The sequence below is a fragment of the Hyperoodon ampullatus genome, assembly GCF_949752795.1.
Source record: "Hyperoodon ampullatus genome assembly, chromosome: 7".
In the NCBI taxonomy this organism is placed as follows: Eukaryota; Metazoa; Chordata; class Mammalia; order Artiodactyla; family Ziphiidae; genus Hyperoodon; species Hyperoodon ampullatus.
The window spans coordinates 34,096,659-34,240,837 of NC_136920.1; the positions used below are offsets into that span (position 1 = coordinate 34,096,659).

A 144,179-nucleotide genomic window follows, 5' to 3' on the forward strand; every position below is an offset into this window, starting at 1 on the left:
AGTGCTTAAAGGACCCCCTCCTACAGAACCATTGGACATCTATTAGAATCAAATAACATTGATATAATACTGCTATTCAAACCCAGACCCCATTGAAATTTTGGCAATTGCCTCAATAATGTGTTTGTAAATGGCACCCTTTCCTTTTTCTCCAGGATCTAGGATCACCTGTTGCATTCAGTTGTGATCTTGTTAGTTTCCTTCATTCTGGAAGAGTTTCTCATTTTTACCTTGTTGTTCATGACGTTGGCATTTTTGAGAAGTAAAAGCAAGTTACTTTGTAGAATGTTACTCAGTTAGGGTTATCTAATATTTTCTCAGGTTTAATTAATGTTTTACACTTTTTGTCCTTGGGCACGTATATCACAGAATGATGCCGTGTTCTCATTTCTTCATATAAGGAAGCAGATGGTGTCTATTTTAATCATCACTTTTGATATTGACTTTTATTACTTGGTTAAGATGGTGTCTGTAAGATTTCTCTATGTTAGAGTCTACTTATAAGTATTTTACTTATTAATCAATAAACAATTATATTCATAAGTAATTAATAACCTATAGGAAACTACTTTGAGATTATGTAAATATCCTGTTCTTCAACAAATTTTCACCCATTAGTTTCAATATTAATTGATGATTTTTTATCTGAATCAGTTATTACTATCATAGTAGTTTTCTAATTCCATTATTCCTTCTACATTATTATTATTTTTTTGAGAAGATCATTTTTTTTTAATTCTATTTTTGGCTGTGTTGGGTCTTCGTTGCTGTGTGTGGGCTTTCTCTAGTTGTGGCAGGTGGGTGTTACTCTTCATTGCAGTGTGCAGGCTTCTCATTGTGGTGGCTTCTCTTGTTGAGAAGCATGGGCTCCAGTCACATGGGCTTCAGTAGTTGCAGCACGTGGGCTCAGTAATTGCAATGCATGGGCTCAGTTGTGGTGTGTTGGCTCAGTAGTTGCAGTGTGTGGGCTCTAGGGCATGTAGGCTTCAGTAGTTTTGGCCCATAGGCTCAGTAGTTGTGGCTCGTGGGCTCTAGATCATGGGCTCAGTAGTTATGGCATACGAGCTTAGTTGCTCCATGGCATGTGGGATCTTCCCAGACCAGGGATTGAACCCATGTCCCCTGCATTGGCAGATGGATTCTTAACCACTGCCCCACTAGGGAAGTCCCCCTTCTGCGTTATTAATTGACATTCTGTTGCAATGTAGAGATTTCCATTAATCTCCATCTATTTATTTATATTAATATGGACTCAGATATTACTCTTTATGCAATCTGTCACCATAATAATTTATTTGATACTCAAATCATCCCATATTGTCAGTGGAATCCTTTCGAGCTGGCTCTTATATCACTTTGACATGACTATGATTCTTAAAGCACGTCTTTCTTTCTGGCACAAGATATTCTAGCTTAACCTGTACTTTCCCTCTGGATCTGGAATTATTTTTCTCTGATGGCTCTGGAATCAACCATTTTTCCTAGAATTCCTAATTTATTTTAGTGGATAATGACACTCAGCTGTGAGCTGTTAGAAGCTAATACTCTTGGTAATGGAGTGAATGAATGTCTTTTTTCTGAAGGGGAATATTGGTGGTGGTCCACAGTGTATACTGCTATGCATAAGTTAGTATAGTGCTCCTCTTTGTGTCTTGTGGGTTATTTTGGTCTTAAACACTATTTTTACAGGTTGTTGCCACATTTTATTTTGTCCAATATCTTCTTCATATATCATTTTTTCATTCTTTCTCTGTTTTTTTCCTTTTAAATGTCTTTGATAAATGACATATTGTTAGATTAAAAAAACTTTAAAAATTCCCATTTGAGGAGATTGGTTCAAGATGGCGGAGTAGAAGGATGTGTGCTCACTCCCTCTTGAGAGACACTGGGATCACAACTAACTGCTGAACAATCATCGACAGGAAGACACTGGAACTCACCAAAAAAGATACGCACATTCAGAGACAAACGAGAAGCTGCAGTGAGACAGTAGGAGAGGTGTAATCACAATAAAATCAAATCCCATAACCACTGGATGGTTGACTCACAAACCGGAGAACAATTATACCACAGAAGTCCACCCGCTGGAATGAAGTTTCAAGCCTCACGTGAGGCTTCCAAACCTGGGGGTCCGGCAATGGGAGGAGGAATTCCCAGAAAATCAGACTTTGAAGGCTAGCGAGTTTTGATTGCAGGAATTCAACAGGACTGGGGGATACAGAAACTCCACTATTGGAGGGCACACACAAAGTAGTGTGCACATCAGGACCCTGGGGGAAGGAGCAGTGACCCCACAGGAGACTGAACCAGACCTACCTGCTAGGGTTGGAGGGTGTACTGCAGAGGTGGGGGGTGGCTGTGGCTCACTGTGGGGATAAGGACACTGACATCAGAAGCTCTGGGGAGTACTCCTTGGCATGAGCCCTCCTGGAGTTCGCCATTATCTCCACCAAAGAGCCTGTAGCCTCCAGTGCTGGGTTGCCTCAGGCCAAACAACCAACAGCAGGGAACTCAGCCCCACCCATCAGCAGACAAACGGATTAAAGTTTTACTGAGCTCTGCCCACCAGAGCTACACCCAGATCTACCTACCACCAGTGCCTCCCACCAGGAAGCTTGCACAAGCCTCTTAGGTAGCCTCATCCACCAGAGGGCAGAAAGCAGAAGCAAGAAGAACTACAATCCTGCAGCCTGTGGAATGAAACCACAGTCACAGAGAGATAGACAAAATGAAAAGGCAGAGGACAATGTACCAGATGAAGGGACAAGATAAAACCCCAGAAAAACAACTAAATGAAGTGGAGAGAGACAACCTTCCAGAAAAAGAATTCAGAATAATGATAGTGAAGATGACCCAGAACCTCAGAAAAAGAATGGAGGCAAAGATCGAGAAGATGCAAGAAATGTTTAACAAAGACCTAGAAGAATCAAAGGACAAACACCTAGAAGAATTAAAGAACAAACAAACAGAGATGAAAAATACAATAACTGAAATGAAAAATACAGTAGGAGGAATCAGTAGCAGAATAACTGAAGCAGAAGAACGGATAAGTGACCTGGAAGACAGAATGGTGGAATTCACTGAAAAGAGATGAAGACAGCCTAAGAGACCTCAGGTACAACAGTAAAAGCACCAACATTCATGTTATAGGGGTCCCAGAAAGAGAAGAGAGAGGGAAAGGACCCAAGAGAATATTTAAAGAGATTATAGTTGAAAACTTCCCTAACATGGGAAAGGAAATAGCCACCCAAGTCCAGGAAGCACAGAGAGTCCCAGGCAGGATAAACATAAGGAGAAACATGTTGAGACACATAGTAATTAAACTGACAAAAATTAAAGACAAAGGAAAATTATTAAAAGCAACAAGGTAAAAAAGACAAATAACATACAAGGGAACTCCCATAAGGTTAACAACAGATTTCTCAGCAGAAACTCTATAAGCCAGAAGGGCGTGGCATGATATATTTAAAGTGATGAAAGGGAGGAACCTATGACCAAGTTTACTCTACCTGGCAAGGACCTCATTCAGATTCGACAGAGAAATTAAAATATTTACAGACAAGCAAAAGCTAAGAGAATTCAGCACTACTAAACCAGTTCTACAACAAATGCTAAAAGAAGTTTTCTAAGTGGGTAACACAAGAGGAGAAAAAGACCTACAAAAGCAAACCCAAAACAATTAAGAAAATGGTAATAGGAACATACATATCGATAATTACCTGAAATGTGAATGGATTAAGTGCTCCAACCAAAAGACACAGGCTCACTGAATGGATACACAAACAAGACCCATATATATGCTGTCTACAAGACACACACTTCAGACCTAGGGACACATACAGACTGAAAGTGAGGAGGTGGAAAAACATATTCCATGAAATGGAAATCAAAAGAAAGCTGGAGTAGCAATACTCATATCAGATAAAATAGACATTAAAATAAAGAATGTTACACGAGACAAGGAAGGACATACATAATGAACAAGGGATCAATCCAAGAAGAAGATATAACGATTATAAATATATATGCACCCAACCTAGGAGCACCTCAATACATAAGGTAAATGCTAACAGCTACAAAAGAGGAAATCGACAGTAACACAATAATAGTAGGGGATTTTAACACTTCACTTACACCAATGGACAATTATCCAGACAGAAAATTAATAAGGAAACATAAGCTTAATGACACAATAGACCAGATAGATTTAATTGATATTTATAGGACATTCCATCTGAAAACAGCAGATTACACTTTCTTCTCAAGTGCAGATGGAACATTCTCCAGGATAGATCACATGTTGGATTACAAATCAAGCCTTGGTAAATTTAAGAAAATTGAAATCATATCAAGCATCTTTTCTGACCATGATGTTATTAGATTAGCAATAAATTACAAGGACAAATAATGTAAAAAACACAAACACATGGAGGCTAAACAATATGTTACTAAATAACAAAGAGATCAGTGGAGAAATCAAAGAGGAAATAAAAAAATACCTAGAGATGAATGACAATGAAAACATGATGATCCAAAACCTATGGGAGGCAGCAAAAGCAGTTCTAAGAGGGAAGTTTATAGCAATACAATCTTACCTCAAGGAACAAGAAAAATCTCAAATAAACAATCTAACACTACACCTAAACACTACAATCTAACACTACACCTAAACAATCTAACACTACACCTAAAGGGTCTTTTTTGACCCACCCACTAGAGTAATGGAAATTTAAAAAACCAAACAAATGAGACCTAATGAAACTGAAAAGATTTTGCACAGCAAAGGAAACTGTAAACAAGATGAAAAGACAACCCTCAGAGTGGGAAAAATATTTGCAAATGAATCAATGGACAAAGGATTAATCTCCTAAATATGTAAACAGCTCATACAGCTCAATATTAAAAAAGCAAACAAGCCAATCAAAAAATGGGCAGAAGGGCTTCCCTGGTGGCACAGTGGTTGGGGGTCCGCCTGCCGATGCAGGGGACACAGGTTCATGCCCCGGTCTGGGAGGATCCCACATGCCGCAGAGCAGCTGGGCCCGTGAGCCATGGCCACTGAGCCTGCGCGTCCGGAGCCTGTGCTTTGCAATGGGAGAGGCCACAACAGTGAGAGGCCTGCATACAGCACACACACACACAAAAAAAATGGGCAGAAGACCTAAATAAACATTTCTCCAAAGAAGACATACAGATCGCCAAGAGGCACATGAAAGCTGCTCAACATCACTAATTATTAGAGAAATGCAATCAAAAGTACAGTGAGGTAGTACCTCACACCAGTTAGAATGGGCATCATCAGAAAATTTACAAACAACAAATGCTGTAGAGGGTGTGGAGAAAAGGGAACCCTGTTGCACTGATGGTGGGAATGTAAATTGGTACAGCCACTATGGAGAACAGAATGGAGGTTCTTTTAAAAACTAAAAATAGAATTACCATATGACCCAGAAATCCCACTACTGGGCATATACCCTGAGAAAACCATAATTCAAAGAGATACATGCACCCCAATGTTCATTGCAGCACTATTTACAATAGCCAGCTCATGAAAGCAATCTAAATGTCCATCGACAAACGAATGGATAAGGAAGATGTGGTACATATACACAATGGAATATTACTCATCCATAAAAGAACAAAATTAGGTCATTTGTAGAGACATGGATGGACCTAGAGACTGTCATACAGAGTGAAGTAAGTCAGAAAGAGAAAAACAAATATTGTATATTAACACATATGTGGAACCTAGAAAAATGGTACAGATGAACCAGTTTGCAAGGCAGAAATGAAACACAGATGTAGAGAACAAACGTATAGAAACCAAGAGGGGAAAGTGGGGTGGTGGGGTGGAGGTAGTGGGATGAATTGGGAGACTGGGATTGACATGTATACACTAATATGTATAAAATAGGTAACTAACAAGAACCTGCTTTATAAAAAAATAAAATTCAAAAATTTAAATTAAAAAAAATTCCCATTTGATAGTCCCTTTTTTTAAAATTTGTGAGCTTAATCCATTTATATTTATTCTAATTGCAGTTAAATTGGGACTGATTTTTGTCAATTTCATTTAAAAATTTTACTATATTGTCTTTTTATTTCTATTTAATTGAATTGTCCTAATGATGAATTCCCTAGTTTATTATTATTATTTTTTTTTGTGGTACACGGGTCTCTCACTGTTGTGGCCTCTCCCGTTGCGGAGCACAGGCTCTGGACGCACAGCCTCAGTGGCCATGGCTCACGGGCCCAGCCACTCCACGGCATGTGGGATCTTCCCGGACCGGGACACGAACCTGTGTCCCCTGCATCGGCAGGTGGACTCTCAACCACTGCGCCACCAGGGAAGTCCCCTAGTTTATTTTTAACTGAATTCATCCTGCTGTTTGTCTCATATATTATGCTCTCAATTTTAAATACTGTGTTTATTCATATCTGTTATTTTTCTTAATATCTTTTTATGAATATTATTATTACTCTATTACTACTATCTTTCCTTATCTCCTTAAATATATATTTTCATTTATATTTTAAATTATTAGTCATTTATTCTGGCTGTTTCTTTAGTTGCTGCCTTTCTTTTATAATGGCCATATCTTCAGGTGACTTATTATTTTATCTTGTGAGATCACATTGACCTAGGGATAACAGTTACACTGGAAATGAATATTAATGAAGGGCCACAGGTCAGGTCCTAGTCTGTGTCCACCTCAGTGAGTTTGAGGAGAGGGGAAGAAAGAGGGCTTACAACATAGCACCATAAGATCATTCTTGTTTAGTGCCACTCTACCAGGTAACTTCTCTTTTAACTCTTAGGAAAAAATAGCATGGTGAGGATGTCAACACTATAGGTGGTAATATTGCCAATCCTGGGGTTTTAGAGTAGAAGGATAGCATCTGGCAGCTGTACCCATTTTCAATAATTCTTCATCTCATTATGGCTACTGAGCTGCCATAAAATCAAGATTTTACCTAGCTGACCCTTGTGGCTGTGCTATTGCTGTAGATTTGGGTGTTGAAGGGACAGGCCATGATTTTTTCAAAGTAACAGCCTGAGAACAAGAAGAGAACTTTAAAGATTTTCTCCAATTTATCTTCTCACTGCTTTTCAGACCATCTTTGGCCCCAGGCTGCATTGATCTGTTTCTTATACAATCGGGTCAAGACAGTCATCATGCTCTCCAGGGTTTCTCACGTTTTCTTGATGATTCTGGGAATCCATATTCCCTTCTTATGTCTATGGTTTTATCAAGTTTGACATTTGGCAAGAAGCCAGCAAAAACACCTGCTGGTTTTCTATTCAGACAAAAAACTTGTAAAATTTTTTCTACATAGTCAAATGGCTATAATTTCTATTTTATAACTTCTGGCTTTTCAATGCAGATTGTGCATGCAGTTTCCTAGGTTTATTTTCAAGATTTTATTCTTTTTAAAAAATTAAAGTCATTTATCCATCTATAATTTATTTTTGTGGATGATGTAAGATTAGGATAGGGATGTCTCTATTTTATTTTTCCAGAAAGACAGTCAGTTGTTTTATCATCACTTAATAAGGTATTGATCCTTTTATTTCTGTTTGGCTATTTCAGTACCAATACCATAATAAATAAAGTGGCTTTGTTATTAAGCTCTTGAATCAGTAGTAACTTAGCTGCAGTTACTCTCAGGACAGTCCTATCACCAAGAATGAGACTCATATCCAGCATCACTAATGTTGGCTATGGCTCCCTATTTTAATTGGATATACTTGATGAATCATTTTTTATATGCCAAAATATTTAAAATAAAATTTGCCAAAAATTAGCTTTTGATGTAAGGGTCATCTAGTTTGGTTGACTTATTGATAAGCGAATCATACCTTTTTCTGTTTTTCTTTTTAAATACCACATTGTTTTTTAAAGTTAATTTAAAAAGCTACATTATTAATGGTTGCTGCTAAGGAAAAGCAAATGGTATCTTAGATTGTCTTATTTAAGAGGCTTTCCAGTTGGATCCTGGTTCAGTTTCTTCAGCAGATAATCCCAGTGGGGAACACCTTGGTGATGGCTTCAGATGTGGGCTTCTGTAAACTTGATATCAGGTGTTCCTTTGGTTCCTGGGAAAGAAGGTACATTATTTATCACCACAGATAATTTCAGTGGTATCCAAGAAAGAGTGCAGGACTTTCCAGAAATCATTAAATGATAGCTTTCACAAGGGTTTCATTTTAATGCTGGTTGAATCCCACATTTCAAAGACTCTGCCTAAAATTTGAAAGCAAATTGTATGGGGGAAAAACAGAAACCACTAAATACGGTTTCTTTTCATGTGCATATTTATATTCATTGCATCCTGTTGCCATCTGGCCCTGACCCACTACTGGTCCAAGAATTAAATCTCTCTATGTATGTCTTAACTCGAAACAACTAGGACTGCAATTTTGCCCAAGTGTATTAAAAAGGAAATGCTTGTTTTATGTCTTAAAATGAAAACACATATCTATATGAATTGCATCTTCTGTACCCTGCTTCCTCACTACCTAGCTCCTTATGATGATTTAGGTTTCTCTGAATATGACTTAACCTAGAAAATCTCAGGTGGTAAGATCTGTAATTTTGCATAAATGTATTAAAAGGGAAACCTTGTGATTTGTATTTTTAAATACATAATGAACACTAAGCAGCTGGGTCAGCACACTGCTATTTCCTGGAGAGAAACCATAGCAATATTTGGGCTCATCAAGCATCATAGACAGTGATATTTTCCATATGGTCTCCAAGGAATGTAAAGCTTAGCTCAGTGCCGCTGCTTACATCATACATAAACAAGCCAAAATACCATTTTTGCATGCATGGTAAATGTTTTTTCTTTATATAGATTTCAACAATTTGAGAATATTTATAACCAATATCTTCCAGGCCATATCACAGTATGGAATTTGGAAATGTCACTTTCTCCAAAAATAAAAGGAAGGGAAATTTTCTTCTCTCTACCTACAAAGTGTGAAATTTGGATCATTTTCAAAATTTTGTATCCCAAAGTGATACTCTGCTTGTTTATTCAGCAACCCTTCATTGAGTGTCTTCTGGGTGCCATGTATACTGTGTATTATGAGTATAACGATGTCCAGGGGGGAAAATAAACCCAAATAATTAATTATTCAGAAAACCCTGTATTGCAGCTATGGTAAATGCTTCCAAGGAAATGTTCAGTTTATAAAGAAAATGTGTGGTAGACAAGAGGCTGAGGAAGAAATATGACTTCTTGGGGCTGACAGACAGATGTAGTTGTTGACATCTACTAACATAGAATAGGGTAAGGAGACCCTCTCTGTGATACTTCTTTTGCTACTGGTATACCAAAGGAAAATAAAGAAAATCTTTGAGAGAGGACAGTGAAACAAGTGCAGACAATGTGTGGCTATTAAAAGTCCCAGAGGCCTTTTCAGTCAGGGTTGCAATGCCTCCTTTGGGCCATGTGTTCAGAACAGTGTTTCTTAAAGTGTGATCCATGGACCACCTACAGCCAGTTCCCTGGTATGCTTGTTAAATATCAAGACTCCAAGACCTAGGTCTACTGAATCCAAATGGAGGTGTATCGGGAGTCAGCATTTTACACAAGCTTCCCAGTGATTTTTATGTGCTCCATAATTTGAGAATTTTGCACTGATTTAGATTCTCATGTTTATTAGACCCTCAAATGACCTTTGTGCCCTTTCACTTTTGTCTCTGAGTCAATTCTGGGATTACTTCACAGGGAAAGTAAAGTGAAGCCATTGGTCAGAAATCTGGAAGCAGCAAGGAGCCAGCCTAATTCCATGTGAAACTGAAATCCTCACAATGTGAAAAAGAAAGAAACCTGAACGGGAAACCAAAATATGTGTTTGAATTCTGGCTCTGTCACTCATTATGTATAACCATGGAAAGTAATTTCTCCTCTCTCTTTCTGTTTGCTTGTTCATAAGATGATCCACATTTTCCCAACTTCAGTCAGTGGAGTATCACCTTGAAAATAGTATCACCTGTGCTATTAGAAATATTTTTTCTTGGGCCTCCCTGGTGGCGCAGTGGTTAAAAATCCACCTGCCAATGCAGGGGCCACGGGTTCGAGCCCTGGTCTGGGAAGATCCCACATGCCGCAGAGCAACTAAGCCCGTGAAACACAAATACTGAGCCTGCGTGCCACAACTACTGAAGCCTGCGCGCCTAGAGCCTGTGCTCTGCAACAAGAGAAGCCAGTGCAATGAGAAGCCTGTGCACCACAATGAAGAGTAGCCCCTGCTTGCTGCAACCAGAGAAAAGTCCGCATGCAGGAACAAAGATGCAATGCAGCCAAAAATAAAATAAATAAAATTTATTTAAAAAACCCCCACAAGAAAACACAAAAAAACAAAATTCCAATCCAAGCAACTTAAAAAAAAAGAAATATTTTTCTTTTAATTGTTATTTAAGTTTAATTTGAAAAGGAAACTTCATATCATTACCATAAATGGAAAACCAATCATCACTATAATTAGAAAGTCGTAAGTATAAAATATATAACAACTAAAAATTTAAAAAGTCTATCCCTGAAGTGCTAAAATAAACAAATCTACTTTTAATATTATTGTTACCATACATGGGGAAACAGCTAATTAAATGGTATTTAAGACCATTTTCTGTTTTATAAATCTAAGGACTTATTGGAGTGTCATGCAAATTATTTCATTATTTCTGGGAGGAAAAAGAAGTTTAAACTTTAGAAACAGTTTCTGAAAAATCAACCTTGGGTGATTATCAGGCAAAAATTTCATAACAAAAGCTATGAAAAAAATGACCTTTTTTTCCTCAAAATAAATGGCATTTAATGCTACTCAAATATTTAATTAAATGCTTATATTAAGTATACAGTATTTAAGCAAGAAATATTTTCCTTAATTACATCTGTTAACTCCATCTGTTTCTTTTTTCAAATGATTAAAACTAGAACAGAATTAGAAAAAAAATTACAGTTTTAGCATAAATGAAATTTGAAATCTGTTCACAGTATACTTATTGTGCATCATTTTTTCAGCTTTATTGAGATATAATGGACATATTGTGTAAGTTTGAGGTGTACAACATATGGATTTGATACACATATATTGCAATATGATTACCACCATAGTGTTATCTAATGCTTCCATCACATCACATAATTAACGTTTCTTTTTGTAATGAGAACATCTATGATCTAATCTTTTAACAACTTTCAAGTAAATATTAATAATACAGTATTGTTATCTATAATCACAATGCTGTGTATTAGATGTGGTCTATATATATATATAGACCACATCTTTTTTATCCATTCATCTGTTGATGGACACTTAGGATGCTTCCATATCTTGGCTATTATAAATAATGCTTCTATGAACTTTGGGGTGCATGTATCTTTTCAAATTAGTGTTTTCATTTTGTTCAGATATATACCCAGGAGTGGAATTGCTGGGTCATATGGTAGTTCTACTTTTAGTTTTTTGAGGAACCTTCATAATGTTTTCCACAGTGGATGCACCAATTTACAGCCCACCAATAGGGTATGAGGATTCCCTTTTCTCCACATCTTCCCCAACATTTGTTATTTGTGGTCTTTTTGATGATAGCCATTCTGAGAGGTGTGAGGTGATATCTTATTGTTGTTTTGATTTGCATTTCTCTAATAATTAGCAATGTTGAGTATCTTTTCATGTGCCTATTAGCCATTTGTATGTCTTCTTTGGAAAAATGCCCATTTTTTGATTGGGTTGTTCATTTTTTTGATATTGAGTTGTATGAGCTGTTTATATATTTTGGATATTAACACCTTATTTGTTAGATCATTTGCAAATGCTTTCTCCCATTCAATAGGTTGCCTTTTCGTTTTGTTGATGGTTTTCTTTGCTGTGCAAAAGCTTTTAAGTTTAGTTAGGTGTTTATTATTGCTTTTGTTTCCTTTGCCTTAGGAGACAGATCCAAAAAAATTGCTATAATTTATGTCAAAGAGTTCTGCCTATGTTTTTTGCTAGGAGTTTTATGGTTTCAGGTTTTACATTTAGGTATTTAATCCATTTTGATTTTATTTTTGTATATGGTATGAGAAAATTTATTCTTTTACATGTAGCTGTACAGTTTGAAGAGACTATCTTTTCTCCATTGTATATTCTTGCCTCTTTTGTCATAGACTAATTGAGCATAAGTGTGTGGGTCTCTTTCTGGGCTCTGTACTGTTCCAATAATCTATGTGTCTGTTTTTGTGCCAGTACCATAATGTTTTGATTACTATAGATTTGAAGTGCAGTCTGAAGTCAGGGAGCATGATTCTTCCAGCTTCATTTTTCTTTCTCAAGATTGTTTTTGCTACTCAGAGTCTTTTGTGTTTCCATACAGATTTTAAAATTATTTGTTCTAGTTCTGTGAAAATGCCATTGGTATTTTGATAGGGATTGCACTGACTTTGTAGATTGCTTTGGGTAGTATGGTCATTTTAACAATATTAATTCTTTCAGTCCAAGGACATGGTATATCATTCCATCTCTTTGTGTTGTGTTCAGTTTCTTTCATCAGAGTCTTATAGTTTTCCGAGTATAGGTCTTTTATCTCCTTCATCAAAGGAATTCATTTTGGTTCTGTAATAACCAAACAATAACATAATAATTGGTTTTTTTAGTAAAAATAAAAAGGATAGTCAAAACTACCTATGGTAAAGACTAACAACTCTCTATGGGACTGAATTTTTTTCTGTTAACTGGTAGTATTGAAAAAGTAAAGAGGAACACAAATTCATCTTATTTGGATGTAGTGTTCTACTAAATAAAATGAGAAGGCTGTATTATCTACTGGGAAAAAGGTAGAACAGTTTCTGCCTTTTTCAGAGAACTGTTGGGGGGATAAGATAATAGGTTGAAAGTGTTTTCAAAAGTTGTAAAAGACTAATAGCCTAAGAGACTATATATTTTTTTCTTTTAAGGACATAATGAGAATTTATAAGAATAGTTTCTTAATTTTTACAAGGGATCTAAGTGATCTATGAAAATCTGATAAAATTATGATCCTTTGACTCAGAAAAATGTGCACACATACCACACACATAAATACACCCAGACTTTTACATATACTTTCAGGGTATTCATGTAATTCTCAAAGTCAAATCACTGGACCTAGAAGTCCATGAAAGAGACAGTAATATTCTTTGGTTTTACAATATAATGACTAGAGTCTGATATCAACAGGCTAATACTATAGCCCTGTATCAACATTATCAATATGGAAAGCACTCAGTGCTATCTACTTATATTAGATTCAAGAAAAATGTTTTGTGAGAAGATGATTGGATCAAATTGTTTCAGGTCCTGACTAAAAGAATCTAGTAAAAAGTGGACTCTCATCAGAGACAGAGGCTGAGGGATTAATTTAACCAAATACTTGAGGACCTACCTGCTGCTTCAGGTGCTGGAATATTTTATTTGACCTTCACTTATCCATTCTCCAATGCTCTTCCTTTATTTCTGTAGAGCTGAGTGTCTGACATATCATTCTCCTTCTCTCTGGAGAACTTCTTAACATTCCTTGCAAGGCAGACTACTTGCAGCAAATCTTCTCAAATTTTGTTTGTCTGAGAAAGTTCTTACTTCTCCTTAATTTTTGAAAGAAAATTTTGCATTCTGTAGAATTTTAGTGTTTTTTTTTTCTTTTCAACCCCTTAAATATTTCACCCCAATCTCTTGCTTTCATGGGTTCTGAGGAGTAGTTACATGTAATTCTTATCCTTACTGTTCTATAGGTAAGTTGTTTCCTTCCTCTGGCTTCTTTCAAGATTTCTTCTTTTTCTTTGATTTTCTGAAGTTTGAATATGATATGACTGTGTGTAGTTTTTTGATATTTATCCTGCTTGGTGTTCTTTGAGCTTCCTGGATTTGTGGTTTGATATCCGACATTAATTTGGGAAAAATTCTTATTCATTATTGCTTTAAATATTGTTTCTATTCCTTTCTCTCTTTCTTCTCCTATTTCCATTACATATATGTTATATCTTTTGTAGTTGTATCACAGTTTTGGGATATTCTGTTCTCTTTTTATTCATTCTTTTTACTCTTTGATTAATACTCTTGGAAATTTCTATTTTCATATCCCCAAGCTCAGAGATTCTTTCCTCAGCTGTGTCCCCTCTACTAATGAGCCCATCAAAGATATTATTCATTTCCATTATAGTATTTTTTATCTCTAGTATTTATTTTTGATTGTTTCTTAGAATTTCCATCTCTGTGCTTATATTATCCATCTGTTCTGGCAAGTTTTCTCCTTTTTTTCATTAAAGCCCTTAGCATATTAATCATAACTTTAAAAAATTCCTGGTCTGATAATTCCAACTGCCATATCTGACTCTGGTTCTGATACTTGATCAGTCCCTTCAAACTGTGTTTTTTTCTTTTAGTATGCCTTGTAACTTTCTGTTGAAATGTGGTCATGATACACTAGGTAAAAGAAACTAGTAAATAGGTCTTTAATAATGTAATGGTAAGATAGTGAGTGAGGAAAGGGTTCCTTAGTCTTATGATTAGGTCTCAGTCTCTTGGTGAACTTATGCCCCTGGACTGTGAACTTCACCAGTATATCTCAGTTTCACTCTCTTAGGTGAGACAGGTTGGCTGGAGGGGTCTGGAGCTCTGTGTTTCCCTTCCCTCAGGTAGGTTAGGCTCTGATATAGCACCAACATATTAGGCTCTGGTAACATATTTTCCCCTGAGGGAAGGCTTTGTTAAGAACAGAATAATCTGGCACATTTTAAAATGGTTCCTTTTCCCTCCCCCTGCTGGAAGAGCAGGGGATTTTTCTCTGATATTCACTATGAGAACTTGTAGAGTTCCTGAAGGTAAAACTCACAAAAATGTGAGGACCTCCCTATGACTGGGGTCCCCTAGAGATTTTGCCTCTTAGATATGTCCACTCTGAGCCTCCAGCAATTTGTCAATTATAAATTAGGGTTTCCTACCCTGGCACTGGTCCTGTGGATGTTTCTGCTCTTATAAGCTGTGATTTTCTGTACTTGCTTGTTTGTCTGTAGAGTTTGTCACAGCAGTTTGCCCTGTGACCTCACTTGTTTGATGGATCTAGGAAGTGTTGTTGATTTTTCAGTTTGTTTTACTTTTTACTTGTTGTAAAGAGAGCAAGGGCTTTGAAGCTCCTTGCATGGTGGTCTGAAAACTGAAAGTTCCCTGCTGGGATGTTTTAAATTGGTGAATGGACTGATCCTGGTAGAGAATGAAAAAGCTTCTGAGGCTAAAATTGGGTATGTGCACAGATAAAATGTGTTATACAAGTGGAAGAGGGAAAAGAAATGAGGTCCCACCTGGCACAAAAACTGAGGTTTTTCTAGATGACTGAGGTTCTGGGGTTGTGACCTAGGATATAAAATGGAGAGTACTAGTATGCCCTAGCTTCGCTCATTTATTTCACATACTTAGGCACTGGGGATACACTAATGAAAATATCTCTGTCTAAAGAGTGTATAATCTATTGGACACTGTTGGTTGGCTACTCAGCTTCTAAACTCATGGCGTTCATCTATTTCTTCAGAGGTACCATATTGCCTTCCATATCAGAGCCCTTACTCTTTTTGGTCTGCCTGCCATGCTCTCCTTGCCTGCTTTTCTCCTTCACCTAGACAAGGCTCTCCTATCTAGAGCAGACACTGGTGGTTGCCTACACATCATCTAACCTTAATCTTCATCCTGATGTTTTAGTTATTTGCTCTTCTCCACACAACAACCTGCACCAGTGATAGAGACTACCTCCCCTGTCCAAGGGCAGATATTGATTCATCTAAGTTAAACATGGAAATCTCATTTTCTTTTTCAGTCACTAGCTTAGGAGATTGTATTTGACACAATTGTGGTTGAGAAGGCATGAGAGGAAGCCTGTAGAAGGGGTTCTAGGAAAAGTTTCTCTGCTTCCAAGAAAGAGAGCTTTCTAGGAAAAGTTTCTCTGTTTCCAAGAAAAATATCAGACTTTTTATTCCTTTTCACACAGCCATGTCTGGATGTGATGCCTGGAACTTCTGTAGCCATTTTACCAACTTGAGGATGAAGCACACATATGAAGTAAGGCAGAAGCAAGAGAGCTACAGAGGAGTGGGACTGAGGAAATGTGATATGGGGAGACTGCCTCATTCCTGGACTTCATGTTTTGTGAGATAAAAAGTTTCTTTATTTTTAGATTAAGAGTTTCTCTTGATGTCAAAAGTACCATTAGTGTATATCATTCTTCATCAAACAACTCAAAAGTCAATTCCTCAAGGAAAGCTGAGCCCCACTCCCTTCAAATTAGTCCTATTCTCTTATTTTATGCTTTTGTATCTTAGACTTTTCACCTATAGCATTTACTACAATTTGTAATTAATTACTTCTGTGATTACTTGATCAATGCCTGATATTACCACTAGGCCATTAGCTCTATGAGGGCCTTTATGTCTGTCTTGCTCACCACTGTGTTACCAATGCCTTGAATAGTGTCTAGCACATAGTAGGTGCTCATGAATATTGATAGAATAAATAGATGAATATACAAACATTTATGTAAAGCTCACTGGGAACCAGAGGAAAGGGTGCTTAAGCCTGACTGGGAGAATCAGGGAAGGATTCACAAGAGAGGTGAAAGGAGGAAGGCGAGTTTTCCTGGCATAAAAGGTGGTAGGGAAGAATAGTCCAGACAGTTGGAAAAGCATGTGCAGAGACACAGAGGTATGTTCTAAGCCATTTAGTCTGAACAGATCACATTTTCATTGCAAGAACTTTTGGTTCAAATCTATCCTCAAAATGATATTTAACATAAAATGATATTTTTGTTCATAAAGTGTCTTCTGTTTCTTAGTTTAAATTCTGAACAGAGAAATTACCCTCAGTGTCACTCAGCTTTTCCATGGATTTCCTTCTTTTGCATAAATTCCCTCTAATGAAACTCACTTATTTACCTTTTAATGGTCCATTGGGGGGGGTGAATAGAGAACAACAAAGATACCTTGTGACATGTCATTCTGGTGACCTGTGAAGTTATTCTGATTAACCAGCCAAGAAGCTAATATTCTGCAAGTCAAATCTGAGAAATAGAACAGACAGTAAGAGTCCATGCTGCCAAATAGGGGTAAATTCTAATCCAAGTTGCATCAGATCTATTATGAGTTTGGAGGAAAGTCAAATCTTTAGACTATTATATCCAGGAAACCTAATCATCTTCAGTCAGCACCAGCTGCCATAGCCCATAATATGTCATGTCCTATATAATGCTTCAGAAATTGTTGCAATGGCATCCAATCCTTTTGTCCCTTCTTTCCAGGGCAGAAATAATTTTTCAGCAGAGAAGGAAGCAGCCAGTCCATGGGGCGCTGGTTTGGAATGTTGTCGTCTAGTGACAAAATACAATATGTAAGAGGTCTAGCTGATTTTGAATGTAAGCCACCGCTGATATGTTCAGGGTGTAACTGATTCCACAAACTAGGCCAATATCATTAGTTTATCATCATATCATGAGGCTTGTAATTTTGGTCATGATCACTAAATGTCTCCAGGAAAACAAGTAATGATTTCATCCATCATTTATATACTTTCCACATGCAGATCTCCAGTCCAGGTCTCTGTCCTGAGCTGTATGTATATACAGAGCAAACTGTCAAATGGACTAGTCCAAGGACAATTCAAGTTCAGTCTGTTCAAAACTGGATTCATTGTCTTACCCACAAGCTTTCTTCTGCTCTTGTGGTTTCTCTTCTTAAGCATGGAATCACTGTTAATCCATTTTTCTTAACTAGAAACCCAGCAGGCATCCTGGACATCTCATTCATTCTCTACATACAGAGAGGCACCAAGTTCTCTAGATTTAGCCTTCTAAGTATCTCTCTATTCCCTCTCCCAGCATTCTGATTCAATCTTTCTTAACCTCTCATCTGGCTTCCTACAGTAAGTAGATTTATAACCTCATAAGTGGATGTATAGCTTCTAGCCTTGCTCATTTACAATTTCCTCCACAATGTAGCCAGGTGGATCTTTAAAAAAATGAATATCTGACCAAGGCACTTTATTGTTTAAAAACCTTTAAATGGCTCCTCTTTGCTTTCAAGATAACATGTCAGCTCTTTAGTGCAACATACATTTTGACATTTCATGACTTGGTCCCTATATCCCTCTCTGGCATCATATATCTCTTTCCATCCTTATCTACCCTCTCCCTCTACAACCTCTGTTATTATATCTAATTATAGTTAACATCTATTGAGTGTGTACCCTCAGCTAGGAACCATGATAAATGCTTTACATTAATATTTTCCAAACTTCTCTGCTGATGTCTATCACCTGGGATCTTTGCTCAAAATACAGTCCCTAGTTCTTAGCCCAGATCCACTGAGTCATAGTCTTCAGGGACTGAGTCTGGGAAGTTGTATTAAACACACACACACACACACACACACACACACGACTCTTATCATCTGAGAAATTTGGGAAAACACTGCTCTACATGAACTTTTACTTAATCCACATAAAAATTTAATGAGATAAGAACTGTTATTAGTCTCATATATAGACAGCAATCTGAGGCTTAAGGGAAGAAGTTATTTGTCCAAAGACACATAGTTAACTGATTATCATTATTACAATTTGAACCTAGGCATCCAATCCCAGGATTTACAACCCTGCTATGCTCTACTCTCTCAGTGCCTGCACTGTGACCACTTTCAATTCTCTGTGCCTTTTCTGCCCTTTGACTTGGAAAGTCATTTTCCCATCTTTGCCAGGAAAACTACTGTTAACACTCATTCAATTTACACTGAAGCTTTCATTAACCTCCCCAGTGTTGGTTGCCTTCCTATGAACGGTTCTGTTAACATAACACATCGTCATCTACATCCTTATCTGTTCCTCTACCAGACTATAAGCAGGAACATCCCAAGTCCTTCTATGTCCTTAGTCTAGCAGTGTGCCTGATATATACCAGGTATGTGATTAAATATCTGTCGAATGAATAAAAGTGTAACAAGTCACTTTAGTGTTGCAAGTGCTTGTGGTTTAGACGCTGTAAATGGATGGAGCTAGGGTTAGTCCAGAAACTTATTTGTTTTCAGGTATTGAATGCAGCCTCTTCAAATCAAGCCATGCCCCCATTGAACTTACCTGTTTTCATTCTAGGAGTCTCTTAGGAGAGGTGGGACTGAGAACCCAACCCACTTCATTTGAAGTATAGAGGAATCAAACATGTGTGGTGTACTATAGTAGCCCAAGGCAGGACCAGATGATGGGAAAGGACAAAGAAGGCCCCAGAAAGGGGCAGCGTTCCAAGAGAAAGAGGAGCCTTGGCAGGCGATGTGGACTTACTACCAGAGTTCAGAAAATAGAGGGGTGTGCTGACATAGGCCTAAGACACTTTTGATCCAGACTCCCAGTGCCATGGGCACACTATGAGTGTGAAACAAAAGTTAAAGCATGGATGGAAGTAGTGTTTTCACTCGGTCTTAAGGTGACAGGTAGAGCTCTACAGCGGTGGCAGTGATTAAGACTTTTGAAATAGGAGGCTTGGTTAGGTCCCAAAATGTATGGACTAAAAATCTATGTACTACCAGGATTTCAGCAAATGGAAATGCTGAGACTCCCCTTTTCGGCAGAGCTAGGGAAGGGACTGGGCACAACCGGAGTGGAACTTTCATGGCTGGTGGTGACACCTGTGTTCCATCACTGGAGGCAAGGCAGTGGCCATATAAGAAGCCAAGACCAGCAAGTCAAGCTGTCCAGAGGTTAACAAACATCATGTCCACTTATGAGTGTTGCATGCATCTTGGTTCTACCTTTTCTAGTTATTAGTTAAAGGCAAGGAGTGAGGAGAACTGATCCACGGACAGGGGTAAGCTATGCTGGCAGTGCTCGGGAGTATTTATTTGGGGCAAGAGCAACTTGGTGGGGGGTGGAACTAGATTTTCTTTTCATTTGGCATATTCTTGGATTTGGTATCATAATTTAGGTATTAAAAGAAATGCTGAGATCACCAGGTTGGTGAGGTCTGGAAATTGGGGTCATGTAATTCTGTAATAAGAGTAAACAAAAGAGATCTTTGAAAATATGAAGCCTCTTCCCAAGCATGCTAAAGACAGTCATATGAAGTCATGAAATATGAGACCCTCCAGGCAACAGAGCAGAAACATGTTTTGAGACAAGTTTTGTTTGAAACACAACCTTTATTTGAAACAAAAGCTTTATTTAAAAGAAGCCTTACTTGAAGAAAGACTTTGATACAAAACTATTTGAAGGCATTCTGGAGACTCTCACAGATGGGCAAAATAAATTAGATCATATAAGCAATTGGACAGAAGAGATGCTTTATTTGAAAAAGAGAGAGCATGGCTACAACATCTAAAAAGTTGGCAGTGTATATGACTACAAAGAAAAGAGAACTCTTGTGTTAAAGAAATTAATGTGTTACTGACATGACTCATGGCCTGTGAAGACAAATAACCTTGCCATATCTTATAAAATACACTCACTGGAATCTTATCGACAGGAGATTCAGTTTCTATTCCGGACACTCTGCCTTAAGATACGAAGCCTTGACATGACCACATCCCAGTCGGCATAAGCTCCTTCTAGATGGCGGGATATCTCAGTTCCTGCTTCATAGCTCCGTCGGCCATGAAGTAAGCGCCAGTTATCAAAGGTAATCACATCACCTAGACAGAAGATTTTTTTCAATATGAATATAATTCTGTGTGTAAATGATTTGCTGAGCTAGAAAATGTAAACTGCAAAACAGCATTGCTACTTGGTTCACATCAAGATGCAATATGTTTATTTCTTTACATAAAACTGTGCATTTGCTTTTTCATACAAATCAGGCCCACTGAATGGAGACTGCTTTAGACCTTTTGACATTTGAACTACATAGCTTGGGGGGCCCTTTTAGACACTTTTTATAATTCTTACTTAAAGTATTATCTCTGAATAAAACTTTTGAATTGTTCTTCCTGATGGTTACTTATCTCTTACTCAGAAGTGTTTTTTTTTAATTGAGTATAGTTGATTTATAATATTGTGTTAATTTCTGCTGTACAGCAAAGTGATTCAGTTATATATACATTCTTTTTTATATTCTTTTCCATTATGGTTTATTACAGGATATTGAATATAATTCCCTGTGATATATAGTAGGACCTTGTTGTTCATCCATTCTATATATAATAGTTTTCATCTGCTAACCCCAAATGTCCAATCCATCCCTTTCCCCAACCTTCTCCCCATTGACAATCACAAGTCTGTTCTCTATGTCTGTGAGTCTGTTTCATTTGTGTCACAATTTAGATTCCACATATAAGTGATATCATATGGTATTTGTTTTTTTCCTCCTGACTTAAGAAGTATTTATTTCTACTTTAACAGCTTCAAACAATTATAAGGGTAGTGACATTCTTGGTTTGTCTTTCATGTTCCTAGTATTTTATGTACATAATTTCTTTGCCTCATAAAAATCTTGAAAGGAGAGTATTATCTCATATTTTCATACATGAGAAAACTGAAGCTCTGAGCAGTTGAGGCACTTGCCAGGAGACACACTGCCATTGAATGGTGAAGCTTGAATTCCAACTCCTATTTTGGGGGTATTTTTCTCCCATGGTATGTCCATTTTACATGTTGCTGCTCTTAAACTCAACTTGGTGTTGACTTCATAGCAGCGGATTTATGGATATTTCTAGTATTATCTTATTATACCAAAGATCAATTCAAAAAATAATCACACATGAAAAGTATCTTCCACTTGGCCCAATCAGCAGGAGGGAGAAATTATGCTTTTTATTTTAGATATCAAAAGCCTCAAGTTTGATGTCACTTTATTGAGTAGAGATGGTCCAGACAAACCATAGTGCTTTCTGCTCCTTTATCCAAGTGGCTGGAATACTTCAAGTACTACTTTATTTCAGGTAGCACCATCAGATAAGATAAGAGTAATGAGTAAACCCTACTCATGTACTTTAGAGTGAGGCTCATGGAGATAATTTTATGTATTTGCCAAGATAGAAGAATTAAGTACAGGTTTCAGTTTGTATTGATTGGCTATCAAAATAGAAAATATAAGTCATCAGTCTTCATATCAGACATGAGATTTTATTTGGTCTGTAGCTTGTCTTTCAATATTTATTCTTTAGGTTATAGGTTATTAAATTTTGGTGTGCTTAAGGATTACCTAGGGACTTATTAAAATAAGTATTTTAAAGTCTGGAGTCAATTTAGAGGAAGGGTAGGGGCCAGGAGTCTGCTATTTAAGCAAGTTGGCTGCTCACCAAGACTCTGTTGTTAGTGTTCCACATGGCATGTTTGAGAAACACTGCTCTAGATATTGTGCTAAATGGTTAAGGTTGAAGAAAATCCATTCTTTCAGTTGTCTGAGAAAATGTGTTCACTGACCTGGGCTCATCTTGAAAGTAAACTTGAATTCTTTACAATTCATGAGGTCAACAAACTCCTTCAGAGCAGCATAAAAAGGCTGAACTCTTTCAACAGGTACGTCAAATATTGTGTCTCTAGTTGCATTATTGAAGTTGATGCGAGCCACTTGGCCTTTATCGTCTAATCTATTTTTCAAAGAGAAAAAGTTAAAATATAGAAGTCATGAAGTATCTGTTTCCATTTGTAAGGGTCATTTCATCTTGGAAGATATTTCTGAAATACAATATTAAAGAATCCAAACACATGTACAGAAGATATTAAGGTTATCTGTGGTACAATGTACTCATTTGTTTTTTTCACATATTCATTTAGCAAGAATTTTTTGAAATCTTACTACATAAGTGCCAGAATTGATTCAAATTAATTTAAAATAAATGTTTCTGAGAAATTCCAGCTAAAATTTATTTGTTTAGAAAATAAATTCATTCTTTATTCTTTAAAACAGTAGCTTTTACATATTAAAATATTTTTGTTACAGTTCATAGGTCAATCACTTTATATGTTTCATCTATGGAACTTTTAAATATGATTTTACTGGAACAATATGGGGAAGAAAAAATTGTTTTTTAAAAATTGGAAATACTCTGTTCTATTTCAATCCCTAATTTATAGATGGGGAAACTGAGGCACAGAGAAAGAAGAATCTAGCCTGAGGCACATTCTTTGGATCTTTCCATCTATACTATGTATCTTAGTGTATAGGCTTCTAGAAGACTGATACTGAATGTCATTTAACATTGTATTCCCAGCAATTAACATAGATGCTGGATATAACAGGCAGTTATTAAATATTTGTTGCATATATAACTTTGTATGTATTTTTTTCAGTACATTTAGAGAGTACCAAGGTCTTTTTAGTAACTTGGGAGATCCTAATGTTGTGATCTCTATATTCTTTCTTAGAATATAAATCATGATCACGACAATGTAACATAATACTGTTTTCAATGTAACAAATGATAACATTATTTCTAACTTTAAGTTTGCTGGTTATAATTAGTGAGGCATGACCATTTAGACACAGAGACAAAAGGAAGAGACACAATTTTTTTTTAACTTATTCGGAAGGTGAACTTTTCTCCAGTTCTAAAACATCAACCAACTTTACCTTTTCTTTAGGTACAGGAGGGATGGATAAAAACTGAAGGTGGGCAAGGATGGTGACAAAGTGCCAAGAATTACTCCTGGGCCAGCTTAGGAGGTGGTAATGTGAACCAACAGCTGACTGATGGGTCAAACCGAACAGACTGTCACGTTGCAGGGGTTGGTGACACTGATTTGGGGTCTAGATTACACTTAGCTAGATGCTCACACAGAGTGAACCATTATCAGCAAGCTAGGTTATGGAAGGAAGGATGCAGTGGCCTGTGATATACAAAGTATGGCTATCTGGGCCCCTGTGCTTTGTGCCTCAGATTAATAGTCAATCCTCTGAGCCAATGGCAAGTGTAATGATAAACTCTAAGAAATACTGATTAGCAGCAACTCTTTGCTTATTGAATAGTGACTGAAAACTACCTATTGAACCATATAGGGAAAGAATGTAAGAAAGGAACAGGTTTTCAGAAAAGGCTCTTAGAACTTGAATTTATATATATTGATAAAATACAAATATGACTGAATAGGCAGTGAAGGGCCCTCCCCTGTTGCCCCATCTTCTCCACATAGATAAAGGATGCTCTGTGGCCTGCAGGTTGTGGCTTTATGAACAAAGAATCAAGGAAGAGGTCAGTCAGCAGAAGAGACTGTGGACCTCTGGGTTTGAGGGGTACAAAGGGCAGTGCTTGGCCTTTCAATTGCCCCATTAGTGTTCATACTGCTGGTTTCAGACCCCTTTCACAGTTTCTGAGGGCATTTTGCCTTTTCATCTTATCTTTAAAATTCTAGCCTGACTGCTCCTGACCCACATTCCCTCCTCTCCCTCTGCATTATTTTCTGTACATATACCAATGACACCCTTTGTGTCATCCTCCATGACACTGACAAGTTTGTCACATCTTTGAAACTTCTTGGGGTCTTCCAGCCCAGCCACTCTGGTGATGTTTTTTTTTTCCCACTAACACCGTAATTCTTGCATGGGAATGGTTATGCTAGTTATGAGCTCTCTCTTTTGGAGTCCAGGTATGTATCCTCACATATCTTTGAAAGGAACTTCGTGATTCATTAATCTCATGAAATCAGAATTGTGTGTCCCATGGTACATTGTATTAAGTTTTCATTTCCAAGAGTTCACATATGTGGGCAAAAATAAGCAATTTCTCTGTGTGTGTACATGTGTGTAACACAGCCTCTGTCTCTTTTCACCTGGTATCTACTTTCTATATGAGAAAATAAGAAACACATTTTTTATTTAACATTCTCAGTAATGACCTGAGGAGAAATAGAAAGTAAATTTAGTTTTGAGGTCTAGAGATGTTATCCTGAGGATTGAAGAATGTTAGGGGAGATGAGTGGCTGGCATCTTGAAGATCAACCTAAAATGCAAAATTGAATCTTAGTAAGCAGGATATTCTGTGTGCAAAAACAGAATGAAAGGAAGGTCTTGATGCAGGATTATATGCTGAGGAAGGGTGAAAAGCCCCCAAAGATAAGAAATAACCAGCTATGTATTAGTTATTCATAAAGGACAAGCATTTAAACAGAAACAAACAACGTGGTGACTGCAAATTAGTAAAAGCAAAACATCATCAGTGATGTCAATAAAAGAACCCAAGGAGGGCTTCCCTGGTGGCGCAGTGGTTGAGAGTCCGCCTGCCAATGCAGGGGACACGGGTTCGTGCCCCGGTCCGGGAAGATCCCACATGCCGCGGAGCGGCTGGGCCCGTGAGCCATGGCCACTGAGCCTGCGCGTCCGGAGCCTGTGCTCCGCAATGGGAGAGACCACAACAGTGAGAGGCCCACGTACCACAAAAAAAAAAAAAAAAAAAAAAAGAACCCAAGGAAAAGACTGTAGAATCATCTTCTACAATCCAAGTGGATGCTGTGGATACGACTCGTTAGTTAAAATATTATTTCTCATTGAGAGACGTGATGTGAATTTGTTGTGAGAATATCACTATGGTCTTGCCCACCACATCACATTTTATGCAAGAAAAATTTATTTCAGACTTTAAAAGCATCTCAAATCTTGCAAACGGATTATGTTCCCTCCTTGCTTTGGTCTTTAGAAACTCAGAGCTGAAATTAAAATCTATCACCAGTAAATGTGTTGGATTATGAAAATTATGGCTAGCTAAAATTTATTCTGCCCTTTCTGATCCAGGCACTTTGACAGGGCTGTCTGTATATTATCTCTATAATTCCCACTATAATTGTTATGTGGTAAGTATTAATATCACTTTTCCTTTTTTTCTTTTAACTGACAATTACTCCTTTTCGTGGCTTAGCAAGAATAAGTCACTTGACCAACAACTCACAGATAACAAGAGGAGTTGTGTTCATGTGACTGAATTTGTAACCAGTAGGATGCAACACTATAGCTTAATCTCACTATTATTTTCGTCCTAGTTACTTTGTTTTTTATTGTACTGCATGATACTTAACTTTCTCAGCAGCCTCCAAGATCTTTTTGTATTAGATAGGACATAAGCATCTCAAAAGACTTAAAAGATTTAACCACCAGGAAAATTAACCCAAACACTCAGGGGACCGAGGCCCTTGATTAACTGAAAACTCACTTTGTTTCATCTCCTGTTGTTAAAAATACATTTTAAGTGAATTAATGTTAACCACTTGATATTCTCTATGGATATCCCTGAGACCTTGATAATGGCCAAATTCTAGAATGTTATTGCAAAAAATAACAAAAGCAAATTATGATGATAGATATTCAGTTAATCTCACTCAAGGAGACCTTCAAGATGGCAGAAGAGTAAGACGCGGAGATCACCTTCCTCCCCACAAATACATCAGAAATACATCTACACGTGGAACAACTCCTACAGAACACCTACTGAACACTGACAGAAGACCTCAGACCTCGCAAAAGGCAAGAAACTCCCCACGTACCTGGGTAGGGCAAAAGAAAAAAGAAATAACAGAGATAAAAGGATAGGGACGGGACCTGCACCAGTGGGAGGGAACCCTGAAGGAGGAAAGGTTTCCACGCACTAGGAAGCCCCTTCGCGGGCGGAGACTGTGGGTGGCAGAGGGGGGAAGCTTCGGAGCCACAGAGGAGAGCGCAGCAACAGGAGTGCAGAGGGCAAAGCGGAGAGATTTCCGCACGGAGGATCGGTGCCGACCGGCACTCACCAGCCCGAGAGGCTTGTCTGCTCACCCGCCGGGGCGGGCGGGGCTGGGAGCTGAGGCTTGGGCTTCTGTCGGAGCGCAGGGAGAGGACTGGCGGCGTGAACACAGCCTGAAGGGGTTAGTGCGCCACGGCTAGCCGGGAGGGAGTCCGGGAAAAAGTCTGGAGCTGCCGAAGAGGGAAGAGACCTCTTCTTGCCTCTCTGTTTCCTGGTGCGCGAGGAGAGGGGGTTCAGAGCGCCGCTTAAAGGAGCTCCAGAGACGGGCGCGAGCTGCGGCTGAAAGAGCGGACCCCAGAGACGGGCGTGGGACGCTGGGGCTGCTGCTGCCACCGCCAAGAGGCCTGTGTGCGAGCGCAGGTCACTGTCCACGCCCCCTTTCCGGGGAGCCTGTGCAGCCCATCACTGCCAGGGTCCTGGGATCCAGGGACAACTTCCCCGGGAGAACGCATGGCGCACCTCAGGCTGGTGCAACGTCACGCCGGCCTCTGCCACCGCAGGATCTTCCCGCATCTGTACCCCTCCCTCACTCCGGCCTGAGTGAGCCAGAGCCCCCGAATCAGCAGCTCCTTTAACCCCGTCCTGTCTGAGCGAAGAACAGACGCCCTCAGGCGACCTACACGCAGAGGCGGGTCCAAATCCAAAGCTGAACCCCGGGAGCTGTGCGAACAAAGAAGAGAAAGGGAAATCTCTCCCAGCAGCCTCAAGAGCAGTGGATTAAATATCCACAAACAACATGATGTACCCTGCATCTCTGGAATACCTGAATAGACAACGAATCATCCAAAATTGAGGCAGTGGACTTTGGGAGCAATGATATATATATATATAATTTCCTTTTTCTCTTTCTGTGACTGTGTATGTGTATGCTTCTGTGTGTGATTTTATCTTATAGCTTTGATTTGACCATTTGTCCTAGCTTCTGTCTGTCCATTGTTTTTTTTTTTTTTTTTAGTATAGTTTTTAGCAGTTGTTATCATTGGTATATTTGTTTTTTCATTTGGTTGCTCTCTTCTTTCTTTTTCTTTCTTTTTTGTTACTTTTTAATTATTTAATTTTTAATAATTATTTCTTATTTTAATAACTTTATTTTATTTATTTTATTCCTATCTTTCTTTCTTTTTTCCTTCCTTTTCTTCTGAGCCGAGAAGGTGGGAGAGCTGAGGTCAGGACACTGGTCCACTAGAGAACTCCTGGCTCCACATAATATCAAACGGCGAAAGCTCTCCCAGAGATCTCCATCTCAACATTAAGACCCAGCTCCATTCAACAAACAGCAAGCTACAGTGCTGGATATCCTATGCCCCAAAATAGAAAGAAAGGAACACAACTTCACCCATTAGCAGTGAGGCTGCCTAAAATCATAATAAGGTCACAGACACCCCAAAACACACCACTGGATGTGGACCTGCCCACCAGAAAGACAAATCCAGCCTCAACCACCAGAACACAGGCACTAGTCCCTTCCACCAGGAAGCCTACACAACCCACTGAGCCAACCCTAGCCACTGGGGGCAGACACCACAAACAATAGGAGCTATGAACCTGCAGCCTGCGAAAAGGAAACCACAAACACACTAAGTTAAGCAAAATGAGAAGACAAAGAAACACACAACAGATGGAGGAGCAAGATAAAAAGCCACCAGACCAAATAAATGAAGAGGAAATAGGCAGTCTACCTGAAAAAGAATTTAGAGTATTGATAATAAACATGATCCAAAATCTTGGAAATAGAATGGAGAAAATACAAGAAATGTTTAACAAGGACCTAGAAGAACTAAAGAGCAAACAAACAATGATGAACAACACAATAAATGAAATTAAAAATTCTCTAGAAGGAAACAGTAGCAGAATAACCTAGGCAGAAGAACGGATAACTGATCTGGAAGATAAAATAGGGGAAAAAACTACTGCAGAGCACAATAAAGACAAAAGAATAAAAACAATTGAGGACAGTCTCAGAGACCTCTGGGACAACATTAAACTCACCAACATTTGAATTATAGGGGTCCCAGAAGAAGAAGAGAAAAAGAAAAGGATTGAGAAAATATTTGAAGAGATTATAATTGAAAACTACCCTAATATGGGAAAGGAAATAGTTAATCAAGTCCAGAAAGCACAGAGAGTCAAATACAGGATAAATCCAAGCAGAAACATGCCAAGACACATACTAATCAAACTATAAAAAATTAAATACAAAGAAAAAATACTAAAAGCAGCAAGGGAAAAACAACAAATAACCTACAAGGGAATCCCCATCAGGTTAACAGCTGATCCTTCAGCAGAAACACTGTAAGCCTGAAGGGAGTGGCAGGACATATTTAAAGTGATGAAAGGGAAAACCTACAACCAAGGTTACTCTACCTGGCAAGGATCTCATTCAGATTTGACAGAGAAATTAAAACATTTACAGACAAGCAAAAGCTAAGAGAATTCAGCACCACCAAACCAGCTTTACAAGAGAATTCAGCACCACCAAACCAGCTTTACAACAAATGCTAAAGGAACTTCTCTAGGAAGGAAACACAAGAGAAGGAAAAGACCTACAATAACAAACCCAAATGAATTAAGAAAATGACACTAGGAACATACATATTGATAATTACCTTAAATGTAAATGGATTAAATGCTCCAACCAAAAGACAGACTGGCTGAATGGATACAAAAACAAGGCCTGTATATATGCTGTCTACAGGAGACACACTTCAGACCTAAGGATACATACAGACTGAAAGTGAGGGGATGGAAAAAGATATTCCATGCAAATGGAAATCAAAAGTAAGCTGGAGTAGCAATTCTCATATCAGACAAAATAGACTTTAAAATAAAGACTATTACAAGAGACAAAGAAGGACACTACATAATGATCAAGGGATCAAGCCAAGAAGAAGTTATAACAATTGTAAATATTTATGCACCCAACAAAGGAGCACCTCAATATATAAGGCAAATGCTAATAGCCACAAAAGGGTAAATTGACAGTATCAGAATCATAGTAGGGGACATTAACACCCCACTTTCATAAATGGACAGATGATCTAAAATAAAAATAAATAAGGAAACACAAGCTTTAAATGACACATTAAACAAGATTCACTTAATTGATATTTATAAGACATTCCATCGCAAAATAATAGCATACACTTTCTTTTCAAGTGCTCAAGGAACATTCTCCAGGATACATCATAACTTAGGTCACAAATCAAGCCTTGGTATATTTAAGAAAATTGAAATCATATCAAGTATCAATTCCAACCACAATGCTATGAGACTATATATCAATTACAGGAAAAAAATCTGTAAAATATACAAACACATGGAGATTAAACAATACACTACTAAATAACCAAGAGATCACTGAAGAAAACAAAGAGGAAATCAAAAAATACCTAGAAACAAATGACAATGAAAACACAACGACCCAAAACCCATGGGATGCAGCAAAAGCAGTTCTAAGAGGGAAGTTTATAGCAATACAGTCCTACCACAAGAAACAAGAAACATCTCAAATTAACAAACTAACCTTACATTAAAAGCAGTTAGAGAAATAAGAGCAAAAACCCCCCAAAGTTAGCAGAAGGAAAGAAATAATAAAAATCAGATCTGCAAGAAATGAAAAAGAAATGAAGAAAACAGTAGCAAACATCAATAAAACTAAAAGCTGGTTCTTTGAGAAGATAAACAAAATTGATAAACCATTAGGCAGACTCAAGAGAAAAAAAGGGAGAAGAGTCAAATCAATAGAATTAGAAAAGAAAAAGGAGAAGTAACAACTGACACTGCAGAAATACGAAGGATCATGAGAGATTACTACAAGAAATTGTATGCCAGTAAAATGGACAGCCTAGAAGAAATGGACAAAGTCTTAGAAAAGCACAACTTTCAGGGACTGAACCAGGAAGAAATAGAAAATATAAACAGACCAATCACAAGCAGTGAAATTGAGACTGTGATTAAAAATCTTCCAACACACAAAGCCAAGGACCAGATGGCTTCACAGGCGAAAGCTATCATTTAGAGAAGAACTAACACCTATCCTTCTCAAACTCTTCCAAAATATAGCAGAGGGAGGAACACTCCCACACTCATTCTATGAGGCCACCATCACCCTGATACCAAAACCAGACAAAGATGTCACAAAGAAAGAAAACTACAGGCCAATATCACTGATGAACATTGATGCAAAAATCCTCAACAAAATACTAGCAAACAGAATCCAACAGCACATCAAAAGGATCATGCAACATGATCAAGTGGGGTTTATCCCAGGAATGCAAGGATTCTTCAATATATGCAAATCAATCAATGTGATAAACCATATTAACAAACTGAAGGAGAAAATCCATATGATCATCTCAATAGAGGGAGAAAAATCTTTCAACACAATTCAATACCCATTTATGATAAAAACCCTCCAGCAAGTAGGCATAGAGGAACTTACCTCAACATAATAAAGGCCATATATGACAAACTCACAGCCAACATCATTCTCAATGGTGAAAAACTGAAATCATTTCCACTAAGATCAGGAAGAAGATAAGGTTGCCCACTCTCACTACTATTATTCAACATAGTTTTTAAGTTTTAGCAACAGCAATCAGAGAAGAAAAAGAAATAAAAGGAATCTAAACTGGAAAAGAAGAAGTAAAGTTGTCACTGTTTGCAGATGACATGATACCATACATAGAGAATCCTAAAGATGGTACCAGAAAACTAGTAAAGGTAATCAATGAATTTGGTAAAATAGCAGGATACAAAATTAATGCACAGAAATCTCTTGCATTCCTATACACTAATGATGAAAAATCTGAAAGAGAAATTAAGGAAACACTCCCATTTACCATTGCAACTAAAAGAATAAAATACCTGGAATAAACCTACCTAAGGAGACAAAAGACCTGTATGCAGAAAACTATAAGACAATGATGAAAGAAATTAAAGATGGTACAAACAGATGGAGAGATATACCATATTCTTGGATTGGAAGAATCAAAGTTGTGAAAATGACTATACTATGCAAAGCAATCTACAGATTCAGTGCAATCCCTGTCAAACTACCAATGGCATTTTTCACAGAACTAGAACAAAAAATTTCACAATTTGTATGGAAACACAAAAGACCCTGAATAGACAAAGCAATATTGAAAAAGAAAAGCGGAGCTGGAGGAATCAGGCTCCCTGACTTCAGACTATAGTACAAAGTTACAGTCATCAAGAGAGTATGGTACTGGCACAAAAACAGAAATATAGATCAATGGAACAGGATAGAAAGCCCAGAGATAAACCCATGCACATATGGTCACCTTATTTTTGATAAAGCAGGCAAGAATATAAAATGGAGAAAAGACACCCTCTTTAATAATTGGTGCTGGGAAAACTGGACAGCTATATGTAAAAGAATTAAATTAGAACATTCCCTACACCATACAGAAAAATACACTCAAAATTGTTGAAAGACCTAAATTTAAGGCTAGACACTGTAAAACTGTTAGAGGAAAACATAGGCAGAACACTCTATGACATAAATCACAGCAAGATCCTTTTGGAACCACCTCCTAGAGAAATGGGAATGAAAACAAAAATAAACAAATGGGACCTAATGAAACTTCAAAGCTTTTGCACAGCAAAGGAAACCATAAACAAGATGAAAAGACAACCGTCAGAATGGGAGAATATATTTGCAAATGAAGCAACTGACAAAGGATTAATCTCCAAGATATACAAGCAGCTCAGGCAGCTCAATATCAAAAAAACAAACAACCCAATCCAAAAATGGGCAGAAGACCTAAATAGACTTTTCCCCGAAGAAGATATATGGATTGCCCACAAACATATGAAAGGAAGCTCTACATCACAAATCATTAGAGAAATGCAAATCAAAACTACAATGAGTTATCACTTCACACCAGTCAGAATGGCCATCATCAAAAAATCTACAAACAATAAACGCTGGAGTGGGTGTGGAGAAAAGGGAACCCTCTTGTGCTGTTGGTGGGAATGTAAATTGATACAGTCACTATGGAGAACAGTATGGAGGTTCCTTAAAAAACTAAAACTAGAACTACCATATGACCCAGCAATCCCACTACTGGGCATATACCCTGAGAAAACCATAATTCAAAAAGAGTCATGTACCACAATGTTCATTGCAGCTCTATTTACAATAGCTGGGATATGGAATCAACCTAAGTGTCCACTGACAGATGAATAGATAAAGAAGTTGTGGCCATATATACAATGGAATATTAGTCAGCCATAAAAAGAAACAAAACTGAGTGATTTGTAGTGAGGTGGATGGATCTAGAGTCTGTCATACAGAGTGAAGTAAGTCAGAAAGAGAAAAACAAATACCATATGCTAACACATATATATGGAATCTAAAAAAAAAAAAAGTTTCTGAAGAACCTAGGGGCAGGACAGGAATAATGATGCAGACGTAGACAATGGACTTGAGGACACGAGAAGGGGGAAGGGTAAGCTGGGACGAAGTGAGAGAGTGGCATGGGCTTATACATACTACCAAATGTAAAATAGATAGCTAGTGGGAAGCAGCTGCATAGTACATGTAGATCAGCTTGGTGCTTTGTGACCACGTAGAGGGGTGGGATAGGGAGGGAGGGAGGGAGGAAGACACAAGAGGGAGGAGGTACGGGGATATATGTATACGTATAGCTGATTCACTTTGTAATAAAGCAGAAACTAATACACCATTGCAAAACAATTATACTCCAGTAAAGCTGTTAAAAAAAAAAAATCTCACTCAATAGCTAAGCATTTTTTTCTTTTCGTTTTTGTTTTTTTCCCTCTGTTCTCTAACCCTGAAGAGTCTGCAACAATATTGTGTCACAACAAAATGGTAATTTGCCATGGGGTTTTAAGGTAACTTTTTTTTTAATTGTTGTATTTAGCCCATATATATTTAATGTCATTATTGATAAGGTCATGTTTAAATCTACAATCTTACCATTTCTTTTCTTTTTTTTCTTGAATTTTATTATATTTTATTTTTTATAAAGCAGGTTCTTATTAGTTATCCATCTTATACATATTAGTGTATGTATGTCAGTCCCAATACCCAAATTCATCCCCCCCCCACCCCCCCTGCTTTTCCTTCTTTTTGTCCATACGTTTGTTTTCTACATCTGTGTCTCATTTCTGCATTGCAAACTGGTTCAGCTGTACCATTTATTTAGATTCCACATATATGCTTTAATATATGATATTTGTTTTTCTCTTTCTGACTAACTTCACTCTGTGCAAAAGCTTTTAAGTTTCATTTGTTCCCATTTTTTAATTTTTGTTTTTATTTCCATTACTCCAGTGGGTGGGTCAGAAAATATCTTGCTGTGATTCATGTCAAAGAGTGTTCTTCCTATGTTTTCCTCAAAGTGTTTTATAGTGTCCGGTCTTACATTTTGGTCTTTAATCCATTTTGAGCTTATTTTTGTGTATGGTGTTAGGGAGTGTTCCAATTTCATTCTTTTACATGTAGCTGTCCAGTTTTCCCAGCACCACTTATTGAAGAGACTCTCTTTTCTCCATTATATTTCCTTGCCTCCTTTGTCATAGTTTAGTTGAGCATAGGTGCGTGGGTTTACCTCTTGGGTCTCTATCCTGTTCCATTGATCCATATTTCTGTTTTTGTGCCAGTACCATACTGTCTTGATTACTACAGCTTTGTAGTAAAGTCTCAAGTCAGGGAGTCTGATTCCTCCAGCTCTGTTTATTTCCCTAAAGACTGCTTTGGCTATTTGGGTCATTTGTGTCTCCATAAAAATTTTAAGATTTTTTGTTTGAGTTCTGTAAAAAAAATACCATTGGTAATTTGATAGGGATTGCATTGAATCTGTAGATTGCTTTGGGTAGTATAATCATTTTCACAATATTGTTTTTCCCAATCGAAGAACATGGTATATCTCTGCATTGGTTTGTATCATCTTTGATTTCTTTCATCAGTGTCTTATAGTTTTCTGAATACAGGTCTTTTACCTTAATAGGTAAGTTTATTCCTAGGTGTTTTATTCTTTTTTTTTTTTTTTTTTTTTTTGCAATGCTGAATGGGATTGTTTCCTTAATTTTTCTCTCTGATCTTTCATTGTTAGTGTATAGGATTGCAAGAGATTTCTGTGCATTAATTTTGTATCCTGCAAATTTACCAAATTCATTGATTAGCTGTAGTGGTTTTCTGGTGGCATCTTTAGGATTATCGACATATAGTATCATGTCACCTGCAAACAGTGACAGTTTTACTTCTTTTTTTCCAACTTGTGTTCCTTTTATTTCTTTTTCTTCTCTGATTGCCATGGCTAGGACTTCCAAAACTATGTTGAATAATAGTGGCAAGAGTGGACATCCTTGTCTTATTCCTGATCTAGAGAAATGCTTTCAGTTTTTCACAATTGAGAATGATGTTTGCTGTGGGTTTGTCGTATATGGCCTTTATTATGTTGAGGCAGGTTCCCACTGTTTGCCCACTTTCTGGAGAGTTTTTATCATAAATGGGTGTTGAATTTTGTCAAAAGCTTTTATTGCATCTATTGAGATGATCATATGGTTTTTATTCTTCAACTTGTTAATATGGTGTATCACATTGATTGATTTGCATATATTGAAGAATCCTTGCATCCATGGGATAAATTCCACTTGGTCATGGTGTATGATTCTTTTAATATGTTGCATTCTGTTTGCTAGTATTTTGTTGAGGATTTTTGCATGTTTATTTATGAGTGATATTGGTATATAATTTTCTTTTTTTGTAGTATCTTTATCTGGTTTTGGTATCAGGGTGATTATGGCCTCATAGAATGAGTTTGGGAGTGTTCCTTCCTCTACAATTTTTTGGAAGAGTTTGAGGAGGATGGGTGTTGAGTCTTCTCTAAATGTGTGATAGAATTGTCCTGTGAAGCTATCTGGTCCGGGGCTTTTGTTTGTTGGAAGATTTTAATCACAGTTACAGTTTCATTACTTGTGATTGGTCTGTTCCTATTTTCTCCTTATTCCTGGTTCAGTTTTGTAAGGTTATACCTTTCTAAGAATTTGTCCAGTTCTTCCAGGTTGTCCATTTTATTGGCATAGAGTTTCTTTCAGTAGTCTCTTTTGATGTTTTGTATTTCTGTGGTGTCCCTTGTAACTTCTCCTTTTTCACTTCTAATTTTATTGACTTGAGTCCTCTCGCTCTTTTTCTTGATGAGTCTGGCTAATGTTTTATCAATTTTGTTTATCTTCTCAAAGAACCAGCTTTTAGTTTTATTGATCTTTGCTATTGTTTTCTTTGTTTCTATTTCATTTATTTCTGCTCTGATCTTTATCATTTCTTTCCTTCTACTAACTTTGGGTTTTGTTTGTTCTTCTTTCTCTAGTTCCTCTAGGTGTATGGCTAGATTGTTTATTTGAAATTTTTCTTGTTTCTTGAGGTCGGATTGTATTGCTATAAACTTCCCTGTTAGAACTGCTTTTGATGCATCCCAGAGGTTTTGGATCATCATATTTTCATTGTCATTTGTCTCTGGGTATTTTTTGATTTCCTCTTTGATTTCTTCACTGATCTCTTTGTTATTTAGTAATGTATTGTTTAACCTCCATGTGTTTGTGTTTTTAACGTTTTTTTCCCTGTAATTGATTTCTAATTTCATAGTGTCATTGTCAGAAAAGATGCTTGATATGATGTCAATTTTCTTAAATTTACTGAGGTTTGATTTGTGACCCAGTAAGTGACCCATACTGGAGAATGTGCCATGTGCACTTGTGAAGAAAGTGTAATCTGCTGTTTTTGGATGGAATGTCCCATAAATATCAATTAAATATATCTGTTTTATTGTGTCATTTAAAGCTTGTGTTTCCTTATTAATTTTCTGTCTGGATGATCTGGCCATTGGTGTAATTGAGGTGTTAAAAGTCCCCCACTATTATTGTATTACTGTTGATTTCCTCTTTTATAGCTGTTAGCATTTGCCTTATGTATTGAGGTGCTCCTATGTTGGGTGCATATATATTTAGAATTGTTATATCTTCTTCTTGGATTGATCCCTTGACATTATGTAATGTCCTTCCTTGTCTCATGTAACATTCTTTATTTTAAAGTCTATTTTAACTGATATGAGTATTGCTACTCCAGCTTTCTTTTGATTTCCATTTGCATTGAATATCTTTTTCCACCCCCTCACTTTCAGTGTGTACATGTCCCTAGGTCTGAAGTGTGTCTCTTGTATACAGCATATGTATGTGTCTTGTTTTTGTATCCATTCAGCTAGTCTGTGTCTTTTGGTTGGAGCATTTAATGCACTCACATTTAAGGTAATTATTGATATCTCTGTTCCTATTACCATTTCCTTAATTGTTTTGTTTTTGTTTTTGTAGGTCCTTTTCTCCTCTTGTGTTTCCCACTTTGAAAATTTCCTTTAGCATTTGTTGTAGAGCTGGTTTGATGGTGCTGAATTCTCTTAGCTTTTGCTTGTCTGTAAAGCTTTTGATTTCTCCGTCGAATCTGAATGAGTTCCTTGCTGGATAGAGTAATCTTGGTTGTACGTTCTTTCCTTTCATCACTTTAAATATATCGTGCCTCTCCCTTCTGGCTTGTAGAGTTTCTGCTGAAAAATCAGCTGTTAACCTTACGGGAGTTCCCTTGTATGTTATTTGTCTTTTTTCCCTTTTTGCATTTAATAAATTTTCTTTGTCTTTAATTTTTGTCAGTTAGTTTACTATGTATCTCAGCGTATTTCACCTTGGGTTTTCCTGTCTGGAACTCTGCACTTCCTCGAGTTGGGTGGCTATTTCCTTTCCCATGTTAGGGAAGTTATTGACTACAATCTCTTCAAATATTCTCTCAGGTCCTTTCTCTCTCTGTTCTCCTGAAGCCCCTATAATGTGAATGTTGGTTTGTTTAATGTTGTCCCAGAGATGCCTTATGGTGTCTTCATTTCTTTTCATTCTTTGTTTTTTTTTTTTCTGTTTTGCAAAAGTGGATTCCATAATTCTGTCTTCCAGGTCACTTATCTGTTGTTCTGCCTCAGTTATTCTGCTATTGATTCCTTCTAGTGTATTTTTCATTGCAGTTATTTTATTGTTCATCTCTGTTTGTTTGTTCTTTAATTTTTCTAGGTGTTTGTTCTTTAATTCTTGTAGGTCTTTGTTAAACATTTCTTGCATCTTCTCGATCTTTGACTCCATTCTTTTTCCGAGGTCCTGGATCATCTTCACTATCATTATTCTGAATTCTTCTTCTGGAAGTTCACTTATCTCCACTTACTTTAGTTGTTTTTCTGGGATTTTAGGTTGTTCCTTCATCTGGTACATAATCGTCTGCCTTTTCATTTGGTCTATCTTTCTGTGAATGTGGTTTTTGTTTCACAGGCTGCAGGATTGTAGTTCTTCTTGCTTCTGCTGTCTGCCCTCTAAGTTAACTTTTAAACAGTGAAAGTTGTCCTGTTAAAACTGGGAATCTCAAGAGCTATTTTATCCCTTTCCCACCTCAATGACCTACCTCTCAGGGTATGTTAGTATGAACTAGGATTTATTTTTGACATCTTTCTCTCACACCATCATTCAATCTGTCATGAAAATATGCTGTTTCGATATGCAAAATATATCCCCAAGCACACCCTTCTCCATACTGCTGCTATCACCACCTGGACCACTCCTGTTCAAGTTACCCTCATCTTTGACCTCTGGTCGTGTAGGAGCTTCCAAGCTGGTCTTCCTGCTTCTGTCCTTGCTCTTAAACACTATATTCAGCACAGCAGCCATGGTGATCCACTTAAAATGTAAATGACTTTATATAAATATAGATGCCTCTCTTTTGGTCAAAATCTTCCAGCAAGCCTTTTTTTCACTAAGAATTAAAGCTAATGTTATTACAATGACTAGGAAGGCTCTATATAAACTTACCCCCACCTGGTCTCCTTTTGTAATACTATCCCCCCATTGGCCTCATTGCTGTCCCTTGAACACACCAAGCATCTTCTTAGGGTTATCCTAGGAACTTTTCTCTAGCTGCTCATCTTCTGGACAAACTCCCTCACTCCTTTAAGTTTTTGCTCAAATATTGCCTACTTAGTAAAGCTTATCCTTGACACACTATTTAATGATACAAATTTTGTCCTCCCTAAGTCTTTGGCTCTACAGATTCCCCTATCCTGCCTTACTTTTCCTTTTTTCTTAAGCACTTAAGATGTTTTAACATTCATTGCAATTTACTCATCTATTTTAAAATTCCTAATTCTCCCCTCCCCTGTTAGAAAGTAAGCTACGTGAAGGCAGGAATCTTTGTTTTGTCCACTGATGTATCCCAAGCACCAAGAAGAGTGACTGGCTTCAGTAAATATTTGTTGAATGAATAAATGAAGATCATATGTGTATATTAGAAAGCTGAGTTAGTATACTGAGGATTTGATTATTTATTAAATGAGTTTATTTTCATATTATTTGGTTATTTCTCCTAAAAGAAGAATACAAACTCAGTTATAAAATTGGAAAACACCCCAGCATTCATTAACTGAGGTTGGATTAAATAAAACATGTCCTAGAAATACAATGTAGGATAATTCTCATATAAGAGAATAAATGTGTAACCCTTATAGATACTTGAAAAATTATTGTGAAATAATGTTAAATGAAAAAAACACACAAAACATTCTGTGTAGAGAACATATGAGTTTTGGGCATCAGTCTGGGGAGATGTCACTGTTTCATTCTCAGCCCTTTTGGTTCATGTGAGGCTGACCTTACTCCAGAGATAAGCATGTGACCCAGGGACAGCCAGTCAGAATTCTCTGACTTCCTAGCCATGGTGATTGCTTCCAGTATAGACTTGAACACATGTTGAGCAGCAAATCTACATCTTTGTGTTAGCTATTGGGAAATAAGTGTTTTCTGTGTGCTGTGATTACCAGCTCTAATAACAATGAAAACTTGGAGCTTCTATTGATTATCTCTGAAAATGAAGCCAACACAGAGAATATGTTGGCTAAGAGGTGAAGGAATAAAAGAGATCAATATCAGATGATATTTTAAAACTCCTGGACCTACCTAATTTGAGTTATATTTTTTCACTTCTGAAAGCGTCCTGATTAGCATACAATCACACTGATTATAACTCTGTAGAACTTATATTTAAAAAATGAAGTATACATGAAGTCTTACTTTTCTTATATTGATTAAGAACAGGGAATTTGATAAAGAGGTGTTTTAATGGTGATAATGTTCTTTTTTCCTCTTTCATTCAAGAACTGGATTAAACAGTTAATAAAAACTAAAGCTCGGGAGTTAACTGAATTTTTCTGTTGTTTAAACTTTAGGTTAATGAAGCCTTTGCTGTCAACAGTTTTACTGCTCTGAGACATTTAGAAACAGTACTTACTCTATAATTTTGTGTTTGGATTGTACGGAGAAATCGCAGTAATCCACTCCAATGTCTGTAAAGTCCACAAAGGTGGAGGACAGAATCTGGAATGCCCAAGGATTTTTTTCCTTGAGCTTTTGGCATACGTTAAATCCATCTACAATTTCTGAATCACCCCCAGTGACTGTTTGCTTTATGCAGTGCAGAAGCTGAACCTATGAAAAGCAACAGAGAACTATGTTTTTAAATGGTATACACTTAACATTTTTGACAGTTTTAAGGAAAGATTCATAAAAGTAATTGAATTAAAATCAGCAAACCTTTTATATATGTCTCTTTGGTGACAACAGAGAAAGAGGTTAGGGAGAAAAAGTTGCTTGTAATCAATAATTTATAGTTCAAACATTGTTACAGTTGAAGACAAGAGCACAGGCATATAATGTTCATTAGTAAACAAAAGGCACAGATCATAAGAGCAGTGATCTTTTGAGTGAGCACTCTGTGTTGACTTTACAGAGGAGATGGGATTTAACATGGGCAAAGGAGGATGGATAAAATTTTGGATACATAGAATGGAATGGCAAGAGCTAATCAGATGGCAGTGTTGATGGATATGCAAAAATGCATACTTCACTGGGTCTCAAAAAGTTTGGCTGCAGTAAAGGGTCACAACTGGGAATAGTAGATCCAGCTGGAAAGATAATCTAGGATTTCATCAGGGAGAGTCTGGAATGTCAGATGAAAGATATTGGACTTTCTTGTGCACAGAGGGGAATTGTTAAAGTCTTTTTTTTTTTTTTTTTTTTTTTTTTTTTTTTTTGTGGTACGCGGGCCTCTCACTGTTGTGGCCTCTCCCGTTGCGGAGCACAGGCTCCGGATGCGCAGGCTCAGCAGCCATGGCTCACGGGCCCAGCCGCTCCGCGGCACATGGGACCCTCCCAGACCGGGGCACGAACCCGTATCCCCTGCATCGGCAGGCGGACTCTCAACCACTGCGCCACCAGGGAGGCCCTGTTAAAGTCTTTTGAATATGGAAGTAATGTAGTCAAGACTGAGTTGGAAATTATTAGTCTAGTGATGTTGACAAGAGGTACATTTTTTAAGGGGGGGGGAACTAGTGAGAGAGTAACTACTTGAGAATCTAATGCAGTAGTTCAATCATAATGATAAGGGAATGAGGAAGGATGTGGCTATGAGGATGAATAAGCCCAAGAGACACTGGGAATGAGAAACCAAAAGGAGTGTTAGTGACTTTTACTAAGAGTTAGGGAAAAATGTTTAACATTATTTCATTTTGAAAAACTAAATGTAGTAATATTTTAACATATTCTTTTGAATGGAGTTGATTTGTTTTCCTTGGTTATATGATTCTTTTTGGTAAGTCAGCATGGGTGAGTGATTTTGAATACCTAAAGTTTTAATACCTAAATTTAGACAGTAATTTTTCTGCTTAAAGAAACTAACACTATAAACTAAAACTTCCTCCTTACTGAATAAACTAAAAATAAAAGCCAGTGTCTGACAGTTCTTGTAGAAAGGAAGAGGCAAATATAATCAAATACTCAGACTAGGAGGATATCAGTATAAGTGGGGAAAATATCTATTTGGCTTGCTTATCTCCGTAGATGGCTAGGGCAGTGCTGTCCATTAGAACTTTCTGTGTTGATGGAAATGTTCTTCTCTGCCGCCCAATATAGTAGTCCCTAGTCCTATACAACTACTGTGCACTTGAAATGTGGTTAGTGTGACTTAATTAGCTTAAATTACAATGTAAACAATCATAGGTGACTAGTGACTACTATATTGGATAGTGCAGATCTAGAACACAAATTCTGCTTCCTCCCAAGTCCACACAAAATTTCTCAATATTTAAAATTTTATACATACTTGATCTTAAATTATGATGTTATAATGCATATTTATTAATTCCTCACAACAGTCCTTAGAATTTGTTAATTTAATCTCCATTATATAGATGAAGAAACTGTGAGTCAGATGTAAACACTGGCTAGCTGGTAAGAACTCTGCTAATACATGGCAAAGCTAATGTTCAAACCTCAGCGTATTTGCTTCAAAGTCCTCATACAGCAAGTTCCTTTCCTGTAATAGGAGAAGTCCCTTTATAGTACCCTTACTAATTTGATATTATGTGGTGTGTGTGTTTATGTGTTTTGTAAACTTAAACTTCCATTACAGGTTGATAATACCTTATTTTCTGCTATTAGGAGATAACTGATCTAAATGAATAATGGTTCAGTTCTTAAGCTGATGCCTTTTTTTTTTAAGCTTGAAAAAATATGTGCATAAGCTGACCAAGTCATTGTAGAGAATTATCTCATCTCCAGGTCAATGAGGGGTGAAACAGCATGATTAAAAAGAAGATGAAATGGAAATATCAAACTCAAGTCTTCCAAACTCCAAGAAGGCAAAGCAATAGCATAACTTTGTCTTTGGGAGAATCTGAGTGTTCTTTAAATCCTTTTATACTCTGCCATAATGAAGTCACAGAATATTGCAAATACAAATTAAAAAAAAAAAAGGTCAGCTGATTTCTTTTACATGTGGCAAGGCCAACTAATAATCTTCTTTTGTACATTTACATGTAATGCCATCTTATGAAAGAAAAAAGACGATGGAGCCAGACAATATTTTCATCGTGAATTCAAAAGGTAAATATACGCCTGATGTGTATAAAACCAAATTTGATGTCATGTAAGTCATTCAGAACCCAAAATATTTTCTTTTTAAATGTTACTTTATGGCAGCATGTGACTTTTGGCCCAGACAAAGACAGTAAAGGAAGCAACATCTGTGTTTCATTAAAGATGTCTCCTTATCCTCCCCCACGTGATTGAAATTGATCAAACTGAACTCTCAACAGGTAACTCATTATCCAGATCATTTCATCTGTACTGAAAAGAGCATTGATTTATTTTATTTGTTATAAAAGAGCTCAAACTTTGGTTTAATCCCTGAATAATTCAAAATGGAAATTTAAACAATAGCACAAGCAGGTGGCTACATTTTATTCATTATTTTACCAGAATCTAGACATTTCAGGAATCATTTTTTATTTAAAAATCTCCTATCAGGTCACTTAGATTTGGATATTGCACTTGCTGATAGAGATTGGTACAATTTTGTGGCATTTTTAAACCTCTTTTTGGCATATTTATTAAGTCTCTATTACATGCAAGGTGCTGGGTTAAGTCTTGAAATTTATGGAAGTATAAGATTCAATTCCTGTATTTCAAGAGTTTGTAATATATGACAATGTCTATAAATAATCAACATTTTATAGAAATTATGGTAATTAGAAAGTCCAACTCAAGATCCCTATGGTGTGGTGAAAAAACTTGATGGAGGCCTGGTTTCAAGTTCAAGTTCCCTATCAGATGTCACCCTGTGAAAGTATTTAACCATGCTGGGTACCATTTCGTCATTTAACATAAAAAGACATGATGGCTCCTGTCTACCTTAAAGGAATTCTAAGAGGTATCAAATAAAGCAGTATAAGTAAAAATGCTTTGAAAGAATATAAAATGCAGAAAAAATTAATATAAAATGCTATGAAAATGTCAAGCCTTATACTTCAGGGACATTTATGAAGTCATTTAATCACTTTTCCATAGGCTTTCAATTTTAACCCAGAAACAAACATAAACTCATAAAAAGCAGATAATTTAAAAATTCAAATAAAATCTAGTTTTCTAGTCTAATTTTAAAAACTTTATTCCATTTAACTTCTCCAACCTGTCTTTGGCAGATGAACTGAGCTGATTAGTTTGGCTTTTAACCCTCAGGGTTTTAGAAAATTTCTGGACCACATTTAAAACAAATCACATTGTGTGACTTCCCCTCAATCCCTACCCAAAAAGGTGACTATTGAGGGTCATTTCACTGTTGTCATTTAGTTCAGAGAAATCATGTGGTGTTTTATAATCAACAAAATAAAACACGTAAAGTCAAATACTAGACTAGCTTAGTTAATATTGATGAGGACAATGGGGTAACAAAGGCACAGGGAAAATGTGACCAGTCAATATGATGAAAAACACAGGAATTTTGATTTTCCCCCATTTCACCTTCATTAGCTAGAGAACTGCCCCAAATTTCCACTTACCTTTGAAGATATAAATTTCTGTGTGGCTATTTCATTTAGTCTCATTTAGCTCTAAAAATAGGAACAAAATATCTTTTCAAAGGTAGTTTCCTGACCATTTATTTCTTGGTTTAACAAAATGATGCTTTTGTAAAAATGTAGCTGGTTTAGTAAAATGGTAATTTTGTAACAATGTAGTGGAAGAGGAGGTTTCCAGAAAATCTGGAGGATTTGTGGTTCCATGGTGAACATCTCCCTCCTCAATGAAGTATCTGATAGCTGGGAGAGTAGATGATTTCCACAACCAGACAGGGTTATTCTGCTTCTTGTATTCATATTCCTTTGTAGTACACCTTTGCAGCTTCTCCCATAAAAGGTGGCCTCTATTTCCTCACCCCTTGAATCTGGGCTAAACTTTGACCAATAAAACATGGCAGAGATGACATTCTGCTGATTGAGGGGAGAGGATGACAGATCAGATGGAGCAGGGGCAAGTCACCTCAGCTACCACCTAGGTCAACCAGTCCCTAGCAGACTCAGCAGCTGCAGAACTACCCAGCTGAACATAGATTAAATTGTAAAGACATGAGCTAAGTAAATGGCTGTTCTTTTAAGCTGTGAAGTTATGGAGTGGGTTTTGTTTTTTGTTTTTTCGGGTTCTTTTTTTTTTTTTTTTTTTTTGCAGCAATAGCTAACTGATATGAATGGTAGCCATGTGATTTGTGGGAAAAACTCTACATTGTGTTCCCTGGTTTTATTTTCTGTTTTAACTCTCTTGGGAATGGTAAATGTGCAAAAAGACCTCAAGATGTACAACTGTGGTAAAATGTCTTGGCAAAGCAACAAATGCCAATAGTTATTTCCAGGGAGAAATGAAGAAATGTAAAAAAAAAAACCCAAAAACAAAAAACATGAAAATCTTCTATTCCTTGGGAATATGAGGCTATTCAGGATTTAAGTACAGAGATTTTCTGAGTTTGGATTGTGTTTAGAGAAAGATCTACATAAGAAATTAGCTAGTGAAACATATAATCTTCTAGGCTCAAAATGCAGGAGGATATTAGTCCTTGGCCTGCCTTGTGGAAAATATGTTGAGGCTCACCTTACCCCAGGTGGATGATGGAGGGCTGGATAATCAGTGTGAAAGCTTAGCTTCCCAGTTGTGTAAGCCACATTGTTTGCGTCGATTTTGTCTTGCACTTGCCAAGTGTGTCTGTAAAATACAAGAAACGTGTTTAAACAGGCTGTCACTACACCAGAGGAAATGTGTTAGAATGAACTTGAGACATGGGGCAAATGGAAACTTCATTTTATGAAATAATTACCATAATGACTATGAGTCAGGAAAAGAGTCTGACCTTTCTTTGTCCAAAGTAACCGTTTCAGAATCAGCATCTCCTCATTTCTCTTCTCCTCTCCAAAAAAGAGTGCAGAATTTATAAAGAGGTGTATATGGGTGTAGGTTATGTTTTTTAATAGCTTAATGCATTTGAAAAAATGATTTATTGAGGCAAAATTTACAGAACATGAAATGAACCACTTTAAAGTGAACACTTCAGAAGCATTTAGAACATTTACAATGTTGGTAACCAACACCTCTTTCTATCTAGTTTCAAAACACTTCCATCACTCCAAACTAAAACCTCTTACCCATTAAGCAGTTTCTTCCCATTCTGTCCTCTTTCCAGTCTCTGGCAAACAACAATCTGCTTTCTATCTCTATGGATTTACCTCTTTTGACTATTTAATATAAATAGAATCATACAATATGTGACTTCTTGTGTCTGGCTTCTTTGACTTAACATAATAATTTTGAGATTCATCCATGTTGTAGCATGTATCAGTACTTCATTCTCTTTTATGGTTGAATAATGTCCTATTGTATGGATATACCACAATGTTTCTATCCATTCATCATTTGATGGACATTTGCGCTGTTGCTACTCTTTGGTTATTGTGAATATTCCTGGTTTGAACATGTGAACATGTTCAAGAACATGCATTTATTTGAATAACTGTTCTCAAATTTTTTGGGGGGTAATACTTAGGAGTGGAATTATGGAATTATGTCATAATTATATCTTTAACTTTTTGAGGAACCACCAAATCGTTTGCCACAAAAGCTGAGCCATTTTACATTCTCACCAGCAATGTGCAAGGGTTCCAATTTCTCCACATCCTCACTACACTTGTTGTCTGTTGTTTGTTTGTTTTTAAATTATTTATAGCCATCTTAGTGGGTGTTAAGTGGTAGCTTGTGGGTTTGATTTGTGATATCCTAATGACTAAAGATGTTGAGCAACTTTTCATGTGCTTGTTGGGCATTTGTATATCTACTTTAAAGAAAAGTATTCAAGTATTTTTCCCATTTTAAAATTGTCTTTTTTATTAAGTTGTAAGAGTTCTTTATATATCTGAGATACTAGATCCTTAGATACATGATTTGCAAATATTTTTGCCTCTTCTGTAGGTTGTCTTTTCATTTTCTTGGAATGTCCTTTGATGTTCAAAAGTTTTTAATTTTGATGAAGTCCTATTAATTTATATTTGTTGCTGTTTTTGGTGTTATATGTATGAATCCACTGCCTAATTCAAGGTCACGAATATTTACCCCTATGTTTTCTCTTAAGAATTTAATGATTTTAGCTCTATAATTGATCCACTTGGGATTATTTTTTTATAAGTGGTGTGAGTAAGAGGTCCCAGTTCATTCTTTTGCATGTGGGTATACTGTTGGCCTAGTACCATTTGTTGAAGAGAGTATTCTTACCCCATTGAATGGTTTCAGTACCCTTTTTAAAAATCAATCAGCTATAGATGTACGGGTTTATTTCTGCACTTTCACTTATATTCCATTAGTCTATATGTCTATCCTTATCCCAGTACCACAATATTTTGATTACTGTTGATTTGTAGTAAGTTTTAAAATCAGGAAGGGTAAGTCCTCCAACTTTGTTCTTTTCAATATTGTTTTGGCTATTCAGAACCCCTTGCAATTTCCTATCAATTTGAGGATTGGATTTTCCATTTATGCCAAAAGACCATTGGAATTTTGTCAAGGACTGCATTGACTCTGTAGACCACTTTGGTTAGTACTTATATCTTTAACAATATTATGTCTTACAATTCATTAATCTAGGATGTCCTTCCATTTATTAGATCTTTAATTTCATTCAGCAACATTTTGTAGTTTTCATTTTACAAGTCTTTCACCTCCTTGGTTAAATATATTCATAGGTATTTTATTCTTCTAGATGCTATTGTAAATGGAATTGTTTTCTTAATTTCCTTTTCAGACTGTTCATTGCTGATATACATAAAACAACTGACTTTTCCACATGGATCTTGTATCTTCCAACTTTGTTACATTCATTTATTAGCTCCAGTAACTTTTTTGTGCATTCTTTTGGGTTTTTTACATACAGGATCATGCCATCTGGGAAGAGAGATAGATTTACTTCTTCCTTTATCATTTGGATGCCTTTTATTTCTATTTTTTGCCTAATTGCTCTTGTCGAAACTTCTAGTACAATGTTGAATATAAGTGGTAAAAAACAGCATTCTGTCTTATTCCTGATCTTAGGGAGAACTTAATGAATTTTTAATTACACTCTTGTAACTTCACCCAGATCAAGAAACAGAACTTTAAGCTCAAACATATGCCCTGTCCCAGTCACCATCCTTTCTCTCTTCTCTAGAATAACCATGACCATGACTTCTATATTTATCATTTCTTTGCATTTCTTTACATTTTTATTCCCTGAACGTGTATCCTAAGACACTATGTTTAATCTTGCCCATTAAAAACAATTGTTATGTCTTTTAAGTCTCTTAATCTATATGTTTCTCTTCCAGCCTATACTTCTTACAATTTATTATTTGAAGAAGTTAGTGAATTTGCCCTATAGAGCTCCTCACAGCCTGGACTTTGCAGATTGTATACTCATGGTGTAGTTCAACATGTTCCCTGTCCTCTGTGTTTCTGGAAAATTGGCAGCTAAATGCAGAGGCTTGGGCAGACTCTCTCTTCTCTCTTTGACAAAACTATAGATGTGATTGTGTTCTTTTATTACAAGGCACAGAATATCTAGATGTCTTTCTTTTTGTGATATTTGTTGCTTGTGCTCAATGGCTAGACCCACTAATTCTTTGGGGATTCCAAACAGTGAAATACCAAATTAATACTTTCTTTTTTATTTATCAGTTGGAATACTTTTAAAAAGACTCATTTTCCCTCATCTACTATTTGTTTACCCCATATAATAGCTTAAATAGGGATGATGAGATAAATGCTTGATTCTTTCCTTTATTTACCATTTTGCTATGTAATGGGTTAGTTTTCTACCACTCCAAGATGAATAATAAGTTTTTAAAAAAGTAACATCACTGATGAAAATGGATTAAAATTAAATAGAGGTAATGGTTTCACAACATTGCCAATGTACTAAATGACAGAGAAATGCACATGTTAAAATGGTTAATTTTATATTATGTCAATTTTACCTCTATTACCAAAAAATAGCTTGACTTAAACATTATAAAAAGTTAATTAAGGGGCTTCCCTGGTGGCTCAGTGGTTGAGAGTCCACCTGCCAATGCAGGGGACACGGGTTCGTGCCCTGGTCCGGGGAGATCCCACATGCCACGGAGTGGCTGTGCCTGTGAGCCATGGCCACTGAGCCTGTGCGTCCGGAGCCTGTGCTCCACAATGGGAGAGGCCACAACAGTGAGAGGCCTGCGTACCTCAAAAAAAAAAAAAAGGTAATTAAAATAATAACTAGAGATTACTTGCAACTCTGTGGCAAGAGAAGCAACCATTATTCAGATTTTGTAAGGCTTTTCCTTGGAAGATTGAAACAATGGGTAATTGGAAGGAAGCTGTGTCTCAAAATAAACTAAAGCTGATTTGAAAAGATGTCACTATATATGCATGCCATTATATTACTCTTATAATGTCTATTTGTTAATTTATGTTCATATTAAGTCATTTTCAATAAATATATATTGAAAAAACCTATTCTATTCCAGGTAGTGTTTTAGCATTAGTAATATAATAGGGAACAAAAAGGACAAACAAGTAATCATCAAATCTAATATCAGATAGAGATAAGTGCTATAAAGAAAATAAAACAAGGCAAGGAGATAATGTTTGGGGCCAGGAGAACATCATGGTGGAAATGATGCTTTGGGAAGTACTCTAGAAAGAGCTGAAATTTTTCATAGAAACCTGAATTAAATAAGGGAAGGAGAAATGTGAATGTCTGAGAGACGTATTTGAGGCAGACGAATCTGAAATGAAAAGGTTGGGCTTCTTCCCCATTCTCTGGGACTGAGAATGAAACTAGCTATTTTGCTCTTTTTTTTTTTTCTCATTAAAATTTAGGGTGGAAAGCCCGGTATAACTTTCATTAAAATTAAAGAGCCATCCATATGTGGGCATGAACTGGAAAGAGACCTAGTGAAAGGAGAAAAGGGTATGTATAGCCTGCTGCAACTCAAGTATGAGTCAGGCAATCCATCATATTGTTATGACTATAGCCAAGAAATACATGTTCTCTATGAAGTTCATGTCACTCCATGGTCCATATATAATACAGATTCAGACTATTGTCAACATTAGCATTCCAAGAATAATCTACATATAGGAAGGAATTTAAGGATACAAAAAGAATAATTTCATCAAATTATAGAATATATAATGTCTTCTAAGAAAATGATGCTCTTGACACTGTCAGGAGGAAATGACTTTATTTAGATTTTCTGTCCAAGAGTGATGATGGTTTTGCTTTGATCCATCTACATTCTCTTTCCTGGTTCCTCCTATGATCAAGGGTAAATGAACTGAGTGCTGTGGCCAAGAGCTGGCTGAGATTCAAGGTGCAAGCTTTAGGCAGGGAACAGATCTTTTCTTTGACACTAACTGGCTTCTACAGGGATGGAGCTTGTGACTTGGCTTCTTCAAAGCAGTTCTCCAGCCCTCTGAGCTAATTGGCAGGGGATGGTAAACATTTTATAGCCCTAAAGTGTCTTAGGCATGGTATGGGATGTATAGCCTAAAAGCCTATGCTCACATATAATGATAAATCCCAGGAAAGGAGTTTGCCAGTTCCAATCATAAAACATTCTCTTAATAGTTATAGCATAAGTCTGGAAAAATCTTAGAAATGTCATTTGATTTACCTTTCTACCTCCTTATAGAAATGAGTCATGCCAGGAAGGCTTCTATGACTATAAGCTTTCACTTATCCTTCTCAAATCCAAATCTCCAATGAAACACAGCAGAAATAAATGCAAGCATGATCCATTGGCCTGTGTAGAAAGCATTTTTAAAAAGTCTGCTTGTGGGGCCTTAGTGAGATTACGGTGTACTTACATGCACCTCTTATTAGTGACATATTCTTAGGTTGTTCTAAGAAAGGAAACAACTCAAGCAGATTATCAGGAGTAATGAAATAGAGGTGCAGGACCAGATTGTTCTAAAGCAGAAGAAGCAGGCTCAGTATAGCCTCTAAATCTGATGGTGTAGACTTGCTTGGAATTGTACTGGGGCAGGTAATTGTCACTGTACAAATACTGCTTTTGCCAAAGATGTTATTAAATAAGCCTAAGTATTTTCACTGAGCTATTCATGTCATTCTCAACATTTGATTAGAACTTTCCTTATTTTTCCTCATCTATTCAAGAATTTTATCAAAATCTTCTGTACATTAAAATTATGATGTTAAGGTAGCACTGTATTTCATGGAATTGGTTTGAATGCTAATTTACTAGATTCACCCTAATCTAGATGGCCAGTCATAGATACCATGCCTGCACAGAGGATCGGTGCCGACCAGCACTCACCAGCCCGAGAGGCTTGTCTGCTCACCCGTCAGGGTGGGCGGGGGCTGGGAGCTGAGTCTCGGGCTTCGGAGGTCAGATCCCAGGGAGAGGACTGGGGTTGGCTGCGTGAACAGAGCCTGAAGGGGGCTCGTGTGCTACAGCTAGCTGGGAGGGAGTCCGAGAAAACCTCTGGAACTGCCTAAGGGTCAAGAGACTATTGTTTTGGGGTGTGCGAGGTGAGGGCATTCCTTCCCCGAGTGCCCACAGAAGGCAGAGCACCGCCTAAACGAGCTCCAGGGATGGGCGTGAGCTGCGGCTATCAGTGCGGACAACAGAGACGGGTATGAAATGCGAAGGATGCAGCTGCAGCCACCAAGAATCCTGTGTGCAAGCACAGGTCACTATTCACACCTCTCCGCCTGGGAGCCTGTGCAGCCCACCACTGCCAGGGTCCCATGATCCAGGGACAACTTCCCCAGGAGAACACACAGCGCCCCTCAGGCTGATGCAATATTATGCTGGCCTCTGCTGCCTCAGGCTCACCCCGCATTCTGTACCCTTCCCTCCCGCCCCCCAGCCTGAGAGAGCCAGAGCCCCCAAATCAGGTGATCCTTTAACCCCCTCCTGTCTGGGCGAAGAACAGATGCCAGAGGGCGACCTACATGCAGAGGCAGGGCCAAATCCAAAGCTGAACACCCAGAGCTGTGTGAACAAAGAAGAGAGAGGGAAATTTCTCCATGCAGCCTCAGATGCAGGGGATTAAATCTCTACAATCAACTTGAGGTACCCTGCATCTGTGGAATACCTGAAGAGACAACAAATCATCCCAAAATTTAGGTGGTGGGCTTTGGGAGCAACTGTAGACTTGGGGTTTGCTTTCTGCATCTAATTTGTTTCTGGTTTTATGTTTATCTTAGTTTCGTATTTAGAGCTTATAATCATAGGTAGATTTATTTATTGATTTGGTTGTTCTCTTCTTTTTTTAATATATATATGTATATATTTTTCCTTTTTCTCTTTTTGTGAATGTGTATCCATATGCTTCTTTGTGTGATTTTGTCTGTATAGGCTTGCTTTTACCATTTGTCCTAAGGTTATGTCTGTCCATTTCTTTTAGTATAGTTTCTAGTGCTTGTTATCATTGGTGGATTTGTTTATTGGTTTGGTTGCTCTCTTTTTTAAACGACTTTTTCATTTTTAAAATTTTAATTATATATTTTTTAATTTTAATAACTTTCTTTATTTTATTATTTTTTCTTTGTTTTTTTCCCCTCCCTTTTGTTCTAAGCCCTGTGGCTGAGAGGGTCTTGGTGCTCCAGCCGGGTGTCAGGTCTGAGCCTCTGAGGTGGGAGAGCAGAGTCCAGGACATTGGACCACCAGAGAACACCCAGCCACATGTAATATCAATTGGCAAGAGCTCTCCCAGAGATCTCTGTCTCGACGCTAAGACCCAGCTCCAATCAACGACCAGCAAGCTACAGTGCTGGACACCCCATGCCAAACAACTAGCAAGACAGGAAAACAAACCAACCCATTAGCAGAGAGGCTGCCTAAAATCATACTAAGTTCACAGACACCACAAAACACACCACTGGGTGCAGTCCTGCCCACCAGAAAGACAAGATCCAGCCTCATCCACCAGAACACCGGCACTAACTAGTCCCCTGCACCAGGAAGCCTGCACAACCCACTGAACCAACCTTACCGACTGAAGGCAGACACCAAAAACAATGGGAACTACGAACCTGCAACCTGCCAAAAGTAGACGCCAAACACAGTAAAGTAAGCAAAATGAGAAGACAGAGAAACAAACAGCAGATTATGGAGCAAGGTAAAAACCCACCAGACCAAACAAATGAAGAGGAAATAGGCAGTTCACCTGCAAAGAAAGAGTATTACAAGAGACAAAGAAGGACACTACATAATGATCAAGAGATCAATCCAAGAAGAAGATATAACAATTGTAAATATTTATGCACCCAACATAGGAGCACCTCACTACATAAGGCAAATGCTAACAGCCATAAAAGGGGAAATCTACAATGACACAATAAGAGTAGGGGACTTTAACACCCCACACCAATGGACAGATCATTCAAAATGAAAATAAATAAGGAAACACAAGCTTTAAATGACATATTAAACAAGATGCACTTAATTGATATTTATAAGACATTCCATCCCAAAACAACAGAATACACTTTCTTCTTAAGTGCTCATGGAACATTCTCCAAGATAGATCGTATCTTGAGTCATAAATCAAGCCTTGGTAAACTTAAGAAAATTGAAATCGTTATCAAGTGTCTTTTCCGACCACAACCCTATAAGACTAGATATCAATTAGAGGAAAAAATACACACACGGAAGCTAAACAATACGTTACTAAATAACCAAGAGATCACTGAAGAAATCAAAGAGGAAATCAAGAAATACCTAGAAACAAATGACAATGAAAACATGATGACACAAAACCCATGGGATGCTGCAAAAGCAGTCTAAGAGAGAAGTTTATAGCAATAAAATCTTACCTAAAGAAAGAAGAAACACCTCAAATAAACAACCTAAACTTACAGCTAAAGCAATTAGAGAAAGAAGAATAGAAAAGTTCAAAGTAGCAGAAGGAAAGAAATCATAAAGATCAGATCAAAATGAATAAAAAAGAAATGAAGGAAACCATACTCAAGATCAATAAAACTAAAAGCTAGTTCTTTGAGAAGATAAATGAAATTGATAAACCATTAGCCAGACTTATCAACAAAAAAAGGGAGAAGATTCAAATCAATAGAATTAGATATGAAAAAGGTGAAATAACAACTGACACTACAGAAATACAAAGAATCATGAGAGATTACTACAAGCAATGATATGCCAATAAAATGGACAGCCTGGAAGAAATGGACAAATTCTCAGAAAAACACAACCTTCTGAGACTGAACCCAGAAGAAATAGAAAATATAAACAAATGAATCACAAGCAGTGAAATTGAAACTGTGATTAAAAATCTTCCAACAAACAAAAGCCCAGGACCAGAGGCTGCCCAGGCGAATTCTATCAAACATTTAGAGAAGAGCTAACACCTATCCTTCTCAAAGTCTTCCAAAATATAGCAGAAGGAGGAACACTACCAAACTCATTCTACAAGGCCAGCATCACCCTGATACCAAAAACAGACAAAGATGTCACAAAAAAAGAAAACTACAGACCAATATCACTGATGAACATAGATGCTAAAATCCTCAACAAAATACTAGCAAACAGAATCCAGCAGCCCATTAAAAGGATGATACAGCATGATCAAGTGGGGTATATCCCAGGATGCAAGAATTCTTCAAAATACACAAATCAATCAATGTGATAAACCATATTAACAAATTGAAGGATAAAAACCATATGATCATCTCAATAGATGTAGAAAAAGCTTTTGACAAAGTTCAACACCCATTTATGATAAAAACCCTCCAGAAAGTAGGCATAGGGGGAACTTACCTCAACATAATAAAGACCATATATGACAAACCCACAGCCAACATCATTCTTTTTTTTTTTTTTTTTATTTTATTTTTTTTTTATTTTATTTTTATTTTTTTATTTTTTTATTTTTATTTTTTGCTTTATCACAAATTTAATCAGTTATATGTATACATATGTTCCCATATCCCCTCCCTTTTGCGTCTCCCTCCCACCCTCCCTATCCCACCCCTCCAGGCGGTCACAAAGCACCGAGCTGATCTCCCTGTGCTATGCGGCTGCTTCCCACTAGCTATCTACCTTACGTTTGGTAGTGTATATATGTCCATGCCGCTCTTTCACTTTGTCACAGCTTACCCTTCCCCCTCCCCATATCCTCAAGTCCATTCTCTAGTAGGTCTGTGTCTTTATTCCTGTCTTACCCCTATGTTCTTCATGACCTTTTTTTTTTCTTAAATTCCATATATATGTGTCAGCATACAGTATTTGTCTTTCTCTTTCTGACTTACTTCACTCTGTATGACAGACTCTAGGTCCATCCACCTCATTACAAATAGTTCAATTTCATTTCTTTTTATGGCTGAGTAATATTCCATTGTATGTATGTGCCACATCTTCTTTACCCATTCATCCGATGATGGACACTTAGGTTGTTTCCATCTCCGGGCTATTGTAAATAGGGCTGCTATGAACATTTTGGTACATGTCTCTTTTTGAATTATGGTTTTCTCAGGGTATATGCCCAGTAGTGGGATTGCAGGGTCATATGGTAGTTCTATTTGTAGTTTTTTAAGGAACCTCCATACCGTTCTCCATAGTGGCTGTACCAATTCACATTCCCACCAGCAGTGCAAGAGTGTTCCCTTTTTTCCACACCCTCTCCAGCATTTATTGTTTCTAGATTTTTTGATGATGGCCATTCTGACTGGCGTGAGATGATATCTCATTGTAGTTTTGATTTGCATTTCTCTAATTAGTAGAGATGTTGAGCATCCTTTCATGTGTTTGTTGGCAGTCTGTATATCTTCTGTGGAGAAATGTCTATTTAGGTCTTCTGCCCATTTTTGGATTGGGTTGTTTGTTTTTTTGTTATTGAGCTGCATGAGCTGCTTATAAATTTTGGAGATTAATCCTTTGTCAGTTGCTTCATTTGCAAATATTTTCTCCCATTCTGAGGGTTGTCTTTTGGTCTTGTTTATGGTTTCCTTTGCTGTGCAAAAGCTTTTAAGTTTCATTAGGTCCCATGTGTTTATTTTTGTCTTTATTTCCATTTCTCTAGGAGGTGGGTCAAAAAGGATCTTGCTGTGATTTATGTCATAGAGTGTTCTGCCTATGTTTTCCTCTAAGAGTTTGATAGTGTCTGGCCTTACATTTAGGTCTTTAATCCATTTTGAGCTTATTTTTGTGTATGGTGTTAGGGAGTGATCGAATCTCATACTTTTACATGTCCCTGTCCAGTTTTCCCAACACCACTTATTGAAGAGACTGTCCTTTCTCCACTGTACATTCCTGCCTCCTTTATCAAAGATAAGGTGACCATATGTCCGTGGGTTTATCTCTGGGCTTTCTATCCTGTTCCATTGATCTATCTTTCTGTTTCTGTGCCAGTACCATACTGTCTTGATTACTGCAGCTTTGTAGTATAGTCTGAAGTCAGGGAGCCTGATTCCTCCAGCTCCATTTTTCGTTCTCAAGATTGCTTTGGCTATTCGGGGTCTTTTGTGTTTCCATACAAATTGTGAAATTTTTTGTTCTAGTTCTGTGAAAAATGCCAGTGGTATTTTGATAGGGATTGCATTGAATCTGTAGATTGCTTTGGGTAGTAGAGTCATTTTCACAATGTTGATTCTTCCAATCCAAGAACATGGTACATCTCTCCATCTATTTGTATCATCTTTAATTTCTTTCATCAGTGTCTTATAATTTTCTGCATACAGGTCTTTTGTCTCCTTAGGTAGGTTTATTCCTAGATATTTTATTCTTTTTGTTGCAATGGTAAATGGGAGTGTTTCCTTGATTTCACTTTCAGATTTTTCATCATTAGTATATAGGAATGCCAGAGATTTCTGTGCATTAATTTTGTATCCTGCAACTTTACCAAATTCATTGATTAGCTCTAGTAGTTTTCTGGTAGCATCTTTAGGATTCTCTATGTATAGTATCATGTCATCTGCAAACAGTGACAGCTTTACTTCTTCTTTTCCAATTTGGATTCCTTTTATTTGCTTTTCTTCTCTGATTGCTGTGGCTAAAACTTCCAAAACTATGTTGAATAAGAGTGGTGAGAGTGGGCAACCTTGTCTTGTTCCTGATCTTAGTGGAAATGGTTTCAGTTTTTCACCATTGAGGACGATGCTGGCTGTGGGTTTGTCATATATGGCCTTTATTATGTTGAGGAAAGTTCCCTCTATGCCTACTTTCTGCAGGGTTTTTATCATGAATGGGTGTTGAATTTTGTCGAAAGCTTTCTCTGCATCTATTGAGATGATCATATGGTTTTTCTCCTTCAATTTGTTAATATGGTGTATCACGTTGATTGATTTGCGTATATTGAAGAATCCTTGCATTCCTGGGATAAACCCCACTTGATCATGGTGTATGATCCTTTTAATGTGCTGTTGGATTCTGTTTGCTAGTATTTTGTTGAGGATTTTTGCATCTATGTTCATCAGTGATATTGGCCTGTAGTTTTCTTTCTTTGTGACATCCTTGTCTGGTTTTGGTATCAAGGTGATGGTGGCCTCGTAGAATGAGTTTGGGAGTGTTCCTCCCTCTGCTATATTTTGGAAGAGTTTGAGAAGGATAGGCGTTAGCTCTTCTCTAAATGCTTGATAGAATGCGCCTGTGAAGCCATCTGGTCCTGGGCTTTTGTTTGTTGGAAGATTTTTTATCACAGTTTCAATTTCAGTGCTTGTGATTGGTCTGTTCATATGTTCTATTTCTTCCTGATTCAGTCTTGGCAGGTTGTGCATTTCTAAGAATTTGTCCATTTCTTCCAGGTTGTCCATTTTATTGGCATAGAGTTGCTTATAGTAATCTCTCACGATCTTTTGTATTTCTGCAGTGTCAGTTGTTACTTCTCCTTTTTCATTTCTAATTCTATTGATTTGAGTCTTCTCCCTTTTTTTCTTGATGAGTCTGGCTAATGGTTTATCAATTTTGTTTATCTTCTCAAAGAACCAGCTTTTAGTTTTATTGATCTTTGCTATTGTTTCCTTCATTTCTTTTTCATTTATTTCTGATCTGATTTTTATGATTTCTTTCCTTCTGCTAACTTTGGGATGTTTTTGTTCTTCTTTCTCTAATTGCTTTAGGTGCAAGGTTAGGTTGTTTAGTCGAGATATTTCCTGTTTCTTAAGGTGGGATTGTATTGCTATAAACTTCCCTCTTAGAACTGCTTTTGCTGCATCCCATAGGTTTTGGGTCGTCGTGTCTCCATTGTCATTTGTTTCTAGGTATTTTTTTATTTCCTCTTTGATTTCTTCAGTGATCACTTCGTTATTAAGTAATGTATTGTTTAGCCTCCATGTGTTTGTATTTTTTATAGCTCTTTTCCTGTAATTGATATCTAGTCTCATAGCATTGTGGTCAGAAAAGATACTTGATACAATTTCAATTTTCTTAAATTTACCAAGGCTTGATTTGTGACCCAAGATATGATCTATCCTGGAGAATGTTCCATGAGCACTTGAGAAAAATGTGTATTCTGTTGTTTTTGGATGGAATGTCCTATAAATATCAATTAAGTCCATCTTGTTTAATGTATCATTTAAAGCTTGTGTTTCCTTATTTATTTTCATTTTGGATGATCTGTCCATTGGTGAAAGTGGGGTGTTAAAGTCCCCTACTATGATTGTGTTACTGTCGATTTCTCCTTTTATGGCTGTTAGTGTTTGCCTTATGTATTGAGGTGCTCCTATGTTGGGTGCATAAATATTTACAATTGTTATATCTTCTTCTTGGATCGATCCCTTGATCATTATGTAGTGTCCTTCTTTGTCTCTTCTAGTAGTCTTTATTTTAAAGTCTATTTTGTCTGATATGAGAATTGCTACTCCAGCTTTCTTTTGGTTTCCATTTGCATGGAATATCTTTTTCCATCCCCTTACTTTCAGTCTGTATGTGTCTCTAGGTCTGAAGTGGGTCTCTTGTAGACAGCATATATATGGGTCTTGTTTTTGTATCCATTCAGCCAATCTGTGTCTTTTGGTGGGAGCATTTAGTCCATTTACATTTAAGGTAATTATCGATATGTATGTTCCTATTCCCATTTTCTTAATTGTTTTGGGTTCGTTATTGTAGGTCTTTTCCTTCTGTTGTGTTTCTTGCCTAGAGAAGTTCCTTTAGCATTTGTTGTAAAGCTGGTTTGGTGGTGCTGAACTGTCTCAGCTTTTGCTTGTCTGTAAACGTTTTAATTTCTCCATCAAATCTGAATGAGATCCTTGCTGGGTAGAGTAATCTTGGTTGCAGGTTTCTCTCCTTCATCACTTTAATTATGTCCTGCCACTCCCTTCTGGCTTGTAGAGTTTCTGCTGAGAGATCAGCTGTTATCCTGATGGGGATTCCCTTGTGTGTTATTTGTTGTTTTTGCCTTGCTGCTTTTAATATGATTTCTTTGTGTTTAATTTTTGACAGTTTGATTAATATGTGTCTTGGCGTATTTCTCCTTGGATTTATTCTGTATGGGACTCTCTGTGCTTCTTGGACTTGATTAACTATTTCCTTTCCCATATTAGGGAAGTTTTCAACTATAATCTCTTCAAATATTTTCTCAGTCCCTTTCTTTTTCTCTTCTTCTTCTGGAACCCCTATAATTCGAATGTTGGTGCGTTTAATGTTGTCCCAGAGGTCTCTGAGACTGTCCTCTGTTCTTTTCATTCTTTTCTCTTTATTTTGCTCTGCATTAGTTATTTCCACTATTTTATCTTCCACCTCACTTATCCGTTCTTCTGCCTCAGTTATTCTGCTATTGATCCCATCTAGAGTATTTTTCATTTCATTTATTGTGTTTTTAATCGATGCTTGATTCATCTTTAGTTCTACTAGGTCCTTGTTAACTGTTTCTTGCATTTTGTCTATTCTATTTCCAAGATTTTGGATCATCTTTACTATCATTATTCTGAATTCTTTTTCAGATAGACTGCCTATTACCTCTTCATTTGTTAGGTCTGGTGGGTTTTTATCTTGCTCCTTCTCCTGCTGTGTGTTTTTCTGTCTTCTCATTTTGCTTATGTTACTGTGTTTGGGGTCTCCTTTTTGCTGGCTGCAGGTTCGTAGTTCCTGTTGTTTTTGGTGTCTGTCCCCAGTGGCTAAGGTTGGTTTAGTGGGTTGTGTAGGTTTCCTGGTCGAGGGGACTAGTGCCTGTGTTCTGGTGGATGAGGCTGGATCTTGTCTTTCTGGTGGGCAGGTCCACGTCTGGTGGTGTGTTTTGGGGTGTCTGCAGACTTTTTATGATTTTAGGCCACCTCTCTGCTAATGGGTGGCGTTGTGTTCCTGTCTTGCTAGTTGTTTGGCATAGGGTGTCCAGCACTGTAGCTTGCTGGTCGTTGAGTGAAGCTGGGTGCTGGTGTTGAGATGGAGATCTCTGGAAGATTTTCGCCGTTTGATATTATGTGGAGCTGGGAGGTCTCTTGTGGACCAGTGTCCTGAAGTTGGCTCTCCCACCTCAGAGGCACAGTACTGACTCCTGGCTCCTCAATTTGGGATGATTTGTTGTCTATTCATGTATTCCACAGATGCAGGGTACATCAAGTTGATTGTGGAGCTTTAATCCGCTGCTTCTGAGGCTGCTGGGAGAGGTTTCCCTTTCTCTTCTTTGTTCTCACAGCTCCCGGGTCTCAGCTTTGGATTTGGCCCCGCCTCTGCGTGTAGGTCGCCGGAGGGCGTCTGTTCTTCGCTCAGACAGGAAAGGGTTAAAGGAGCAGCCTCTTCGGGAACTCTGGCTCACTCAGGCCGGGCGGGAGGGAGGGGCACGGAGTGCGGGGCGAGCCTGCAGCGGCAGAGGTCGGCGTGACGTTGCACCAGCCCGAGGCGCGCCGTGCGTTCTCCCAGGGAAGCCGCCCCTGGATCCCGGGACCCCGGCAGTGGCGGGCTGCTCAGGCTCCCGGAAGGGCGGTGTGGACAGTGACCTGCGCTCGCACACGGGCTTCTTGGCGGCGGCAGCAGCAGCCCCAGCGTCCCACGCCCGTCACTGGGCTCCGCGCTTTCAGTCGCGACTCGCGCCCGTCTGTGGAGCCCCTTTAAGCAGCGCTCTTAATCCCCTCTCCTCGCGCAGCAGGAAACCAAGAGGGAAGAACAAGTCTCTTGCCTCTTCGGCAGCTCCAGAGTTTTCCCGGACTCCCTCCCGGCTAGCTGTGGCACATTAGCCCCCTTCAGGCTGAGTTCTCGCCGCCAGCCCCAGTCCTCTCCCTGCGCTCTGACCGAAGCCCGAGCCTCAGCTTCCAGCGCCGCCCGCCCCGGCGGGCGAGCAGACAAGCCTCTAGGGCTGGTGAGTGCCGCTCGGCACCGATCCTCTGTGCGGGAATCTCTCCGCTTTGCCCTACCCAGGTATGTGGGGAGTTTCTTGCCTTTTGGGAGGTCTGGGGTCTTCTGCCAGCGTTCAGTAGGTGTTCTGTAGGAGTTGTTCCACGTGTAGCTGTATTTCTGGTGTATCCGTGAGGAGGAAGGTGATCTCCGCGTCTTACTCTTCCGCCATCTTACCCGGAAGTGTATAAATCTATTCTTTAAATGTCATTGCAATTAAGATTTGCACTTGATCATCTATAAGAGCAATTTTCTAAGTGAGCCTCGTTTTAGTCAGCTTGGGATGACATAACAAATTATCATAGACTGGTGGCTTCAAAAATGGAAATTTATCTTCTCACAGCTCTGGAGGCTGGAAACCTGAGATCAAGGAACCAGCATGGTTGGGTTCTGAGGAGAGCCCTTTCCCTGGTTTGTAGACTGCCTCTTGCTGTGTCTGCTCACAATGGAGAGAAGGGCAACATCATTCTTAATGGTGAAAAACTGAAAACATTTCCACTAAGACCAGGAACAAGACAAGGTTGCTCACTCTCACCATTATTATTCAACATAGGTTTGGAAGTTTTAGCAACAGCAATCAGAGAAGAAAAAGAAATAAAAGGAATCCAAGTTGGAAAAGAAGAAGTAAAACTGTTACTGTTTGCAGATGGCATAATACTGTACATAGAGAATCCTAAAGATGCTATCAGAAAACTACTATAGCTAATCAATGTATTTGGTAAAGTAGCAGGATACAAAATTAATGCACACAAATCTCTTGCCTTCCTATACACTAATGATGAAAAATCTGAAAGAGAAATTAAGGAAGCACTACCATTTACCATTGCAACAAAAAGAACAAAATACCTAGGAATAAACCTACCTAAGGAGGTAAAAGACCTGTATTTTGAAAACTATAAGACACTGATGAAAGAAATCAAAGATAATACAAACAGATGCAGAGATATACCATCTTCTTGGATTAGAAGAATCAACAAAGTGAAAATGACTATACTACTTAAAGCAATCTACAGAGTCAATGCAATACCTATCAAACTACCAATGGCATTTTCCACAGAGCTAGAACAAAAAATTTTACAGTTTGTATGGAAACACAAAAGACCCTGAATAGCCAAAGCAACTTTGAGAAAGAAAAATGGAGCTGGAGGAATCAGGCTCCCAGACTTTAGACTATACTACAAAGCTACAGTTATCAAGACAGTCTGGTACTGGCACAAAAACAGAAGTATAGATCAATGGAACAGGATAGAAAGCCCAGAGATAAACCCACACACATATGGTCACTTTATCTTAGATAAGAGAGGCAAGAGTATACAATGGAGAAAAGACAGCCTCTTCAATAAGTGGTGCTGGGAAAATTGGACAGCTACATATAAAAGAATGAAATTAGAACACTCTTTAACACCATACTCAAAAATAAACTCAAAATTTCTTAAAGACCTAAATATAAAGCCAGACACTATCAAACTCTTAGAGGAAAACATAGGCAGAACACTCTATGACATAAATCACAACAAGATCCTTTTTGATCCACCTCCTAGAGTAATGGAAATAAAAGCAAAAATAAAGAAATGGGACCTAATGAAATGTAAAAGCTTTTGCACAGCAAAGGAAACCATAAACAGGATGAAAAGACAACCCTCCGAATGGGAGAAAATATTTGCAAATGAAGGAACTGACAAAGGATTAGTCTCCAAAATATACAAGCAGCTCATGCAGTTCAATATCAAACAAACCAACAACCCAATCCTAAAATGGGCAGAAGACCCAAATAAACATTTCTGTCAAGAAGATATACAGATGGCCAACAAACACATTAAAAGATGCTCAACACCACTAATCGTTAGAGAAATGCAAATTAAAACTACAATGAGGTATCGCCTCACACCAGTCAGGATTGCCATCCTCAAAATGTCTACAAACAATAAATGCTGGAGAGGGTGTGGAGAAAAGGGAACCCTGCTGCACTGTTGGTGGGAATGTAAACTGATAATTCAAAAAGAGTCATGTATTGCAATGTTCATTGCAGCACTATTTACAGTAGCCAGGACATGGAAACAACCTTCGTGTCCATCGACAAATGAATGGATAAAGAAGATGTGGCACATATGCACAATGGAATATTACTCAGCCATAAATAGAAACAAAGCTGAGTTATTTGTAGTGAGGTGGATGGACCTAGAGTCTGTCATACAGAGTGAAATAAGTCAGAAAGAGAAAAATAAATACTGTATGCTAACACATATATATGGAATATAAAAAAAAATGGTTCTGAAGAACCTAGAGGCAGGACACGAATAAAGACGCAGATGTAGAGAATGGCCTTGGGGACACGGGGAGTGGGAAGGGTAAGCTAGGATGAAGTGAGGGTGACATGGACATATAAACACTAGCAAATGTAAAATAGATAGTGGGGAGCAGCAGCATAGCAGCGGGAGATTAGCTTGGTGCTTTGTGACCACCTAGAGAGGTGGGATAGGGAGGGTGGGATGGAGATGCAAAAGGGAGGAGATATGGGGGTATATGTATACGTATAGCTGACTCACTTTGTTATACAGCAGAAACTAACACACCATTTTAAAGTAAGTATACTCCAATAAAGATGTTAAAAAAAGAGGTATCAAATTACCCATGATATTTTTCACAAAACTAGAATAAATTATCCTAAAATTTATATGAAACTATAAAAGACCCAGAATTGCCAAAGCAATCCTAAGGAAAAATAACAAAGCAGGAGGCAAAACCCTCCTACACTCAGACAATACTACAAAGTTACAGTGATCAAAACAATGTGATATTGTCACAGAAACATACATATGGATCAATTTTACAGAACAGAGAGCCCTGAAATAAGCCCACACTCCTACGGTAAATTAATCTTCAACAAAGGAGGGAAGAATATAAAATGGGAGAAAGACAGTCTCTTCGGCAAGTGGTGCTGGGAAAGTTGGACAGGAGCATGTAAATCAATGAAGTTACAATACACCCTAACACCATACACAAAAATAAACTCAAAATGGCATAAGATATGATACCATAAAACTCCTAGAAGAGATCATAGGTAAAACATTCTCTGACATAAATCATATCAATGTTTTCTTAGGTCAGTCTTCCAAGGCAATAGAAATAAAAACAAAAATAAACAAATGGGACCTAATCAAACTTACAAGCTTTTGCACAGCAAAGGAAACCATAAACGAAACAAAAAGACAACCTACGGAATGGGAGGCATGAGATATCACCTCACGCTAGTCAGAATGGGCATCATCAGAAAATCTACAAACAACAAACGCTGGAGAGGGTATGGAGAAAAGGGAACCCTCCTACACTGTTGGTGGGAATGTACACTGGTGCAGCCACTATGGAAAACAGTATGGAAGTTTCTTAGAAAACTAAAAGTAGAATTACCATATGATCCAGCAATCCCACTCCTGGGCATATATCCGGACCAAAGTATAATTCAAAAAGATACATGTCCCCCTATGTTCATGTTGGCACTGTTCACAATAGCCAAGACATGGAAACAACCTTAATGTCCACTGACAGATGAATGGATAAAGAAGATGTGGTACATATATACAATGGAATACTACTCAGCCATAAAAAAGAACAAAATAATGCCATTTGCAGCAACATGGATGCAACTAGAGATTATCATACTAAGTGAAGTAAGTCAAAAAGAGAAAGACAAATACTGTATGATATCACTTATATGTGGATTCTGAGATATGGCAGAAATGAACTTATATATGAAACAGAAACAGAGTCACAGACACAGAGAACAAACTTGTATACTTACCTGGCAGGGAAGATACCATGATCACGAGAACAGACTTGTGGCTGCCAAGGGGGAGGGGGTTGGAGAAAGGATGGATTGGAAGTTTGGGGTAAGGAGATGCAAACTATTACATATAGAATGGATTAACAATGAGGTCCTACTGTATAGGACAGGGAACTATATTCAATATCCTGGGATAAACCATAATGGAAAAGAATATTAAAAAGTATATATGTGTATTATTGAGTCACTTTGCTGTATAGCAGAAATTACCACATTCTAAATCAACTATACTTCAATTAAAAAATTTTAAAAATAAGGTAAGAACATTTGAGAGAAAGTAACAAATTAAGAGGATAGGCAAAGATGATTTAATATATACATAATAGGTGTCATCAAGAGAAGAAACTCAAAGTAAAGAACAGAACAAATACTAAAATCTACAACTCAAAAAAATTCTTGAAATTAAAAAAATGAGATTCGAAACTGCACACTGAAAGATCAACCCATATACTCCCTGAAAAATTTACTCCAGGGCAACCAACATGAAGAATTCGTCTATAAAATTACTGGTCTTTAAAGAAAATAAAATCTTTTGAGAATCTTGGTAAAAATATCAAATTATTTATAAGGAAAAGAAAATTAGATTACCAATAAAACCATACTGACATCTTAGAGATGCTGTGAGCCAAGAATTTGATATTTAGCCAAGCTGATTTTCAAGTATAAAGGTCTTAAGTTGCTTTCAATATGCAAGAATTCAGAGACTATTGTTCCCATGAGTTCTTCCTGAGGAATTTACAAGAGAATGGGCTTCAGGCAACCAAAGTGAATAGAAATACATTGACATAGCACTGGTTCTGATTAATAAATTTATGTTTACAAATAGAACTGATTGTAGGTAAGGAAAAAAGATATCAGAAAACTAAAAAGTTGGGAAACCAAACTGTAGTGCTAAGGAAGTCACACTTGGGTGCTAATACTTTAAAGTAGAAAACCATGTAAGTGAATATGATAGTGAATACCTTAAAATTCAGGGGCACTATTACATGTGGGGAGAAAAGAGAGGTTTGTGATTGGTTAGGACTTGTGGATGGGCTGTAGAGTGGCTGGCAATGTTCCATTTCTTGACCTGGATGGTGTTTAAGGGTGTTTACCTTAGTAATTCATTAAGCTATACATTTGTTTTATGTGATTTTTCTGTATCTATATTCTACCATGAGAAGTATTTTTTGAAAATTTATTTTTAAAGGTTAATAATACTCCCAACAATAAAAGTGAAGACAGGTAATGATAGAAAGATGGCAGCGGCCTCTAAAAACATAAAGAAAAACGTTACAGCAATTTGCTCCAAAGTTCCAAAGGCCTTCATTAGGAAAAACTTAGAATGTAGTACATTGCAAAAAAAAAAAAAAAACTATAAGATTTCCACATTAAGCATATTTAATAGTTTTATGGGGGGTGAAAGGAAAACTGTGCTTAATTTATTTAATCAGAACAAGAATTGGATGCTAGTTTAGATTATTAATGTGAAACATTAAAATATAAACTTTAGAAGCAAGAAAAACTACAATCCTGCAGCCTGTGGAATCAAAACTACAATGAGTTATCACCTCACACCAGTTAGAATGGGCATCATCAGAAAATCTACAAACAACAAATGCTGGAGAGGGTGTGGAGAAGAGGGAACCCTCTTGCACTGTTGGTGGGAATGTAAATTGATACAGCCACTATGGAGAACGGTATGGAGGTTCCTTTAAAAACTACAAATAGAATTACTATATGATCCAGCAATCCCACTACTGGGAATATACCCAGAGAAAACCATAATTCAAAAAGACACATGCACCCCAATGTTCACTGTAGCACTATTTACAATAGCCAGGTCATGGAAGCAACCTAAATGCCCATCGACAGACAAATGGATAAAGAAGATGTGGTACATATATACAATGGAATATTAGTCAGCCATAAGAAGGAACGAAATTGGGTCATTTGTTGAGACGTGTATGGATCTAGAGATTGTCGTACAGAGTGAAGCAAGGCAGAAATAGAAAAACAAATATCGTATATTAACGCCTATATGTGGAACCTAGAAAAATGGTACAGATGAACCGGTTTGCAGGGCAGAAACTGAGACACAGATGTAGAGAACAAACGTATGGACACCGGGGGGGGGGGAAGTGGCGGGGTGGTGGTGGTGGTGGTGTGACATATTGGACGATTGGGATTGACATGTATACACTGATGTGTATAAAATTGATGACTAATAAGAACCTGCTCTATAAAAAAATAAATAAAATAAAATTAAAATTTTTTTAAAAAAAGAAAAAAAAAACTTTATCTTCTCTTGTGACAAGTTATCTGTTTGTCAACTGTCATTTTCCCTTTGCATAAACAGTTGGCTATAATTTGAATTTAAAAGAGGGGAAGGGAATGAATAGTCTGGTACTGTCATTATGGTTTAGTTTGAGAACTTTCCACATAATCCTGTCAAATTATTCCCTTGCATCTGGGCTAGCAGTATGAGTCGAAGACATATTTGTTAGTCAACAATTATTATGGCATTAGGGATTATGGGAAAATGTTAATATCAACAAACCACCATAGTGGCGTGTTGTAAAGGAAAGATTACAGACTGCTGAGTCAAGTAAACCTGAGTTTGCAGCTGATTCTTCTGCCTCAGTTTCTTTACTTTTAAGATGGGGATAATGATTCTTATCAGAATTGTCAAGATTCAAGATCATGATGGTAAAGCATAGAGCTCAATACTTAGCACATAAAAAGTGCTTAATAGAAAATTATTTTCTCCCATCCCAATAACAGCAGCTGCCTGTCTTGGCTGTGCAGAGTATAACCAAGGAGGTAATGGGGATCAGAGGGCTTGTGTAAAAGCAACTGCCTTAGTAGGGTAGCCTATAAATTTCCTCAAGTGATTTCTAGAGGAGCATCAGATACAGAAATTATTTTTCCTTTCATTCATGAGATGACCTCATACTCAAGTGGTTTTTTTGGCAGCTACTTTACCGTGAAACCTAAGATAACAAAGGGAACTCCAGAGACTGGCTCTTGGCTGATAACATAAACTGGGACTCACAATGGCCGAAAGAACACAGCTTGTTACTCTGCTTGGGAAACCCTAATACTCAGAGGAATACACATTTTAAAGCTTCCCCCAACCCAATCCTCAAATACTGTGATCAGTACTAAATCTAAAACAACTCATTAAGAAATCTCAGTGCAGATTTTTCACAAAGTAGGATGAAATTACAACTCAATTCAGAACTCAGACAAGTTTTCTTTGTTTTCTTCCCAAGTCTGAATTGCTTCTAGGTTAGTTTTTATTTTATAGCCATTTTTATTCAAGAAGGGCTGTGTGGTTTTCTCTAGCAATTGCTTGGCTAGAAACTTCAGCAAAATGGGTAAACTTGTTTTTTCTTTCCCTCTTCAGTCCCCACACTTCACAAATGTTTTCTAGTAACATGTATATCAAGCAAGTAGCTGTTTCAAAGTCAGATCTGGAGGAAGTAGTAATGATAGGAGCAATTTCTAAGGGGCCAGATGCCAAAGAATAATCATATTTTTCACTCATACATCCTCAATCTCTAATACAAGCTAATGTGTGAAGTGCTGCTGGGCTGGTTTACAGAAATGCTAGCAGAAATCCAGTGAATGCTGGAAAGGAGATATGTTTGTCCTCCCCAGAGGCTATTTCAATAATGTTAATTCTTAACTGGCTTGGCTGGTGCATTTGACAAACAGCCCAATAGAAACATTTGCTGTTTGACATTATTTTATTCATCTCATGAAGCCTGCATGCAAGGTACTCATGCAGATGCAAAACTCAGCAGTAATAGTAGCATTTTTTGATTTTTTCCAGCAAATTTTCATCCAAAGGCCTCAAAGGGCATGATAGGTATTAAAACACTCCTTTAGAAAGAGAAACAAGGCCTCAGTAGAGGGGAATCATAGAACTCTGGGAAACTAAAAGAAAAGTTTACACCAACTTCTCACCTACAAATAGCTGGTGGTGAAGCCATGATTAAGCTCTGCTTCCCTATTGGTCCCATGGGCAGCTCTCTGGGCAGTAAGGCAATACAGATGCTCTGGGGCATTGGGTCCTCAATTCTTTCCTAAACTTTTTGGAAGGAAGTGTTTCAAAGTGTTTATTTATTTTCCACTACAATTTGTGGCCTTATAAGTTTTATTCAGCATTTACGTATCTTTCATGCTGTCTCCACAAGATAAAATTTGACCACCACCAAGATTCATACATTTCTTTGCTTTTACCCCTATTCCTCATTGTCTCTCATCATCTTTATTTTATTCCTGATATTAGTGTTTCAGAAAAATATATTTTTTAATTTTCACCTGATTATTCTTCTTAGTCTAATCCTTGTTACATGTGTTACTGCATCTTGCTTGTGCTAGAAAATAAAATATTCTTAGAAAGAAGAAAGAGGAAGAAAGAACTGAACTTCTGGGCTTTGATCTGGAAAAGAGGAGTTTTGCTAGCTAAGGTTGAAATTTGTATTTTTCTTCCTCTTGACTTTCTGATGAGTTGTTCATGAGGTAAATTTTCTAAAGACTGATAAATGTTAACAATGCTAAGAAAGAATTTTTGATGTCTTGATCAAATGGAATTTCTCAATATCACAGCATACATTCCCTTTCATTAACGTTTCCTGAGAGATAAGTGTGTGTGAGACACCAAGCTAGTACTGAGCAGGCCACCGTTTCTGCCTGAAAAGAGCTCAATATGACGGTGGCAATGGCAATGAGATACACATGCCTTATTTTCAAAGGTTATCCTGGCTAGTAGTCACAAGCAAGGTAACTAGTTAATACACAATATTAATGGCAAACACTAAAAAATATGATGTTGAACCCTCCTCTCCCACCCCATCTCTGTGTCACACACACACACACACACACACACACACACACACACACACACACACATATATAAATAGTAATACCCTGACCTCACCAGTTAATTTAGTTGTCCAACTAATAAGAGAAGAAATTCTCAGGTTATGCTTTTGCCTTTTTAGGGAAGAGCACGTGAACTTCTCATTGTTGTCTTAATTACAGTCTCAAAATATGATAACTAACAAATATTACTACAACCCAGCAAACTAACAGTAGTGATATTTTACAACACAGTAGTTTATTTTCTTTCACACTGCATGCATTATCCCTAAAAGTGGAAACTTCCACAGGAAACAGAAATTGCCTAACTAGATATTAGGAATATATGGGAGAGAAGGGAATTTCCACCTCTCTTTCTGGATGGGCGGTTCAGAATGCAAAACTGGCTCCTAGGATGAGTAGTAAAGTACTTATTTTGTTTTCTTGTAATGCCTGGGCATGGGGATGTGGCGCTGGGAGTGATCTCAGAGAGCTGAGGTTGGGAGAGGGGTTCTCTCCCTTAAAACTGCAGAGGCTACCAGATCAAGGGAGGATGTAGCAGGGATGGTGGTTGGAACACAGGAGGGGGAAGATTAATAGGTCAAGCAACTAGGGCACGAAAGGCCAAAAAGCAGTCAAAATCAGAGGAGGACTTGGAACAGGTTGTTTGTAGACAGGATAAAGGAGATGGAAAAGTGAGGGAGATGCATGCAAGAAAGAAGGTGTTAAGTTGGAAGGGAGGAAAGCAATCTGAGCAACGTGAGAAAGGAACTATGGCTGTAGTTGTTCCCCATCAACTCTCTTTGGTGGATAAAATGGTTTGCATCTAAGTTGGGCTAGCTTGAGATGGGGAGGAGGAGCTGTATGGAATTATATAGTCATAATTAAATATGTATGTAGTAATGTCACACCTATTTATACAGTGGTAGCCTGTGTAAGTTTAAGGAGTCTGGTTTCATTCTCTCTATTTGCCATATTGATAGCTGAATATCACCCCATCTTCACCATGCTTTCACCAGGCTGGGAGAGTATCACCCTTCAGCTATGTGCTATCTTTTATTTACTGTTGGCATGTATTGACTATCTTGTTCCCTCATTTGTAATGCCAAAAGTCCAGGGGTACTATACAGTTTGTTCCTTGGTTTTATGGAATATTTATTGTTCCAGATGATCTAGATGAAGTCAACTCAACTCTTTATATTCACTCATATACAGCAATCACCAAAGATAGTTTTCCATAAAGTAGAAACCCAGATCTAGTTCAGAACAAAATGCCTGGCATGGTGCCTTGCATGTGGTAAAGTATTCAAGGAATGGTTGTTGTATGGATGAGTAAGATGACAATACCACCGACCAGGACATTCTCTTTTATTGACAGTGATTGTACTTTCTATAAGGTTTACTCTGTAGGATGAATTGTCGAATGCATTATTCTAACTTGCATTCAGTCATTGAAGATGGCAGTGGAGTGTAGTTAACAATGACTATTTCCCATTGGGTTAAATTATGTCATAAAATTCAGATATTTTGTTCAATAAAGAAATGATCCAGAAAGCTATTTTTATTACTTTTGTGGGGGCAGGGTGTGGTCAGGGATATGGGATGAGGCTTTTGGCCTCATTCTGTAAAAACTACATTGTTCCAAGTCAAAGGTTTAAATCCTCCTGAAAAGGTCATCTTTTTACATACTGCTCCACATGTATATGTATTTGACAAAATTGACAATGGAGGTTTCTTTACCAACTCTTATTCTTTTCTCCCAGGAAATATTTCATCATTAAGGCAGTAAGGTTACTGAGCATTTCATATGGCTACATGAAAAAATATTGCCTAGATGATGCACTGTCAAAAAATGACAAGTATCTGAGAAAATACAGCTGTGGAAAATGATGTAAACATTTATCCTCAAAGCTATTGCCATTTTGATTTAGTAGGTGAACATAATTTTATAATATGAAATGCTCTAATAATTATTGCATTTGTCAGCTGCTTTATAGTCTTTTAAAAACTAGGTGTGAATTTATTCATTATACATTTATTCCTTGCCTACCATATGCTAAAACTACAGAAAGTTCTGGAATCTACTGTTTTTGTTTATCCAACCAACAATCTAACAATGCAGATGGCAGCCAAAACCCCAAAATAGTCATTATAATTCTCACTTTAGACCCACGCCGTTTAAATTCTCTAAACTAATAACCCTATTCGAATGGAAAAGTACTAGGTTAGTTTCCCAAGGCAAGCGTGTGTGAAGTAGCACCAAGCTATTATTGTTTTTGGCATCTAAGCAAGAGCGGAAACCAGGCTCCTTGAAAAATCTATCCGGAAAACAAAGTTTACCTTTAACATTCCCCACTTTCCTTTCTCTGTCCCTCTCCTATTCCTGGCATTATTATTATTGCCTTCATTATTTATTGCCTTCATTTATTCTTTCCGTTCACTCACTCACCAACTAGTTATTTTTCAAACAAGAGTAAGGCCAGGGCTTCCCTGGTGGCGTAGTGGTTGAGAATCTACCTGCCAATGGAGGGGACACGGGTTCGAGCCCTGGTCTGGGAAGATCCCACATGCCGCGGAGCAACTAAGCCCGTGAGCCACAACTACTGAGCCTGCGCATCTGGAGCCTGTGCTCCGCAACAAGAGAGGCTGCGACAGTGACAGGCCCGTGCACCACGATGAAGAGTGGCCCCCACTTGCCATAACTAGAGAAAGCCCTCGCACAGAAACGAAGACCCAACACAGCAAAAATAAATAAATAAATAAATAAGAGTAAGGCCAGTGGAGAAACAAAGATATAAAAGGGAGAGACCCTGTCTAAGGCAGCTACTGATTCTGTTCTAAAGTCATGTCCAGGCATTACCACAGTACAAAGAAGAACATGACAAGTGCCATTTAGTCTACATAATTGTGAGAGTTCAGAGGATGTAAAGAAACCAAGCTCCATACCACCTGTGACCTGCCTTCTCTTGAACTACCCTTCCTCTCAACCAGAGGCTTATGACCTTTGCTGCAAATGAGTATCTCCTGAAGTGTTTCTAAAATTCCTGATACCCAGGCCAAATCCAAGGCCTGTTAAAAAAATATTTCTGGAGATGGGACCCAGATGTCAGTATTTTTTAAATTGGTTATTCCACTGTGCAGCCTAGGTTGAGAAACATTGTCTTAAATATCTCCCTTTTTTTAAATCTCATGTTACCCTAACAACAGTATAGAAAAGGCAAGTAACTTCGGGGAAAATATTCACTTTTCTCATTCTGTTGATAAAACCCCCCCAACAAGTAAGCAAACAAACAAAATCAAAGTTACAACAACAACAACAACAACAAAACCATTCTCATCGTTAAGTTCTTGAGGTAGGGAATTAGAAATTACCAAAAAAAAATTAAAAATTAAAAAAAGAGATCTTGGCAATCATTGGTGGAAGAAGCAGTAAGGTGGAAAAAAAGGCATTTTCTGGAGTGTGGTATAGTTTGAGAGATTTAGGGAAGAAATGTGATCAACTGCTGAAGGTGAAATTGTGTAGGTAAACTATGTGGTCAGATGCAAAGATCTTGGACAAAGGGAATGGAAGAGTAGTAGGAAGTCTGATTTTTTTTGACAACAAACCTTTAGTATTCATTCCAATAAATTTCACAATATTAGATCAGTGGCCAAATTATTAAGCCTTTTTTAGGATTTGTAACAACAAAACAAAATAAAACACAAGTCATAAATCAGGACTAAGAATCTGACCCTTAATGTGATGGATGGGGGTGGAAGTTAGGGAACCATAACAAAGAGCCCCAAATTTGGCCACTGTAATAAAACTGTGAAATGTGTTGGCATCAGTGCAAAAAGTCTGTTGTCAGCAAATAAAAATGAAGTAAAAGAACTTAGAAGATATTTGAAGTGTTCTGTTTACCTCCAGCACCCTAAAGCATCTTTTCCATGTTTTTCCTTCATACTATGATTGATAGTGAGGTAGTTTAGAAAGCCCAGGGATGGGGCAGACACAGATTCCAACTCTGGTTCCTTGTTTACTATCTGTGGAAACTTGGGTTTATACTTTAATTCTCTGGGCTTCAGCTTCCTCATTAGTGAACTCAGGGATAATATCTATTCCAGAATGTTGTGAAAAATAAATAGAGAGAAAATAATACAGTTGGGGCTCTTAATAATTTCAAGACTCTTCCTCTTTCCTTTGTCTGCTGTTGCTGCTGTAATCTGTTAAGGCAGCTTAAATTCTTACAGATGTAGGGGAGATAAAAATGTTGTATGACACAAACTCGCTAATGGTAAAAGTTTGTTCTTGGGATGGGGGTGGGGACTGGGTCATCCAAGCCTAAACATGATAGAGTCTTCTACCATGAATAAACATGCTCAAATCATTGGAGGCAAGTGACTGAATATTTTTGACCTTCTGTTTACCTACAGACGAGGTCTTGCTCTAGATTAGCAAACCTAAGGGCAAAGTCAAAGGTTAGCAGGGCTCTTGCAGGTCTGAGGTGGGAGTTGGGGGCAGAATTCGTGAAATTGGAGAGTGAGAATATGCTCTCTTCAGGTCTCAGCCTTTTCTTACATCCAGCAGGTTGCTGGCAAGCAGGGGTTTAAGCTCAGTTTTTGCTACGTTTGATTTTTCAAGAAAAGTCAACTCCATATTTAATGTAAAAGCTCCCAGTTTTTAAATGTTGATTCCATTTTTTTTCAACATCATGTGAGCCAAACAAAACACATCTGAATACTGCCCATGTGCTACCAGTTTGCAAACTTTGCATTTTGCAGGTCCTTTTCACTTTTTAGTGCCCTCTACTCTGAGCCCAAGAATAAGTGTCTCCATCGCAAATGACAGGCTCACCCTAAAGATTAGAAATACAGTCGTACCCCCACTTCCAGGTAGTGTTTCCTGTTGCTAGTGTTTTCTTATCCATAATTAATGTTACCTCCCAGGCAATTCTTATGCAAACAGGCTCTTGTTCCAAAGTTAAAATCAATTGTATTTCCTGTTACTTGCTAAAGTGTGTAGACTTAATTTTCTGCATATTAGCTTTATTTAAAACATCTGGTGGCTGGTTTCATTTCCCCAGGGCCCAACCTAATTTTGTGCCAACTCTTGGGAGGTAAAACTTTAATAAACGTTCACATTTGTAAAGCTGAATATTTTTTAAAAGGCTTAGAGAAACAGTCTTCTATCCCACTTGGTATGGACTGAATTGTGTCCTCCCCAAATTAATACGATGAAACACTAAACTTCAATGTGACTACATTCGGAGAAAGGACCTTTAAGGAGGTGATTAGGGTTAAATGAAATCTTTTTTTTTTTTTTTTTTTTTTTGACCAGGGATTGAACCTGGGCCCTCTCCAGTGAGAGCATGGAGTCCTAACCACTGGACTGCCAGGGAATTCCCGATTAAATGAAATCTTAAGGATGGGGCCCTAATCCAATAGGACTGGTGTCCTTATAAGAAGAGGAAGAGATAACAGGAGTGCAGGTACCCTGAGGAAAGGTCATGTGAAGGTACAGTGAGAAAGTGACCAACTGCAAGTCAGGAAGAGAACGCTCACCAAGAACCAAACCTGCCAGCACCCTGATCTTGGACTTCTGGCCTTCAGAACTGTGAGGAAATAAACTTTTGTTGTTTAAGCCACCCAGTCTATGGTATTCTGTTGTGCGGCCCTAGCAAATTAATCCTCGACCTTTAACTATCCTGTCTTTGGCAACTGACCTCATTCCAGTCATTCTCAGAGAAATCCCACTTTTAGATTCTCATCTGACTTCCTGTCAAGACATTGTGGAAATTTCTATATCATTAATCAAAAGAGTCCCCTGTCTGGAAAGTATATCAAATCCTATATATAATGGCAGAATACCAATTATTTGGTGACTCACCCATAAAATGTGAGATAAAGGAAACCAATCCTTTTCCCAAGTTTTAAAACTTCTCCTCGTTTTTCAGATGCTCCCGTGAGTCGCACTATGCCGACTTTCTTGAGCCTGGAGAGCCACCTGTATGCATGCTCATCATCTTTTAAAACATCTTCAAAATCCAGAGTAGGTAGCTGGAACTCTGAGCCCCAGTACTGACATTCTGTGAATTAAGAAAAAGAAGAAACCAGATGGGATTGCACTGTTTTTAACATACAGTGAGAACCTCAGAGAAGGGACTAGTTCATGGAAGCTGACCTTTGTTCTATCATGGAATTGATTAAATTTCAGTCATATTAGAAATGCCCAAGTTACCAGCTCTTCTTCCCTGGACCCAAGCCAGTCTACTCTATGCTTTCTGCCTACAATTGTGGAAGACCCATGACAGGTATTCACTATAGCACATTTGTCAAGAGAATGTTGTTTAGCTTGCGATGGCTCCTGATACAGAGATCCTTAGGGCTTCTCTGCCTGGACATTGTTTAGAAATAGCCTTGAAATATTGTGTATTTTAACAGCCAAGTTATATTGCTCAATTCCAAATAGAGATAAAATCAGAATCATGTGCTAGAACAGCTTATGCCTATCCCTGGGGGTCGGGGTGAGAAGTGTTTGCCATGGTAGGAACTGCTCCTTCTTCCTCTTATTTTACCTGATAAGAAGCTTTCTCTAGGGTCAACTTGTTCACAGGAGTCAGCAAAAACTGTCCATGGGGAGGAAAAGATGAAAGTTGTGCTCATGGCACACACAAACACTTTGGTGACAATACCACATGAGATAAAGTCAAATACCTTTCTTTGTTTTCTGATTCCTCATGATTTATGGCTCATAAAAATGTTTACTTGAAAAAACAGAAAGGAAAACAAATGTAGAAAATAATTTGCTTACAAACCAGACTCTCTCAAAGAAGGTAGAACACAGAGGAAACATAATTTTTTCAAGGAAAATAACTCAGATATTAACAATTACATTCAGCAAAGACCACTCTAGCTAATCCACTTGATTTCTTCATTTTGGGGGAAAGAATTTGCCTTAGGAAGGCAAGCCTTCCTAACAAGTGACAGAATTAGGTCTTATGATCTCAAAATCATCCTATGCAATGCCTCCCTTTTCTAACTGGGAAATATATGTCATGTTACAGAAAACAACGCCAGAGCCTCCAATTTAAGACAAAAGATTGGGTCAGTGTTCCCTTGTAGTAGTTGTAAATTGGGAATCATTTCTTCTTTGATGTCAGCATGTCTGTTTCTGCAGAACCAAGGATTTCTTAGGAGTCAGATGTTGGTTTAGTAGTAGCAAAGATACTTACAGGTGCAGGAAGCCACTTCCTGATCTCCCATCAGCGAGTTGCATGAGGACATTCACAGAGATGAGCAGGTGTGTATCAGGGCGGGGAGGGGGGGGAGAACTAATCATATTATAAACACATATATTGCCAAAGTTTGCGTAATATTGCATAATGCATAATGAGGCAGAATTTTCAGGACCTAAATTGCAAACTCTAAATGAGTCCTCCCTAGTGGCTGCATTCATTATTTTGGACAATGTTAATATTCTTCAGTATTGAATACATTCCAGGTGACTTACTGTATCTTCTCAGGAAGTCGAGTTTATATTCAGCCACTGGTTCCTAATTTTTGTTTTAACTCTTCTCTTTGTGGGACTAACCGTAACTGAAAGAACTATAGCTGTTCCTGCTCCTTTTTTTTTCAGTGTTTCTTATCAAGTACTTTTAGAGAAAAAACTTAGAATTTACTATTAAACCAAGTCAGCTTGGCAAAGAGAAGCATCTCAGTACATGGGCCAGAGCAATTTGGCTAAAGCGATAACAATGGGGTGTGAAGGGTTTGGGATATAATCATAATTTTTTTTGGAGGGTGGATGGTGTAAAATACAGGTTCTTTGTCTTCCTTGATTCTATTAGCTACCCAATAATTATTTGTTGGTTTATTTTTTCAATAAGTCTAATATTTTACCATGTCGTTAGACACTGTGATAGGCAGTAGGTTTTCAGGAACTCATAGTCTATGGGAGACTTGGACAAGGAAACTGACAATTAAAACATAATATGCATTTCTCTAATGATTTGCATATTGTGTTTTAAACACCAGTCAGAATGGCCATCATCAAAAAATCTAGAAACAATAAATGCTGGAGAGGGTGTGGAGTAAAGGGAACACTCTTGCACTGCTGGTGGGAATGTGAATTGGTACAGCCACTATGGAGAACAGTATGGAGGTTCCTTAAAAAACTACAAATAGAACTACCATAAGACCCAGCAATCCCACTACTGGGCATATATCCAGAGAAAACCATAATTCAAAAAGAGTCATGTATCACAATGTTCATTGCAGCTCTGTTTACAATAACCCGGAGATGGAAACAACCTAAGTGTCCATCATCGGATAAATGGATAAAGAAGATGTGGCACATATATACAATGGAATATTACTCAGCCATAAAAAGAAACGAAATTGAGCTATTTGTAATGAGGTGGATGGACCTAGAGTCTGTCATACAGAGTGAAGTAAGTCAGAAAGAGAAAGACAAATACCATATGCCAACACATATATATGGAATTTAAGAAAAAAAATGGTCATGAAGAACCTAGGGGTAAGACAGGAATAAAGACACAGACCTACTAGAGAATGGACTTGAGGATATGGGGAGGGGGAAGGGTAAGCTGTGACAAAGCGAGAGAGTGGCATGGACATGTATACACTATCAAATGTAAAATAGATAGCTAGTGGGAAGCAGCCACATAGCACAGGGAGATCAGCTCAGTGCTTTGTGACCATCTAGAGGGGTGGGATAAGGAAAGTGGGAGGGAGGGAGACTCAAGAGGGAAGAGATATGGGAACATATGTATATGTATAACTGATTCACTTTGTTATAAAGCAGAAAGTAACACACCATTGTAAAGCAATTATACTCCAATAAAGATGTTAAAAAAAAAAACCACTGGAAAGATTCGAAACACTGAGAAAAAAATAACATAATATGGTAGATGCTATAGTTGAAGTACGTTCAGGATACCATGGAGATATCAGATCTTCTGATCCTTTACCTAATGCTCCTTCTACGATGCCAGCTGCTCTTTTATATGCATGAAGTTCCTCAGGTCTGTCCCTCATGCCTCAACTATTTCTTCTGAAATCAAAGTTGGTTTTATGGGCCCAGCGCGGTTCTGCTGCACTACTCTGCTCTGTAATAAGAGTTGGCTTTATATGAAAGAACTTTTGTTCAAAGAGGCAATCTATTCGACTTTGTTTTGAATATTGGATTATATGGTTGTTTGCTTTGCCACTCCCATTTGCCCATTTCATTTACAGTCTCCAGATTGTAATATCTGATACTAATCAAAAAGGTCTGTGAAAAGAAGGTGATACATATCATAAATATTGCTTATTGGCTACTTAGCTAGAAAAGTCAGTTGGCTTCCAGTTAAGAGAAGAATTTCCTGGGCAAAATATCAGTGTTAACGACATAATAAATCACTATCTCCTCTTTCCAAAGCTTACACCTATGTAGACTACACCCAAAAACTTAAAAAACATTGAAAACAGCTTTAAGCTTGTTGAGCCCCAAATGAAAGTTATAGGTCCATAGAGTATTAGAGGTAGATGAGAGGTGGAGACTCATCTTGCATTTTCACATTGGCTTTAGGATTTCCCATCACCATGGGTTCTTATTATTGAATAAAAAGATCATCTAGACTACAGCTGAGGATTCTCCTAGTTCTTGGGCACTGTGATGATCTGGCCAAGGGCAAACTTTTCATTCCTGTGTAGACTGTTAGATGGATTAGATATGATCTACATGGCCATCTATAGCAATGTGTTGTCTTTATTACAAAGGGTTAAGTAATTAATTGATGAGCCTTTGTTATAATATTTAAAAGAAAAAAATTTTTGCCCTATTGAGAGCAAACCAGACTGGAGAGATAGTATGGTCTAGACTGCAATATTGTCAGATAGAACAGATGAAGGAAATATTCTCTATCTGTACCATCCAGAATCATAGCTGCTAATAACATGTGGCTATCAAGACTTGGCATGTGGCTAGTGGAACGAAGGAACTAAATATTTTCCTTCATTTAATTCAAACTGATTTAAATTTAAACTTAAATAGCCACATATCACTGATACTGTATGAAACAGGACATGAATAGAATAAAGAACATGGAGCTAAAGAGGCCTGGGTTTGAGTCATTGTCTTGCTTCTTACCAGCTTGTTTCCTTATCTTTTCGCTGATCCTCCATCTCTTAATTTATAAAATAACCATACTTATATTTACCTTGCAGATCATATGTTGACCATGCAATGAGATTATGCAAGGAGCTTGGTACAGTGCCTGACACATAGTAGACTAATAATAATAATAATAATAATAATAATAATATAATAGTTAATATTTGCTGAATACTTCCTAGGTGTCAGGCACAGTGCTAGGTGCTCTCCATACCTTATTTCTTTTAATGTCCGTAATAAATATATGCGATAGATGCTTTCAGCATTCCCATGTTACAGAGAAGGGAACAGAGATCCAAGTCTTTCAGCTAATGATTTGCAGAGCTAGTTAGGCAAATTCAGGTGACTAATTCCAAAGTCTGTAATTTCAACAACTACACAGAAAATAAACATTTAATGCCTTGAAATACTGTTGTTACATGTATTCTTAAGTCCTATGTCTGAATGTCCACAGCTTATTCTATCCCCTACAAAGGAAATCTACTTTCTAGATGAAAAAGAAAGCAGGGCAAATTACAATTAGGAACACTCTGTCTGGACATGTTCAAGCATGAGTGTTTAAAGATAAACCTTGGTTCCCAGTCAGGACTTTTTTTCTTTCTTTCTTTCTTTTTTTTTTTTTTGCAGTACATGGGCCTCTCACTGTTGTGGCCTCTCCCGTTGTGGAGCACAGGCTCCGGACGCACAGGCTCAGCGGCCATGGCTCACGGGCCCAGCCACTCCGTGGCATGTGGGATCCTCCCGGACCGGGGCACGAACCCGTGTCCCCTGCATCGGCAGGCAGACTCAACCACTGCGCCACCAGGGAAGCCCTCCTAGTTAGGATTTTAAATGCAGAAAAAGCTTTATGACTAGGTTTCATGGCACAACTCTTTGACAGCATTGCTATTCATTGCTTTTGTGAAATGAACCAAGGCTTAAAAATCAGCTAGCTTCTTTTTTTTAATTTATGCCAGTATATGTCAGTGATCCATGCCAGTCTGGTTTTACTTAAGGCCTTTATCACTTTCCAGAGAGTTTTAGTGACAGTGTAGCAGGGAAATGTAATAAATAGAGATGGAAAAAACACTTTCACAAGATGTAAATATTTTCAAAACTTTTGTAGTTTGAGCATTTTGTGGATTCAAGAAGGCTCTGTTAAGGGCACACACTATATACATCTATATATAATTATAGCATATTTTAATGAATTTTTGTTCCTACATGAGTCATTTTCCCATTATAGAATAACACACACACACACACACACACACACACACACTCTCAAACACGCATGCACATACACACACGATAGTCTTTGTTTTAAAACTACAAAATGAGTTAGATTCTTTTAATAAATTTGTTACTCTTTACACGTGTAAAATTAACCATATTCACACAAAGACTCAGTATAAAACTCAGTATAAGGCTGTTCATATCATACATAGCATAGTCTGTACTATACATAATTTCAAATTCATAGGATTTTACAATCAGGGGTTGGTCACAATACCTTTTAAATTCTACAGAGTTTACAGTTTTCCAACTATAGCTCCTATTTTGGTGTACCTTGGCAGGAGCTTTGAAAAAATCAGTGACCAAGGGCCACAACCCATCACAGGATCTGTGTCCTAATACGAGCCACTCACAGACTCAGTTATGCCAATTGTGACTTTCAGAGACAGCACTGTGACTAGCCAGTTTCCAAATTCATCAAAACATCCCTGATATAAAATACTCCAATTTTCCGGGCAAAATAACCTACATCTTCTTAATAAATCCACGAGTAAGATCATTCTATGATTTCTGTACAGAAACTTTGCCATTGAAAAAGTAATTTAGTAGCATTTTCCCAGTCCCCCCCCGACCCCAGCTGCAAAACTTCACTACTGGGGACCATAAGAAAACATGCTGACCTAGAGTAAATCATTTGTTAGGTGAATACATTAAAAGAAAATTTAAATTTCACACTTGGGTCTGGAAACATAAACAGTATGGAAAATGACGGAATATTTAAGGCATGAACCACCCTTTCTAATTTAACTTATGGACTTACTAATAAATACTTCCTTGAACATGTGCTTCACACATCATAAAATTTATGAACAGGCTACATGCTGGCTTTCAAGACACCATTTGTACAAGGCTTCCTTTTCAGGGTTAAGCCTCACATTCCTGGATCCTGAGTTGTATTTCAAAAAAGGAAAAGACACAAAGAAGCTCTTCAGTTAAAGATTCATGAGTACAGCATGCAGGGTTGCAATGTGTTATTTCAAGAGTTTAGGACCTTCTGTCTATCTGCACCGAACTGTGCTGTTGGCTCTGAAACAGCTCATCTCATGGGCTGATGATCAGCTGATTGCTTACTATCTTTCCCTATAAAGATCCTGCAGGGGCCCAGCCATAATCAAAATCTGACCCCCAGATTTTGGGACTTTGATTCTCTTCTCTGTATCAATGACATCCTGCCCTCTTTGGAAATTCTTTTACCTCTTGTCTAGTGAACTCGACACACCTTTCAAAATTCTGGTCACTTGTCCTTTTTTAGATTGAGATTTTCCAGAAGCTGACCTTGAGATGAGGATTTGAATGCAATTTTACTAAGGAGTCTCCCTGGAGGCACCAATAGGAGATGGGTTAGTGAGAAAGGGAAGGGGGCCTCTGGAGGGTGTTTCAATGAACGGGTTACTGCTTTTGCAGCTGGGGCTCAGCACTGCTGGACCTCATGGCAACACTGTAGACTATACTCAGATACAGAGTTGTCCCACCCAGGGGCAATGAAGCTGAGATGCAGAGGCCACCCACACCTACCCCTTATTGGTTGAGAGCTGCTTCTGGGTGTTCACTCCTTGATCTTTCTGGCCTTCCCTGTGTGTTAGCCAAGCATGTTCCCTCAGGCAGAGAGAACCCTCCAGGAGCTTGGCAATCTTGCAATAGCAAACTGTTGGCAAGTATGGGAAGAGTGCTGAGGAGGTCTGATGGGGCAGTGACAGCCTCTGCAATGCCCTCCTTCAGGATCTCCAAGACTGGGTTAGATGGCTATCTTCTGTGATCCCCAGCACCAATATGCACCTCAGTCCCTGTGCTCACCACCTTATGCTGAAAGGATCTTTCACTTACTCCACATGTATTTGCCGAAAGTCTGGCTATGCGAAAGAGGTTGCATTGGTGAATAAAAATAGATGTGATTGCTGCCTTTGGGATGGAAAAAGTGAATAAACAACGAAGCAAACAAATAAATACATAAAAATAAACGTTGTAGCAAGTGTTGTGGGCGTAACGAATGGGGTATATTGACAAATAATCATTGGGAGTGGGATGGAGAACTTATTTGTTTAGACATGACGGATAAGAAAGGTGTAACTGAAAAGAAGCTGTTTAAGCCACATCCTGAGAGGTGAGAGAAGCCAGTCACTCAAAGGGTAGGGAAAGTGTCTAACAAGGAAAGACAGTAGGAAGAGGGGGTGATCTCTTAGCTTGTTGGAGGAACTCAAAGTCACTGAAGCTAGGACCCATGAGACAAAGGGGTGGGTGTTGCAGATGAAGGGAAAAAGTAAGCAAGTGTGGGTCAGGCAGGTCCTTATCTTTCTCTCTCTGCCACTGGACTGTATGATCCTTGCAAACTATAGAGATCCTGTTGCTTATCTTTATTTCCTCACCACTGTTGCCCCCTTACTCTTCCTCCCCCTGGTATATAGCCTAGGGCTTGCACCCAGTAGATTTTCAGAAAACTGCTATGTTCTGTATCCTAAACAAATCTTTGCTTATTTCTTAATGATGACTGCAAACAAGAAGCAACCCCTGAAAAATGAGTGTTTGAGCACACTTTAGTATTTTAAAAGATGGAGAAATCCATTAAACCTTTCCTCTAGGTGATAATCTCACCAAACTTGAAAAGTCTCCCTGAGGATGTTCAAAAGATGTTTCTAAACAAGTTTACGTTGTTTGAAAGAAGAGAAACACATTTTTGTTTTGAACTATTAAGTACCCGGTAATATATATATGCTCAGCTCTATGACAAGAGTGACAATTTAGTTGGAAAAAACAAGAACTCATGAAATAATGAAGCAGCACTAAAGGGGAGTGTGTGAAAAACATTTGAAAAAATGAGAGTGAACACTTATTGGGCATTTGTAATTCCAGGCACCCTTCTAAGCACTTCATATGGAGTGATCCCTGTAATCCGCACAACAACCCCATAATAGAGGTTCTGTATTATTCCCCCTTTATAGATTAGACAGGCGTCAGGATCATACCTAAGTTATGCAACATCACACAGTTAATATATGTCAGAGCTGGGATACCCACACAACTCTGGATATTCAGAAAAATATTTGTCAAGGGATAACAAGCACCAAAGGATGTTGAGAAGGGAGATTATTATCTCAGACTTCATTGGAATTGGCAGGACTAACAGAAAGTTCAGTTTTACCCTCTGTCCTTGTTGTGACTATCCCCTCTGACATCTCTTAAAAGGTTACAGAACACCCTCTTGATGGCTTTTAATTCCAGAGCACACATCTCTCTATGGCACAGCCCATCCTGGTTCCAGATGGCTCCAATCAACACAATCTTCTTCCTTATGCAGAGGCACATCTAGCTCTGTCACCTTCTTTTAGGCACTAATTCTGTGCTCCAGAATCACACAGAATATGGCAGTCTTGGAGATGTGTATAAAGACAGGCACTGAGCTAAGTTTTTCTTTCCAAGGCTAAATAGTCTCTTTCTCTCCCATATTTTTCATGTTTTATGGCTCCTAAGCCCTGCACTATGCTCTCTGCTCTCCTCTGGATGATGCTTTCAAGTTTGCTGATGTCCCACAGCAGCCTGGGCATCTCAGATCAGACATAATACTATAGGCGTGCCGGCATGGTGGGCTCGCTACTACATTTTTATTCAGGCAGCCTAAATCTAATTAACCTTGTTTTGGCAGTCTCAAGTCTGTTGATGCATATTAACTTTTCGGTCAACCAGAATGTGTAAGAATTCCTCCTCAGCCAAGTTTCCAAAGCTAGTTCACTGAGAACATACTAAGCACATAGAGAGTTGAGGATGTAGGTCCAAGTTTTAGTATATGTGCTGCCAAAGCGAGGTCAAGGATGCGGGTCCAATTTGATGGGGACTTTGTGTCAAAATTCATCACTCAAGGTTTGAAGGTGACAGATGTGGATTCAAATCTGAATTCTGATACTTTCCGTCTACATGACCTTCAGAAAGTGATACTCTCAGTTCAATTTCTTCATCTGGAAAATACAGAGTTAAACAACCTGCAGGGTTGTTGGGAAATTTAAACGAGATGACACCTAGAAAGAACTTGACATTGTATACTTAATTAAATCTGAACTTGACCCAGAGCAGCTGAACATGGCTGGAGGAAAACATACCATGATGAGCGATTTTATTGCACACCCATTAATCTATAGTTAACTCTATCTTGTGCTCCCCTAGCTGACTGTTTCTCACGTTCCCTGTCCTCAAACTTCCCACACTTCCTCCTCCTATTCATGCTTAGCTGATAACTTTGCTTCCCATTTCAGTAAAAAATTAGAAGGACTCCGAAGAGACTTCCATACACCCCATTGCCACATCGACCAACATGCCTGTGCCCAAGTCCTTATGGCCACTTGACTTAATGTAGATAAATTTGTAAATTTTGCGATCTCTTTCTCTACCAAAATGTAAACTCCTTACAGATAAAGTCTACCTCTGTTTTGTTCATCACTGCATTCCCAGTACCTAGAACAGCGGCTGGTACATAGCTGACACTCATGAAGTACTTGCTGAATAAATATAATGCATGGAAGATGTTCAATAAATGGTACCTGTTATTAATATTAGCTATTTCGCTGGATTCCAATTGTCTAGTGGGGATGACAGTCAAATACACCGACATTGACTCTTCAGTGCAATAATTGCAGCGACACAAAAAGAGTAGCTGGCACAAATTGCTGCAAGCACATAGAAGAGGTGGAGGATAGAAAGGCATTCAATAAAGCAGATGTTCTTCAGTCAAATCTTGTCTCTGTTACTTCTTTGCCTCTGATTTTGGACTAGTTACTTACTTTTATCAGCCTTATTTTCCTCATGTGTAAACTGGTTACAATGATAGTGCCTTTGTAACTTTGTTGCTAGGATTAAATAGAGTAATACATATTAAGCATTGAGCTCTGTGCCTGGCATATAGCAATGCTTTAAAAATATGAAGAAGGAAGACTGGCAAAGGAGTAGGGGAAGAGGAAGGGGAGGAAGAGGGCGTATGCTGTTGGTAGTTCAGATGGAGGGTTGGTGGTGGAGGTAGTGAGATGTGGATGGATTCTGGATTGTTTGGTAATAGGGCTAGTAGATTTTCTTGACACATTGTGTGTGTAGCTTGTATAAGGGATAATGAGGAGTCTAGGATGGTCCTGCTGCCTGAGAGATGGAGTTGCCATCAACTGAGATGGGAAAGACTGTGTGTGAAACAGGATTACCTAAGACCATCTGCTCCCATCAGAGGATTCACATTTTCTCTGGTTTTCCTCATTCTTTCTTATTGCTCCAAGTAAATCACTTTATACATCTCCTTTTTGGTTGTCCATCATATATTGTGCTTGACCAATTTATTCTGGGCTAGAAACTTCCATCATGTCTCAGTGAAGTTAGAGTTGAGAGACTGCTTCCTCCTTACATGAGCACATTGTTCTCTTTAGATACCTTTCCTCTATCTTCCTTATTCATATTATCTGTTTTCTATATGGTGATGAGACTGTATCTAGATGGGTCTGGAATTTTTTTCATCCAAGTATCTAGGTTTGTGCATGAAATATATCTACTAAGTGCTGGTATTTTCATCTGTAGTGATCCTTAACTAACTAGTAGATAACTCACCACTTTTCCCCAAGTTTGCTGATCATCCCAGCTTCAGTAAACATTTTTACAGCACTGATTTGAATTAGGGTCATAGCTGACCAGCCTTTTCATTGTCTTCCTTAGTATTATTTAAAGGAAACTATCCGTCAGGTAGGTAAAAATTTGGCCCATACTTCAAACCAATGTCTGAATAACTAAAATCCTTTTCGTGGCAATAATTCACATCTGAGTCACTCTCAAGTGTCTAATAGGGATTATAACATGATTATTCATCAAGTAAGGGGAACTCACGCATAAGAGGTGATCATGCCACTGTTGTTTCTCTCTCCTGTCCTTACCTAAATGCTCTTTACTCTGCTATGTTCGTGGCTCTCTAAGTAGAAGGAGAAGGGAAGGGAAAGGACCTAACAGGGTTTGAGCATCCACAGTGTGGCAGGCAAAGTACTTACATTTTTCCATTTATTCTTCACATCCTGGAGCTAAGAGGCATTGCCTCTTTTACATATGGAAAAAGTGAGAGTCAGATCATTTATGACACTAGGTCAAGTTCACAGAGAAGAAAGTCAAAGCCCCTCTGCTGACTCTAAAGCTGTTCTCCTTTCAAAACACTGTGTTGTTTCACGGGGGGAAGCGCTTTCCTAGCAGACCACATTCTTTCACTTCTTCTCCTAACAAATTCTAACAAAATTCTTTTAGAAAAAAATATATGCTTCCATTGTTACATTATAGCTCTGCATTTTAGTGTTACCAGTGAAATTATGTCAATTTCTTGGGCTTTCTATTTTGTAGTTTGACTTGGGGATAAATATAAATATAGGGTAGGTTGGTAAAGGGCTTCTTTGGGATGTGAGTTGGACCTTGTAGGATGGAAAGGTGAAGTTTGGCCAGACCGAAAGAATAGAATAAGTGATCTGAGAAACTAGGAGTTTGGACAAAATTAAGAATCCACATGCTTGCTGAGGGGGCACTACATTGTGGGATGATTAGAAAGTCCCAGGGAAGACTTTGGACTTTATTGTGCTGCAGTGAAACACCAGAGCCAGGGGGGAAGAAAGATGACGGTGGGCATCGGGAAGATTACCCTGCAGAGTTGTGCATGCTGGGAGTGAACACAGAGGCCATGTTATTTCAGTAATTCAAGTGTGAGATAATAAAAGGCTTCAGCTAAGTTGTTGGCAAGAAGGACAACCTATACAACATTTTCCCCCTAAAATCTTTTCAATGTCAGTCTTCTCTGGGCAAACAGGTGATGTGCATGGAAGCTTGACAGCTAATGGAAAAAAGGAGAAAGAATTTTACTAATAGAATTCTACATTTTTTCATTTCCTTTGTTTCATTGAACAGTAAACATATACTGTTCAAGAAGTTCAAGAAGTCTCTCAAGGCTGTTCTCTGTAGTTATTTACAACTGCTTTCAAGGGAAACTTGTGAAGATTAAGTGAGTTAATATGTAAAGTGAGTCATTGTTTTTCTCTCAACATGGCGTTACTCAAGGTGATAAGTAGGTACCATCATGCAGTTAAAGATTTAGGGGCATAGACAGGTTAAGTAAATTGCTCAAGATCACAGACCTAGAAAGAACTAAGTTCAAGAGCACTTTTAATTTCAGTGCTACACTGCTCTTTTGATTAAGAGCAAAGTTACAGATTGAGAAATATATATAATTTTGAGGAAAAGAATAAAGTTAGAGAATTCATTCAATGGAGCAGTGATTAAAAATTATTTACCTAATTTGCTCAGCTAGATATTATGCAAATACACAGAATGGGTAAATAGCAACATCAAAATTCTTTTTAAAAATCAATTTTTTTCCTACAGGGATAGAAAACTTTAAAAAGAAATTAAAAATCAATTTTTTCCATGGGCATATTTGAAAGTTTGGGACTGGAATCTTAAGGAAGAAATTTAAGTATGATGAAGATATCTACTATCTCAAAACTATAGTTGTTCTGCTGTGTTCTGTCATCTTGAAGAACAAAGTAAAACCAGAAGTGAGAAGTAATTGTTCATAACTTATGTGTAGGTTTGGTAAAAGTGAAGCTAGCATATAAAGCAATCCAACTTTACTTCTTGAAATTGCCACACTTTGGAATTTTCTAAATTTATAAATTCTGAATTTGCAGTCCAATTGCCAATGTTATAAAACTTATTCCTGAGCTGCAAAAAAAGTAAGTCTTGTTTGTGAGAAATGGAAGTTCTTCACTCACTGAAAAAAAGCCCACTCTACCCTGTTTGAAAAGAAAAAGGAAGGAAAATAAATAAATTTACTTTAGTGTAACTCTAGAAAATTACTTTTCCAAGAATTAAAAAAGTTAGTATATTTTTCTTAATTTTTTTTTTTCCTTTTTGCGGTACGCGGGCCTCTCACTGTTGTGGCCTCTCCCGTTGCGGAGCACAAGCTCCGGACACGCAGGCTCAGTGGCCATGGCTCATGGGCCCAGCTGCTCTGTGGCATGTGGGATCTTCCCGGACAGGGGCACGAACCTATGTCCCCTGCATCAGCAGGCGGACTCTCAACCACTGAGCCACCAGGGAAGCCCTTTCTTAATTTTTGATGTGGTAAGTATACTGAAAAAATATGAAAAGGGAATACAACATAATAATTCTTCCTTAAAATAGATTTGTTTTAGGTTCTCAAAAATATCCTCAAACTTTTTCAAGTCTTTTAAAGATATCAGCTTTTGAAGACACCAGATTTTCAAAATACTATTTCACACTAACGTTGGATGATGGCATGATACTTTGTTTTATGAAGTTGTTAAGTAATAAAAAATGATTTTTTAAAAAGAATATAATGTTTTGGGCTTCCCTGGTGGCGCAGTGGTTGAGAGTCCGCCTGCCGATGCAGGGGACACGGGTTCGTGCCCCGGTCTGGGAAGATCCCACATGCTGCGGAGCGGCTAGGCCCGTGAGCCATGGCCGCTGAGCCTGCGCGTCCGGAGCCTGTGCTCCGCAACAGGAGAGGCCACAACAGTGAGAGGCCTGCGTACCGCAAAAAAAAAAAAAAAAAAAAAAAAAAGAATATAATGTTTCTTACCTAAAAATTATATTTAAAAAAGTAATAGATGTAGTACACAGGCCTTTTTTCCCCCAATATTTCTGTAATGTATCTAGTTGTAAAATAGACATCTTTAATATTGGGTTGGACAAAAAGTTCGTTCAGGTTTTCCATAACATCTTACGAAAACCCGAACAAACTTTTTGGTCAACCCAATACTTATCTCTGAGTATGTGGTTATGTATTTTCTAATTGGAGGTATGGATGGATATGAGAAAAGGCAAAAGAAAAAGGATCTGACCTAGAGTTTACAAGTGGAATCAAAAACTAGGCAGATGGCTGTGGGAACAACCTGCAGATTCGGCGCCTCTGCTGGGTACACAGCAGAGCAGGGTACTTCCCAGGCTGTGAATCTCCCATCTTGGACTCACTGACTCACAGCCCATGGAGGGATATTAGACCCTTTACATATTACGCCCACATTTACCAAGTACAATGCAGAAACTGAGTGGGATAAATGATATGTAATTCAGAAAAGAACAAGACACATTGGAAGACATCACTATGGCACAGAGAAAAAGTGAAGCAAAATATGCATTTGTAAACTCACAAGCATTTAAGATACTTGTATTCATTTCATCAAAACCCCAAAGACATTTCTCTGAAAGTCAATAGGTTCATTTCACATATGGCAGGCAAAGTAGAATAGAGACTGGCTTCTTAAACTTACGAAGACTTTGAACCATTCTCCCACCTGTGCATCAGACAGTGTGAGCCTGGATGACCTCAGGGAAGGAATTTTTATAAGGTCTTTCTTGGGAAGGGAATGTATTTTGATACATGACATGGTGAGTTGATTGCTCTAATGCAGCTGATTTAACAGAGCTCTTCTGAAGCCATTCTGACCTGGCAGTTCTGATACAGTTGGAACATCCTAAGGCAGCTTGAAACAAACAAACCCCCAGTCCTTTTTATAATTACCAAGTAATACGTGAAAAAATTCCCTCACCCATCCCTGACATGCATTGCAGATTCCCACCTCTAGGGGTTTAAGAAAGGGAGAAGGATGGGGCAAAGCTTAGGGACATGGATGAAATATTACATGGGAGTTAGGCATGTTTATTGTGTACATTACTTGTTAATTTTTTTCAAAGATAGTGATTTTTTCTCTTGTGGAAAATTTCTGTAAAATTAGCCTAGGTACCAAATCAATTCTGTTCTTTGCACTATAATAGAAAGCTTCATCTTCAAGGAAACACATGCCCTCTGTAAGAAAGGCGAAGCTCTGTTTTTTGGGTTTTTTTTTTCACCATGTGCAAGGCACAGAGATCTTAGAGGGACCTTATATCTCCTTGAGAGTTTTCACCCCTCTTGTAGCATATTCCTTTTGAAACAAAGAAGGGAGTCATAGCTATGTACCGAAGGGTTGTAGTCTGATAAAGTACACAGGTGAAGACTTGCTCTGCTAAAGTGGGGCATATCGAAACAAGGGGAAATATCCTTTTCTGACTGTGCAATGTACTCACTCCCTGCACTGCTGAGAAAACTGAGCAGACTCCTTCCATAGAACAAAAGATTTTCTTCAAATTACCACATTTTAAATCTCAATTTACAATGACAAATACTACTGATGTCAGAGAATAATATACAAGCATTTCAGTACCAGTTCAAGGAGATAGATAGGAAAACAAGCATTCATTCTGCCTCTGAGTGTTAATAAGAAGAACAGATATTTAGGTTCATATATATAAGATCATGCTATGTATTGATTTTTTTCCCATTTTAGTCGTATCAATTTTATTTTGGGAATTTTGCATCATGAAGTTAGTCACAAAAAATGAGTGTATAATTATGTAAATTTCACATGGAGGCTAAAATACAATTATATTAAAAAATCTTCATATTGCCAATGTTTTATTAAAGTCTTCCATTTCATCCACCTATCTGGAAACACTCACATGCAAGGCTTCAACAGTCTGGTTTTAAATTGGTAGAGATTAGAGGGCCAGCAACTTCCTGTCCTCCAGGTCAGTATATGTTTCTCTTGAGTACAAATTCTATCCCCATCCTCTCTGCTACTTCCCTAGTTTAAGTTCTTAATGGCTCTTACAGGACAATTTCTAGGCCATGCTATGGTTACCCTGCTCCCAGGCACTCCCCACGCCAATCCATCCAGCACAGATGACCATGACGAAGACCTTTCTACAACACAGAACTGATCACTTCACCGTCTTTAGTAAGATAAGTACAAACCAAGAACCAAAGGGGTACACTGGAGGCAGAGAGAATGCATCAAGAGAAAAAGGAAGCTACGAAGACATTCACAACCTTGTAGGCATTTACGAAATTATATACATTTGGTAAAAATCAGAAAGCTACAACTCTGAAAATATAAAATGCATCCTAATGAAAATAAGTAAAGCAATCTTCTCAAGCTTATAAAGACCTTAAACTCATTTCTGTAGAATTTTAGGAAGAGAATCAGCCTGGGAAACTAATGGAAGGAAACATACTTGACCTCTGTGCTGAGCAAACTTCCTTGCCTAAGGGTTTAGGGCTGAGCTTCTTAGTAGGGTACTTAAGCCACTTCCTTCCTTGTTGCCTAACAATTTTAACTTCACCCATATTTTAAACTAATTGCAGTTTCCTACACCTACCCTGCCCTTTTATGCTTCTCTGATTTTCTACATACCCTTTTCTCTGTTGAGAATTTCCTTTCCTTCTATCTTTGTCTGACAGACCCTTCAAAACCCAGCTCAAGTATTAGCTCTTATTTGAGTCCCATTTCCTTGTTTCTTCAGTCCTTCTACATTCTAATTAACCTTCTATGCATACTTTCATGTACTTAAAATGATGTACTATACTTATTTTTTTCCATGGCTAGTGTCCCCTCCTAGACTGGATAAATCCTTTAGGGCAGAATCCATGTCTTTTTAAAACTTGGTATTTCCTTACAGCTTCCCACACAAGATAGGTGCACGATATACGTGCAGTTGAATAGAAATTTATGATGGAATGATTGTTACCCATGCCTTCTTTCCAGCTGTGGCTGTCCCATGACAAGAGTTTTTTCTTGCTCGTGTTTTTTTCATTTTTGAGTTCAACATCTAGTGCCAAGCGAAGATCAAGGAAAAGTGATCTGCATCTTGACGCCAGATTTTTAAGTCTTTCCTCACTCTAAGGAAAGAGCAGCAGAGGAAACATTGCCACTGAGGACTAAAAACAAAATTCTTTGACAAATGTAACTGAGTTTGTTTACTTGTTCTGAGTATGAATGTTTGAAAATATGCAATGGCAGGGAAATAAGGTGTCAAATTCTACAGGCAAAAAGCCATAGAAGCAATATTTCAAAAATGGTCCATTAATTTCTTCTTTCACCTACCAGTTGCACAGCTTGAGAATATATTTTCAAAATCTGATCTTGTTTTAAACCATTAAAATAGTTTCCAGTCCTCCTTATATTATTCATGATTGCAGCCTGTCAGTGTGACTAGTTTTTTCCACTGTTTAACTGAATGTAGTATCATTTCCATCCTGCTACTGCCTGATAGTACTGAGAAATGTAAGCTATAAAACTGAACCTGTCGAGAAATATTAATGGAGGGGGTAGCCATATACTTTTACAATGCTTAGAAGCATAAGCTGTAATAATAAAAAGTTGGTTTTTATTCCCTGAAAATAATCAAAAGAAGAACTCAAAGGAAATTAAAGTAAAATCCAACGGGATTACAAAGTTAGGGCAGAGTTAAGGAAAAATATTTTGAGTACCAGAAGAAATCTAAAATAAATAAAAAGTAATAATATACTTGTGATATTACTATTTGACCCAGACAGTTGTCACTCAGTTTTGTAATTGAAGACTCTTTGAAGAATCTAGTAAAGCACTCACTGGGGGAAGGCAGGAAAAACATCTTTCCCTGGATATCCATCTGGATTCTACCAGCTAGCTGGACTAGATAAAGAGGAAAATGGATTCCTGGTGGTTTAGACAGAAAGCACTAGAGCAAAACATTGTCAGTTGTCAGAATGTTGAGATTAAGAGAATGGAGGAAGCTAGCTCTTGATAAGACTGGAGTATGCTTGAACAGGAAGGGGACCACGTCATACCCTATTGATAACCATGGGACAAGGTGAAGCTGTGGGGCTCAAGTTGGCTATTTAGTAACATCTCCACACCCAGTAAACTGTTGTAAGTCTAACATTGAAAACCATGCAGTTACCATACACGTCTGAGAATTTCAGATTTGAAAGGAGTAAGGTAAAATCTCTATCTTGGTGTATGACCCAGAAATCCCAGAAGAGGTGTGTATAAAATCCAGCAAGGCTGGTCAGTTGCCCAAAGGGACAGTGGCCCAATATATCTGGTAAACAGTGGAAAAGAATGTTCAGGGAAAGTTGGCTTGTTAGTGTGTTTGTAGAAGCCAAGGTTCTAGTAAATACATATGAATCAGCATGTTTTCAGAATTTGAAAACATGAATTTGTGGGCCTTTGACCCACATCATATGACACAAGTCTTCAAAATACAGAGAGAGCAAAGTATTAATACTTCCCACTTCTCCCCAGCACCTCTGTTTGAGCTGTATTACTGTGTCTCTCCAAAAATCGTATTTAAAAATTAACTTTTAATCTATATTAACTATTTACTTTGTCTCTCAGATCAAAAATTAAGTCTTCTTCATAGAGAACAGACTCATAGTTGCCAAGGGGGAAGTGGAGGAAGGATGGAGTGGGAGTTTGGGGTTAGCAGATACAAACTATTATGTATAGGATGGATAAGCAAGCAACAAGGCCCTTCCGTATAGCACAGGGAACTATATTCAATATCCTGTGATAAACCATAATGGAAAAGAATATAAAAAAGAATGTATATATATATGTATAACTGAACCACTTTGCTGTAGAGCAGAAATTAACACAACATTGTAAATCAACTATACGTCAATAAAAAAAGAAAAAAGACTGAAAGGAAATTAAAAAAAAAAAACCAACAAAGAATAAAATCTTCCTTTTTGACCGAATCTGTTTACTGGAGATTTTCTGAATGTTTCTGTGTTCACAGATTCCCTTGGGATTCAGATAAACTCTCCCCAAGCAATTTGCTGTGCACAAGCCTGACACACACACACACACGCTCACATGAACACACACACACGCTCACATGCACACTCAGTGTTGTCAATGTTGTGTATATCATTTCATGAGGTTCATAAATCACATAGTTTTATCTGATGCCAGATTAGGAATTTTTGCCTTGTTGATTCTGTGTGGTTCTGGCCTTAGATAAAATTATTAAGGGCAAGTCTGCCTCTGGTTCATCCTGCTGCTTCGCAGGGAACACTTGTGGAGTGTCTATGGTGTGCCAGTTTTTGTGTTAGATGGCGAGGATAAATATTTGCTGCATTTCTTTTCTTTCTGTCTCTTTAGAATGTCTAGAACTGCTCTATGTTTCTTTCCATCTCTACCTACATGATCTGTGTTGGTAAATCATTAAACATTCCACATAAATTACAATAATATTTTAACCAAAGCACAAGGGTTTTAATTTGCTTCTGAGCAAATTGCTTACCGGACAAGTTTTAAAGGACATTGAAGACCATAGCAAGGTTACCTGGCAAAAACAATTCTCTCTGGAGCTTTTCTCTGGCCTGCAGTGAAAAGCATCTTTTCTTCAGCCAGTCAGCTTCATATTCACTGTAGTGGTCGTTTGGCCACGTGATATGAACCTTATAATACAGAAAGCAAATATCACGTAAACGTATATTATGCTTCTATGTACTTTGGTTCTCCACTCTTGCTGTTTCTGAATGTTATTTAAGGTTATCAGGGAATCTAATTAGCCCTTGCTCTTTTTTCTTTCTATTTTTTAACTTATATACTCACAGGCATAGAATAAGCTTTTGGAAAACAAGGAAACTGAAAGCCAAGGGGATACAGCTGAGATCTGAGGCCCTTTAACTATCACAAAGATATAAAACCTGGCTAGATCTGAGTTCTTGTTCTATATTCTGAAAACCTGTGGTCCTTAAACTTTCTGTGATGACTTGAAGTTAGAGATCAATTAATATTCCTGCCAAGAGTGTCAGAAATAGTAATGATGATGATGAGGCAGATAATAATAGTAAGAATAACACCATTTTGAGTGTACACTATACAATGAGCACTATAAATATAACCCACTTAGTCCTCATACAACTTGAGGGAGAAGCAATAACTAATATTCACATCTTTCAAGTGAGCAAAGTAAGAGGAAATAACATGTCTAAGGTCCCACAGCTAGCAAGCTGTGAACCCTGGGGGTAAAGTCCTTAATTCGAGATGGAGACAGGAGTGGGAGACGATGACCTTGCTGGTCACACTTGCTCTTCTGATAACTATCTTAGCAAATTTGGAAAAGAGAAACACAGGGTGAGGCCACATCTAGTTTGTGGTTTTGAGAGCTATGCTCTCAGGAATCCCATACAAAGCCTTACACATTTACTCACGAATTTGACTAAAAATATTCATCAATACAAGTTTTTGAGTGCTCACCATATGCCAGCCACATGCTAAGATTTTTATCCGTATTAGCTCATTGAATCTTCACACCATCTCTAGGAACAAATTTTGTTAGTATCCCTCATTTCTAGATGAGTAAACTGAAGCCCAGGGGCATTCCTTTTATTAGAGACATAGTTTGATTGTGCCTTCAAGGCTGCCACTCACTGAAGGAAGAATGAACAACACTGTACATTTTATTAAAATAATAGCAGCAGTAATAAAAATAGTAATAATAATAGCAGAAGCTTCCATTTAGTGAGCATGTGGACTTTGCACCAAGGACTATGCAATCACGGTTTTATATATAAAATATGACCAAATAAAATATAATTCATTATGTAAATTATTGGAGACTAGTTCCTTTATTTAAGTTGAGAGAGAAGGCAGAGATAATTTAGAGATGGTTACCTTTTTCCTGTCAAACGTCAAGCCTTTGATACCGATGTTCACATCAAGAGCTTCGATGAGAAGTTTCCGTGCTTTTGCAGAATCCAGGTAGCAGTCAGGACACTGACAGTTGTCCCTCAGCCACACAGCGGGGTAGACAGACTCTACACCATCTTGCCAGAGGATTCGCATCAAATGAGCCCCATCCAGCGCTTCTGCCTTTTGGATGGCACAGTGCATGTTTCTGGTCCTTGAGGGTAAATCTTGTCAGCTACCTGCTATGACAAATCAGTGTTAAAAGGACTCTCAGGAAGATCGGCTCTGAACTTGACTTCAATTCAAATGGACTCTGGCTTCTGCTATTTGCTTGAGTTTGTGGTTTCACTTATCTATGCTAGGACCTTTGTTCTGATGAGAGTATTTCATGAGCTGTAAACAGAAACACAGTGACTAAAAGTAAACAAGATAAACATGCTGAGTCAGGATCCAGATGAAAAGAATTCCTTGTTTTTCTCACAGTAATCTTAGATAATAAGTTCAGAACCAATGACACAGGCACTTTTATGTTTACATAAAAGCTCTGGAAATTTTTTAAAGGAGAAAAATACTCCACAAATTGAAAGTGTAATCATACCTGTGCTATTTTAACTATTTGCCCAAGTACACTGGCTCCAGCCAAACTAAATATTTTCTATCGTTCAACCTCCATACTTTCAAATCTCAGTTCCTCAGCTCATTCTGTCCCCATTGCTTGGGATGACCTTTCACAAACTTTTCTTTTCATGAGCCAACCTATCTGTATCCAGATGATCTGACAAATAGAGGCTTAAATAAGCAAGGAATTTATTTTTCTTGTGTGAAAAGAAGTCCCAACATGACTGTCCAGTAATGGTAATGTGATTTCACAGAACCATGGGAAGCCCAGGCTACTGGTAGATTTTCTCCTTCTACTTCTTGCCTCATGTTTGCAAAATGACTGCTGCATCACCGATACCACATCTACATTCCAGAGGGGAAGAAGGGAAAAGGGAAAACATCATGTGGCAGCTAAGTCTACCTCATTTTTAAACATTTCCCCATCTAGCGACTTCCAAGTATATTTCACTGACCAGAATTATATCACAATCTAACCTTAGCTACAGGGAAGCTGGGAAACATAGCTGTTTACTAGTCACATGCTTGCTCTGCAGAAATCAATGTTTTATTAATGAGGAAGGAGAATAAGATAGAGTTAATATGCATTCAGCAGCATTGATCACACCCTTTAAGACTTACTCATATAGACATCTTTAAGGAGGCATTTTGGAGCCTTTCAGACAACTATCAATGCCATTTGTGCCCAGTCTTCCTTATTTTTTGTTTACTTTCATAATTATCTCACTTTTTTTTGAGGTCTGAAACTTCATGGTGATCTTTGTATTCTCTAGTGCAGCAGACACATAGAAGATATTTAATATATATTTGAATGATAACTCTAGCTTTACATATGGGGAGGAAAAATAGAACTCTATTCTGTATTTAAGTAAGATTGTATCTACTGAAGTAAAAGCATGGCTTACATAACTTGATCAAGGACAGGCAAACCGCTGCCTGTGGGCCAGAAGTTTTTGTACAGCCCATGAGGTAAGAGCAGTTTTTACATTCTTATAAGGTTTGAAAAAATAAAACAAGAATATGTGACAGGGAATGTATACAGCCTGCAGAGCCAAAAAATATATTTGCCCTTTTACAGAAAATATTTGCCAACCTCTGAGCTAGAGAAAAGTTTATTATGTTTACTCTTTTTGTTCTTATGTGTTGTATGCTATTTAAGGGTCTGGTTATAATATCCCAAATTAACTGGAACCATCACTGCCCAGTGAAAAATCTATGGCAATTACCCAAGTAAACAGCAGGAGAAAGAGGTTGGGGAATATCAGAATACAGATGATACCATCTTAAGTTCTCCCAAGTAGTAAGACAATTAAGGAAAAAAATCCTTCTTATTTTTATCATTAAACTTTCATGTGTATCAGTGTATATTCTAAGCTTAACTCATTGTCAATAAAGTGTTTATTAACAAGCTTGAAAATGTCTTGGTAGAAAGGATTTTTATAAATTTCACACATTGAATTTTTTTTAACATTTTTATTGGGATATAATTGCTTTACAATGGTGTGTTAGTTTCTGCTTTATAACAAAGTGAATCAACTATACATATACATATATCCCCATAGCCCCTCCCTCTTGCATCTCCCTCCCACCCTCCCTATCCCACCCCTCTAGGTGGTCACAAAGCACCAAGCTGATCTCCCTGTGCTATGCAGCTGCTTCCCACTAGCTATCTATTTTATATTTGTTAGTGTATATATGTCCATGCCACTCTCTCACTTCATCCTAGCTTACTCTTACCCCTCCCCTGTGTCCTCAAGTCCATTCTCTACGTCTGTGTCTTTATTCCTGTCCTGCCCCTACATTCTTCAGAAGCATTTTTTTTTTTAGATTCCATATATATGTGTTAGCATATGGTATTTGTTTTTATCTTTCTGACTTACTTCACTCTGTATGACAGACTCTAGGTCCATCCACCTCACTACAAATAACTCAATTTCGTTTCTTTTCATTCCTGAGTCATATTCCATTGTATGTATGTGCCACATCTTCTTTATCCATTCATCTGTCGATGGACACTTAGGTTGCTTCCATGTCCTGGCCATTGTAAATAGTGCTGCAATGAACATTGTGGTACAGGACTCTTTTTGAACTATGGTTTTCTCAGGATATATGTCCAGTAGTGGGATTGGTGGGTCATAACACATTGAATTCTTAATGGATACATTGTTTGAAGGGTGCATCTCCTACCACAATAAATACTGTTCTGTACTTAACTTGGCACTGTGCCAAGTCACACTAACTCTTGAACTGATCCCACTAATAGATGTATCTGCACTAACAGACACTAATTACAATCCAACCTTCCCTTTTAGGCTTTCTCTCTCTTTTTTCTTTCTTTTTCTTCTTCTGCCTAGCAAATTTGAACTGGAGAGGGAAAGTGCATTCCCAGGTATTAGGGGAAACTGAGACTCTTCCCCCCAGCCCTCCTGAAATGGATGTTCTGAGGAGGGTATTTTGAGAACGGTGGCCACATCAGGAGGGTGGTTGATGGAGGCTGCCTGAGGCACCTGGGAGAGGGTGGAAGAACTAGAAAGACCTGGGTGTTGCTGAAGTTAAATTGTTTGGGTATCTATGAAGGAACTTGGTGGGTTATTTTTACACTTCACAATTCCTTTCTCAACTTCATGACAAATGTGAATGGTAATCCAAACAAAAGCAGGGAGCAATGGGAAAACAGTTTCCCTCTTCAACTTTTCTTGATTTATTTAAAGCTGTATTGGGGCAAATGGGCTGAAAATTTAAACAGGAAGAAACCATCAAGGATCATCAGAACTTGAAAGCAGATTCTTCATGAAAATGAATAGGCTTGTACGTGTGTGTGATTTGTTGAAATCTGTTTTTCAATTTGACTTGTTAAAATTGAGCCCTGTTAGCGAGATCAGCTCAGAGCTTTGTGGCCACCTAGAGGGATGGGGTAGGGAGGGTGAGAGGGAGATGCAAGAGGGAGGGAATATGGGGATAAAGGTATAAATATAGCTGATTCACTTTGTTATACAGCAGAAAGTAACACAACATTGTAAAGCAATTATACTTCAATAAAATGTTAAAAAAAAATTGAGCCCTGTTGAAGCATAATGACCATTTAGTTATTTGATAAACTATTGTGTTTCTCTGAAGAAAAGAGAAAAAAAGAAAAAGAGAAAGATTGATGCTCCTAGATATGTATGTATATATATATATATATATATATAAAATATATATATATCTTTATATCTATCTCAGTGTGATCTTTTTGCTGAATTAAAGAGGTCCTATAAAATGAAAATGTTTATTTATTTTATACTTAACTATTCTGCTTATTATTCACAAGTATAATTTCATTTATGAAATATCAGCTTGAGTTTTGTGGGAGGAAGTAGTTTTACCTATCCTGGAAAATAGACCTTGGATTAGGGTCAGGGGGGATTACTATCTGATGGGACAGATTTCTTTTAATTTCATCCCATCACTTGATGCGTATGTGTTGTTTTTGTTGTTTTCCTTCCAAACTCACTTACCATATTTTTCCCCTTCAGAGTTATGGAAGTGTGTTTGTCACTCCTGTTTTGCACAACTAAATTGTTTTAGAGATTATCTTACTTAAGCCATGGGTGCAATTTTTGTCATCTTTAAAATTTTATAAACTCAAATTTTGTCAGCTGGTTTGGAAAATCAAGAAGGTAGCTCTGAAAGTTACCTTATGTATTGATCTTGGAAATAAAAGAAACTTAGAACTAGAACTCTCAAAGCTGGAAAGAAACAATCTTCAATATCACTGGGTTAAGTAGCCTCTTTTTTTTTTTTTTTTTTTTTTTGGTACGCAGGCCTCTCACTGTTGTGACCTCTCCCGATGAAGAGCACAGGCTCTGGACGCGCAGGCCCAGCGGCCATGGCTCACGGGCCCAGCCGCTCCGCAGCATGTGGGATCCTCCCAGACCGGGGCATGAACCCGTGTTCCCTGCATCGGCAGGCGGACTCTCAACCACTGCGCCAACAGGGAAGCCCAGTAGCCTCTTTTTTTATGCAAGGAAAGTGGAAGCACAGAGATGTTGGGTATGATTTGTCCAAGCACATACTGCTGGCTAGTGGGAGAGGTTGCCCCAAACCTGGATTTGCCAGTCCAGTACACACATAGAAAGTGAACAACTTCTGGTTCTATACAAGAGAGTGCAAAAATTCCTCAAATGTGAATTACAACTAATTTGAATCAGAGGTTTTAGTTAGGATGCTCAGGAAGTTGATGTAGAAACTACATAGTTACCATATATAAAACTAAAATTGCTGGAGATTAATAATATGCACCTGAGAAGGCTGATTCATCTGCTAGATTACTCACCCTCCAAAATAAAAGGCCGTCATTTTTGGACTGATTTTTATCATGGAAGACCAGATAGAGTGGACTCATGTTATCAAATGTCAGGATCTATTAATATCTATTTTCTCTTCCTCTGGTAAGTCATCAGACTTGTTGTCATAGAACAGGATTCTCTGTGTTTGACCTCCTGATTTTAGGTATTAGGATCAAAAAAATGATCAAAATGCAAGAAACATGCAAATCATATGGGTAGGTGTGTGAGGTATATCACAAAACCATGTATTTAGCACTTTTTATGCTCTAGCTGCTCTAATGATACTTTCGATTGCATAAACCTTATTTAATCCTCCAGAAAACACTGTGAGATCCATTCTATCACTTCCCTTTTACAGATGATCTTAAGCTTCAAGAGGTAAAGAAACTGATTTGAAGGCAGAGGAAATAGAAATTGTGACCACTACACAGGACTACCTCATGGAGAATCTGTGGCTGAATAATTTTCCAGGCAATAACTTCAATTTACCAAAAAGGTACTATTAAAATAACAGCTAACTCTCAGGATTATTGGTTGTTGGTTGAACTCACCATCTGACATTTCGTCATTGAAAGGAGAGAACAGGAAGAAGTTTTCAGACATTACACCATAAAGGCTTAATATATTATTATTCCTTTATATACAACCTTTAAATCATAAAACTCCATTTCCACTTGGTAAGGTAGAAGTTGACCAAACTGTATTTGTAGTGTGTGAACCTTAATATGGTTTGAATACATACATACTCTCCTCATTACATTTGCTACCTAAGTCCTTTTAACTTTTAGAAGTTATTGCTTTTTTCTCTAACTTGATTTAATAAGTGGCTGAGTTACTTAATAATTCATGAATATACTCTCATGGGAATAATGAATAATATGAAGCCATTAGTAAAACTGGTCCATTCTCTTGAGTAGGTTTACCCTTCTGACTGCTCCCTTATTTAAAGTACCACATTATTTTAAAGTATCACATTTTATGCAAACACTTCCTTTCTAAATTATAAAAAGGAAAATTTTAGCTTCAGTCTGGTGGCACTACTACATTCAGAATGAAACTCAAATTATCAATTCATTTGTTTACCAAGGTAAAGCAGAGTGCTGGGTCTAGATTTTAAGGTTTCTAAATCTTTGAAACAGAACATATATTCATTATGAGAAATTCTATGTTTTCAAATAAAATCAATTCAAAATACCTATCATATGTCTTCTTGAGCTATATTCAGGAAGCAAAATAATTGAAAGAGGGCACAATAGCCTTAATTGACCAATATTCTAAAAAAGCATGTTACATTCAGTTTGGGGGCTTAACAAAGGGCCAAAGTATAATATACAGTCACTTTCCTTGGGCTGGGTTGTGGATTAGTTAGTGAACATTTCCAATTTCCAGCCAGAACCCTCCCTCCCCCTTCACCCAGTCTACTTTTTAGACAGTATCCTCTCTGTGCCCTCTGTATGCTTCCTGGATCAGCTTAGGGACTGCAAAGTAATTTGACTACTAGACTAAGCCAAACATAATTGGGAAAAGGAAGCTGCCAAGAAGCAATCAGATTCACTGCATTCCAAAATCAAGCCTATTCCTAATGCCTGATGGACCATCCCCGTCTCAGCCCACATGGCTGTGAGATGCATGTGACTGGATTTCCAATTGGATACTCCCCCCACCACACCCCCAATCCGTAGACCCCAATCCACAAGCCCTTCAAAATAAGGGAAAGTTGAGCTCAATTATACCTGTTCTCAGATGTGCGTTGTGTGCCAAGTCATGCAAAATTTACCAAGGAAAGAAAACATCAGCTTTGATCTTCAATGTCCTTTGGGCAGGTAGCCTCTTGATGCCCGTCACCTTCCAGATGTATCTGCCCCCAGTTTCCCTACGTCTGATGTAGTGCTCTGACTTGGAAGCCTTTCTTCCTGTTCCTGGCAACGCCACTGCTGCCCTGCCCCCAGACACAGCTGAGGTTTGCAAATGAGGAAGGATGTCCCAATCTGAAGGTGTAGCAACTCCTGACGGGCGCTTGGAGATTTAAAAAAAAAAAAAAGTAAAGAGCTTTTATGGCCTAGAGGAGAAGGAGTTAGTTAGAAAGAGAAAATACTTTAACTTCTACTAGTGCCTAAAACCACAAAACCCCAGGACTCAGTGCAACGCATTGCCATAGTTAGAATCTTTCCTGGTAGGAGAAGAGTTCTCACCTGTCTTATCTCCTGCCCCTGAGCCAGCAGCAGCAAGTGAAGGAACTCCTTTACTCCTGCCCCACCTGTTCACAGCAACAGCTTTATTGTTGAAAAAACGCACTTGGAGAAAAGACATTGAGATTCACATTTAACAGGGAGGAGCTACTTGCTCCCACCTGAGCAGAGATGAGGCGGTACCTCCGTGTCCATAGAATATTCCATATGGTCTCTTTGGAGGGAGCTTGACTAGTTCTCAGGGGCTAGTAGGAAGGCTGGGATGGTCCCCCTGAGCCCGATGCCCTCCTTTCTCTGCCGCTTTGGCTGGAGTGAACAGTAGCAGCCAGAGAGCATGGGGCTTTTCTGAAGGCACCTGGTTGCCAAGTGACTTGACTCCCAACACACAGCCCTTAAGGCAACAAAAGGGAAAGACCGGGGTGGGCAGCCTGCCAGGGACCCAGAGCCTGGCTGCCAGGCCTTCAGTAGGTGCATGCCCAGTGCAGGCGGAGGGCTGGTGGGCTGCCAGGCCTTCAGTATGTGCATGCCCGGTGTAGGGGGAGGGCTGGTGGGCAAGTCTCAGGTCCTAGTTCTTAACGGGGGTCCAGATTCCATTAAAAGAAAGTCTGCAGGTGGCAACTGAAGTCCAGGAAAGTGACCTATGAGCCCTCTGCCCTCCTCTCACCAAACACCACCCTTCCCAGGAAGACACCCAAACAGCCTCAGCCCACAACTTGTTGATTCTTGCCTGAAAGACTCCACAGCTGTGAGACTCAGACAGGCAGCCACAAAAGAGCTAATGAGAGAGAGAAGAAGAGAGAAAGAGAGAGAGAGAATGCAGATCCATTTTCCGTGGCCTCTTCTAAGGTCTCCTGCCCAGGACAACTCCCCCCTTCCAGAACTGCAGCATCCCCTCCATTAATGATGCCCTGTCAGCTCTTTCACAGTAAAAAATTAAGCTGTGTCCTTTCATCAGTGGTCTCCTCCTCCATCTTCCTCCTTCCCTCCCCCAAGTCTCCAGGTCAAAAGACTGACACGCAGGAATCCAGTGAAAATCAGGCAGGTTTTGTTTCCCACATACGAGAGGAGAAGGTGTGTGGACATAGGGGTCCTCCATCAGTGTTGCCAGCACTTTAAACCCACAGTAACTGAGGTGATAGGTATGCCAGAAGCAATCAGTTAATTATATTTTAAACATTCAGATGACATAATATTGTAGAAATACACTCCACTGACTTTTTAAAATTTAACTTAATTTAATTTATTTTTTTATACAGCAGGTTCTTATTAGTAATCCATTGTATACACATCAGTGTATACATGTCAATCCTAATCTCCCAATTCATCACACCACCACCACCGCCCCCTGCCGCTTTCCCCCCTTGGTGTCCGTACACTCCACTGACTTTTATTTCACACTTTGTGCTTTAGTAACAATTACTGGAATAAATTAGGTAAATTCTGTTCCAGCTTTCAGAACGTTGTTGAAAAAAATGGGTTGTATTAACACGGTTTCTAACAGAAGAGTGAAAGAAAACAAAACGACAACAATCAACAAACAAAACTGTTAAGGTTAAAGTTTAAACACCTGCACATAAAGAATTAATTCCCACATTGAAAACAAACAGACAGACAAATCCTACTCTTGACTGTGAGAAGCCTCTTTAAGATTGAAAAAAAAAAAAAATAAGCATTTCCCTGAGGCCTCTCTTCTATCTGTATTAACCCTTTACAGTTTTCAGCTTGTTTTCATATATGGTCTCTCAGTGTACTATCCTGGCAGTGGCAAACAATATTAAAATTCTGGGTTTCAGATAGAGGAAATGAGACTGTAGAGGTTCATGGACTACAGAAGGTCACAAAACGCACAAGAGGTGACATCCGTACCAGAGCCAGAAATGTTGATAGTTTGCCCATGTGTTTCTTTTAGGTTTAAGCTGAAGAAAAGTTTATTTTAAAAGTTAATTCCATGTTAAGGACAGCTAATTGAACTTAAGTACAGCCAATGAGTTAGACGTTAGAAACACATTATAATTCCGTTTTTATTTTAAACAGAAATAGAATGAATGATGCCCTCATTTCAGTCAGCATGCACAAATGAAAGATAGTATTGATTACTTGAAAGGCTTCTTTGGGGTTGTCCAAGTGGCAGAATTTGATGAGACTGAGCAAGATCTCACTCGCAGATTTGAAGGTGGGTGGTGTTTCCAGAGGAGGAAAGCCACTGGAGCCTGGAGACTCCAGTGGCAACATACCTGTATCATATGTAGCATCTGGTGATGCTAAAGAGGATGACTTGGGCTTAAGAAAACATTGTTAACTGGCAGAACTCTTTAGTTTTAGTGAAATCTAGTGCCCATGGAAAGATTCTGCTGCTTACACCATTTCCACTTATGAAGGAGGAAAAACCAACAGGATTTGCACATGATACTTCCTATACAGTCAATAGATAGCAGCGTTCTTTCTGTTTAAATTGTATTCATTTCATAAAGGTTGAAAACACACAAAAAATTTAATGATATTAAAAAGACTATAATTTATACATACTTCTCTATAAAGAAGAAAACCAAAATGGCCCATAATCCCACTGACCTCATATTATTATTAAGAAAAATATGGAAATACAATCAATAAAAAGCCTTCCTTCTCTTTCTTTTGAATTACTTTTCCCAAAAGTAATAGCTGTTAATAATTTGTTTTAGTCTACACTGAAGTATTTACCATACATATGTATAACCCAGTGATATGCTTGTAAGCACTGAAGAACCAGCTCTCTGTGTCCACAAGTTTCTAATTTTCAGGTAAATAACAAAAATACTTTCATTATCTAGGGTGATGGGACCCATGAACAAGGGGCAAGCCCAGCCCAGAATCTGCAAAAGGACTCATTCAGGTAGGTAGAAGGAACACTTATATCGAGTGGGAAACTGTCCTGGGTCCTTCCTCAGACATCATAACAAATACTGTGATGAAAAGTAAATATTGGTAATCATTTTGTGAACTAAAATCAATAGCCAAGCTCTGAATTTTGTCATTCAGTCTCTAAGAACTTAATAAATTCTGAATAAATAATCTGTCCATAAACAGTCACTATTAATCTTATGATTAATAGTCACTACTAGTCTTAAAGGGGGGTGGTAATATAACCAATTTGATCTTGAAAATAATTTGTTTTAAATATTTAAATATTTGATATTTAAACTATTATATGTCCTCTTAGTGAAATATGAGCTCCATGAGGACTTTGAGACTTCTGTATTTAGTATCATTCTTAGAACAAACAATAGAGGACTCTATGCTGTGCCCTGTGTTTTAGGGGGCTCTACTCTGGCCCCTCTCCATCCATACCACTCCCCATAGGTGATTTCACATGGGACCAGGGGACCCACCTGGCACCTGTACCATCCCTACATTCTAGATGATGCTCTGTGAACCCAGACCCTGACATTTCAGACCTGCAAAGATTTGTGTCTGCTACAAGGGTCTGTAACCATTCTCTTCTCTTCTGCTAGGCCACTGAGGTTGTACAGCACCCATGACATGAAAAACCCTAGGCCCAAGGTGTGGTCCAGGGGCAGCTCTACCTGTGTGTGTGGTGTACAGATAGATGAGCTTACATGTGTTTTCTGGAGTGTCCACATGATCTTCCTCCCAGTGAAGGGTGAAACTTGAGATTGATGAGAAGTGGACAGAGCTGTGGCCTCAGGCTGCAGGCTGGGGGCTAGAGTCTATGGGCTGGCTCTCCCTTCCCTGTCAAAGTCTGGTGCAGAACAACAGGAATCTGGGAATTATAAATTCAAACTTGGCCTCCTAGATTATTTTGAAGGTATGTTTTTCAAGTTTGGGGGATAGAACATATTTTGTTCAACAGTTAGGTTGTCACAAGCAGTGGTATGCTGGTAAATGTTTAACAAGAGGCTCTCTGAAAACAACAACAGCAACAACAACAATGAACCAATTTGTAGTGTTTTACATTTGCCATGGTGTAAATTCTCCCACCACGGCCAAATTCAAACTGCCAATGCAACATTACTGAATGTGAATTTGGGAGGAGATGCATACAGTTGGCTGTATGCAGGAACCACCCATTCTTCTTGCATGGCTCTGCAATAAATCTTTCTCTGCTCCAAACTCTGATGTTTCAGTTTGTTTGGCCTCATTGTGCATAGGTAACATTTATATTTTAAATATTTAGCTTTGTGGTATAGGAGCCTCAATTTGTACTCCCATTCGTGGACCCCCCCCCCCCACAGCCAAATGTTAATGATGCACCCTAGTGCATAGAAAAGTGCTGGAATATAGTAAACCTTAATAAATATCTCTTGGATAAGAGTCTTTATAGGTGCATGGCTTTAGGTAAGCCATTCAGCTATAAATTCATCTGTACTTTATAGAGTTCTTGACCAAATGATACAGTTCATGTGAAAACATCTAGCACAGTTCTTGGCACCTTATATACAATCAATAAATGTTGTTGAAAGAATGAATAATAGACTTTCAATAAATTTTCATATGTTTTTTATTATCATATTTGGGGAAAATTCAAGTTTTTTAGTTTAAACTGTTCTTAGGTTTTTGTAATTTTCTGCAGTTGTCTATAGGTCAAGACAAATGCCCATTTCTTTGAGGGTTTTTCTTGGAGAATCATTTGTGACAGACATCTCATTTTCATACAGTTCCCAAGGGAACAGTGCTTACACAATGTTACTCATTTTAGAAAGTTTGGTAAAATTCCATTTGGCTACAAGTCTGTTATTCGAGCTTAGGGAAGGAAAGGCTGTGTTTTATGCTCTAACTTTGTTCTCAGCTGTATTTTGTATCCTGGGATAGTGAAGAGAAAAAGGGCTTTGAATTAGTAGTTGAGATTTAGTAATTCCATATACTATCCTCAGTGAGGAATTCAAGATGAACATGTGAGAAATAAGGAAGATTCAGCAGAGGCATTCTCCCTCTCATTTGCTTGGCTAACTGAATAAATCTTAATGATGAGTAATCACTTCTGCTGAGAGAGTTGTTACCTGTGAAACATAGTCCATTGACTGGTTATTGATACACTTAGTTTAAGCATTGCTTTTTCTCATTCATTCCTAATAGCAGATATTTTACTTTTCATGAGGGTGTTTTCTTCCTCCCAAAATATTTCAGTATTGCTCCCATGTACTCAATGAACCATTTTTTCCCTCCTCAATATTTTTTAGCCGATAGCCATGTTTTCTTTCTTTTGTTTTTAGGTGTAATTTTTCTTCCTTTCCTTTTTTTTTTTTAAGCCATGTTTTCTTTTCATAGTGTCACTAATAGCTTTTTGTTTTACCTCCCAATTTCTATGAAAAAAGTTGAGTGAGATTTGTTTCTATAAACTCAAAACTCTGGGAAAGAAATCTCTTGTAAATAGCAAAAATCTGTCTGGGAATCTTCCTTTACACTATCAAAAAACCCCACAGTTCTTTCTCCAAAAGATCTCCAAAAAGGAATATCCTAGGATCAGACCACAAAAGTGTTGAAAATTCATCTGAACAGGCTGCTGAATGGAAACACAGATTGATCCATATGCACATGGACCTAAAGGTAGAACTCAGAAAAATCATCAGTAAATGTAGAGGTACAATTGCAGTTGGGAAGAACCTTAGACATCTTCTGATCTAAAATCTCAATTTATAGACAGTGAATCTGGAATACTTCTGAAGGAAAGAAAAAGCAGATAACATCAAGAGTGATATCATCTAGGTGTCCTCTAGAGATTTTCATTTCTATGTTAGTGAAGATGGGTTGGGTTATGGTGCATAAATAAATAACTGCAAAAGCTGAATGGCTTAAAGAAACTGTGGGGTATTTCTCACACACATGACATGCCCATCATGTTTGGGCAGTGGGGTCTTCTCCATGAACTTGGGGATCAAGACTGATGAAGTCTCTACTACCTAGCACAACACCAGATGCTGTAGCAGAGGGACAGTAAGCATGGCTAATTATGCCTGGAATTTAAAGACTCCCATCTGTAAGTGTCACATACCACTTCCACTCATTTTATTAGTTAAGCAAGTCAATCATCACACATCCCTTCAAGGAGGTAAAGAACTGCAATTCAACCGTGTTATTGGGAGGACGAACCTGGAATATTTTTGAACTGTCCCAATGTCTGCAAATCCTTATCATTCCTACAGTCACTGACAATTTTCAAGTGTGTGAACTCACAGACATAGATTGTAAACATAATATATACTAAGGCATAATAAAACCTTAAAAATAAGATGTTTTGAGAATACAATTATAGAAAATTCATTCTAGGAAATTAGCATAGAACTGAGTGGCTGAAACATTTCTTCCAACTCTCACCTGTCTGAATTAGTAAGACCCAAGCAGTTGCAAGATAAATGATATTAAGATTATCTAAGGAAAGTGACAATTGGAAGGTGAGGAAACACTGAAAAACAGGAGTTAGAAGAAGAAAGCTGATAGCACCTCTCTAGCACCACCAAAGGATTTGGTAGTGCAGCTGGATGCATTAGTGTCTGACAGCATATATCCAGTAACGTTTGAGACCCACAAATAGTTCTCCTTGCCCACCAAGATATTTTTATATCAAAATTTGGCTTTCACAGATTTTTTTTTTTCATAGAAGGGGAAAATGGACAGCTTAGGCTAATAGGAATATTTTCCATCTCAAAGTTAAGATTTCTTGTTCTAATTCAACAAATTGGTCTCTAGTTTATATGTTTCAGTGTGGACATTGCAAGGCAGTCTCACTTAGTGTTATCAACTCTGAGAAACTGACATTTTCTGGGTCTGCAAGGCCAATACTTGATTAAGATCAATTCACCCAGGAAATGCTGCTGGATAAGACCTTCTCCTCGCTAATATCTGACCTCGTGTCTCACCCTCTAAAAGACAGTTCTTGCCTTCTCCATTGGAAACAGTCTTCAAACTATGATGTGCAGGGTGCTAGTTAACTTCCTTTCTTAACATGATCTCTTTTCTGCCAAAAGAAACCACACTAGTAATAGGCGTCCCATTGATTGAAAGGCAAGCGTCTTCTCATTAAGATTCAGTCTCTTCCTGAGATCTTTTCAAATGCAAATATCCTTTGAGAGAAGCACTACTTTGTCACTAATGTTTACTGAGCATTTCTTGTGGAGCAGACACTTTAATCAGTGTTTTATGTTCTATTTTGTTCAACCTTCACAAAACCCAATGAGGTAGACACTATTATTCTTACTTTACAGGTGAGTAAACTGGAGCTCAGAGAAGGTTGTTAATTTTCAAAAGTTTATTCAGCTGGTAATTATCAAGGCTTGAATTCAAATACAGTTCTGACTTCAAAACCAGAGCTCCCCATCACTATGTAGCAATGAAGAGACTAAAAGTAATTGCAATATTCATTTACTCGTTTCTTCAACAAGCATGTTTAAGAGCCCACCATAAACACTTCGAGATGCTCCTCAGGGAGCTATTATTCCACTGAGGAACATAGACAATAAGGAGGAAATAAATTAATGAGCTAATTTCATAATGAGATAATTTCACCAGTTAGTGGTAAGTGCTGTAAAAAATACTAAACAGGGGAATGAGGTGGAGAGAAATTTGAGTGAAAATATATTAGTTGTGGTGGTCAGGGAAAGCTTTTTTTTTTTAATGCAGAAAATGCTCAAGCTGAGAAGTGAATGATGAGAGAGAGCAAGCCTTTGGGAGAGGATGAAAAACATTGCAGGCAGAGAGAACAGAGGACAGGAGAGTATAAGAACATTCCAGGCAGGGAGAAGAGCAATGGAAAATGGTTTGAGAGGAGGGTCAGTCTGGTGCCCTTGAGGAACAAACAGGCCACTGCAGATGCACATGGCGATAAGGGGAAGAACTGGAGGAGATGAGGTTAGACAGATGAGCAGGAATCATTTAGGGCAGAAGATGGGAGGCAGGGAGCAGCATCTGCTCTTGGATGAGAGTAAAAGAAACAAGAGGGAAAAATTGAGGAGTCTTGGAAGACAGAGGTTTAAAAAAATATTTCTTTCAAGGGACCAATCTTACTCCCAGAGATTCTTACCTTGTACCCACCCCGCCAAGACCTAGTGACATGTACTACAGATTTGGATTTAGCTATGCAAACCATTGTATTCGTTCAAGCACCTGTTGAACACAAGACACAACATTGTCTATAACATTGAGCACAGTTAGGTCAAGCATGCATTATTACAAACAGCTGTTTGTAATTAAGATTTTTACATTTAGAAAGATGTGTAACACACTGATGGTGGTTGAGGTTAACACAAATAGCTGGAAATGAGACTAAATAAATGATACCCATGGATTTGAGTACATAAACTGATAAACATGCCTTCCTAAGATTATCAAATGGTTCCCAAGTCAACACTGTAACATGGGTCTGAAGCCTATAGGTCCACCTTGAAATTAGGGGGTTTCTAAGGCAAAGGTTCAAGTGATCTCAAAGATGGAACATGTTTCTTATTCTGTGGCTAAATTCTAGGAGACCCCGGGGGATACAAGGGAACTTTTCTTGCTGTTTTCTTGTGAGTGTATCTCCTGCATAAACTTTTTCTGCAAGGCAGCAATCAAATTCAACAAAGTAACAGATAGTTCTGTTTTCTGATTTGTTGTTTAACAAATGAAGTGCTCTCCATGCTGTTTGGATACCTCAACAAAAGACTTAAACATATGTGTGGGTAAATGGATTTAGGATTTGATAATATACTGTGGAAGATGAATTTAGAATGTGACTGGAAGAAAATATATACTACACTGAAATGTCTTAAAGAACCTGGTCCAGTGTGTGCAATTTGTGGGCAGACTTGCACTTGAGAAAGTATATTCAGTGTCTTTTGTTCCCTTGACACTAGATTCTAAATCTCACATTCCTTTCTTATCCAGATGTATTTACAATACTTTTTATTTTTTCTTAGCTTTGTAGGGTTCTATAACATTCTTTGTTTTTCTTTCATGATCATTTTTCCAATTAGCTCACAAGGCTCTGATGGCATTTTTGGCAGAAAGAGGGTAACTCCTCACTCACTACATGATTTGAACAGTGGGAAAAGAGAGTTAACACACCATTTATATAAAACATTTGGGAAACAATGATTTGTGGGTTCATTATTTGTCTAGCCAAATTTCAACTTCTCAAAATACTCTATTTTTTCCTACTTCAGAGAATGTCATCTTGAGTAACAAGAGCCACTAAAAAATGCTTCATCCAGACATGTGTCCTTGATTTGCAAACGTAGGAGTGAGTTTTAACTTTGAGTTGCTTTTAGACAGATAAACTAGAGCTATAAAAACATCTCAATGGAAAGGCTTTACTCTTCTAATAAATTACTTAAAAGGGTTGGGCTGGCCCACTAATGGCTTTAAAAAAATTAATAAACACAGAGCTCTGAGACTGAAATACAAATGGAAATCTGGAATTCGTTTGTTTTATAGTACACTAACATTCCAAATATTTTTATTATAACTTACCATATTTGATATATTACTAAGTTAAATAACATTAATGATAAATACCAGGCACAGAAGAATTGTGACATATCATATGAGTATACTAATTTATTGATTTCTTAGTGAGTTTGGAAATAAAAGAAATCATTAATGGAGATTATGGCTGTATAATTCTGGATAATGAAGATCTTTGTTTTATATTTAAGGAAATATTTTTATGTTTCACTTTCTTTTCTTATAAAATCTTACATGATCATAAAATTTTAAACAACATGGAACTATGTAAAGTACACGACTGAAGTTCTCTCCTTACTCTCTTGTCCCCAAATTAATTTGCCAGAGAGAATCATGGTAACAGTTTGGAGAATACCTTTCCAGGTTTTTAATGTTTATCTAGATTTACATAAAGGCATGCCTACACACACAGTTACATACATACATACATTTATACAAGAGGCATGTATAAGTTCATACATGTTATAAGAAATGAGATTATACTATATACATAGTTCTACAACTTGCTTTTTCACTTGGATTGTGGAAAACTTTCCCTATGAGCACATGGAGTAATGCCTTACTATCTTCAACCATGATATTGAAAAAATGAGATTTTGTTTTTTCCTCTTGGCGTGGTAAAATTGGAAAAGATTGTTAAGGCCTGTCTTTAGGAGAGCATGGAGAAACAGGCCCTCCTAGGTCCAGTGGGTGAGAATGTAGATAGTGATGATATGAAGAACTCTAACAGCTTTCCAGGGAATTTAAGCAGTATATAACAAAGTTTTAATGTGCAGTGCCTTTGGCTCAGAAATTCCTCTTTAGTTTTCTAGCATATAGAACTAATTTTCATATGTACAATGATATATTCAAAGAGATATTTATTGCAGCACTCTCTGAATTTAAAAAATTTGAGAAGGTAAACAACGTAATGCCTATAAATATGGTGGAATGGCTACATTAACTCATATCCATCCTTTTATTTCTCACATTGTGCCAGTTGGTTGGGCTCCAGCAGTTCTAGACTGGGCTTGGCTGTAGTTCATGAGTTGGGTTCATGTCCTCTCCATGGGTATCCCATCCTCTTTGGACCAGTGACCACCTGAGACACGCTCTTCTCATGGTAAAAAGCAGAAGTGCAAAAGGGCCAACCAATCCATATAGTGCTATTTGAGTTCTTGCCAACAATCCATATGCCAAAGCAGGTGCCATAGCTGAGCCCAACATGAATGCAGGATTCATGCCATTATCTTCCAGTCTATGGAGGAGGTCAAGGGGGAGGGAGTGACCATTTTCAAACAATCTAATGAAATCGAATAATCTAAACAATTTTAAACAGATCCCACAGGTTTCCAGTAAATTTTAGGTACAAAGAAGTCCAATCCAGTCTAAAGCTTCAATATCATATTCAATTTACTGCTTATGTTCTACTCTTCTACATTCAACTTCAGCTTGATTTAGGGCTGGGGCACCTGTTAGATCTCTCTCTTCTTTATCTGCCTTTTCTTGTTCTCTCTAGTATGGAAAAAGACGGAATAGTACAAGCATCGCTAACTGAGCAGGTCTCAGCAATTCTCCATGTCTCTGGGCAATCTCTGAGTCGCTGGCTAAGATGGACTGGCTGCTGATGCCCCTGTAAGGCAAACATGCCGACTCTATTGTGGGGTACAAGAGGCCCCTTTGAGCTTTCCTTACTGTCTAGTATTTTATTATGAGATTCTTTCTAGCTTAACTGTTTTGAACCCATGCAGCGTGTGCTCCTGGCAGTTTATCCCACAGCTTCTTGATGCTCCTGATATCTCACTGGGTGCCCAGCCCTCCTGGGTGTGTTACCAGCAAGATATTTCCTGTTCAACCACCTTTTGACATGTCCACTTAACCTTGAAAATTTCACACACCTTTGCCAAATCTCACCGTTGATGTCCCTCTCTTCATGCTGCCATCTCTCCCCAGTCCCTTTGCCTTGCTCAAATAGGCAGATTAACATGATTATTGCCTAAGCAAAGGTCCAACCAGGGAATGAGATAACAATTTCATGTTGCTGTGGACACCCTCAGGCTCTCAGATTGTCTTCTATGTGCCCTCCTCATTAGCTTTGGGGTAAAGTTAGGAGGCACATTTCCCTTCTCCAAAAGAAGCTGGAGTTGGGGAGTCAATGACTCTCTACTCCCACACACCGCTAACTCTCTTTTTATTTAGGCTGGATGTTGTGGCAGGGAAGAGAGGAAGATGACTCAGGTAGCTGAGACATGGTTGGGTTTGGAAGAGCCAGATCTACTGCTTCTAAACAAGCCTTGGAGAGAATTTGGCTCATCTTTGTTTTTTGCTCTTTTTAAAATGTGGGGTACTTGTCACTTCTTTGTCATCAGCAGAGGCTCCCAAGAGTCAATTCTAAGGAAATGGGGAAAAGTCCATTCGATTTCATATTACTTAGTATATGTGAAACTGGGATTTCCAGTCAAGAGCAGCCATGCTACTAGGGAAATTATTATACTTGCAGGATATAATTTGAGTGCCCTGGAAATATCCTGTCTTGGATAAAAATGCTCCATCTTAAAATTCTTAGTTGGTGGGATCCTAGGGATAAGCATTGCTTCCAAAATGACTAAACCAAGAGAACATCTTAATCTCTTCTATCCTCAGTTCAGCTGTCTGGCACCCTATGTCTGAGTGGGTCAGAATTGGGTGGCTAATTGGAACCACCCTGAGAGGCAAGATGCAAGGATATAACTTAAACTTACCATATATAGTACCAGCTGTAGCCTTCCCAGTAGAAACACTCTAATCAAAATAAGGAAATCATCATTCTTTTTGACACCTTGTGAATAACATTATTGACTCTGAGCTGGACTTCTGGCTACTGATCATGATGGGGTAGAAGAAAGGTGTTGGAATCAGAGAGATCTACATTCTAATTCTGATCTACTCCTTCCTAGCTGTGTGACCTTAAGCAGTTAAACCAAGTTCAGTGTCTTCATCTGAAAACTGGGAATCCTAATAACGACCTGATAGCATTATTGTAGTTAAATGATCTAAGGTATATAAAGCTATTAGCACACAGTATGTGCTTAATAAATGGCTACTCTTATTTAGAAAATCATGAAAGCAGATAACTGATTGAGTTAGTATGACATATACATGCTTACTTAGAGAATATCTGCTACTGCCCTCTAATAACTTAGTCACACTCTACAGAAATTTTTAATTTTGTTTGAAAAACTCTCTCTTTTTTACAAGTCCTAATTCTGAAGAACCTATAAATAATATTGGTAATTCTTTAATATATCAGTCTCTAATGGACTAGCCAAAATTAAAAACAAATTTAAAATATGTTAGGGGGCTTCCCTGGTGGCGCAGTGGCTGAGAGTCCGCCTGCCGATGCAGGGGACACGGGTTCATGCCCTGGTCCGGGAGGATCCCACATGCCGCGGAGCGGTTGGGCCCGTGAGCCATGGCCGCTGAGCCTGCACGTCCGGAGCCTTGCTCCGCAATGGGAGAGGCCACAGCAGTGAGAGGCCCGCGTACGGCAAAAAATAAAATAAAATAAAATATGTTATATTTTATGAAGCAAAGCCCAGAAAAGATGGTCTTGGATGACAACCAACATATACTGATTTTCAACATTATGATTGTTTACATTTTTCACTACTTCCTTATATTCATGCCAATGCACACATACCCACTACATTAGTCAGTGCAGTTTCTCTCCTATAGTTACCAACTGAAGGATGGCCAACTCTATGTATAATGCAGTTGTTTTGTTTGTTTGTTTGTTTTTGTGTTTTTGCAGTACACGGGCCTCTCACTGTTGTGGCCTCTCCCGTTGCGGAGCACAGGCTCCAGACACGCAGGCTCAGCGGCCATGGCTCACGGGTCCAGCTGCTCTGCGGCATGTGGGATCTTCCCGGACCGGGGCACGAACCCGTGCCCCCTGCATTGGCAGGCGGACTCTCAACCACTGCGCCACCAGGGAAGCCCAAAGCAGTTGTTTAATATGCATCCATGGATTTAAGCATAAAGAGGAAGCACCTCACAACAGCTTCGCTTGGGATATGTTTCTTTTATACTCTAGTAAAATGAATACATTTGTTCAGGGAGCACATGTGCCCTAGCATCACAGAACTTGTGGCTCATGGCCTGCCATTTTCTTTGAGGGAAGCAACCTATTACATTGGAAAGATTGGAAAGAGCATGAAATCTGGAGCCTGTGGTGGAAGTCGCCATCTGTCCACCCAAATTCACTCTTCCCCCATTTCCCAGCCCCCCTCACAGTTAAGTGTGCCCATGTGACTTCATTTTTGCTAACGCAGCTTGAATAGGAATAACGAGTATCCCTCTAAAGCTGGCCTATATGACTTCCCCAATCTGTTATTCCATGTTCTTTCCTGTACATGATGATGAAGATTTAAAGGGTTATAGAACCACAAGACAGAGAGGTTTAGTCCATTGATGACCACATAAAGGAGAGCTGCCCCACTGACTCAAATGATGCTCCTGGGACACTTATGTGAATGGGAGGCTTCTATTGTGTTAAGCCAGTGAAAGTTTGGGGACTAGTATCACTGAAGCTTAATCAAACTAATACATAATCAGGTAGACTTAAGTCCAAATCTGATACTTACCTTTTATTAGATATTTAGTGTTGGGCTCTTCACTTATCCTCTCTGATCCTCTCACTTTGTATGAAATATGGATACAAAACTAGCTACATTACAAATTCGTATTAAGACTTTAGAGAAAGTAGGTAAACCATCTAAGTTAAAGCTTGAAAACCATTTTTTCCTTCTATTTTGGACCCAGGAGCACAGGATTGGATTAATCATAGTCTTTAGCTATGAAGCACTCTCATCACTGGCTCATGAATGGTTTCATTTGTTTTGTTGTTTGTTTATAATTATTTATTTTCAATAATACAATAAACACTTGAGGACTCACTGTTCAATATAAGAACTAGAATACTGATTGAAACTACCCTTTGCTCACCCATTATGGGATAGATTAGTTATTTCACATAACCAGATGTCGGACTATAGAAGACCCTGGTTCTTGGGTTGTGGGGCTTTTACTCTCTATGGTTAAGCATGCTCCAGCTCCTCTCCCAATGTGATCAGATTCCAGAATAAAATAGCAAAGTAATATAGCAAAACTTTTAGTCCAGCCCTATCTTGCTAGTTGAGTCTTCTCAGTAGAGGGTACCATTAGCCTTTCCCTTGCAGTGATCAGGAGGTCAGAGTCCCAATCTATCAGTTGCAGCTGTATGATGATGTGAGTGAATGGAAGAATTTGTCATCTGGCAAGAGTATTCATGTTCACAGAAGCACCAGTCCATCATGGGGCATCATCAGTGTGCTGGGGTCTAAACCTTGAGGTTAACTGGGATTGACGTCACCTTAAGTATTTGACCAATGCTCGTTTCTATGAAGTTTTGCAGGAAGTCATCTCTTTTTCTGGGAGATCAGCCTGCAGTGGATTGGTCTCAGAGAATTAATATGTACCTCTCAAACCTATTATCTAAGTTCTTTTCAACACTTGGCACTTGTCAAAAATTATTACTACTATTATTATTTTGCCAATCAAAAGGGTCTAAAATGACATCTTATGTTGTAATTTGTATTTTCCAGATATCTGATGATACTGGATCTTTCTCTGTATGTATATTGGCAACACTCATTTCCTTAACCTCGAGGTGTGTGCTCATGCCTTTGACTATTTGTTAGTGTGTTATTTGTCCTTTCCTTATGATTTCCAAAAGATTTTTATATGTTGTTATCAATTTTTTATTGGTTATACATGTAGAAAATATCTTCTTCCAGTTCATAACAGGTATTTTCACTTTCTTTAATGTGTCTTCTGATTAGCAAGTGGCCTTAATTTTAATATAGTTAAATTCATCCATTTTTTCACTTACATCGGCACATTTTGTGTTTTAAGAAATCCTTTCTACATTGAGGTCAGAAAGAAATTCACTTATATTTCCCACTACAACCTTTACTTTTGACATTTAGTTCTCTAATCCATCTGGAATTGATTTTTATGGGGCAGGCAGAAATCCAATTTTATTTTTCACTGTATGGATAACCAATTTGCGATGGTCTTTCTATTACATCATTTGTACTTAAGGGATTTGAGTTTGACATTCTACCTGGGTTAACATCATGCATGATATAGAATGGGCCTCATTATTTCTTCCCTTAGACAAATTCTCCCCATCATAACTGAGTGGGAAAAGGTTCTGTCCTCACCAAGGTTAATTTTTTTATTTTTTAGTGAAGCTGATTAAACTGTTTTTTACATTTTTCTTAGTGGCAAAATTATTTGATTTGCTTTGCTCTAAACGATTTCTCTTAAGTTCTTCGAACTGGGCCATATTATTGCCTCCAAATCCTCCCTCCCTGATCACAATCAGTGATGAAAGATGAAGCATGTGTGCTTTGAGTGTCTCGTCTCCTTCGGTAGAGGTTTCATCCAGGGTATTCAAGGATCACTTTGAAGAAAGTATAGGTTTAAGTGTTCTGCAAAGCTGGGGAAAGACACACTGGTTCAAAAGTGAAAAACTGTTGAGATGGTATGTTCTGCATGGCATATATGCACCCAGTACAAGTGTGTGGTGGTGTTTAGTGAGTTCCGTGGCCTCATTGATGAAATCCAGATCTCTGTGGCCAGCAAGATCCGGTGGTTTCCAATGATGGTTCTCTCCATGGAGAGAGGTTCATTTTCAGGAAAAAGTAAAAATACTAGTTGACAAAGTTAGCATATAGTCTTGTTTTGGTAAACTTTTGAGCCACATAAATATGGACCACTTTTTTAACAAAATCAAAGTCTATTCTTATTATTTTAAAAAGTGTCTTATTGAATAGGTTGCTTAAGAAGAAGTGTTTCCCATGAGCATAATTCTGATCTCTCATTTTTATTTAACAATCTTTTGCACAACTGCCAAATAACATTGATCTAACGCTGGATAAGGGAGGTACTATAGAAACCCAGTAACAGAGAGAGAAAACGTTTTTTTTTTTCTGAGCTTCAGGAGGAAAAAACCCAATCCATGTGCTGTTATCTGCAATTCCTATTCAGCATACATTACTCCATCTGATTCTGCAAACCAGTGTTGCCATTGAGTCAGAGTCTGTGGTTAAACCAGAGCCCCAAACTACACTGCAGTCTGTTATGGCCACTTCACAATGACACACCACCTACAAACACAGGTAGTTTCCTTGGAATAATATTTTACTTGGAAATCCTTGACAGAAATCCTAGTAATACAGTGCAACACGTCATTTGTCTGAGAAGTGTTTAAATAAGGGGTTCCTGAAATCTTATCTGTCAAGATTCCTGTGAGCACAATTTTCTGAGTGGTAGTCAAATAATCTAGTTTTATAGTTACTGTGGGTCTGAGAAAAAGCCTGTCCAATTCATTTCAATTTGATTCGATTCAGGGCAATTCAATTCAATTCAACTATAGTTGCTGAATAACACACAACAGTTCAATTATGCGGACTTTATTGAGAACCTATTATATATAAGGCAGTGTGCTGGGGGAGGTGAAGAGAAACCATTTTGCTGTATTCATTTTACACGAGGAGACTAAAAGCCCTTTGGTAACAAGCAAAAAAAATCCCTCTGTCTACTTTAAGCAAAAGGATTTAGTGGAAGTGTTCAGGGGTCATAGAACACAGAATTATTATATCTGGCCATTTACAGCACTCATATAAGCAAATAGCCATATAAGCAGAATTCATACAACCATGGATGACTTAAATGTACACTTATCATTGTACATTTGTCCTTATCCCCAGATATTCATTTTTGTGAGATATACAACAAAATAAACATCAAAAGTTTATAAAAATGGCTCTGACAATACAGATCCTTGTTTATACCTTTTAGAATTTAGATTAAAAATTTTGAGAAAACATGCGTAAATGTTATTATCCTTGAAACAATTTAAATACTATTACTGAAGGACTAAAGAACAGGGGGCATGTAGAAAGTTAGTCTTTTATTGTTTTCTTCTATGTATTAAGAATTTCAGGGGCTTCCCTGGTGGCGCAGTGGTTGAGAGTCCACCTGCCAATACAAGGGACACGGGTTCGTGCCCCCCCTCCGGGAAGATCCCACATGCCGCAGAGCGGCTGGGCCCGGGAGCCATGGTCGCGGAGCTTGCGCGTCTGGAGCCTGCACTCCGCAACGGGAGAGGCCACAACAGTGAGAGGCCCGCGTACTGCAAAAAAAAAAAAAAAAAAAAAAAAAGAATTTCATTGGTTTGTCTTGTAGCTAATGAGATAGTTCAATGTGAAAAACTGAGTACAATATTGAAATATTCATTGTGCTTGAGTTTGTGGTTTTGATTAATCCCATAGCTGGCCATGGTGTTGTCAGAGAAACCTGACTTCTCATGCAAGGGGATTACCTAGCCAAGACCTCAAACTCAAGATTTTTATTGAAAATGTCCTTAAATGCAATAAAATGGTAGTAAGTAGACTAGGCTCAGGAACAATAGGAATCAATGTATAATATAATATAATATAATATAATATAATATAATATAATATAATATATAAATGTATTATGTAATAATAATATGTTATATATTATATACTGTACACATTATATAAAAAATATGTGTATAATATATTTATCAATCCAGAGGCCCAAAAAAATGCAGGAAGATTGGACCATTTAACAAATATCTCCAGCAAGACCAAGAATCTTGTATGCTGGTGATGTTGTAGTCATTGCCACTTCATCCTCCCCGTGATAAGAATAATTGTCCCTCAAAGTTCCCAAATCATCTGATTAGTTGTGTTTTGGTCACAGACCTATCATGGCTAAACCAGTCTGGTCCATAATTGGAGATGTGCATTTGCAAGCCAGGAATTACCCTTCTATCAACTTCAAAAACAATGGGAGGAAGATTATTCCTCCCAAAGAAATTGCGTACTATTGAGAAAAGGGATGATGCTAGGGAATTCCTAGAGCAGGCAAGGTGGACTTTGTCATATTGTTTAGAGAGGAAGGAGAAGGAGGACGGAGAAGGAGGACCATAAAAGGGCCATTTAGTTTGAAAGTGTATTAGAAGGTCATTATTTTTGGTGATAAATGGGGCAACAATGAAGTGCCCTCTAAAAACACACACAAAATGAAATAAGATGGCCACATGAGAATTAAACTATAACATGAACACTTAAGGTTTGATCCATTAGAGATGGTCAAAGCTACATAAAGAAGGAAGAGTGCCTTTCAGGCCAGTAAGACAGGACTGAAACTTGACTGAAGGAGTTACCTTATCTAAAGAAAGAATGTGTCATTTCAGAAGGGATTTTGACCAGCAAAGAGAAGCAGAGAGACACAAGCCAGAGGGGAGAGTGCTCTGATTAGATGGTATAAACATCCATTTCTCACAGGCAGATGCATCCTTATCCTGGAAGCAGACATGCTGGTGTCATTAAACATTCCAGTCACCAGAGTTGACTTCAAGACAGCCAGTTCTTGGCTGATCAAGGTACCTCCTGATAAACTGGCTTCACATGGCTTTTCTACAGGGAGAGAATGTACAACAGAAAGAGAGTGTCCAACTGTTCTATTTCTTTTTTAACACATACCCTGGTTTAGATATCCAAATCAGTACAAGTTGTCATCCCAAATATAATTAACTCTGAAAGACTTCTAAAGTCAACTTTATGGGTAATTTTTGAGAAATGAATCTCAATAAAGAGATGGTTAGATGAAGCCAGACTGCAGGGGATTAGAGCATGAAAGTGTCTTAATAATAACACTCCTCTATGTTTGTGTAGTGTCTTGTAGTTTTCAGAGCACTTTCCCTTATATTATCTCATTTGACTATTTTGTGAGGGAAGCAAAGATTTCAAAACCTACTTGAAAGTAAGGATGCTGGTATTTAGAGATGAAGTGATCCACAGGTGAGAACTGGCAGAGAGAGAACTATTTCTCCTACCAGTCCAGTGTTTTCACATTGGTCTATACATTCTATCATTTCTTTAGCATTGTGTTACTCAACATGGACTTGGAAAAGGTAAGTGAGACACTGTTTGGCTTTCAAAGAACAGGCAGTGCTACAAAGCTACACACTTACATAATGTATTTTGTATTTAAGCTTTAAGAGGTATCAATTCAGTCATTCATTAATCTAATCTAAGCATTAGAACTATGGTGAACAATAGGCAACTATGATCTTTGCCCCCATCAACCTTTCAAATCTGGAAGATATTGGTTGTCTACTTTCTGTTTGCTTCAAGGCCAAGGGGCTTGGAACTCCAAATTATTGAATGTCTATGATGTGACAAGCACAATCCTGGAAACCTTATAAGTATTATTTTATAAAATCCTCTCAACTACTTTATAAGGGAAGTTTTCTTAAAGATTTTTGAGGAGATTCCCGGCTCATTTATAATTTACTTTCCAGGTGTCTCTTTCTCTGGTTAAAATCTAAACTCCATGAAGGCAACAGCTAGCTGTCTTGCTCCCTGCTGTAGTGTCAGAACCTAGCATAGAAGGTTCTTCAAGCATAGAATATTTCTTGAACTGAATAGAAAGAACTTGTTCTTTCTTTATTATTTTTTCCTGACATTAAAAATTTATATTATAGACATGTCAAACATATACTCAAGTAAGGACAATAGAACAAAAAAGTCATCTGTATCCAGTTTCAAAGACTGCTAACTCATGGCCAATTTTATTTCACCTCTACCCACATCCCCTCCCACCTCATGACCTTTCCTATTAGATTATTTTAAACCCAGTCTCAGACATCATATTATTTCATGCATAAATACCTCAAAACATTGAAAGAACCTGTCCTTTAGAGATAAAAGATTAAGTAGTGTTCTCAGTTTCAGGAGATTGTAAGTGGTGGATCAAAGATTCAGACAATGGTCCAAATAAAGCCAGAGTCTCTGTTTACCTGTTGATCTGAATCTCGTTGTCTTTCTGTGTACCGAATTGATAGTGTGCTTCTTTTCAAACTCATCTCAGAGTCTTATAACCATGAATTTCTCTTCCTTTCATGCTGTTTATCTTTTTCCATTAAAACAACCCAAACCAAGCTTAAACAAAGATCAAAAGAGTAATTAAAAAAATTTTAAAACAGATAGAAACTCAAGATACATGTATATATTTATAGATATGCATGCATGTATATGTGTGTGTGTATAAAACTAACATTTATAAAATACATACAACTATAAGGAAGAAAATAGGTTTAATTCTACCACACACTCCATATATGTTTTACACATATAGCAAAATTGCTATCAGCTCCATTATTTCCTAACTGTTTTCATTTTTATCCTTTTCTCTTTCTAATCTTTTCTTATCTTCATCTTTTGGCTTTGAAGGAAGGGTCTCAGCTGCTTACTCACCAACTCACTCACAGCCCTGAAACTGTGTCTACAGCATTCTGGTTTTTGGTTCATGCAACTCCAGAGTTCTTCTGATTTCCTGTTTCCCAGCAAGGAAACATTTTCCAGGAAGAAGGAGAAAAAAGATCTTTCCATGTTTCCATCTCACTGACTCTCTTCTTTAAGAACTCTTTCTCGACTTCCGGGTAAGATGGCGGAAGAGTAAGACGCGGAGATCACCTTCCTCCCCACGGATACACCAGAAATACAGCTACACGTGGAACAACTCCTACAGAACACCTACTGAACGCTGGCAGAAGACCCCAGACCTCCCAAAAGGCAAGAAACTCCCCACATACCTGGGTAGGGCAAAGCGGAGAGATTCCCCCACAGAGGATCGGTGCCGAGCGGCACTCACCAGCCCGAGAGGCTTGTCTCCTCGCCCGCCGGGGCGGGCGGCACTGGAAGCTGAGGCTCGGGCTTCGGTCAGAGCGCAGGGAGAGGACTGGGGCTGGCGGCGAGAACTCAGCCTGAAGGGGGCTAATGTGCCACAGCTAGCTGGGAGGGAGTCCGGGAAAACTCTGGAGCTGCCGAAGAGGCAAGAGACTTTTTCTTCCCTCTTGGTTTCCTGGTGCGCGAGGAGAGGGGATTAAGAGCGCTGCTTAAAGGGGCTCCACAGACGGGCGCGAGTCGCGACTGAAAGCGCGGAGCCCAGTGACGGGCGTGGGACGCTGGGGCTGCTGCTGCCGCTGCCAAGAAGCCTGTGTGCGAGCGCAGGTCACTGTCCACACCGCCCTTCCGGGAGCCTGTGCAGCCCGCCACTGCCAGGGTCCCGGGATCCAGGGGCGGCTTCCCTGGGAGAACGCACGGCGCGCCTCGGGCTGGTGCAACGTCACGCCGGCCTCTGCCGCTGCAGGCTCGCCCCGCACTCCGTGCCCCTCCCTCCCGCCCGGCCTGAGTGAGCCAGAGTCCCCGAAGAGGCTGCTCCTTTAACCCTGTCCTGTCTGAGCGAAGAACAGACGCCCTCCGGTGACCTACACGCAGAGGCGGGGCCAAATCCCAAGCTGAGACCCAGGAGCTGTGAGAACAAAGAAGAGAAAGGGAAACCTCTCCCAGCAGCCTCAGAAGCAGCGGATTAAAGCTCCACAATCAACTTGATGTACCCTGCATCTGTGGAATACATGAATAGACAACAAATCATCCCAAATTGAGGAGCCAGGAGTCAGTGCTGTGCCTCTGAGGTGGGAGAGCCAACTTCAGGACACTGGTCCACAAGAGACCTCCCAGCTCCACATAATATCAAACGGCGAAAATCTTCCAGAGATCTCCATCTCAACACCAACACCCAGCTTCACTCAACGACCAGCAGGCTACAGTGCTGGACACCCTATGCCAAACAACTAGCAAGACAGGAACACAATGCCACCCATTAGCAGAGAGGTGGCCTAAAATCATAAAAAGTCCGCAGACACCCCAAAACACACCACCAGACGTGGACCTGCCCACCAGAAAGACAAGATCCAGCCTCATCCACCAGAACACAGGCACTAGTCCCCTCCACCAGGAAGCCTACACAACCCACTAAACCAACCTTAGCCACTGGGGACACACACCAAAAACAACGGGAACTACGAACCTGCAGCCTGCAAAAAGGAGACCCCAAACACAGTAACATAAGCAAAATGAGAAGACAGAAAAACACACAGCAGGAGAAGGAGCAAGATAAAAACCCACCAGACCTAACAAATGAAGAGGTAATAGGCAGTCTACCTGAAAAAGAATTCAGAATAATGATGGTAAAGATGATCCAAGATTCTATTTCCAAGATCCAAAATCTTGGAAATAGAATAGACAAAATGCAAGAAACAGTTAACAAGGACCTAGAAGAACTAAAGATGAATCAAGCATCAATTAAAAACACAATAAATGAAATGAAAAATACTCTAGATGGGATCAATAGCAGAATAAGTGAGGCAGAAGAACGGATAAGTGAGGTGGAAGATAAAATAGTGGAAATAACTAATGCAGAGCAAAATAAAGAAAAAAGAATGAAAAGAACAGAGGACAGTCTCAGAGACCTCTGGGACAACATTAAACGCACCAACATTCGAATTATAGGGGTTCCAGAAGAAGAAGAGAAAAAGAAAGGGACTGAGAAAATATTTGTAGAGATTATAGTTGAAAACTTCCCTAATATGGGAAAGGAAATAGTTAATCAAGTCCAGGAGGCACAGAGAGTCCCATACAGAATAAATCCAAGGAGAAATACGCCAAGACACATATTAATCAAACTGTCAAAAACTAAACACAAAGAAATCATATTAAAAGCAGCAAGGCAAAAACAACAAATAACACACAAGGGAATCCCCATCAGGATAACAGCTGATCTCTCAGCAGAAACTCTACAAGCCAGAAGGGAGTGGCAGGACATAATTAAAGTGATGAAGGAGAAGAACCTGCAACCAAGACTACTCTAACCAGCAAGGATCTCATTCAGATTTGATGGAGAAATTAAAACGTTTACAGATAAGCAAAAGCTGAGAGAGTTCAGCACCACCAAACCAGCTTTACAACAAATGCTAAAGGAACTTCTCTAGGCAAGACACACAACAGAAGGAAAAGACCTACAATAACGAACCCAAAACAATTAAGAAAATGGGAATAGGAACATACATATCGATAATTACCTTAAATGTAAATGGACTAAATGCTCCCACCAAAAGACACAGATTGGCTGAATGGATACAAAAACAAGACCCATATATATGCTGTCTACAAGAGACCCACTTCAGACCTAGAGACACATACAGACTGAAAGTAAGGGGATGGAAAAAGATATTCCATGCAATTGGAAAACAAAAGAAAGCTGGAGTAGCAATTCTCATATGAGACAAAATAGACTTTAAAATAAAGACTACTAGAAGAGACAAAGAAGGACACTACATAATGATCAAGGGATGGATCCAAAAAGAAGATATAACAATTGTAAATATTTATGCACCAAACATAGGAGCACCTCAATACATAAGGCAAATACTAACAGCCATAAAAGGAGAAATCGACAGTAACACAATCATAGTAGGGGACTTTAACACCCCACTTTCACCAATGGACAGATCATCCAAAATGAAAATAAATAAGGAAACACAAGCTTTAAATGATACTTTAAACAAGATGGACTTGATATTTATAGGACATTCCATCCAAAAACAACACAATACACATTTTTCTCAAGTGCTCATGGAACATTCTCCAGGATAGATCATATCTCGGGTCACAAATCAAGCCTTGGTTAATTTAAGAAAATTGAAATCATATCAGGTATCTTTCCTGAACACAATGCTATGAGACTAGATATCAATTACAGGAAAAGAGCTGTAAAAAATACAAACACATGGAGGCTAAACAATACACTACTTAATAACAAAGTGATCACTGAAGAAATCAAAGAGGAAATTAAAAAATGCCTAGAAACAAATGACAATGGAGACACGACGACCCAAAACCTATGGGATGCAGCAAAAGCAGTTCTAAGAGGGAAGTTTATAGCAATACAATCCCACCTTAAGAAACAGGAAACATCTCGAATAAACAACCTAACCTTGCACCTAAAGCAATTAGAGAAAGAAGAACAAAAACATCCCAAAGTTAGCAGAAGGAAAGAAATCATAAAAATCAGATCAGAAATAAATGAAAAAGAAATGAAGGAAATGACAGCAAAGATCAATAAAACTAAAAGCTGGTTCTTTGAGAAGATAAACAAAATTGATAAACCATTAGCCAGACTCATCAAGAAAAAAAGGGAGAAGACTCAAATCAATAGAATTAGAAATGAAAAAGGAGAAGTAACAACTGACACTGCAGAAATACAAAAGATCATGAGAGATTACTATAAGCAACTCTATGCCAATAAAATGGACAACCTGGAAGAAATGGACAAATTCTTAGAAATGCACAACCTGCCAAGACTGAATCAGGAAGAAATAGAAAATATGAACAGACCAATCACAAGCACTGAAATTGAAACTGTGATAAAAAAATCTTCCAACAAACAAAAGCCCAGGACCAGATGGCTTCACAGGCGAATTCTATCAAGCATTTAGAGAAGAGCTAACACCTATCCTTCTCAAACTCTTCCAAAATATAGCAGAGGGAGGAACACTCCCAAACTCACTCTACAAGGCCACCATCACCTTGATACCAAAACCAGACAAGGATGTCACAAAGAAAGAAAACTACAGGCCAATATCACTGATGAACATAGATGCAAAAATCCTCAACAAAATACTAGCAAACAGAATCCAACAGCACATTAAAAGGATCATAGACCATGATCAAGTGGGGTTTATCCCAGGAATGCAAGGATTCTTCAATATACACAAATCAATCAACGTGATACACCATATTAACAAACTGAAGGAGAAAAACCATATGATCATCTCAATAGATGCAGAGAAAGCTTTCGACAAAATTCAACACCCATTTATGATAAAAACCCTGCAGAAAGTAGGCATAGAGGGAACTTTCCTCAACATAATAAAGGCCATATATGACAAACCCACAGCCAGCATCATCCTCAATGGTGAAAAACTGAAAGCATTTCCACTAAGATCAGGAACAAGACAAGGCTGCCCACTCTCACCACTCTTATTCAACAGAGTTTTGGAAGTTTTAGCCACAGCCATCAGAGAAGAAAAGGAAATAAAAGAATCCAAATCAGAAAAGAAGAAGTAAAGCTGTCACTGTTTGCAGATGACATGATACATAGAGAATCCTAAAGATGCTACCAGAAAACTACTAGAGCTAATCAATGAATTTGGTAAAGTTTCAGGATACAAAATTAATGCACAGAAATCTCTGGCATTCCTATATACTAATGATGAAAAATCTGGAAGTGAAATCAAAGAAACACTCCCATTTACCATTGCAACAAAAAGAATAAAATATCTAGGAATAAACCTACCTAAGGAGACAAAAGACCTGTATGCAGAAAATTATAAGACACTGATGAAAGAAATTAAAGATGATACAAATAGATGGAGAGATGTACCATGTTCTTGGATTGGAAGAATCAACATTGTGAAATTGACTCTAGTACCCAAAGCAATCTACAGATTCAATGCAATCCCTATCAAACTACCACTGGCATTTTTCACAGAACTAGAACAAAAAATTTCACAATTTGTATGGAAACATAAAAGACCCCGAATAGCCAAAGCAATCTTGAGAATGAAAAATGGAGCTGGAGGAATCAGGCTCCCTGACTTCAGACTATACTACAAAGCTACAGTAATCAAGACAGTATGGTACTGGCACAAAAACAGGAAGATAGATCAATGGAACAGGATAGAAATCCCAGAGATAAACCCATGACATATGGTCACCTTATCTTTGATAAAGGAGGCAGGAATGTACAGTGGAGAAAGGACAGTCTCTTCAATAAGTGGTGCTGGGAAAACTGGACAGGGACATGTAAAAGTATGAGATTAGATCATTCCCTAACACCATACACAAAAATAAGCTCAAAATGGATTAAAGACCTAAATGTAAGGCCAGACACTATCAAACTCTTAGAGGAAAACATAGGCAGAACACTCTATGACATAAATCACAGCAAGATCCTTTTTGACCCACCTCCTAGAGAAATGGAAATAAAGACAAAAATAAACACATGGGACCTAATGAAACTTAAAAGCTTTTGCACAGCAAAGGAAACCATAAACAAGACGTAAAGACAACCCTCAGAATGGGAGAAAATTTTGCAAATGAAGCAACTGACAAAGGATTAATCTCCAAAATTTATAAGCAGCTCATGCAGCTCAATAACAAAAAAACAAACAGCCCAATCCAAAAATGGGCAGAAGACCTAAATAGACATTTCTCCACAGAAGATATACAGACTGCCAACAAACACATGAAAGGATGCTCAACATCTTTACGCATTAGAGAAATGCAAATCAAAACTACAATGAGATATCATCTCACACCAGTCAGAATGGCCATCATCAAAAAATCTAGAAACAATAAATGCTGGAGAGGGTGTGGCAAAAAGGGAACACTCTTGCACTGCTGGTGGGAATGTGAATTGGTACAGCCACTATGGAAGACAGTATGGAGGCTCCTTAAAAAACTACAAATAGAACTACCATATGACCCAGCAATCCCACTACTGGGCATATACCCTGAGAAAACCATAATTCAAAAAGAGACATGTACCAAAATGTTCATAGCAGCCCTATTTACAATAGCCCAGAGATGGAAACAACCTAAGTGTCCATCATCGGATGAATGGATAAAGAAGATGTGGCACATATATACAATGGAATATTACTCAGCCATAAAAAGAAATGAAATTGAGCTATTTGTAATGAGGTGGATGGACCTAGAGTCTGTCATACAGAGTGAAGTAAGTCAGAAAGAGAAAGACAAATACTGTATGCTGACACATATATATGGAATTTAAGAAAAAAAAATGTCATGAAGAACATAGGGGTAAGACAGGAATAAAGACACAGACCTACTAGAGAATGGACTTGAGGATATGGGGAGGGGGAAGGGTAAGCTGTGACAAAGTGAAAGAGCGGCATGGACATATATACACTACCAAACGTAAGGTAGATAGCTAGTGGGAAGCAGCCACATAGCACAGGGAGATCAGCTCGGTGCTTTGTGACTGCCTGGAGGGGTGGGATAGGGAGGGTGGGAGGGAGACGCAAAAGGGAGGGGATATGGGAACATATGTATATGTATAACTGATTAAATTTGTTATAAAGCAAAAAATAAAAAAATAAAAAAAAATTAAATAAATAAATAAATAAATAAATAAACCCGAAGAACTCTTTCTCTTTCTTTCTTCCTGTAAAGTTTCTCAAATGGACTCTACACTTAGGAAACACAAAATACACCTCAAAATTTCCTCACATTTAGAAAGAGGTACTTTCTCAAATTGAGGAAGAAGAATTTTCCCTTTCATTCAGATTTCTAGCAGAGCACTAGAGCAGATTCCACATCTTTTCTTGAGCAGTTTTTGTAAAATTAAATTTTTTAGATAATTCAGGAGATTACTTACCTACTTAATATCTGGATCCTCAGAAGGTTGATCTAAAAATATTTTGATAAAATTTCTATGCCCTGTCACCATGGGAAGTTTAAAGTGATAATGTCACTTATAAGAGAATGATTAATTGAATAGTAATTAGAAAGTAAATAGCTCCTCTACCACTCTCCTCCTGAACAAATCATGTGAAGGTTTTATCAGAACAAATCTCCTCATCCTTGACTTCCCTGTCCAGGTCTAATTCCCTTATTACAAACTGTTTTAGCAACATCTACTTCTCAGTTATCTCATCTATCATAGTTGCAACTGTCCATCTTTTCATTTAATCTACAATGCTTACTGAACATTTTGCTCTGTGTTAGGCATTGTTTTAGGCATAGAAGTTATCACAGGAAACAGTATAGACAAGGTCCCTGCTCTCACAGTTTTCTCCTGCTGGGGGAGACAGAGAACAGAAACCTAAATGGAATAATTTTAGGCAGTGATAAGAGCTATAAAGAAAACAGGGTAATGTGATAGAAAAAGAATGTGGTGGAAGTCTATCTTAGATATGATGTGTTTTAGCTAGCTATTGCTGCATAACAAATGACCTCCATGCTTCTTGGCTTAAAATGATGACAATTTAAATTTTGTTCAATTTTTTGGTTGACTGGGTTCAGCTGGGTGGTTTTTCTCTTCCACATTCTGTGATGAGGTCATTCATGTGGCTGCATTCAGTTGGGGGCTCAGTTGGCCCTGTCATGTCCATCATGGCCTCTCACCTTCCCTGGTCTCTCTCCATGTAGGCTCCTTCATGCAATAGTCTAGCCCAATGTTCTTCACAACTTTGTGGTTAGATTCCAGGGGGAAAGAGTGAAAGCTGCTCTTGGCCTTTTAAAGTTTGGGCCCAGAACTGGCACAGTGTCACTTACACCACATTCTATTAGTCAAAGCAAGTCACACGGCCATCCAGATTCAAGGGGAGGAATGTAAAATGCCACCTCCTGATGAAGCAGCAAAGAATTAGGACTATCTCTAATTCATCAGAAGGTAAATGATTATTTGATTACTGATTCTTTCCACTAGACTTTAAGCGCTGAGAATGCAGGGATAATATCTACTGTTGCTCACTATTGTTATATTAATGTCTATAATGGGTACCAAAATGAATGATAATGTCAGTAAATGTCAGGAAAGGATGAGGAAAGAAAATACTTGGTTTACATATTACCTCCTCCCCATCTTGTAATTTTAAAAGATGCTGTTAATAGATCATAGAATTCTTTCTCCTTGTATTGATAAGACTTTAATATCCTACCTGACACAGTGATCCAGGTAGTCTTTATTAATCACAGTTGTTATGCATTATATCACCATCGACAGGAACCCTAGAGAAGGCTTTAGGGAGGTAGTATGAGCTGGGCTTGGAAAGACATGTAAGAACTGGAAAAGCAGAAAAAAGGGACCACAGTTTTCGCTGGTTTATATTGTTCCTTTAGATGAATTAGAACAAGATGTCACCTCTTCGTAGATGAATAAAAAGGAAACTAAAAAACAAACAAAAATATAATGTTCCCCTTCTGGGTGGATGCATTCACTTGAGTTTGTGAGCAGACAGTAACTTGTGCATGAAGATAAAGGAGTCCCGTTCTCCAGGCAGATATATTCCTTGTCCAGGGAACGTGGCTTGATCTAATGTTTTGGTGGATTACACAAACTTCCCAGGAGTACATTGAGAGTACATACACAGGGCGACATAAATGAAGGTTATGCTTGAGTTCTTCCTTTTCAACTCTAAAGCTCCTCTTTCTTATAAGCAATGGTCTTTCAAGTTGAAGATTCATACCTACAATTCTTTATTTTAGGACCAGTTGAGTACCTTGCTATCAGCTAGGTTTACAGTGATGACTAGCCAACATCCAACAATGATTACATTTCCTCCATATCAAAACCACCAAGTGCAAAATGAAAGTGCCAATCAACCAGATGTTTTGTCTACATCATGCCAAACTATTACTTAGAAAAATCAACATCCCTCATCCCTTTTAATTGTCTTGCCAGAGCGTAGAGGAAGCCCTAATCAATGGTAGGGCCAGAAATCCAGTTGTCTTTTGAAGCCAAGGAGATAAAATTAGCCTCTTGATAGATGCTTTCACTTTTCAGCCAGATGTTGGGGCATTATAACCATGATACTATATAAAATATGTCAATTTGCATCAGGATGTCTGAAAGTCTCTAGTATCTCTGTGTTCTAATATGTTAGACAAACCTTTGTAATACAAATCTTCTGAAATTTGTATTTTCTTTGTGTGTTTAATTCTATAATACACCCATTATGTCTGGGAAGAATTTTAACCTGATATTCAAGATCCTCAATCTAACTATCACACCCCTATTGTCTCCCTGCTCCCTTATGTCTTACATATTATAGACCAGGGTTTCTCAACCTTGGCACTACTGACATTGCAGGCCAGATAATTCTTTGTCGTGGGGGTTGTCCTGTGCACTGTATGATGCCGATCAGCATCCCTGGCCTCTATCCCTTTCCTTTCATGTCACACTCTATCCCCCTAATGCATGTGGTTCTTTCTCCTTCAAAACGTTTTTGTTGGGAAGTGTGGTGGATCATGTGTCAGTGCAGTTTTTTCCTTTTGCCAAGAGCGTGGAAGGAGATAGGAAGAGAGGAGGGGCCAAACAGGTAAGGGACAGGAAAAAGAGTGTGGACTCTACCTTTATTATACAGCAGAAATGAACACAACATTGTAAGGCAATTATACTCCAATAAAGATGTTAAAAAAAAAAAAGAGTGTGGACTCTAGGTGTTAATCATTTTGATCCCATCATATTCATGGGACAAAGACTGCTTGCTCTTTGTCCTTTTATACTTAATGAAATAGTGTAACATACGTGCCAGACCGTATACCAAGCTGGAGTCTCTCATTTGGTTCTCTTCAAAATACTAGGAGATAAGGATCATAATATCCATTTATAGAGAAGAAAACAGGCCCAGGGGGTGTACTTATTCGCCACAGATAACCCAGATGACAGAGGAAGAGCCATTATTCAATGCAAGGCAGTCTGTGCCCAAGAGCCCCTTCTTAACACTATGTTGAAGTTTATATGCTTTAAAAGATGTTATCCTTGAGACAGTTTGCTTTGGTTTCATCTTCCTGTTACTGAGAGATGGATCACCTGGGAGAAAAAGCCAACTGAATTCCCATCTTCCTTGTGTATTTCTATTCCAGGGCTTTCACTTGCCTTTAATGACTTTCTCAGGTCTTTCTCTTGAGGGTGAGACCTTCCAGGGCTGAGCTCAGCCCAAACGTGAAAGTTTTGGGAAAGAGTTAGGAAAGTCTGTTCAGCTGTTTTTGTAGCTGGTGAGGGGGTGGGGAGAGATAAGATAGAAAGTACCTTTTCTCCCATTCCCAAAATAACTTAGTGTTTGGACGTTCAAATTAGCATGTGGTCAGACGTTCATGAGAAAGTCCAGAATTAGTTGAAAAAGACTTGAATTTAAGACTCCTCCTGTCCCCTTACTGAGCACAGCCATGAGCATGAACTACACGGCTTATCACGTGGCTGGTGAACTTGTGACAGAAGGGCTGAGGATGCCCTGCACGGAAACCTCGCCAGTCATAAGCCGTGGCAGCTCTGGGGTAATCATTCGGGCCTCTCCCCTTCATTCCTCCTTTGGCCTTCTCCCCAACAGGGTCTTCTCCAGATTTGCAATTCTTTCTATACAGCTCCCTTAATAATGCTGAATTTATACAAAGACCCAACCTGGGGTTGGTTCATTGATCCATTCAGATCTATTTGTTGAATTCTTATGAAGTGCTAGGTGTAGTGCTTGGAATTTTATTCATGTTATTCCATTTATTCACCCTAACAATCCTATGTTGTGGGTATCATCATCACCAATTCATGTAAAAGAACCCAGGTTATGGTCGGAATAAATAAACTGCCCTTGGATGTTTGTGTTATAAGTGTAAAACTGAGATTCAACCCAGAGGTTTGTCGGTTTGCAAAGCCCATGCTTTTAACCACTGTAAATCATTGCTTGCTTGTAATAAAGTAGAGCAAGGAGACCTTGGTTATTATGCTACAGAAGGAAAGCTTGGAGGCTATGGAGCCTGGCCAAAGGAGCTGCCGGGTCGTTGATTAAACTGATATGGAAAAGGGATAAATGAAGCTGTGGGTCCCTGAATGGTGGAAGCTCCATGAGGAGAGATTTAAATTCAAACTGCAGAAGAACTTTCTAAGAGTTGGAACTCTCTGACAATTGAATGCACTCCTCCAGAGACAAAGGAATGCACCACAATTTGAGGAGTGCAAGCATGTGGGCTGTATTATCACTTGGCAGGGCTGCCATATTATAATATAAGAAATTCAGGCAGCTGATGACTGACCAGGTAAATGGGATGAACTTGGCCCCTCGGGTTGTGATTCTGTGACATCCTGGCCTTAATACCATGCGTTTATATGACCTGGAATAAATTTCTTCACTTGTTTGGATCTCCGATTCTCCATTTATGAAGGTTATTTCTAGCTCTGATGTTCTCAGACTGTGTAGCTCTCAGGGCCAAAACTGTGTCTAGAGATGTAATTACAAATACGGTTTTATTACTATTTTAGCCTGACAGAGGTTAACATAATGTTGAAATCTTGGGTTTCATGATCAGGTTGGCTGACTCAATCCTGAAAACTTGAGCTTGGGGTCAAGGTCTTCTCCTGCTAACTTTCTTTCTCTAACATTTCTTTCTCAGATAATCTAAAGTTTGTTTTATTTAACTCCCTGGATCACTGAGGAAGAACTTTCTCCAAATATTCCTGAACTCCTGATTTAAAGACTGCTCAATCCTTCCAGAATTAACATTCCATTAGAAGGTAGGAGGGGTCAGATCAGGAGAGGCTGGTAGCCAGAGAGGGGACTCTGGCAAAGCTGGGGATCATGGAAGAGGTAAGAAGAAGGCATCGGCATTGGCATTGGTGACATTCTAGAAAGGTCATTGAGCAATTTACAAGCAAACCTTCTGAAGTGTTATTGCAAGGTTTACCTGTGTTAAATAAATGTGATATGCTCAAAATAGTGTGCTGGGCACATAGTAAGGAGTGTAAAAATATTGTCTATTGTTTTATTTTTATTATCATTATTATTACAATTATTATGCTCTGAATCTAGTAAAGTAATTGCACATAGTAGGTATTCAATAAATATTTGTTGAATGAACAGAAAAATGAATGAATAGCTTCTCTGAAAAATAGTTGTTTAACAATGAATGAAAAGCAAAGTGGTGGCTTTGGTAATGGTCAGAGTTTTACCGAATAAATGGGAGAGCCCTGTGAACCCTGACATCCTGGTAATATTATGTCATTATTGCAAACTGGAAGTCCAGATTTTTCACTGCAATTCTTTTTATGACAAAACTCTTGGAAATTAGAGGGGCTATGGAAAATGTGATTATGGGATAAGTATTTATCATTAGTATGGACTTTGCCAATTTCTGAGCCTGAATGAGTTTTTGTTTGAGCCAAACAGTTAAAAATTGTTCTATTTCTGAAGTTTCCCAAGTGAACAAAATTCCTCTAATTAGAAAAGAAATGTTGCCTATTTATTCCTTAGATTTACTGCTAAATATATGCACAGATTAGTGTTCACTGGGCCACACTGTCTGCTTTTGTACTGAAGAGGATGTAGATCCAAGTCTTCTCTGAGTGTGTTTTGCAGGGATCACCATGCCCTATCCTGAGTCGTTGTTCAACTGATCCAGAGACTCTTCCATTGCAGCGCAGGTAGAGAGTGCATGGGGGAGAAGCAGGCAAGCTAGAGAATTACTAACTTCAGAAATTCTCACTTCAGGAAGTCTGCAAGTTGCATGCAAATGTCCCTGGGTCCTCTTAGTGAAGCCCACATATGTCCGAGCTGAAACAGGGCTTAGATCAGTACAGTCTACCAGCCCTGGCAAGCTCATGACCTGGAGACTATAGAGTAGTAGTAGTAGTAGTCCTCAACCCCTCTTAAGAACTGGGCGACACTGCAGAAGGTGAGCGGTGGGTGGGAGAGTGAGCGAAGCATCCTCTGCCGCTCCCCATCACTCGCATTATGGCCTGAACCATCCCCCCTTCCCCTGCCCCACCAGTGGAAAAATTGTCTTCCACGAAACCGGGCCCTGGTGCCAAAGAGGTTGGGGACTTCTGTGATAGAGGACTACCAGGCAGTTAAGGCCAGCAAATCACACAGCAAGAGTGTGGGTTTACATAAAGAAGATCATGCTGTCACCCTAATGCTTTCCATATTGAGATCACCACAAATGGGCTCTGGTTTTAGTCTGACAGGCCTGAAAACCGGACTTTTCCAGAATACCCGGGACCAAATATGTAGTTAGTGCTCAATGAATATTAGGAATTAATATTCTTATTCTCTCTCACTTGGTAACCCTGTTGCCAAGATTTGCGAGTCCTCTCACTGTAGCTGCCCAAGTACTGAGTTCCCGAGTTTCTTTCATGTGCATCATCCCCATGCTCAAGGCACAAAGCAAAGACACTGTCAACATTTGGAAAGGAAAGGTAAGCAAGTTTGCTAACTGTTATTTCCTGCAACAGCATTCATTCTCTTGGGCTAAATAGGGAGGAATGTTTGAGGTATACACATATACATGCAAAGGAGCTTCTCTTACATGAATGGGATCAAACACATCTTTGGCTTCTGAGATGCCTGCCTAGAATGGGGAGGTTCATACAGGTTCATGACACATACATACAATGTCTAAGGCTTATTTGAAATACATCTTTTTCATTTTAACCTAAGAACACATAAGGGGTCCCTTCTTAAAGGAGGGTCTTCAATAAGCTACCCATGGCCAGACAGCATGGGTATAGTGGCACGCACTTTGGCTCAGTATTATAGTAAGTCCTCTTCATACAATGGCATATCAAATCCTCACAAGAACCCTGCAAACTATGTGTCATGATTCCCATTGTACAGAGGAGGAAACGGAGGCTCTGAGAGGTTAAACGATTTGCTTAGCTTCTGCAGCCAATAAATTTCAGAGTCATGATGTGAATCAGAATTCTGCCTCTACTCCCCATGCTCTTAATAGCAAAAGGAGAGGGAGAGATGGAGAGCAAAGTAGAAAACAGGAGAGAAAGAGCTTTGCTAAGGCAAGGGGGAGGGGAAACCAGGGCAGGAGAAAACAGACACTTGAAGGGTAGGCAAAAATATACCTCAGAGCAGAGCAAACCCACTAGATTTTCTGCTCTTTATAATTTAATCTGTAGTTGAATCATGTGGAAAATGTTAGTGGTTGACTCAGTGGGACTGCCAGCAAAGCATACGTTTTGAAAGTTGAGCGGAGTGCCTGCATTTAGAGTGGGGCAAAGATCAAAGCAAGAAAAGACATTCAGGAAACACATTTCCTTAACTCCTGCAGGAGGAAACTTTTCACAACTGGAAAATGCAAGTCATTACTGCCAATCCCAAAGCATGGAGGCTCTCCCTCATTAATCATAGCTGTCAGGTTCTGCTCTGTAAACAGCAAGCTATTGACATACAAAATGTCTTCTGTTTTTCGTGGAAAGGCAAAAAAGAGACATGGTGAAATGTACAAGCCATACGAGTAAACACTGTGAGCGTCAAAATAGGATGCTCTGTGCCCTTATCGAGTACGAGGCAATGACAAATTCTGAAGTCATTTGAAAGCCTCAAAAGAAAAGTTATGTATTTAGATATAGCTTATCTATCTTAAAACTCCTGTGAAGAAAAATGAAGAATAAATAGAGATGCAGTGGTGATGCCTGAGATCATTAGTAAAGGGGAAATGTCTAAACTTTAGTGAGATCACAGCTATCTTTGTGTAATAGGCAATCATGTGAGTCATGCCTGTGGTTTGAATGCAAATCTCCACCTTTACAGGTCTGTCCATTCCAGCCTAAAAAGTAAGGTAGACAGGGCTTGGGCTGGTGGGCCAGAGTTGGAGCTTTGAGTGGGAGGGGTCAGCTGGGGTCCATATATTGCCTGATGTAGTCATTCATACATATCCAGCCACCTTTTGGAGGGGAAGGTGGTCAAGAACCTGAGGGAGGCAATGCTACAGTCAAATCCAAAAGGGGAGGAAGAGAAGAAGTGGAGTCAAGAGTTGGGAAATTGGATCAATGCAGAAGAAGGTTGGGAATAATGACACACACTCTTCTGGGACAGAAGCAACAATGAGACATATTGGTAGAGGATCAAGGCCAGTTCCTGTTGTCTTTCCAATTACCACCTTAGCCCAAGCCTTCGTCATCTTTCATCAGCATGACCTTGTAGCCACCTATCCAAGTGGCTTTCCTAATTCCACTCTTGCTGCCCTACATATAATCTCCTCCCAACGTGGTCTTTTTAGTGTAAATCAGATCATACTACTCCTCACCTTAGACCTCCAAATGCATTGAAATTTGAATAATATCCAAAAGGAAATTAGATCATTGAAATTTGAATAATACCCAAATATTATACAATATTACATATATTATATTAATTAATATCTAAATAGATCCTCTCCTTAGACTTCAAGTGCATTGAAATTAGAATAATATCCAAATTTCTTATGGTAACCATCTAGTTCCTATACTACCTAGTCTCAGTTCTCCTCTCTGACCCCAAGCTCTTTCTTTCTCTGATTTACTCCACTATCATAACATGTGTTATGATAGAAAGTGATAATACATGTGAAAGTGATTGGAAAAATGTCATATTTATCAAGAAACCAGTTGTTCTTAGGCAAAGAATCACAGAGTGACACAGGTATAAGGAGATACTTGGTCCAATGTAAAATCAAGCAGAGAAAAAAGTTCTTTGAGAGAAATTGGGTTTAACTTTTTTCGGTTAAGGTAATCATATAAAGAAAATGTTCATTTCACAGGCCACATGTCATAGATCCTGGAATAGGCAGAGAGATAAGAAATCATGTGTCCAGTCTCCTGCTTCCAGAAAGGAAAAGCATCATTAGTGGTTATGAGGGCAATAGAGAAGTCAGATTGCCTGCTTTTTTTTTTTTTTTTTTTAAGAAGATGTTGGGGGTAGGAGTTTTATTAATTTATTTATTTTTGCTGTATTGGGTCTTCGTTTCTGAGAGAGGGCTTTCCCCAGTTGTGGCAAGCAGGGGCCACTCTTCATCGCGGTGCATGGGCCTCTCACTATTGCGGCCTCTCTTGTTGCGGAGCACAGGCTCCAGTATGCCCAGGCTCAGTAGTTGTGGCTCACAGGCCCAGCTGCTCCGCGGCATGTGGGATCCTCCCTGACCAGGGCCCGAACCCGCGTCCCCTGCATTAGCAGGCAGATTCTCAACCACTGCGCCACCAGGGAAGCCCCAGATTACCTGCTTTTGAATCTTGACTCCACTCCTGTTTAGCTGTGAGACCTTAACCTCTTTGTGCCTCAGTGTCATTATACAAAAAGTTCAGAAACTATAACATCTACCTGAAATATGACCCTGTGAGGATTTTATAAGGTAATGTATGGAAAACACTTTGAGCTGTGCCTGTTCAGTAAATATTAGCTATTATTATCTTCATTTTGCAAGCAAAGTGACTGAATTTCGGAGCATTGAAGGGACTTCTTTAAAGTTGCACAGCTAACACGTGTTGGACCAAGATCTGAATCCAGAACTTCCACCTCCTGAAGCATGGTGGATAGTTTAAGCATTTTTAAAAGATTTATGCAATTGAGCATATTTAACGCTTAAACTTCACATTGGCTACAAAGCAATACATCATTATAATATCATTTTTTCTAAAAAAAAATACAATACATAGATATGTGTGTAAAGCACTAAAAGAATGCACACCGAAATGCAAATAGTGAGTGTATGGCAGGGAGAGTTTGAGAATATGAACGATTTTGTTTTCTTTATGTTCTGCTGTTTGCCACATTATTAGAATTCAGCAGGTATGGCTTATATAACTAGAAAAAAAGTTATTTAAAAAGCAAAACAGCAACATTAATAACAGCAACAGTGAAACTCCTTTATCCCTTGAATATGTGGTTATACAAAATCCTTATTTTATTTACACTGTTTTACATTGTCCAGACAATTCTTGTTTAGACTCTTGCTGGACCTTGTACATACAAATCCACAGTGTGCCAAACTCAAATCCTTTTTTAGGTGTCAGTTTCCTCACATGCCTGAACACAGTTGTCCCTCTGTATCTGAAGTTGATTGGTTCCAGGACCCCCGTGGATACCCAAATTCAGGGATGCTCAAGTCCCTTATAAAAAGTGGCTTAGTATTTGCATATAATATACTCACATCCTCCCATATACTTTAAATCATCTCTCTATTACTAATACCTAATACAACATAAATGCTATGTAAATAGTTGCCAGTGCACTATTTTTGCTTTTTGTTTTGCTTCTTGGAACTTTTGGAATACTTTTTCTTTCAAATATTTTCTATCCGAGTTTGGTTGAATCCAGAGACGCAGAACCCGCAGATACAGAGAGACGACTATACTATTTCTATCCTAGTTACCTCATATGGTGGCACTTTAAAAATGTCTGGTAAATAACATATCCTTGGGGGTTCTGACTCTGGAAATAGTATTCCTAAGGACCACCCTGATTCCAAAATTACTAAGATGATTTGCAGAATCTGATTCTCTATACTGGTGAATGATTGTTATGTATTTCTCTATTCTATTTCTAACCAAGATTTTTATGTCTCCAGTTGTTTTTCCTTTTATATTAAAACATTTGTAAACCACATTTACCATTCATATTTCACACCCTAGTATTATTCTTTATCAAGAAGATTTTAATAATCATCCTCTGAAAAATGTCCCAAGGAAATTTGACCATACCCTTTAGGGAGATTTTATATCTTTAGTAGTTTTCATGGATGCTTTTATTGCTTGTTAAATAGTTTATAATTGAAGTTTCAAGGCTTCTCTAAGAAAGACTTGTGTCTGTTTCCTTAGCAGAATTGTAAGTGAGAGTTTAAAAGACAATGAAAACATATAAACTGTGGAACAGCCTCTCCGTGCTGCCATGCATAACACACCCACACCTGCCAGCTTCTCCAAGTGTGGCTTTGGTTTTTGCAGAGGCTAACGTGGCCTGGTGTCTTTTATCGGCAAACTATAGATGGACAGATATCTATGGAATTCTTCAAAGTAGGTATATGGCAGTTTTCACATGGTCAGATTGAGAGTGTGAGGATACTGAATGACGCATTACATGGAGAAAGTATCAGTGAGGAATTCTGTTACCAGTGGAGCCACTCAGCTTCTGACTGACAGCTCTCAGGCATCTGAACTGCTGTAGGCTGTAGGCTGCCTGGCCTAGAAGGGGCAATGTTTGGAGTGGACAGCTGGCAGCTCCAGTGCACCCTTACTCTCCACATTCTTCTTTTATTTGATCATATATCCCACTAGATAATCATCAGCTTAAAAAGTGAGAGAATAGTGAAGCAAATAAGACATCACTGTTTCAACCTTGGGAAAATTACCTAGGCTTTCTGGGCCTCAGTTATAAAAATAATGATAATAATAAATACAGTAAAGCAACAACTAACATTTATTGAGGATTCACTCTGTGTCAGGTACTATTCTAAGCCCTTGGCATATGTTAATTCCTTCTTTATAATACTTTCCTCACACAGTTTGTTGTTAGAATTAAGGGAAATACCCTTGCAAAGTTCTTAGCACAGGCTCTAACCAATAATGCTGAGTTGAGTTCTCAAAAAAGTTGGATATTTTGTTGTTGTTGATAACAATAATAACAATGACAATAATAATAATAATAAATGTCTCCTACTCCAAATAAAAAAAAGCCCTAGGGGGCTTCCCTGGTGGCGCAGTGGTTGAGAGTCCGCCTGCTGATGCAGGGGACACGGGTTCGTGCCCCGGTCCGGGAAGATCCCACATGCCACGGAGCGGCTGGGTCCGTGAGCCATGGCCGCTGAGCCTGTGCGACCGGAGCCTGTGCTCCGCAACGGGAGAGGCCACAACAGTGAGAGGCCCGCGTACCGCAAAAAAAACAAAAACAAAAACAAAAACAAAAACAAAAAAAGCCCTAAGAGGCTTTTTAAAACTTTCAGTTAGTTGGTATCCCAACACTTTGTAATATCTCAGAATTACCCACAACCTAACCTAGTGCCTGACACATACTGAGTGATCGACAAATATTTATTAAAGAAAGACTATCCCACATTGAATGTTCTTGTAAGTAGATTTCTCAGGGAAGAAAGTATATAGTTTTCTTCAGATTCTTAAAATATTTCATGGTCTAAAAAATAAAGAACCACTACTTAAAAAAAAGAATTTGTCACTGTGTGAGTAATAAAGTCTTAGTAAGAATAATAAGGAAGCAGAGAGGAAAGATCTGTGTGGGGCTGGCTCCCCGTCATAAGAGGATTTGGAAACTCCTTGTGATACTAGCCTCTGGGTTGATAGTCCAGGATGGCTTGCTCTCCCCACCTGGGAATTCCAATTTGCCCTCTGGGCTCATTTACAAAAGACTGTGAGATTACTGGCATTACATCTAGCCTTGAATGGGTCATTCAATGTCAGATAATTTCATTCTGGTTTTGTAGGAATCATAGAATGTCAGCACTGGAAAGAACCTCAGAGATTATCTATTTTTGGGTTTTCAAATTTGTAGCAGATGTGTCAGCATTCACCTTCCTGCACG

The 144,179-nt window shown here is 38.4% G+C and overlaps 1 protein-coding gene across 1 annotated transcript; it reads right to left on the reverse strand.

Moving 5' to 3' along the window:
• Positions 1–20,521: 20,521 nt before the first annotated feature.
• On the reverse strand, positions 20,522–96,780 carry BBOX1 (gamma-butyrobetaine hydroxylase 1; the record flags this gene model as incomplete). Its single annotated transcript, XM_079708378.1, has 7 exons — positions 20,522–20,682; positions 22,412–22,578; positions 40,052–40,248; positions 45,243–45,348; positions 75,503–75,701; positions 95,225–95,339; positions 96,562–96,780. 7 exons carry the CDS (start codon positions 96,778–96,780, stop codon positions 20,522–20,524), a joined length of 1,164 nt encoding a protein of 387 aa, XP_079564504.1.
• Between the last annotated feature and the right edge of the window lie 47,399 nt (positions 96,781–144,179).